The following is a 133,409-nucleotide window of genomic DNA, read 5'->3' on the forward strand; positions in this document are numbered from 1 at the left end:
TTTCTGGAGAGCAAACCTTGCATGAACTTCCTTGTTCTTTTGGCAGGAGTTATTTCGATGCAGGTCGCTACTTCTTCAACAAAGACTCAATAAGGTCGATCCTTTGTTAAACTGCGGAACATTACCAACTTTTCTTAATCCTTCAGATCCTGTACTTCAATAAAGTCTTCACTCTCCAATACTACGGAAAAGGTACATTCAATTTGGAGAGACTTCTCTGGAGAAGGATTTCTTAATAGACGCAACTTTCCTGCTGGTTCTGTCCAAAGGATTCACGATGAAGGAAATAAACGGCTTAAAAACAACTGACTTTTACTTCTAGAGAGCAAACCTTGCATGAACTTCCTTTCTCTTTTGGCAGGAGTTATTTCGATGCAGGTCGCTACTTCTTCAACAAAGACTCAATAAGGTCGATCCTTTGTTAAACTGCGGAACATTACCAACTTTTCTTCATCCTTCAGATCCTGTACTTCAATAAAGTCTTCACTCTCCAATACTACTGAAAAGGTACATCAGCAAATCTGACAGAAATGGGTAAACTGCCAGTCCAGCACTATCGTACCTTACAATAGAACGTAAAACTCCGTTTTAAAAATGAAACTGCGTCATAAAGCAAATATGCAACGGAATGGAGATGCTGACTAACGTTCTAGCTGGAAAAACTAACTGCGTCAACAGGAGTCTTCCCTTTTATACCCGTGGTGAACATATCATCAAGTGACATCACATCAGCGGGAAAATTACATCAGGTGACCTCCAAAAGACCATTATATCATTCTCACAAGAAAGTCACAAGATCTCCTTGAGGTATGTAAGATTACAAGTGAACATTGAGCTCTTTCAAACAGATGGTGAAGGGTGTAGAGGGTACGATTCTAAGACCATAGAAGGGAAGTTGTCAGCATAAAGTGATGAGGAGGAGGGGCGGCAGAGACAGACAGGAGATGGGTGCAACTAGTTGAGGAGTTCAATGATGGGCTGGGATGGAAGTGGAAGGCCATGTCTGGTGGGTGATAGGTAGAGATAAGCAAAGGAACAGGAAAGAAAAGGCAGATTGAATCATTTTAGGGAAGAGAACAGTGGATATAAAAACAGAGGCTGGAAGAACAACACCTGATATTCTGCTAAGTGGTTTACTGTATAACCTAATGATAGGAACATTAAACTTTCCAATTTCAGGTAAACTTTCTCTCTGCTGATCCACATCGGTTTTCCCAATACATCATCTTCCCCCAAACAGCCCCAGTTTAGTTACCTTCCCCCACCTCATTTTGTCTGTCCATCATCGCTAACTTATCACAATCCAACTATCTCCTTCATTACTTGTGTGAGGCTTCCTCATTCTCTCTGTATCACCTTCTACCCTCTCTCTCCCCACCTTTCTTTATCCCTCCCCTGCCCACACAGCTTCCCCATTCTCCTTTGCCTCCCCGCCCCTTCCCTCTACACACATCTCCCCATTCACTCTCCTCCCCAGTTTCTTCACCCTCACCATATTATCACGATAGCAGGACATTTTAAAAAAAAGTCTTGATTCCTGTGAGGATATTACCTTCTAGTAATTTCTGCATGAAAGCAAAGAACCATAGTTCTCTTACAATTTGTTTATTCTACTGATCTTATCCTGATCTTTAAATACCCCATTAAATATGCTATTTATGGAATCACAGGCCTGTTGTTAATATTATCAAGTTAGTTTCTTTTTATTTCTTTGCATGATCAGTCCGTTCACATTTGACAGTATTTTCATGCTGCAGTTCATACAGCAGTACTTATTCCAGACACTGGTAAGAGAAAATGGAATAATTTCTGAAAAATTATATACTTATTTCAGTTGGAGTATTTACATAGCTGTTAATGTGTTTCACAAGAACAATAGCTTTGCTCCACTAAAACGGTCCAAAGTTCAAAGTAAAATCTTTATCAGAGTACATACATGTCATCACATACAACCCTGAGATTCTTTTTCCTGTGGGCATATTTAGCAAATCTGTAGAACAGTAACTGTATACAAGATCAATGAACAAAAAACTGTGCAAATGCTTATATAAATAAATAGCAATAAATAATTGGAATGGTACCGGAGGATTGGAGGGAGGCGAATTTTCTTCCCTTGTTCAAAAAAGGTAGTAGGGATAGTCCAGGTAATTATAGACCAGTGAGCCTTACGTCTGTGGTGGGAAAGCTGTTGGAAAAGATTCTTAGAGTTAGGATCTATAGGCATTTAGAGAATCATGGTCTGATCAGGGACAATCAGCATGGCTTTGTGAAGGGCAGATCGTGTCTAACAAGCCTGATAGAGTTCTTTGAGGAGGTGACCAGGCATATAGATGAGGGTAGTGCAGTGGATTTGATCTATATGGATTTTAGTAAGGCATTTGACAAGGTTCCACACGGTAGGCTTATTCAGAAAGTTAGAAGGCATGGGATCCAGGGAAGTTTGGCCAGGTGGATTCAGAATTGGCTTGTCTGCAGAAGGCAGAGGGTGGTGGCGGAGGGAGTACATTCAGATTGGAGGATTCTGACTAGTGGTGTCCCACAAGGATCTGTTCTGGGACCTCTACATTTCATGATTTTTATTAACGACCTGGATGTGGGGGTAGAAGGATGGGTTGGCAAGTTTGCAGACGACACAAAGGTTGGTGGTGTTGTAGATAGTGTAGAGGATTGTCAAAGATTGCAGAGAAACATTGATAGGATGCAGAAGTGGGCTGGGAAGTGGCAGATGGAGTTCAACCCGGAGAAGTGTGAGATGGTACACTTTGGAAGGACAAACTCCAAGGCAGAGTACAAAGTAAATGGCAGGATACTTGGTAGTGTGGAGGAGCAGAGGGATCTCGGGGTACATGTCCACAGATCCCTGAAAGTTGCCTCACGGGTGGATAGGGTGGTTAAGAAAGCTTATGGAGTGTTAGCTTTCATAAGTCGAGGGATAGAGGTTAACAGTCGCGATGTAATGATGCAGCTCTATAAAACTCTGGTTAGGCCACACTTGGAGTATTGTGTCCAGTTCTGGTCACCTCACTATAGGAAGGATGTGGAAGCATTGGAAAGGGTACAGAGGAGATTTACCAGGATGCTGCCTGGTTTAGAAAGTATGCATTATGATCAGAGATTGAGGGAGCTAGGGCTTTACTCTTTGGAGAGAAGGAGGATGAGAGGAGACATGATAGAGGTGTACAAGATAATAAGAGGAATAGATAGAGTGGATAGCCAACACCTCTTCCCCAGGGCACCACTGCTCAATACAAGAGGACATGGCTTTAAGGTAAGGGGTGGGAAGTTCAAAGGGGATATTAGAGGAAGGTTTCTTACTCAGAGAGTGGTTGGTGCGTGGAATGCACTGCCTGAGTCAGTGGTGGAGGCAGATACACTAGTGAAGTTTAAGAGACTACTAGACAGGTATATGGAGGAATCTAAGGTGGGGGCTTATATGGGAAGCAGGGTTTGAGGGTCGGCACAACATTGTGGGCCGAAGGGCCTGTACTGTGCTGTACTATTCTATGTTCTATAACAGGCATGAAATGAAATTACAAAATAAAGAGTCCTTAAAGTGAGACCATTGATTGTGAGAAATAGAATGAGTGTAGTTATCCCGTTTTGTTCAAGAGCCTGAAGGTTGAAGGGTAGTAACTGTTCTTTAACCTGGTGGTGTGAGTCCTGAGGCACTTGTACCTTCTATCTGATGGCAGCAGAGAGAAAAGAGCATGGCCTGGACGGTGACGATCATGTAGATATGCTCAATGGTTGGGAGGGCTTTACCCATGATGTACTGAGCTGAAATCACTACATTTTGTAGGATTTTCTGCTCAAAGGCATTGGTGCTCCCCTACAGGCCACAATGCAGCCAGTCAGCACACTTTCCACTGCACATCTATGGATGTTTACCAAGAGTTTTGATGACATGCCAAATCTCCACAGGTTCCTGAGGAAGCAGAGGTGCTGTTATATTTTCTTTGTCATGGTCCGGTCCCTGAAGTCTGCATTCTAGTTCATGGTCCAGTCCATTGACCCTTGCTCCAGGTTTTTTTGTCTACCCTGTTTCTGTTCCTGTTGATTACTAATTGAGGCAGCTGATTCTCATTGGGGCTGGCTGCATAAGTACCTCCGGAGATCAGGGTGTGGCTGCTGGATTGTTCTTGTCCTTACTCTTTGTATCCCTTCCCCTGCTTTCTGTTTCCTTACCTGAAGCCTTGCCTTGCCTTGTCTTGCCAGTTACTCTCGCCTTGCCTGGCCTGAAGTCTCGTCTTGGAGCCACCCTGAATCTATGTCCCTTTCTGTCCCTTGCCTCCGTCGGGTAAGCCAGGCCAGATTGCCGTTACCCTGCGGTGGGTTCGGTCCCTTCCTATCCCTTGCCTTCGTCGGGTAAGCCAGGCCAGATTGCCGTTACCCTGCAGTGAGTCCTGTCCCTTCCTGTCCCTTGTCTCCGTTGGGTAAGCCAGGCCAGATTGCCGTTACCCTGCAGTGGGTCATGTCCCTTCCTGTCCCTTGCCTCCGTCGGGTAAGCCAGGCCAGATTGCCGTTACCCTGCGGTGGGTTCTGTCCCTTCCTGTCCCTCGCCTCTGTCGGGTAAGCCAGCCCAGATTGCCATTAACCTGCGGTGGGTTCTGTCCCTTCCTGTCCCCTGCCTCCATCGGCTGGAGATTTGCGCCCTGCCCAGGAGGAACTTCAAGACCCCAAGCCTCTAGCCAAGCCTCGTCTCAAGTCTCTAGCCGAGCCTTGCCCCAAGCCAAGCTTCAAGACCCCAAGCCTCAAGCCTCACCTCAAGTCTCTAGTCTCAAGTCTCTGGTCCCAAGCCTCACCTCAAGTCTCTGGTACCAAGCCTCACCTCGAGTCTCTGGTCTCAACCCTCGCCTCGAGTCTCTGGTCTCAAGCCTCGCCTCAAGTCTCTGGTTTCTAGCTTCACCTCAGGTCATTGGTCCCAAGCCTCGCCTCAAGTCTCAAGCCTGAAGACTCCAGCTTTGTCCTGCCTGCCAGCCAAGTCACGTCCTTGCCTAGTTCTGGGGTCCGAGCCAGAGGCAAGACCCAGGTTCTGGGTCCTTGTCCTGTCTCTGGCTCGGAGTCCAAGCCCAGGCTCCTAGCCCTCTTGTCCAGTCCTGTTCCAGGTTCCCGGTTTTTCGTGTCCAAGTCTCAGCCCTCACCCTGTATCCTAGTCCTGTCCCTAGTACTTCAGTGTCTGTGTCTTGCACTTGGGTCTGTTCCCAGCCACCACCTTATGACATTCTTAGCAATTATATTTATATCATGGATCCAGATTAGGTCCTGTGAGATAGTAACACCCAGGGATTTAAAGTTGCTCACCCTCTACACCTCGGATCTTCCAATGAGTACTGGCTCATGGACCTCTGGCTTCCCTCTCCTGAAATCTACAATCAGTTCCTCGGTTTTATTGACATTGAGGGGTTGTTGTTATGATACCATTCAGCTAGATTTTCGGTCTCACTCCTGCATGCTGATTCATCACCACCTTTCACAGGGCTCACAACAGTGGTGTCATCAACAATCTTGTGTATGGTGCTGGAGCTGTGCTTAGCTACACAGTCACAGGTGTAAATGAGTAGAGCAGGGGGATGAGTACACATCCCTGTGGTGCTGCTGTGTTGATGGAGATTGTGGAGGAAATGATTTTGCCAATCCAAACTGACTGGGGTCTGCAAATATGGAAATCCAGGAATCCATTGGCACAAGGGGGTATTGAGACCTAAGCCTTGGAGTCTACGGATTAGTTTTGAGAGGATGATGGTGTTAAATGCTGAGCTGTTGCATGTATCAGGATACAAGTCAAACCACATTTCAGTATCTGAATTGGCAAACTCTATCAATGAGTCATAGGATCAAAGGGATGTATAACGTGGAAACACATTTGCATAAATTATATATGATTCCTTTTTTTTTATTTTACCCACGTTCGCACTAACCCCCTTTACATTCAGCCATTCAGCTACACACCCAGGAGCTCCAAGGAAAAACATAGGAAATGTCAGTAATTGATTGCTGGTTTAGTTTAATACAATTACTTAAGATGAAGGAAGACCTATAACTTTATATTAGTCCTTCGGTTATTTCATCCCAGGTGCTAATAGAGAACTATTTAGTCACTTGGTGGCAGTGTTATACCATTTTCAATAAGATCCTCCCAAAACGGTTGATTTTTTATATATAGATGTGAAAAAAATCTATATATGAAATAAGTGTGCTACCAAATCAAAGGTATCAAGTATCAAGGTCTATGCTGGTACTTCAATATGGTATTTGACTCTGACAAACTCTTTACTCCACCCCAATTACTATCTAAACAAATATGACAAGCTTTCTCATTAAATGGCCTTTCTTATTAATATGTCTTTCACATCTCAAGATACATGAAAAGGCATGACTGTAGTCACTGTGCATGTGTTGGAAAATTTGCTGGCTATGCTCTAACAAGTGAGATTTCAAGTAATATGATAAGTAGTTTCAATAACACTGGTTGAAGGACACTGGAACAACTTTTTTTTCAAAGGAACAATCCATCTGAATGTTGCATATCCACTAAAGAGGCTAGGAAGAACCATTTTAAATGAATCATTCAAAATACAGCCACTCATTTCTCGTCTGCACGTTGTCCAATGGTGCTAACAGTCCCAAACATGGAGCCACTACCATCTGCATGCTGGCAACAGCCCACCTTTTCATTCCCTCTCTGAGTGTCTCTTTGACATTGTTGAAAATTTTGAATATGCTGTTGCTTCTCCAGTTCAACTATGAGAGAAATGAAGGTATCAAATTCCTATATGTTTGTCATCTATTTCATCCTTCTCCGGGGAGATTGGTAAATCGGTTTATTATTCTCATGTGTACTGTGGTACAGGGAAAAGGCTGTCTTCCATGCCATCCATACAGATCAATTCAATACTACAGTGCATTGAGGTATTACAAGGTAAAATGATAACAGAGTGCAGAATAAAGTGGTGCAGTTACAGAGAAAGTGCAGTACAGGTAGACAATAAAGTCAAAGTCATAACAAAATGTATTGTGAGGTCACCAGTCATCTTATTGTACTGGGGACCATTCAGTGATCTTACAATAGTGATAGTAGATTGGCTTCATTCATCACATATACACCGAAACATACAGTGCAGTGCGTCTTTTGCATCAAATCGAATTGTGCTGAGCAGCCATAAGCGTTGCCATGTTTCTGGCACCAATGTAGCATGCTCAAAGGTATGTCTTTGAAATTTAGGAAGAAACCGGAGCCCCAGAGGAAAGCCATGGGGAGAACATACACTAGTCTGCACAGTAACTTTCTGCTATTGACCTTTTTGACAGTAGGTGGGTCATGGTTGTCTAGGAGGCTGGAATTAATGTGTGCCAGGACCAGCCTATAAAGGTCTTCATGATGGTGGATTTCAGAGCCACTGGCCAGCTGCCACGTCCAATAGGTCTACCCTCTGGGACCTTCCATTTAAATCTAATGTACACATGCAAACCCACATCTAGTGCTGCTCACCCATCACTCTATTCCAGCTGACTTACTGCCAGGTTCCCAGCACCTGCAATGAAATGTCTCTTTGTGGTTTCTGTTGCTTCAATGTATCAACATACCACAACCCTATAATCACATCTAGCCTGAAACTCAAATAATTTCTCTATTCCTCTTATTGGCTTTTGGGAACCCCCTTTTTGCCTCATTATTGACAACAATGCTTCAACCACCTATGTGTCCTAATCTGGAATTCCCTTGCCAACCCCTCTTTCTTCTCCTTCACAACATCTTTTAAAACCTCAGCTCTTTGAATTGCTTTGCATACCATTGACTGAATTCTCTTTGGCTCGATGTCTACTTTTATAATTTCACCTCTGAAGTACCCAGGAATTTTTTTTCAGTTTGAGGAAAAGACCGTTGATGGAATTGATACTGAGAGAGAGGATTTTAAGTAAGAATATTGAGAAAAAGGAAACCAAGCAAGAAAATTTAAGGGCAAAGCCTACCCAGAGTCCCAAGAATAGGATTACAGGCTTCTACTTCAATTGCTCCCCATCATCAACTCCCCATTACTCTTGTCCTCTTATTCATTTCCCACCTTGGACCGAGATACATTATAGAATGAAGACTATCGCCAAAGGTAAATCAAAAGAATAGTGGAGGTGTTATGATATGCACCAAACCGTGCCAGCTTCCAGGGCTGAGACACTCCAACTCTCTAGAATATAGACAGCTGGTGAGGCCCCTTTAAAGACTCAGGTCTACCCCGCTAATTGGTGGCCATGTTTTGGCTAAAAGCTTTTAATATTTAAAGAGCACCTGAACTGAGGTCCATGACTGCAATCGCCATTTTTTTGACTTTGTCATGTTAGGCAAGGATCGCAAGATCTTCCATCTGCAGACCCCAGAGCCTGTTGGCCCCGACGCTAGCAGGCATGAACTTCGGACTGCGGCCCCTGCCATCGATCTCGGTGGCTCCACCAACCCAGGGCATATTCAAAACCTGGACTCCAGCACCATCAATGCGGGCTCCAAAGACTACGGACACCTTCAAAGCGATTGTGCATCCTCCAACTGCGACTCCAGCCTTGAACTCCAGGCCTGGTCTTCACATGTTGCTATTGTGACTCCCGTTTCACCTTCCCCCACCATCACTCTGCAACCCCGTCTCCCTCAGATCCCACGTCAGCTCCTGGGCCCTCAGAGGCTCCATCTTCCTCTCACCCCAACCCTCCCCTCTCCACTGACACTACCAGCCTCCCTCCCCCTCCCCCCTCTGATCCCAGCTCTCATCCGCGCCGGGTCTTTACCATCCATGCAAAGAAGAGAAGATGGCGGTGCGATGCAGCGTGCAGCGGCCACTCCGGTGATGAATATCTGTAATCTGTCAAGTAGGACGCCGTGCACAATCCTGATTTGATGGAGACAGACGTGAGAAGCACAGAGGAACATCTAGAGAAACTTCTGAAATGCCTGTTTCGCTGCTGCTGCTACTGTGTGATCCAGAATCTCCGGAGGGGAAGGCCCCGAGTCCTCGGCTTTGCCTGTTGCTTGGCGGCTGGGGCCAGGGTCGAAGCGCTTGGCAGAGGACGGTGCTCGATGCTCAGTGTCGGAGGGCTGGTCGGAGGCTCGAAGTTTTCTGACGGACTCAGAGTTGGTTGTGGTCGAGTGCTTTCAGGGTGCTGCATCGGCAAGTTTGCGGCGCTGGAGGTTCATGGCAGGGAGAGTTTTTCTTTCTTCTACCATCTGTGTGAGATGATGGGGCTATCAGGACTTTGAGACATTTTTTTATCGTGCTCATGGTCTGTTCTTTATCAAGTTACGGTATTGCTTTGCACTGTTCTAACTGTATGTTATAATTATGTGGTTTTTGTCAGTTTTAGTCTTGGACTGTCTTGTGTTTCTGTGATATCATACTGGAGGAACATTGTATCATTTCTTAATACATGCATTACTAAATGACAATAAACGAGGACTGAGTGTCCTTAAAAACTAATCTAATCCCCTCTGACCCTCAACTCTCTGAAGCAGAGTGCTCTGTCCTCAGTAAGGGCCTTACCTTTGTCCCCCTTCGCCCACACCTCAGCGAGTTCCGCGTTCGCCATGATGCGGAACTCTTCTTCCGCCGGCTCAGTCTTCGAGCCTACTTCTTCAGCAAGGACTCTCCCACCCCCACCGATGACCCCCTTCTCCCATCTTCAACCCTCCTCTTCTTCATGGACACCCCACTCTGGTCTTCTGCCTGCTCTGGATCTCTTTATCGCTAATTGCCAACAGGACATCAACCGTCTCGACTTCACCACACCTTGTTCCCATTCCAACCTCACTCCTTCCGAACGCTCTGCTCTCCATTCCCTCCGCACCAATCCTAACCTTACTATAAAACCCACCGATACGGGGGGGGGGGGGGGGGGTGCTGTTGTAGTCTGGTGCACTGACCTCTACCTTGCCGAGGCACAGCAACAACTCGCGGATACCTCCTCTTATTTACCCCTCAATCATGACCCCACTAAGGAGCACCAGGCCATTGTCTCCCACACCATCACCAACCTTATCTGCTCAGGGGATCTCCCACCCACTGCCACCAACCTTATAGCTCCCACACCTCGCACTTCCCGTTTCTACCTCCTACCCAAGATCCACAAACCTGCCTGTCCAGGTAGACCCATTGTCTCAGCTTGCTCCTGCCCCACTGAACTCGTTTCTGCATACCTCGACATGGTTTTATCCCCCCTTGTTCAATCCTTTCCCACCTATGTTCATGACACTTCTCAAGCTCTGATTTTTTTCAATGATTTTAAGTTCCCTGGCCCCCACCACTTTATTTTCACAATGGATGTCCAGTCCCTATATACCTCCATCCCGCAACAGGAAGGTCTCAAATCTCTCCGCTTCTTTTTGGATTCCAGACCTAACCAGTTTCCCTCTACCACCACTCTCCTCCGTCTAGTGGAATTAGTCCTTACCATTAATAATTTCTCCTTTGGCTCCTCCAACTTCCTACAAACTAAAGGTTTAGCCATGGGCACCCGTATGGGTCCCAGCTATGCCTGCCTTTTTGTTGGCTTTGTGGAACAATCTATGTTCCATGCCTATTCTGGTATCTGTCCCCCACTTCTCCTTCGCTACATCGACGACTGCATTGGCGCTGCTTCCTGCACGCATGCTGAGCTCGTTGACTTCATTAACTTTGCCTCCAGTTTTCATCCTGCCCTCAAATTTACCTGATCCATTTCTGACACCTCCCTCCCCTTTCTTGATCTTTCTGTCTCTGTCTCTGGAGACAGCTTATCTACTGATATCTACTATAAGCCTACGGACGCTCATAGCTACCTGGACTATTCCTCTTCCCACCCTATCTTTTGCAAAAATGCCATCCCCTTCTCACAATTCCCCTGTCTCTGCCGCATCTGCTCTCAGGATGAGGCTTTTCATTCTAGGACGAAGGAGATGTCTTCCTTTTTTAAAGAAAGGGGCTTCCCTTCCTCCACCATCAGCTCTGCTCTCAAATGCATCTCCCCCATTTTACGCACATCTGCTCTCACTCCACCCTCCCGCCACCCCACTAGGAATAGGGTTCCCCTGGTCCTCACCTACCACCCCACCAGCCTTCGGGTCCAACATATTATTCTCCGTAACTTCCGCCACCTCCAACGGGATCCCACTACCAAGCACATCTTTCCCTCCCCCCCCTTTCTGCTTTCTGCAGGGAGCGCTCCCTACGCAACTCCCTTGTCCATTCATTCCCCCCATCCCTTCCCACCAATCTCCCTCCCGGCACTTATTCTGGTAAGCGAAACAAGTGCTACACATGCCCTTACACTTCCTCCCTCACTACCATTCAGGGCCCCAGACAGTCCTTCCAGGTGAGGTGACACTTCACCTGTGAGTTGGCTGGTCTGATATACTGCGTCCGGTGCTCTCGATGTGGCCTTCTGTATATTGGCGAGACCCGACGCAGACTGAGAGACCGCTTTGCTGAACACCTGCGCTCTGTCCACCAGAGAAAGCAAGATCTCCTAGTGGACACACATTTCAATTCCACGTCCCATTCCCATTCTGATATGTCTATCCACAGCCTCCTCTACTGTCAAGATGAAGCCACACTCAGATTGGAGGAACAACACCTTATATTCCGTCTGGGTAGACCCCAACCTGATAGCTTGAACATTGACTTCTCTAATTTCTGTTAATGCCCCTCCTCCCCTTCTTACCCCATCCCTTATTTATTTATTTCCCCTTTCTATCTCTCTCTTTTTTTCTCCCTCTGACTATATCTTCCTCTGATGGCCCCTTCCCTCTTTCTTTCTCCCTAGGCCTCCCATCCCATATCTTCTCCCTTCTCCAGCCTGGCATCCCTTTTGCCAATCAACTTTCCAGCTCTTAGCTCCAACCCTCCCTCCCTTGTCTTCTCCTATCATTTTGGATCTCCTCCTCCCCTTCCCATTTTTAAATCTGTTACTATCTCTTCTTTCAGTTAGTCCTGACGAAGGGTCTTGGCCCAAAATGTCGACTGTACCTCTTCCTATAGATGCTGCCTGGCCTGCTGCGTTCCACCAGCATTTTGTGTGTGTTGCTTTAGTGCTCAATCATCAGTTCTACTCTGGATTCTCATCTAGCGTCTAGTTTAGAACCTTGTCCTCGTTTCAGTCTCATATTGTGTCTTGATTCTAGTCTCAGATACTCTGGCACTTTGGTCCTAACCATCCTCACCCAGGTCTCTTGTTACAGTATGATTGGGCCGAACGCGGACCCAGTGGGGAATCGGAGCCTCTTTTCAACTGTGGGCAGCCACAGCAAGAAAATCGCAAGACAGAGCCAGGAGATACACAACCTCCAGGTTGTCATGAACCAACTGTCATTAGGTGGAAGCCGGAATCGCTCGGGTGAGGCTGTCGGTTGCTCTGTGGAGTCAGTCCTTCTTCTGACCCAGAGAGACTTGGCGCTGACCCAGGCTCATGCCTCAGCTTCCTCACTCACTGTTGGTGTTTGAACTCCAGCTGTCCTGGCTCTCTGCAGAGCGTGGACAGGTGGTCTTCGTGATCTCACTACTGACCGGGAGAGCCCTGGCCTGTGCGACCGCGCGTTGGCAACAGAGGTCAGAGATCTGCTCTGTTTTGGAAGAGTACATGAAATCCATGGTGTTCAACATCCCGCCAGAGCTAAGAGACCCTCAGGCCTTCTGATGAAGATGTGTCAGGGTAGTCGGTCAAAAGCTGACTACGCTATTCAATTTTGGACTCTGGCCAAGGAGTGTGGCTGGAACGAGGAAGCCTTGACCACTCTGTACTGCCACCGACTCTGAGGCAAATTAAAGAATGTCCCTGGCTTGGGAGAGCCAGTAGTGGACTTAGAAGCTCTGATTGATCAGTCCATCTGCCTCGAAAATCGCCTGGCAAAGCGAAAGTGGGATTATTTTAGGATGTCGAAGCGGGCTAACCCAAGCCCGGTCTCAACGCATCACAGTTCCGCTTCTCAGCCACTGACAATCATCTGCCTGTCTCCCGCACAAGATCCTGTCAAACCAATGCAGATTGGTTGCACAAGACTCGTAGACGATGAGAGGTCCTAGCGTTGGGTTCTAGGTTGCTGCGATTACTGCGGGGAAGCAGGTCACCTGTGGGCCGAATGTCCAAAGCTGCAGCCATCAGGAAAACTGCTAAGACTGTCCCGTGTTGGGAGGACTATGACGGGAGCAGCCATTACTCCCGACCCCACTGATTCAGGGGTCACGCTGAAGGCAGAGATCTCCTGGGGGAAGAACCAGTGAGAGGTGAATGCCTTAATGGATGCTGGGGCAGCTAGTAATTTCTAGGATTTGGGGACAGACTGTCGGCTCAACATACCTCAGTAGGAACTGGGCCAGCCCATGCCCACAACTGCCTTGGACAGTCATCCTCTCGGATCCAGGTAGCTCCTGTGGTAGACGTCCGTTTTGTGAATGAGAATAGGGGAACATGTGGAGGACATTTGTTTCCGTATCATCGATTCTCTGCATCCTTGAGCACTCATGGCTATTCAAGCATAACCCTTCTGTGAACTGGAATGAAGGGAAGATCATGCTCAAGTTGTTGCAAGAGAGACTGTTTTAGATTGTGAGACCAGTGGCCGATGAGGAGGCAGACTTTTGATTGGGGTAGCCTGAAGCCTTTGGGAGACCCAGTCCTGCCTCCAAGGGCAGACAAGCCAGCTCCAGTCAACAGGACTATGCGAGTCCCGACCCTATCTAGACAGGGGTGTGCTGGAACTAGAGACAAGAGACAGGGGCAAGCCAAGAAGCCTGCCAATGAGGTACCAAAGAATTGTAGTTGCCAGGTCCCATCAAAGTGTAGACCCTTGGAGCCTAGTCCTAGGAGGACAAAAACTATTCATAGCACCTCGACGCCACTGTCTCAGGATACCGATGAGGATTTGGACTCTGTTTCAACTCGAGACTCTCGTAAACCTATGGAAGAGACTCTGAGGTCTGCCGAGTTACCCTCACAACCCAAGGAGTCTCAGGGATCATCCTTGGATGGACGTTTGGGGTTATAGCAACACCCAAACTGGTCAAAATCCCCTCCATCTACAAGGATTTGGAAGAGGCTTTCATCAAGGGAAAGGCGTCAATTCTTCCACAGCACCGAACCCACAACTGTGCAGTTGACCTACTGCCTGGTATTTGATCTCCACAAGATCGATTGTAAGTGCTCTCAGGCTTGGAGAGAAGCACCAGAAGGAGTACATGAAAAATGCTCTTGCAGTGAGATTCATTTGGCCCTCTTTCACGCCAGTCAGCTTGGGCTTCCTCTTCGTACAAAAAAAGGATGGAAGCCTGCGGCCATGCATTGATTATAGAGACTGAATCGCATTACAGCCAAAAATTGTTACTTACTTCCACCCATGAACACTGCATTTAAGGTTCTCCAAGGGGCAAAAGTACCCTTGAAGCTAGACTTGCTGAATGTGTGCAGTCTGGTATTCATAAAGGAGTGTGACTGCATTCAACACACTGACAGGACACTGTGAGTACCTGCTCAGCCCTTCGGCCTTGCTAACTCACCAGTAGTTTTCCAGGCCTTCATCAATGATGTATTATGGGAGCTCTCCATAAGTACACCTTTGTCTACTTGAATAGCATCCTAATTTTCTTGAGTTCCATGGAGGAGCACGTCACTCATATCAGAGATATCTCACATCAGAGGCTTCCAGATCATGGACTTTATGTCAAGCTAGAGAAGTCTGAATTTCATGTAACCACTGTTTCATTTTTGGGTTTTATCCTCTCTAATGGAACTCCCAAGGTGTCTTCTACTAAAACACAGAAGGTCAGAGATTGGCCACAGCCATCCAATGTGAAACAAGTCCAACAGTTCCTGGGATTTGCCAACTTTCACAGAAAGTTCATCAGGAACTTCAGCTCAGTGGTGGCTCCACTGAAAGGACTAACTAAGAGATGCACAAGCCCTTTTGTTGGACTGCTGAAGAGGAGACTGCTTTTGCAAAATTCAAACAGTGGTTCAAGACAGCTTCCATTTTCACCTCACCTATCCCGGACCTTCCCTTCATCATGGAGGTGGACGCCTCGGATGTTGGAGCAGGTGCAGTTTTGTCTCAATGGGCACCTTTGGACAATAAACTGCATCGTGTGCATCCTTTCCAGGTGGCTATCCATGGCAGAGGTGAACTATGACATTGGAAATGGAGGGATGCTCCTGGTCAAGTTGGCATTGAAGGAATGGCGTCACTGGCTTGAGGGGGCAAAGAAATCTTTTATTGTATGGATGGACCACAAAAACCTGCCTTATACTCAGCAGGCCAAAAGACTGAATTCCAAGCAGGCCAGGTGGTTCCTTTTCTTTAACCAGTTCAATTTTGTTCTGACCTATCAACCGGGGTCAAAGAATCAAACACCGGGTGCCTTGTCAGTTCAATGAACCCAAAAGAGAGGAACAACCGACTACCGTTTTTCCCCAAGCTAAGGCGGTAGCGCCAATTCGTTGGGGAATCGACGCTCTTGTTTGCAAGGCTCGGGTACAAGGGAAGATTCCCAAGAACTGTCCTCCTGGTCTTCTGTGCATCCCAAGTTCTATCAGATCTAAGGTACTTCAGTGGAGATGCTCATTGCAAATGAACACGCACCCAGGGGTTGGCAAAACCCTCGAGTTCATTAACTGGAGGTACTGGTGGCCTGGAGTAGCTAAAGAGGTCCGACCATATGTGCAGGCGTGTGAGGTGTTTGCCCAGAACAAGGAGCTCTGCACCCAATCTCAAGGGCTCCTTCACACTCTGCCTGTTCTGGACAGACCATGAACTTACATCTTCAGGGACTTTGTCACGGGCCTTCCTCCTTCCAAGGGGAAGATTGTCATCATGGTAATTGTAGATCATTTTTCAAAAGCCCGCAAATTCATTGGATTGGACAAACTACCATCAGCAGCGGAGATGGCTGGGATTGTTCTGCATCAAGTCTTCAGGACCCGTGGATTTCCACTAGACATTGTGTCAGATTGGGGTCCACAAATCACATCAAGTTTTTAGAGGTCATTTTGTACACTGATCAGGGCTACAGCAAGTCTTTCCTCTGGGTTTCACCCACAATCCAACAGGCAGCCAGAGCAGGTGAACCAGGATATAAAACAAAATCTAAGATGCCTGGCCTCAGAAAAACCAGTTGAGAGGTGTGACCATCTGATGTGGGCAGAGGTCATCCAGAACACATTACAGCACTCTGTGTGTGTGATGTCCCCATTCAAATGCCAATTTGAGTATTCTCCACCACTCTTCCCTCAGCAGAAGTTCAAGATTGGGGTTCCTGCAGCTGAAGACCTCATCTGATGCTGCAAGGAAAAACGGACAAGGGCAAGAGAGATTTTGATAACCTCTACCAGGAAGGCTAAAATAAAGGCTAACCACATGAAGAGAGGGACCAGCTTTGCAGCCTGGGCAACAGGTCTGGCTGAGTACTCAGGATTTACTTCTCTGGGTTGATTCTAGGAAGTTGGCACCCAAGTTCATTGGACCCTGCAAGGTGCTCAAACCCGGTGGCTTACACCTTGAAGCTCCCCAAGACACTCAAGATCAATTCCACGTTCCCTATTTGGAAATCAAAACCTGTAAGTACCAGTCCATTCGCCCCACCTGCATCAGCCCTATCCGCACCCAGGTTTGTCGACGGTTTTCACCATAAAAATAATTCCAGATTCACAAACTGTTCAGGGTGTTCCACTGTTCCTCGTGGACTAGGACGGATTATGACAGATTTAGATAAAATCACAAAATTATGACAGATTTAGATAAAGTTGACAAAGAAAAGCCATCCCATACGTCAGCACTCACCCTATCTTCCCACCACCTTAACAGGGATAGAGTTTCTCTTGCCTCACCTACCACCCCATGAGCCTCTGCTTCCAACACATCATTCTCCATAACTTCCACTATCTTCAATGGGACTGTACCACCAATCACATCTTTATTTCCCCCTCACTCTCCACCTTCCTCAGGGATCACTCCCCCTGTGATTTCCTTGTCCATTCGTCCCTCCACACTAATCTCCTGGCACTTATCACTGAAAGTGGCAGAACTGCTACACCTGTCCATTCACCTCCTCCATCACCTCGATTTAGTCCTTCCAGGTGAAGCAACACTCCACATGTAGATCTGTGCAGTGTTGTCTGCTGTCCCAGTGCAGCCTCCCCTACATTGGTGTGATCCGACATAGACTGGGAGGCTGCTTTGTTGAGCTCCTCCTCTCCATCTGTAAAAAGTGGAATTTCCTCCTGGCCAACCATTTCAAATCCTATCCCCATTCCCATTCTGATATGTCAGTCCACTGCCTTCTCTTCTGCCATAATGAGGCCACTCTCAGGTTGGAAGAGCAACACTTCATATTATGTCTAGAATACACCTACCTGATGGCATGGGCATTGATTTCCCTAACTTCTGTCATGGTCTGGTGTGTGAAGTCCACATTCTGGTTCACGGTCTGGTCGGTTGATTCCTTATTCCAGATTTTCCTGTTTTCCCTTGGTCCATTGGGTGCTTTAATTGAGGCATCTGATTCTCGTTTTGGGCTGGCACATAAATACCTCTCAAACCAAGGATTTCTTGCTGGACTGCTTCCCTTCCCCTTCCTTCTGAAGCCTTGCCTGCATCCCTGGCAAGTTCAACTGCCAGAATGAGACTGGAGCCTTGCCATGCCAAGATAAGGAACTATCTATCACTGAGTTTGGAAGTATCTCTTTGTGTCCCCATGTTTAGTGTCCATGTCAAAGAGGAGTCCTGGCCCTAAGTCCTGTTCCCATGGAGGGGACCTGGCTCTGTGTTCCTGTGTTCCAAGTTCTAGGTGCCACATTCCAGTCCTGTCCAAGTCAAGGCTTCGTGTTCTCTTCCAGTCCAGGCGTCCCTTGGCAGTTTACCTCGTTCAAGTGTCCTCGGCAGTCATTTCGGCCCTGCGCTCCAAGGAGAGGGTCCCGGCTCCGTACCCAAGAGCCTAACCAAGCCGAGTCCAAGAGCTTCGCCCAGTTCTGTGCTGGAGTTCTCTTGCCCAGTCCTGGGATCTGCCACTCCAGGAGTCTCTCATCTAGTCCAAGCCACGTCCAAGAACCTCGTCTAGTCCAAGCCACGTCCAAGAACCTCGTCTAGTCCAAGCCACATCCAAGTACCTTGTCCAGTCCAAGCCACGTCCAAGAACTTCATCTAGTCCAAGCCACGGCTTTGTGTTCTCATCCTGTCCATGTGCCTCATCCTGTGCAGGAGTTCCACGTCCAGTCCTGTAGCCACGTCTTGTCCTTGCCTAGATCCAGGGTCCGAGCCCGAGTCAAGACCCAGGTTTTGGGTCCTTCTCCAGTCTCTGGCTCAGAGTCCTAGCCCAGGCTCCTAGTTCCAAGTTCCTTGTCCTGGTCCCGCTTTCCTAGTCTTAGTCCTAGCCCAGGCCAGGTGTCCTTGTCTAGTCCAGGGCCTGTGTCGATGTCCAGCATCATTTCTTCCTGACTCCCCTTGCTTTCTTGATAAACCTTGTCCTGTTCCTAGTACTTCAGTGTCTGTGTCTTGCATTTCGGTCCGCCATCAATGCCCACCTTGTAACAACTTCTGGTAATTTTTTCCCTTTCCCTCTTCATTTCCTCACTTTGGCCTCTTACCTCTTCTAATCACCTGCTTATCACATCATTACATCCCCCCCCCCTTCCTTTCTCCCATGATCCACTCTCCTCTGCTATCAGATTCCTTCTTCTCTAACCCTTTGCCTTTTCCACTTATCTCCCAACTTCTTTTTTCATCCTCCCTTCCCCACTCACCTGGCTTCATCTGCCACCTTCTCGCTTGTCCCCCTCCCCCCCCCCCACCACTTTCTTATTCTGGCTTCTTCCCCCTTCCTTTCCACTCCACTCTCGGCCTGAAAGGTCACTGTTCATTGATGCTGCCTGATCTGCTGAATTCCTCCAGCATTTTGTGTGTGTTGCAAAGAAAACTTGTTTCCATTTATTTTCATACACAAGGAGATGGACATCAATTTAAAGCTACAGGCTAAAGGGTTAGGAAGATGCGAGAAACAGATTGAGGAGGTGGTTGAGGGAAGTAAACTTGTTAGACTGTGTTTAAAGAGCTAATGGTAAACATAATAGCAAAATGCAGGATATGGTGTTACAGCATTAGTTACAGAGAAAGTGCAGTGCCTAACCCTGATCCTAATCTTAATCAACAGATCATCTTTATTGTACAAAAGATCCATTCAAGAGTCCTGTAAAACAGGATAGAAACTATCATTGAGCCTGGTGTTGCATACTTCCGATCTTATGTACCTTTTGCCTGATGGAAGTGGAGAGAAGATAGATTGTTCAGGGTTGGAGGGGTCTTTGATTATGTTAGTTGCTCTCCTGGGGCAGTAGGAAGCGTAGACAGAGTTGACAGAGAGGAGGCTGGCTTTCATTTTGTGCTGAGCTGTGTCCACAATTCTCTGCAATTGTTTTCAATCTCGGGCAGAGCTGTTGCCGTACTAAACTGCAATAGGATACGTTGTATGGGCCATCCATCACAACTGGTGAGAGTCAGCTGGGACATGCTGAAATTTCTTAGCCTTTTAGAGAGGTAGAGGCACTGGTGTTCTTTCATAGCCATACTATCTATGTGGCCGTACCAAGATAGGCTATTAATGATGTTTAGATCCAGGAACTTTAAGCTCTCAGCCATATATACTTCAGCAGCACTGATACATGGAGGAGTGTACACTATACCTTACTTACTGAAAACAGTGACCAGACGTTTTGTTTGGCTGACATGGAGGGAAGTTTGCTGTCTTGACATCATGACACTAGGGCATCCATCTCCTTCCTATACTCTGTCTTGTCATTGTTTGATGTCAGTCCCATTATAGGCATGTCACCTGTGAACTTGGCGATGGAGTTAGGGCAGAATCTGGCCTCGCAGTCAGGAGTATAAAGGGAGTAAACTGGATTGTCCTGACTGTTCTCTGTCAAATCTAGTTATCTGGGGACTGGGAGAAAGAAAAAATAAAAACTGCATGAGGTGTCATTTGAAGAATCCTTCCCTGCCTGCTCTTGTTCAGATTTAGTCTATTGCAAGTCCAGTTTATCATAGGAGCTCATTTTCACAGTTGCCTCTCTGTTATTATTTCAGCAAGAAGTTTTCTGACATTATTTGTTCTTAAGAACTTGAATCACTTTAAAAATTCAATGCAAATAATTAGGGGCAAAACCAAATGAGTTTGGAAGCAATAAAGGGAATCTAGTGTTTGAAGTCGCATGCTGATGATATAATCCGAAGATATTGAAAGCTTTCTGATTAGGATTGGCTTCGTTACAAGCAGCAGACCAGAAGGATGAAGACAGAAGAAAATCTGATTCAATACAAAGGAGCGAAAAAAAATAGGAAGTATATTGTCGTCTTGAAACGATATACATTAGGCAGAACCGACTAAAATAAATTGGATAATTTCAACGCTACAGTTAAAACTGGAATAACTCCAGCCACCTTCCACACCACCAGCGCACCCCCCACCACCCCCTGTAAATAAGTGATGGAATTTGACAGAATCGACAAATGTGAACTCATTTTTTAAAATTGCGAAAAATCGATGTCCGTGAACAAGATCTGCCTCCTTGAGATAACCGTTAATGCTCAGAGTACGGAAAGGCAACGTGGTCCTTCGAAACTAAACGGGAGTTTCCTCTACTCTTTCCGTATAGTGTTGCAATTTTCAACATGTGTCCGACTTCCAGTTGAATGTGTTTCAAACTGATACGCTTTCTTCCTCCTTCCTCCGTGTCTGCCTCTAATCTCAGTGCCCCCTCCCTCCCCCCTCCGCCCATCCTTGCTATCCGCTGCAGTTCACTTCGCCATTCCTTGTCAGTTTACGGTTGGCTCCTTCAAGCTGCAGCCTCCGGGGGTCTCCTGAGTGCTGGACCATGATGAGCGACACGTCTCCGGCAGATGATAGCACAGTATAGAGCACATCTGGCGAACTTGATGCTTGAAGTGGCGAGAGAGCGCGGAGTGCTTTGGGTTTTGTTATTGCGCTGAAGCGCAGCTAACGGTACTCACAGCCTAGAGGAGTTGCGACTGGAAGCTCGATCCTTTACATGAGCCCCTGTATCGAAGGTAAGGACATAGCCTCTTAAACCATTTTTAGCAGCTGGACTTTACTTTTAATTCTTTATCGCCAGAACAAATGTCCAATGGTTCCCAATTATTCTCATTGGATTCTTAAACCGCTGTTAACTGCGCTTAGTATTGTTTTCACTTTAGCAATGATGTAGGATGCGTTTGTCCTATTTCGTATAAGCAACAATAATCGACTGTTTAAGACCGAGTCTTTTGTCAGAATTCGGTAAGTGAAAATATAAGATTTCTAACATCAGGGGAGAACATTTCGTCCAAGACTGGTCAACCAGATGAATTAAACCCGGCGTACTTTTATATGTGTACCCCGGTATAATGCAATTAGTCTGTAAATTGATCGTTTGTTCTGAGACTTAAGCGAAGGCTGTGAACAGCCTTAAATGGAAAGTGTTAATCTATTAAACCCATTTGAGTGACACAGTGGCGCAGTCAGTAATGTTGCTGCCTTGCAGACACCCGGGTTAAATTCTGAACTCAGATGGTGACTCTGTGGAGCTTGCGTGACGCCATGGTTTTCCTCCGGGTGCACTGGCTTCCCAAAGGCATGTGGACTAATAGGATAATTGACCACTGGAAACTGTGCTTAGTGGATAAATGAGCTGGGAATGAGAGGAGAATGAAAATGGATTGGATTAAATGGGCAATTAATGGTATGGATTGGAAGGGCCCAAGGTCCGTTTCTGTATTGCATATGGCTGTGACTTTGTGGGAAACCTTACTAGTTGCGTATCGAGCCCAGATGGGCATCCCCCAGCATTCTGTGGAAGCTCCTATTATCAGAGTTGTTGAAAGAGCAGTCTTACAGTACAGTATATGCACAGGAAGGTAAGAAACTGCAGCAGATAGTGGACTCTGCCCAATACACCAAGGGACACCGCTCTCCACCACCACCAGCAAATACAGGCGGCACTGCCTTGAGAGAGCAACATCCATGTCCATGGTTAAAGATCCCCACCATCCAAGCGAGGCCATCTTTTTGCAGTTACCATTGGGTAGGAGATACAGAGACCTCAGGTCCTGCAACATCTAGTTCAAGAACAGTGACTTCCCTTCAACTATCTGGCTCTTAAACCAACTGGCATAGCCCTAATCACTGGAGTTTAGCAACTCCAATACCACTTTTGTCACTCTGCACTAAAACTTTTATTTTGATCTAGTTTTGTTCTTTCTTGTAAAAAAAAAGTGTAATTTGTATTTAATGTTTTTCTTGTAACTGCTGCTTATGTGTATTCTGTTTCACCTGTGCTTATTTGTACTTGTGCATATGACAATAAACTTTTACCTTAATTTAGTGAAGGAAACAGATACATACAGGAAAATAATCAACGTTGCTAACTATGTCTCCTTAATTGATGAGACTGGAGAAAAAAATTAAGTGTGAATTGCAACACCAGTATAAACCTACAGGCAAGTGGAAAAATCCTCCGTTAGTCACCTTTTGCCTCCTGCCAATCAGTGAATCTTCTATCTAAGCTAGTATTTTTCCTGTAATACCAGGGGTTCTTATCTTGTCTAACACCTTGTCAAAGGCCTTCTGAAAATTCAAGTACACAACATGCACTGACTCTCTTTTGTCTATCCTGCCCATTATTTCCTCAAAGAATTCCAAAAGATTTGTCAGGCAAGATTTCCCCTTAAGGAATCCATACCAGTCTCCAGTCTTGCCTCTCTTTTACTCTTTATATATATCTGAACAATCTTTTTATATCCTCTTGTATATTATTGGCCTATTCCATCATGTACTTTCAAGTACCCCGAAACTTCATCCTTGATAATGAACTCCAACATCTTCCCAACCATAAAGATTAGGCTAACTACCTTAAAATTCCTTTCTTTTGCCTTCCTCCCTTCTTAGAGCTGAGTGACATTTGCAATTTTCTAGTATCCCAGAACATTCCAAAATCTAGTAATTCTTGATCACTACTAATGCCTCCACAGTCTCTTCAGCTACCTTTTTCAGAACCCTAGGGTGTAGTCCATCTGATCCAGGTGACTTGTCCACCTTCGGACTTTTCAGCTTCCCAAGTATCTACTCCTTAGTAATAGTAATGACACTCACTTCTGCCCCCGACACACTCAAATTTCTGATATACTGCTGGTGTCTTCCACAGTGAAGACTGATTCAAAAATGTATTAAGTTTGTTTGTCATTTTTGTCCCCCATTATTACCACTCCAGTGTCATTTTCCAGTGGTCCGATATCCAGTCTCACCTCTCTTTATATATCTGAAAAATCTTTTTATATCCTCTTGTATATTATTAGCTTGCTAGCCTTTTTGTTTCATATTTTCTCTCTTATTGCTTTTTTAGCTGCCTTCTATTAGTGTTCTAAAATGTTCACAATCCTCTAACTTCCCACAATTTTTTTTATGTTATATGCACTTTTATTTGCTTTTAAGCTGTCTTTGACTTCCCTTGGCACCTATCGTTGCCTCATCCCTTTAGAATATTACTGTTTTCTTTGGGATTTCTTCAGATCTTTCGGCTTCCCAAGCACCTTCTCCTTAGTAATAGCAACTACGCTCACTCCTGCCTCTTGACACTTGAAATTCACTGTTGTCTTCCTCTGTGAAGACTGACAAAAATACTTACAAAATTCGTACACCATTTCTTTGTCCCCCATTACTACCTCTCCAGCATAATTTTCCAGCCATCTGATAGCCACTCTCATCTCTCTTTTTCTCTTTATCTATCTAAAAAAACTTTTGCTATCCTCTTTTATATTATTGCCTAGTTTAGCTTTTTTCATTTTTTCTCACCTTATTATGTTTTAGTTACCTTCTGTTGTTTTTTAAAAGCTTCCTAATCCTCTAACTTCCCACTAATTTTTACTATGTTATATACCCTCTCTTGATTTTATGTTGTCTTTGACTTCCTTTGTCAGCCACAGTTGGCACATCCTCCGTTTAGAATATTTCTTTTTCTTTGGGATTTGCAGTATCTATCCTGTGCCTTCTGAATTGCTCCCAGAAACTCCAGCCACTGCTGTTCTGCCATCAACCCTGCTTTCCATTTACTCCCCTGTACTACTGATACATCTGACTTTATCTTCTCCCTTTCAAAGTGCAGGGTGAATTCAATCATAATATGATTACTAACTCCTCAGGGTTCCTGTACCTTAAGCTCCCTAATCATATCTGGTTCATTACAGAGCACCCAAACCAGAACTGTCTGGCTCCTAGTGGGTTTAACCACAAGCTGCTCAAAGAAGTAATCTCATATGCATTCTAGAGATTCTATCTCTTGTGAAACAGCACCAACCTGATTTTTCCCCAACCTACCTGCATATTGAAATCCCCCATGACTATTGTAACATTGCATCTTTTACATGTCTTTTCTATCTCCCATTGCAATTTGTACCCCACATCTTGGCTGCTGCCGGCTGGTGGTGCAGTGGCATCTGCACTGGACTCCAAGGCGAGTGGTCCTGGATCTGAGTCGGGCTGGCTCCTTACACGCCTTCCATCCCTGCTAGGTTGAGCATCGAGCTAGCAACTCAGCCTCATAAGAAACAGACAAGTGCTAAAGAAATGGCAAATGTTGCTGCCCGATGTACCACAAGGCACAGAGAGGAACAACAACAGCAACAATCCTGGCTACTGCTTAGAGGTCTGTGTGGGTATGTGCAGCTCTTGTGTGGGACAACTCTTAAAGAACGGAAGCTAATTGTGAAAGTCGCCGGGATCCCCTTCATTTACTTGGGACCCCGTGCCACTTAGCTGTGGCAGGAGACGGTTGCCAACCAGTTTCTAACTAGCATCGGACGCATGGGACACAACACCATGCTGAGAACGGACAGTTTTTAAATAGTGTCAGTTGCGTGCACTTGTGTTCAAAAAGCAGTGATTTTTGATAGTGATGGCAAGAAATTCAGATAATTCAGAACCATTTTGCTCCCTGCAGTTTCAAGCATTCAGGCTTGGAGATGCCAGAAACACCCAGGAGTGAAAAATGAAATAATTTCACTACTTCAACAAGTTAGGAACTACAAAGGTATTTGAAGGGATCAACAATCATCTTTAATCTTGAACGTTACAATGAAAATGAAGATGTGGGGGATGCAATTGTCAATATCACTGTATGAAGGTAGTCCATTATCTACATGAGGTGTCTGCACTGATTTTGTTCATTTACAGTCCATCAAAATAATATGCTACTGTACACTGGATGAATTACACCGTTGATAACTATTAGGAACTAATACACAGTTGTCTCATACTGTAGTAGAATTGATAGTTCTAATTTATTCTGTATTTTATTTAATTACTTAATTTATTACACAGTAAAATGGCGGTTTGTCTTTTTTTTAAACCTTTTTAACCATTTGTTATATAGTTAAAAATGTACTGATCCCAATGTGTCCAAACTAACCGGAATTCACGTTATATTTTTACTTATATTTATATGTATATGTAGTTACAAACTAGATATCAGTGAAAAGACTTTGACGTGAATTTTTCTGAGTGGGACATGCCAGACTTATTTCCTTTTCCTCCATGCTCACCTTTTCTGCATCCAGGGGGCTGATCTTGTTTGAGACCGTCACAGAGCCAAACAGCATGGCCTTTAGCCTTGCATGATGGAATAACACAGACAGGCCTGACCAACTCTTACTCACATTATTCCACTGGAAGTCTTTACCAGATGGCATTGAATTTTCCTCTGCATTGCTAATTCCCATAGCTACCAAAAATAGTACAAATAATCGGTTGAATAACTAGTTGACAATCAAAATAAAAAGTAAAATTAACTTTTAAGCTAACAAAACATGAATAATTCGTAGAAAAAAATGCAAGATACCTTATCTTTCCTTTTCTTTACCTCAGCGCAGCAATTGCATTCCATGACTGTGCTGATTGAGCTAATTTTAACATAGCTCAGGCATCCGGACCCCATTCCCCACACAAATGCAAAGTAATCTAAGCACACTCCTGCTCTGCCACTGGGTTGAATGGCAAATCTATAAGGTGTAACTGGGAAAACTGCCAGCAGGTGTGCCGTCTTGATTTGTGGAAAATAAATCTACTCAACTTGACAGTTTTTAAAAAAAAACTATGATGAAAAAGAGAGTAAAACAGAATAATTAAAATGAAAAAGGAATAATTTTCTTTAAACTGCAACAATACAAAGCTGAAGAGATTAGGTGAATGAAGAATTGAGAAAAACTGCAGATTTTGAAAATTTGAAATAAAATAAAAGCAAACAAAAATGTTGGACAAAGTCATCAGGTGGGGCGGCATCTGAGAAGATGAGAAATGCTCAATGTATTAGATTGAGGACCCTTCATCAGAACTGCGAAAGAGAGGTTCCAATTCCCAGTTCTGGCAAAGGATCACAGACAATAAGCGTTGATGGTGATCCTTCCTGAGGAGATTTCCCAGCACTTTCTGATATTATCCCATAGACACAGTGACTTATTTACTGGTCCAAAGGAGGTGGATTGGCAGTCATCAATGGCAGTCATATTATTGAAATTATGCTGATAATTAAATGTAACTACTTCAAGAGAGGGCAATGGTAAGGGGCAATTTTCATTAATCTAATTGTGTTAAGAGTATTGCAAAACAAACAGGGTTCAAAGCTCACATTGTAGACCAAAAGGTATTATTAGCAGCCACAGGGAGCAAACAATTATTATAGAACATGATCACCATTTCAGTACTAGCAAAGGCTCAAGGTTTTAGATGCCGAATAATCAGCCCAACTTTGAAGTACAACACCACTGAGGTACAAAGTAAAGGAGGAAAGTCTAGGGCTAGACTTAGTCTACAAGATTATGGTGTTGAGCGGTTGGGAGAAGGGGTGGAGGGTTTGGGAGTGGAGGTAGAGTGGAATGAGAGTTGATTGCTAGCAGTTGGTAAGGGTGCCCTATTGAGCACTGATCAGGGTTACTACCTTTGGGACTGGAGCAGGAGTAAGGGCAGAACAAGATGAGTAGGTAAATAGATAAGTTAAATTAGAACTACCCAACTTAGTTTCCAAACACCAGATTGAATCTGCTTAGAGAAGCCCCTTCAAATCCTGCAGAGATGGCAGTGCTTTCTGAACTTTCTTGGCCTGGGACAAGAAACCAGGTAGACTCATTTCTCCAGAATCCACTCTAAATGAGCATTACACAGGGAATAATGCCATTACCTAGGAGTCCAGCATGGAAAACACATCACTGACGCAAATACAGTTGGCATCAGGAAACATATAGTCAAATTTCCACAGTAGCACATTTCAACCCCGAAAGCATTATAATCATGATCCACTCTGAATAGAAACCTCAGCTTCTATATACAAAGAACTGCAGAAAACAAGATTGCTTGCAAATTTCCACATAAATTACTTATGATGTTCTCCATTAATGTGATTCAGAAAATAAATTTCAAATAACATCCAGATTAGTTTGTTTGATGCATTTTGAGTATTTTACTAACAATCTTGCAAAGTAAGTAGCTTCTCACTCTGTGGATAATGCTGCAGAGAGCCCATGGTAAATTAAAAAAAAAACAAGATATTCTGCAGATGCTGGAAGTCTAGAGCAACACGCACAATATTCTAGAAGAACTTAGCAGGTCAGGCAGTGTCTATGGAAATGAATAAATAGTCAAATGGTTAGCAGTATGTCATTAAACTAGAATGGAAAATATTTTTCAAGATTTCTTTTGTGCTGCACAGTTCTTTACCAGCTTGAAGACTTTTTTACATATTGTTCGGATAAATTCCAGTCACCTTCCTTTCTTTTTGCCTTCATCTGTGTGCCTATGCCCAAATGATGCCTGTTCACTCTCGCTTTTCACTTTGACCCATGCTGCTGTGTTAATGCCACACAGCCAAACCTTTCTAACAAGCTGCTCTGAAACACTCTGTTGAACATCGTGTGAAAATTCAGAACTATGAATTCACCGAAGGTCCTGAACATGCATCCTTATCCACAGCTGGTCCAGATTTAGTCTGGGAAATTGTGTGTTCATAACTTAACTTTAAGTGGGTTAGGTTTCTAAAGTAAGGAACTAACACTTCAATTATACAGAGATTCGGTCAAAATCGGAGTAAAAGTAAAATTTATTATCAAAGTATGTACAGCATACATTACATATACCATTTGGAGATTCATTTTCTTGCAGGCATTTACAGAAAAATAGAATTTACAAAATACTACACATAAAGAAAGATTGACAAACAACAAATATGTAGAAGAGACAAATTGGGCAAACAAAAATAAATAATGAGAACATGAAATGAAGAGTCTTTGAAAGTGAGTACATAGGTTGTGGGAACATTTAAGCGATAGGGCAAGTGAAGTTGAGTAATGTTATGCCCTTTGGTTCAAGAGCCTGATGGTTGAGTGGTAAAAACGGTTCATGAGCCTGGTGATGTGGGATCTGAGGCTCCTGTACCTCTTCCTAATAGCAGCAGTGAGAAGAGAGCATGAGCTGGGTGGTGGATGCTGCTTTCCTGCGACGACGTTTCATATAGATTTGCTCAGTGGTGGGGAGGGTTTTACCCATGATGGACTGGGTCATACCCACTACATTTTGAAGGATTTTCTGTTCAATGGCATTGGTGTTTCTAAACCAGGCTGTGATGCAGCCAGTCAATATACTCCCCACCAAACATCGATACAAGGTTGAATTATAGGATTCTGATTGTTACTGGTTAACTGCTATCATATGAAAGGCATGACAGTGCCTCTACTTTCTTAGATGGGGAAAATTCTGTATGTCATCTAAAACTCGGACAATCTTCTCTAGATGCACAGAGGAGAGTATCATGACTGGTTGCATCACTGCCTGGCATGGAAGCATCAAAGCCCAGGAATGGAAAGTGGTAGAATCATCCAAGCTGTTCTTTGCACTTTACTGAAACATCAAAGTCCAAGCACAAAACAGCATGCAATATTGAAAGTGAATAACCTTGTGAATGACTTTTGAAAGGTTAAGTTATTCAGTCATTAAAGTCTGAATGACCCTGGATGGTGACTATCAAATTTGCCCACGATATTCAAAATATACCGGCAATAGATGATTCTTTACCATTGGTTGGAAAATTTACTTCACACGTTTAGTCAGCCTCGTGACAGTTGCAGAGTTGTCAAGTTACCTATATTATCAAGTGACACAATAATTTAGATTTAAAAATGACAACCTTGTACTTTTAATTGGGTTTTGAATTTGTTTCACTGTCACACATCTCATTCTTATTATATCCAGTGTTGACTGTTACAGTTTCATAGGATTATGATTATGAGGACACGCAGTCCCCTTTTATTGTCATTTAGTAATGCATGCATTAAGAAATGATAAAATGTTTTTCCAGAATGATATCACGAAAAGCACATGACAAACTGACTTAAAAACTAACAAAAACCACATAATTATAACATATCGTTACAACAATGCAAAGCAATACCATAACTTGATAAGAACAGACCATAGCACTGTAAAAGTCTCAAAGTCTCTCGAAAGTCCCATCATCTCACACAGACGGTAAACCTCCAGTGCCACCAACTTCCCGATGCAGCATCCCGGAAGCATCCAACCACAGTCCGACTCTGAGTCCGTCCGAAAAACTCCGAGCCACCTATTCGACACCGAGCACTGAACACCATCTCTGCCGAGGGCTTCGACCCCGACCCCGGCAACAGGCGATACGCAAAGCCGAGAATTTGGGGCCTTCATCTCCAGAGATTCTCGATCACACAGTAGCGCTTCTCACGGCTGTCTCCATCAAATCCAGATTGTGCACAGCCCCTTGTTACACATAACCGATATTCATTCAGAACGGCTGGGCGCGCTGCATTGCGCCACTATCTTCCCCTCCCTCCCGCAGCCGATCTCGAGGCCTTCTGTGTACCAAGCCATGATGGTTCACTCCTTAATCTTTCTTAAGTGTCTTTCAGTCTGGACCTCTTTGAATGTGATTCATCATGATGCTTCATTTAGGAATTTGACAGATATCTTAACAATTCTATTTAAGATGAAGCATAAACTGCAACCTTCTCCATTGGTTCAAAAAGTATTGTATCAAAAACTAATTCCGCCCAGAAAACTGACCACACTCACCCAATCATACATTGCAGAATTATGCTCTTGGTGGGTATTTATAACCTTTTGCAAAGATTATAAAAATTACATTGCTTTTTGTAGATGTAAACTCAATTATTTCAGTAAGAATTTTTGGTGAAACCAGTTTACAGAAATTACATAACGTATTGTATTGTGTAGCTCTGTAGTTTATTTTCAGTTAAGATCAACATTAGTTTATTTTCAGTTAACATCAGGTCATTCAGCAGTTGAGACTTACACTCTCATGTAAAAAAATGCTGCATTGTTTGTAATAAGTCCTTTTTCACATTAATAAATATATTTTTATGTAAAGCTCTGTTTCTTAAAGACCATATATTTGTGACAATGAAGATTAGCATTGAACAGAGAGTAGGTACAATGTCTAACATAGAAACCAGTGCTGGTCAGATCAGAAAGTATCCAACTCTGATTCCGGAACTCGAGGAGATCATTAAGTCTGCAAGAAATACATCGTTGTAACTAGACGGCAGGATTGCATCAAAATCACTTACACCATCCTTTCTTCAAAATGTTTATCCATTTTCTCAGCAATGCTAGCTGCATTTTGAGTAGGGGAATACTGAAACAGAACACAAGTCGTGCGAGTATTACCCAAGTCCAAGTGATAATGTAGCAGTGTCAGAAATATATTGTTCTTTACATTGATTTCTTACATTAAGAACTGAGTTACATTATTTACATGATAAAAATACCAAATGTATTCCATGACCTATTTAAGAAAACACAGTTGTAATGACTTGGAATATAGAAGTCATAAGCATAAGAAGTTATAACACATTAAATTTGAAAGTATATATTTATCACAAACAATTGTATTTCCCTAGTTTGTTATATACTTGTGCGTAGTATAGCAATATTGCCACAGATCTTGAACGACTACCAAAGCATTTGCATCTCATTGTACTGTATTTTAATGAATCTATAATAAAGTATTGGTCATGGCAATAAAGCAGAGTTCAAAGTCTGGTTTAATGTAGGTTGAAACTTAATAGGTTCAGGCATGTGTATGCTGTGCTGATGTATTATTAAGATCAAAGTTATGAACCATAGGGATTTTGTAGCAATGAAGGACATCTTTTCCATATATATGTCTTCTATGAGCAAAATTAATTACAAACATAATGTATCTAAGCATTCTTTTATTACTTTTACAAAGGAAAGGAAGAGGTTGGATCAGATCCAGTTTTCTACACTCAAATGGTATTAAATCATGCCCCACAACAATATGAGTAGGATTTTCATAAGATCTTACATCACCTGGAAAAGGAGGTTGTGTTATGAGGGAAAAGTCAGGCTGGCTAAGCTGGAGGAGAAGCAATATCCTGGTCCGGAGCTTTAATTCTGCTGCTCAGGAGGGTTTAAATTAGTTTGGCAGGGGGATGGGAACCAGAGCACCAGGTTAGGAAGTGAGAAAGTGAGTAGAATGTGGATGTCATGAACAATAAGACAGGCAGGACACAATGGAATGGATGGGTTGAAGTTTGTTTATTTTAATGCTAGGAGTATTATGGGTCACGATAATGAACTTAAAGCACAGCCCAGTACATGGAACTATGATGTTGTGGCCATAACAGAGGCTCTGGTCAGAGGGGTCAGGAATGTTAATGTTCCAGGATTTTGATGTTTTAGATAAGATGGAGGAGGAGATAAAAAAAAAGGGGTGGGGAGGGGTGATCTGCATTTTTTTAAAATCATGGACAGTATCAGAGCTGCATTCAGAGAAACATAATGAAGGCTCATCCATTGAGTCTACATGGGTAGAACTCAACAATAAGGTGCAATTCCTGATAGGACCACCCTGCCCCCAAAAAATAGTCATTGGGACATTGAGGACCAGATATGCAGGCAGATTAGGGAATGGTGCAAAAACAGCATGGGTGTTGTACTGGGTGACTTCAACTTTCCTAATATGACTTGGAACTCATTAGTACCAGAGGTAGGTTTAGATGAGGTAGAATTTATTAGGTGCACCCAGGAGTGTTTCTTAAATCAATATATAGATAATTTTAAAAAATGGAGGTGTTGCACAGGACCTGGTGTTAGGAAATGAGCCTGGACAGGTAATTGATCTTTCAGTCGGAAAACAGTTGGGGAACAGTCATCACAACTCCTTAAGTTTTAAGATAGCTAAAAGTAAGTATAAATATTTAGTCAAAAGAATAAAAAGGAAATTAACGCAAGGTTTGGGAAGCTGAAACCAAACTGAGCCCTTGAGGACTACAAAGAAGCCAGAAAAGAACTCGGGAAGAAAAGTAGGAAAGGCAGGAGAGCCCATGAAAAGACTAAAGAGAATTTCAAGTCATTGTATACATACATCAAGAGTAAGAGGATAAATAAGAAGTGGGTTAGAACCACTGAACGATAAAGGAAGGAATGTGCGCTTACTGGTGGACCTTGCGGGTGATATCTTAAATAAGTACTTTGCATCAGTGTTTACAAAGGAAAAGGACGTGGAATACAGGAATTCACTGTGGAGCATTTCTGGGATAAAGAAGGAGGTCATGCTGGGCCTCTTAACATTAAGCTGAATGAGGCCCCAGGGCTAGATGGGAAATACCCAAGTCGTTAATGGAGGCAAGGGATAAGATTGCTGGGGCTCAGACCACTACTGTCATGTCCTCTCCAGCCATAGGCAAGGTCTCAAAGAATTGACAAGTACAAATACTGTTCCATTTTTCAGGAAGGGAAATAAGGATAATCTTACAAACTATCATGTCAATGCTAGGGAGGTTACTGGAAAGGGTTGTTGGGGATAGGATTTAAGAGAAATCAGAAAATCATGGCCTAATTAGGGAGAGTTTCCACGTCTTTTTGCAGGGCAAGTCATGTCTTGCTAATTAAGTTTTTCAAGGAGGTGACAAAGCTGATTGATGAAGGTAAAGCAGTGGATGTTATAAACATAGATTTTAGTAAGGCACTTGACAAGTTATCTCATGGGAGGTTCATCCAGAGATAAAGATGCATAGGATCCACATCTTAATTTGGATTCAGCATTGGCTTGCAGTAGAATCAACAAAGGGTAGATTGATCAGGCTTATTTTGGCCTAAACCTCTGTGATTTGTGTTGTTCCGCTAGGATCCAGACTAAGACCTTTGTTTGTGATGTATATAAATGACCTGGATGAAAACATAGATGAGTAGGTTAGTAAGTTTGCAGACAATGCAAGACTGGTGGTGTTGTGGACAGCATAGAAGACTAGCAAAGGATATAGTGTGATACAGGTCAGTTGCAGATATGGATGGAACAAAGGCAGAAGGAACTTAACCTGACCTAATGGAAAGTGTTACACACACAAAATCCTGATGGAACTCAGAAGGTCAGGCAGCATTTCTGGAAATGAATGAACTATTGAAGTTTCAGGTTCAAAACATCGACTGTTTATTCATTTCCATCCATAAATGCTGCCTGACCAGGATTTTGGGTGTGTTGCTCTGGATTTCCAGCACCTGGAAAAACCCTTAACAGTGCTGATGTGCAGAAAGGTCTTGGGGGTTTAATTCCATCACTCCTTGAAAGTGGTAGCACAGATTGATAGGGTAGTAAAAAGCGGCAAACAACATGCTTGCCTTTATTAGTAGAGGACTGAGTTCAAGAGTCAGAAAGTTATGTTTCAGCTTTGTAAAACTCTAGTTGGGTTGCATTTGGAGTATTGCATTCAATTCTGATCACCTCACTATAGGAAAGATGTAGAGGCTTTGGAGAGGGTACAGAAGAATTTACCAGGATGCTGCCTGGATTAGAGGGCGTGTACTATAAAGAGAGATTGGACAAACTTGGGTTGTTTTCTCTGAAGCGGCGGAGAATGAGAGGCGATCTGATCAAATTTTATAAGATTATAAGAAGCATAGTTGGAACAGGCACATACAATATCTTTTTCCTCAGGTTGAAATATCTAATCCAGGAGGGCATTCATTTAAGGTGAAAGGAATTCAAAAGAGATGTATGGGACAAGTTTTTTCTTACACACAATCGGTGCCTGAAACATCCTGCCGGGGCTTATAATGGAGACAAATGTGACAGAGGTGCTGAAGAAATTTTTAGACAGGCTCATGAATATGTAGGAAATGGAAGGATATGGACTTTGTGTAGACAGAAGAGATTTATTTGGTTAGGTATTTGGATGCTAATTTAATTAGTTTGGCACAGTATCGTGTGTTGAATGTGCTGTGTTGCCCTTTGTTCTGTGTTCTATATCTATTGGAGTATATTGAAATAAAACTAGAGAAGAAGGATTTTAACAAAGACAAAAGTCTTGCTCTAAGTAAGAATTGGAATTCTTACCTTACTGATTGGATGAGGACTAACCAATCAGGAGGGAGGGAGGGATGACGGGGGTATAAATACCACTGGGCTAGACATATCCAGGCATCATCCCTAATGAAGATAGCAGAGTTTGTGATTGAAATGTCAGTAAAAATCGATACCTGTACCCAGCTGGAAGCCCGAGAAGAGTTTATTCATCACTCCTTGAATGTTTTTAAGGTAGAACACAGAGCACAGAACATAGACGAGTACTGCACTGGACAGGCTATTCAACCCATGATGTTGTGCCAATGTTGATTTTTCATAGTCATTCCTTATCATTGCTGAAAATACACTCTGTGTGTGTGTGTGTGTGTGTGTGTGTTTACACTTTAACCATGAAGTTTTTGCTTTACTGACTCATATGAATACAACACAAGTGTAACAAGCCTGTGAAATTTTAAAAACCCCTCAATGAATATAGGTCCTTCTGAATGGATTTCAATATCGATATTGGTTCCCTCCGGCTAAAGGAGCTCAGGGACTATATGTCATCTTCAGAAAGGGTCTAGGCACCCTTCACCTTGTTGGTAACAAGATTTCTGACAGATTAGGCTGATGGGGGCATTCTTGATCAGGGCCACCACTTCACCCTATCAGAACTGATAGGGGACTGAATGGGCAAGCCGACAGAGCAAGTGTATTCCTAAAGGAAGCAATATCATGATTAACCTTACGAATATAGTCAACTATTCCTTAAGAAACAGAGGAAGCATTGTTTAATCATGTGGAGAGAATTCCTTATGTTTTGGGCTAGAGCTCCCAATTAATTTACACTCTGGTATCAGAAAGTAGGAAACCAAACAAGTTAACAAAGTCCACAACTTGGAAACAAATATGGAAGAAATTTCAAAGTCAACAGAAGGATTAGAACCCCCTTCTTTCTTTTTTTTTGAAAGGTATAACTGTTCCACCCTAATGGGATGAAGACCATAAGACGTAGGAGCAGAATTAGAATTAGGCCATCGGGCCCATTGAGTCCGCGTCACCATTCAGTCATGGCTGATCTTTTTTTTTCTTCTCCTTAATCCCAGTTCCTGGCCTTCTCCCCATAACCTTTGATGCCATGTCCAATCAAGAATCTATCAATCTCTGCCTTAAGTACACCCAATGGCCTGGCCTCCACAGCTGCATGTGGTAACAAATTCCACAAATTCACCACCCGTTGGCTAAAGAAATTTCTCCACATCTCTGTTTTGAAAGGGCACCCCCTCTATCCTGAGGCTGTGTCCTCTTGTCCTAAACTCTTCCATCATGGAAAACATCCTTTCCACATCTACTCTGTCTAGGCCTTTCAACAGTCGAAAGGTTTCGATAAGATCCCCCTCATCCTTCCGAATTCCGGTGAGTACAGACCCAGAGCCATCAAGCATTCCTCGTATGATAACCCTTTCATTCCTGGAATCATCCTTGTTAACCTCCTTGGAACCTCCTCTTTGTTTATACAGATACAATCACTAAACAGTGCATTGAGCTAGAATAAAGTAAAATAATAACAATGCAGAATAAAGAATAAAAGCTACCAAGAACGCAGTGCGGGTAAATGATAAAATGCCCACCGAGCCTGCTCTGCCATTCCATCATGGCTGATCCTGGATTCCACTCAACTCCATACACCTGCCTTCTCACCAAATCCTTTGATCTCCTGACCGATCAGGAGACCATCAACTTCTGCCTTAAGTATACCCATGGACTTGGCCTCCACCACAGTCTGTGGCAGATTCACTATACTCTGGCTAAAAAAATTCCTCCTTACCTCTCTTCTAAAAGGTCACCCCTCAATTTTGAGGCTGTGCCCCCTAGTTCTGGATACCCCCACCATAGGAAACATCCTCTCCACATCCACCCTATTTCGTCCTTTCAACGTTCTATAGCTTTCAATGAGAACCCCACGCATTCTTCTAAGTTCCAGTGAGTACAAGCCCAAAGTTGCCAAAAGCTCCTCATACATTAACCCTTTCATTCCTAGAATCATCCTTGTGAACCTCTTCTGGACTCTTTTCAATGACAACACATCCTTTCTGAGATATGGGGCCCCAAACTGTTGACAATACTCCAAGTGCAACCTGCCTAGTGTCTTATAAAGCCTCAGCATAATCTCCTTGCTTTTATATTCTATTTCCCTTGAAATAAATGCCAATATTGCAGTTGCCTTCTTTACCACAGACTCAACCTGTAAATTAACCTGCTGGGTGTCTTGCACGAGGACTCTTTAAGTCCCTCTGTATCTCTGATGTTTGAGATTTCCCCCCGTTTAGGTGACAGTCCGCATTATCATTCCTTTTACTAAAATGCATTATCAGACATTTCCCAACACTGTATTTCATCTGCCACTTTTTTGCCCATTCTTCCAATTTGTCTAAGTCTCACTGCTATCGCATTACTTCCTCAGCACTACCTACTCCTCCACCTATGTTTGTATCATCCATGAACTTTGCCACAAAGCCATCAATTCCACTATCCAAATCATTGACAAACAATGTGAAAGGTAATGGTTCCAATAATGAGCTCTGAGGAACACCAAAAGTCACTGGCGGCAAACCAGAAAAGGCCCTCTATATTCCTAGTCACTGTCTCCTGCCTGTCAGCCATTCATCTATCCATGCCAGTATATTTCCTGTAACACCATAGGGTTTTATCTTGTTAAGCAGCCTCACATGTAGCACCTTATCAAATGCCTTCTGAAAATCCACTAAATGACATCCTCTGCCTCTCCCTTGTCCACCCTGCTTGTTACTTCCTCAAAGGAATCTAAAAGATTTGTCAGGCAAGATTTCCCTTTACAGAAACCATGCTAACTTTGACTTATTTTATCATTAGTCTCCAAATACTCCAAAAACTCATCCTTAGTAATAGACTCCAGCACTTTCCCAATCACTGAGGTTAGGAAAATTGGCCTATAATTTCCTTTCTTTTGCCTTCCTCCCTTCTTAAAGTGGAGTGACACTTGTAATTATCTAGTCCTCTAAGACCATGCCAGAATCAAGTGATTCTTGAAAGATCATGACTAATGCATCCGTTATCTCTTCAGCAACCTCTCTCAGGACTCTGGGATGTAGTCCATCTGGCCCAGGTGACTTATTCATCTTAAGACCTTGAGTTTGTCTAGCACTTTTTCCTTTGTAATAGGAATAGCACTCACTCCTGCTCCCTGACACTCACAGATCTCTGGCACACTGCTAGTGTCTTCCACAGTGAAGACAGATGCAAAGTACCCATTAAGTTCATCTGCCATTTCTTTGTCCCCCATTACTACCTCACCAGCATCATTTCCCGGTGGTCCAATTCAACTCTCACCTCCCTTTTACTCCTTTTATAACTGAAAGAACTTTTAGTATTCTGCTTTATATTATTGGCTAGTTTGCCCTCATATTTCATCTTTTCCCTTCTTATAGCTTTTTAGTTGTCTTTTGTTGGATTTTAAAAGCTTCCCAATCATCCAACTTCCCACTCACTTTTGCTACCTTATATGCCCTTCCTTTGGCTTTTATGCAGCCCTTAACTTCTCTTGTCTGCCACTGTTGCCTACCTCTACCATTTGAGAACAACTTCTGTGGGACATATCTATCCTGTGCCTTGTGAACTATTCCCAGAAATTCCAGCCATCTCTGCCCTGCCATCATCCTCACCAGTATCCTCCTCCAAACCACCTGGGAGAGCACCTCTTTCATGTCTCTGTAGTTTCCTTTACATTAAGCTCCCTAATAAGATCTGGATTATTATGAAACATTCAATGTAAGACTCAAGCACAAGCTGCTCTAAAAAGCCATCTTGTAAGCATTCAACAAATTCCCTCTCTTGTGATCAACACCAACTGGATTCTCTCAATCCCCTTGCCTATTGAGGTCCTCATTACAATTCTGTCATTACCCTTATTATGTGCCTTTTCCAGCTCCCTTTGCAATTTCAGCCCCACATCTTGGCTACATATATGATTCCCATAATGTTTTTTTCACCCTTGCAGTTTCTTAACTCCACCCACACAGATTCAGCATTCTCTGAATCTATGTCACCTCTTTCTAAAGGTGTAATTCCATCTCTTACCAATAGAACGACAAACAGCAATCCCAAGATCACTACCCTTGAGGTTCTGCTTCTCAGCTTCCCTCCTAACTCCCTGTATTCTGTTTTCAGGACTCCCTCCCTTTTTCTACCTATGTCATACAGGAAGTCTGTCCAGGAGTATGACAACAATGGGACAGACACTGTCCTTGAGCATGGCTGTACGTGCTTTCAGGCTTTGCATCTTCTGCCCACTAGGAGAAGGGAGAAAAGAGAATGTCTGGGGTGGGTGGGGTCTTTGATTTTGCTGGCTTTGCTACTGAGGAAGCAAGAAGTATAGGTAGTCCATAGAGGGGAGGTTGGCTCCTGTGATGTGCTGAGCTGTGTCCACAACTCTGCAATTTCTTGCGGGTCACATGCAGTGCAGTTGTCACACCAAGCTGCTATGCACCCAGACAGAATGCTTTCTATGATGCATTGATAAAACCTTTTTCAGAGTTGATGGGGACATGCTGAATTTCTTCAGCCTCCTGAGGAAGTAGAGGCATTGATGAGTTTTCTTAGCTGTAGCATCAACATGGCTGGACCAGGACAGACTATTGCTGGTGCTCACACCTAGGAGCTTGAAGCTCTCAACATTCCCAACCTCAACGCCATTGATGAAGACAGGACCATGTGCTCTACCCCCTTCTTGAAGTCAATGACCAGCTCTATTGTTTTGTTGACATTGAGGGAAATATTGTTGTCATGACGCCATGGCTGTGCTCTCTCTATCGCCTTCCTGTACTCCAACTCATCATTATTTAAGATATGGCCCACTACAGTGGTACCATCTGCAAACTGTAGATGAAGTCAAGCAGAATCTGGCCATGCGGTCATGAGTGCACAGAAAATACAGTGGAGGGCTGTGGTTACAACCTTGTAGAGCACCAATGCATAGAATAATCATAGCAGAGGAGTTACTGCCTATGCTTACTCCTTGCAGTCTGTTGGTCAGAAAGTCAAGGTTCCTGTTGCAGAGGAAGGCATTAATTCCCAGGGTCCAGAGTTTGTTTAGGAGTTTGCTTGGAACAATAATATTGAAGGCAGAACTATTGCCAATAAGTAATACAGTAGTCTGTTGTACAGGTGGGTGGCTTTACTGTGAAGATGCTCCAAAGATGAGAGTAGAGCCATGGAGATGGCATCTGCCATAGACCTCTTTCGTCAGTAGGCAAACTGCAGTGGATCAGGTTTGTCTGGAAAGTTGGAGTTGACGCATGCCACAGACAAGCCTCTTGAAACACTTCACAATGGTAAATGTTAAGTCACTGGGCGGTAATCGAAGGCATGTTATTTTGTTTTTCTTGGGTACCAGGATAGTAGTCGTATTCTTAAACAGGAGGGAGCCACAGTCTGAAGGCACAGCTTCAGATGGAGATGTTAAATGTGTCTGGAAGAATAGTTGCCAATTCTTCTTCAGTTCATTGTGGTAGAGTTATAGAGCCAGACTGCATGGAAGCTGACCCTGCAATTCAACAAGTGACTGTTATGTACTTAATTACGATAATCCTATACTCATTCCTTTTTACGCTAGCCACATTCTTCTCAACTCCCCCCCCCACCAAATTCCACCAATCATCTATCTCTTAGGGCAATTGACAATGGTCAATTACCCACCCAACTTGCGCATCTTTGGAAACCAGCAGCCCCCAGAGAAAATCTCATGTGGCTACTGAGAAATCATGCAAGTTCCACAGAAGCAACAGCTGGGGTCAGGACTGAACCTGGATCCCTGCCGCTGTGAAGCATCTGCCTCACTGTGCCACCACTACATGGGTGGTGGTCAAGATGCTCCACTCATGAGATTCTCTTCACAATACAGTGGACTCCGGTTAATTGTTCCATCAGGGCAGCCACTTATTTGGGACATCTCTTCAAGAACAAAACAAATCAAAAAAATAGCCAGGATTCCCTTCATTAATTTGGAATACTATGCTACTTACTTGGGATAGGAGACTGTTGCCAAACAGTTTCTAATCCGGATCGGTGGCATGTGTGTCTGTTAGACACTACACCGTGATTAACATCAGTTGGATCTGTTTGAGTTCAATAATTGGCGAGAAATAAACTGTAAGACATTTCAGAATTGTTTTGCTCACTGCTGTTTCAAACATTCAAATTGGGAGATGCCAGAAATGGCTGTGAGTGAAAATGAAATGATTTCTCTATTTCAACAAGTTAAGAACTACAAAGAATTCATCTTGATGAATGTTACAATGAAAGTGAAGATTTGGAAGATGCGATCATTGAAAGCATTGTATGACCTGCACTAGGTGTCTACACTGAATTTCTTCATTACAGCCAATTGAAAGAACATGGCCACATTCACTGGATGAGATGAATTCCTCTGTTGATAGCTATTAGGAACAAATTAAAAGTTTTATGGTACTCTAGTAGTATTGGTAATGTTCTAATTTGTTTTATATTTCATTTACATACATAACCCAGATTTGATTGGGAACCTGGATTCCACCTCTGTCAATGGCAGTACCTACAACCTTGGACACCTTAATTACGTGACCACTAGCTCCAACTCCAACCTCAATTGTGACCGCCAGCACCTCCAGGCTGAGGCTTTACGCAGTACTGCTGGATCCCCAGTGGCCAAACGTTTTAATTCTGATTCCCATTCTTGTTCTGACATGTTGATCCGTGGCCTCCTCTTGTGCCAGGATGAGGCCAACCTCAGGGTAGAGGAGGAACACCTTGTATTCCATCTAGGCACCCTCCAACCTGAATCCATGAATGTTGATTTCTCCTCCCGGTGACCAAATCCACCTCCCACCTCACATTCTTCTGTTCTACACTCTGACCTTTTACTTCTTCTCACCTGCTTATTACTTTCCCCTGGGTCTCTTCTTCTTTCCCTTTCTCCTACTGTCCACTCTCCTCTCCTATCAGATTCTTTCTTCTCCAACCCTTGACCTTTCCCACCTGGCTTCACCTGTCACCTTCCAGCTAGCCTCCTCCCCTCCAACCTTTTTATTCTTCCCCCTTCCTCTCTAGTCCTGATGAAGGGTCTCAGCCCAAAATGTCAGCTGTTTATTCACTTCCATAGATGCTGCCTGACCTGCTGAGTTCCTCCAGCATTTTGTGTGTGTTGATTTAAATATGTAATTCATTGCTCAGTTAAAGGGTAGTTTGTTTTTCAATACTTTTGAAACTTCAGTTAACTGGGGCAGCTGTTTAATTTGCCAAATTGTACTGGTTCCGGTGTGGCCCAATTAACCAGAATCCATTATATGTTGCCAGTAGGTCAAAGCCCGATATGGCAGCCAGTAACCAAACATCTTGTAAGCAAATCTTGAAAAATTCCAGACAATGTTCCCAACATTTGTGCTCAATGTTCTTTGGTGGGGGAAAAATGAATTGTGGTGTATTATTCCTTATCTTAGTACTTATATTATGTGCCTAATTCCACTTTAATATCTCCTTGATTACCAGCTCAGAATAATTATGTTCAAGATTTTACCTTAGATCAAACTCTGGAGAACTTTAAAATAATATAATTTTCCCATTCATGCCTCTCATTACTTCCAACTGCTCTAGACACATCATTACAGGACAATTTAAAAGTTGGATCTAATTGCTCACAGGTATCTTGTTAAATATAAAGTACTCAGCCAATTGCAACTCATCATTGTTAACACAGAACACAGGAGGATGCAGAACAAAGCTCAATTTCTGATGATAACTGTTTCTGTTCAATCAATGTCTCAATCAGACTAGTGATGGGAATAATTTTAGATTAAACAGGAAATTAATAGAGTTGAAATATTGTGTTCCCACAGGATTGATTTCATTTTTCAGTGAATTACAGAAAAAAATTACTTCCTTTGGGTGTAAAACCAATATTTCAGCATATCCGGTGTGCTCCTGCCTTGTGAATAAGATTTCAAAGATCGCCTGAAACCTGTCTTGATTCAAGATCAATGTTATAGAGTCACTGAGCAACAGGTATTTCAGCCCATTGAGTCTGCACCAACTAGCAAGCACCCATTTACAATAAACCTACACTGATCCATTCTTAAAAATATTCCCCACATCCCATGGCGGTTGTAATACCACTTATCCTGGACTGTCCATGCCCTTACGGTATGAAAGTGTATTTATTTTGTGAATAGTGGATGGGAGAAGAGGAAATAGAAGTACATGGCCAGTAGTGTTGGAAGGTTTAGGAATTATTGAAAAGCTAAGTTGATGGTTGAGCTCACTGGGTAAAAATGGAGGGAAAGGACGAACCACAATTCAACAAAGAGAGAGAGTGTAAGCATTACACATGGAAGGAAGTGCAGTCGACCAGAATTACATTTTAATGATTATTTTGGTCCGTACCTAAGTAACCATTAATGGGGAAACACAGCACAACCTAATGTCTCACATATGGGAAAATTCCTTATTCCTTGGGTTTTCTGGTAGGCATAGCATCCCTTTCCCCTTCTGCACAAGCCCCAATTTCCAAGAACCAGAGTTGATCCCTCTTGTCCGAGCATTTACTGAACAAGCTAATACTACATTCTTTTCTCCCTCAAATTGAAGCATTGTGTTCTTTACAATTATGCTGCACAGCAGGTTTATTTTATTTCTATGGGCTTCTCTGTGTGAGCTTCTATTGGGACTGAAGTAAAATGAATGCACGGTGTTTGAGATGAACTCCTTCTCCAATGCTACAGAACTGTCTGTGTGTTGATCTGGCCCCTACCACAGCATTTATCAAGGCCACAGATCATAGCATCTAGTGCAGAGAACCTGTGATCTTTGTCAACAATGCCTGTCATTAAACAGATAGCACGCATTACAGAATGATCGTTACAGCTAAAATAAATGCCATGGCAGGGATCCTTTAATTCATGAGTGGCTTGCAACTTTCTACACGAGGTCCTCATTTATCTTGAACAAATATCTATAATCACAGCTTTGATATTCTGATCCACCAGCCATGTAAATTGATGATATCATTATATGCATGAAGTATACCAGGGAAATGAGTGAAATGCACAAAGAGTGCCTGATCTAATTTCTAACAGGCAGGACGTCCACTAGATCCAGGCACAAACACTTCTAAACATGGAGCACATGAAACACAATGCACTTCGTATGTAGGATTTAGTTATTTCTACTCCAGTGAGCACTTGTTTAATAATTACTCAAAAACTAAACTGTGCTCTACTAGTAGCATGGTCTCTTAGAATGTGGCAGGAAAGCGGAAGAGATTTGAGATTGCTTGGCAAATGTGTGCTTTATGATGGTGCTTCACAAGTAGGTAGAACAAGTCCAGAGCAAACACTTACAGCAACTGGGATAGAACAGACTGGGTTTAAGATGTAGGTAAGTAAAAGTTAGCATTAGTATTGATGGCAGTATCTCAGTAGTGCTAAGCATACCATTAAGTTCAATCAGAAACAGAATCAGGTTTAATATCACCACCACATGTTGTGAAATTTATTAACTTCGCAGTACATGATAAATATAGGGGAAAGAACTGTGAGTTACAGTAAGTAGATAAAGATATTAAATAGTTAAATTAAAAAAAAGATAGTGAGGTAATGTTCATGGATTCAGTGTCCATTTAGGAATTGGATGGCAGAGGGGAAGAAGCTGTTCCTGAATCTCTGAGTTTGTGCCTTTAGGCTTCTGTATCTCCTCTTGATGGTAACGATGAGAAGGGGGCATGTCACGAGTGGTGGGGGTCTTTAATGATGGACACCACCTTTATGAGGCACCGCTCCCTGAAGGTGTCTTGGATACTGCAGAGGCTAGTGCCCAAGATGGAGTTGACTAATTTTACCACTCAGGTTCAAGTTCTGGTTGATTGTCATTCAATAATATACATGTGATCTATTACTGATCCTTCATCAAATGTAAGTGATTTGCTTATCATCGCTCTCTGTGTGCATTGCCCAATTTAATCAATTGTTTGTTTATGATTATGTGACCTCTTGGTTTATTATTACCTTCTGATTCTACATTAATGTAAGATGAAAGGAACTCTGAAGCAATTGAAGAGCACCAAGAGAGGCTTAGTAAGGATTCAGTTAATCGTTCAAAGTAGAGTTTACGTTGTCAGATGTGTGGTGAAATAGTTGACTCAATGCATGTTGTCCTCTTCAGTGTCCTTCAAGAAAGAGTGAATTCTCTTCTTGCCACTATCAAAACCTTGCTTCCTGTTTCTGACAAATCCAGCAGAGCCAGTTTGCCAGTCCTGAGAACTTGAATCTGAGGTTCCAGTGCATAGATCATGCTCTTTAAAAGTGCCAGGATCAGAGTCACTCAATCATATGAGATCTGTTTCTTTTAACCAAAAATAAGCAAATGATTTTTGATTCCATTTATGAGATCATCGACGTAAGAAGAATGCTGTGGAAAATCTGACAAATTAAAGAACACATACCATCTCATTTAATGTGGAATATCAAGAATGCAAACTGTTCAGTGTAAGGTTTTAGTTGCTAATTACACTGTTACAGAATCCTCACGATCTCATCACCTCATCATCTAATACTGCTTTGAGGCTTATACCTTGGTATTTTTTTTACTTCATTTGTAACATTCATCAGTGCACATTATCTTATTAGCCTTATTTGTCTTGGATTACTCTGCTCCGTTTCGTACTGAATAGAAAAGTCTGAATTTCTGCCAGCATCAAACTAGTTCATGTGGACAAAGGAAAGCTGGACCTACTGGCTCATACACATGCTCATTCTCCTACACTGCGTTCTCCAAACCTATTTCTGTTTCTACGTGGGTGTCAGGGGAGTGGGAAAGAAAATTGAAAAGGAATAATAACTGCATGCTTGCGTTCACTATGACAAAGATCTATTGTTATTGAAAGCAAATATCATTTATGTTCTTTGGTGTTTTCATAGTATTTTGTGGTTAGATAGATCCAGTTACAGCTATAGGGCTATTGTCCAAGCTATAGCGGTTTAGGTGTTGATGCTATGCACTTACTAGCAATTCAGAAAACTGAATTGGCTCAACTTGCAAACCCAGGCAAACATGAACAGGAACCAGATGAAGTTAATTGAAAGAATTGTAAAATAGTTCAGCACAGAAAGAGACCAATCACCCCATTAAGACTCAACTGTTCACTTTATAGAGCCATTCTGTTCACCTGACTTCCCTCCCCAGATCCTTTTAATCATCTTCTCTTTTCAATAAATCTTAATCTGTTCCTATTCCAATCAGACAATGCATTTGGGCTGAATCAATGTGGTGGCGTCCAGAGAGCAGGGAGTGAGCCAATGTTTGGCCATTCCTGGAACAAACTTGGAGGCAATTCAACTCAGGAGAACTGAGGCAATGTAGAGTTGAGGCAGTGGGGCCCGGATCTGGGCTTGAGAGTGAGGAAAGACTCAAAGTTCGATTGATTTTAGCGCTGAGCCGAATTGGAAAAGTTGGGTACAGGCCAAATTGAGGTGGCTTAGCACCGGCCTGCGAGTGTAACAAAGTGGCAGGGTCCAGGTCCGAGAACAAGGGCTGGACAATTTAAGATCCGGGCCAGATAGAAAAGGACAGGGTGCTGGGGCCGGAGGCGAGGCATAGGCCGGTGCAAAGCCCTGCCCTGTGAGATTTACTCCTCTCTGTGCTGAACTTCAACTTGCTACTCTGCACCGAACTGTGGCTGTGGACTGCAACTATCACTTTTGTGGGCTTCAGTTCTGAATGCTATTTGCTTACTTTCATTGCTTGCACTTTTTTTTCTTTTTCTCCTCTGCACGTTGGGTGTTTGACAGTCTTCTTTTGTTTTAATGGGTTCTATTGGGTTTCTTTGTTTTGTGGCTGCCTGTAAGAAGACGAATCTCAAGGTTGTATAAAGTATACATACTTAGATAATAAATATACTTTGACTTTGACCTTGAAATGTCTCTGTGCCACTGCAAATCAGTTTACACCAGGAACTTCATGTGAACAAGGAATTTCAATGTCACATTTTAGTTTATATGACAATAAACTAATCTGAATGTGAATTTGCCACAACATCCTTCCCAAAGTACAGTGCCTATTATTGGACAACAGAGCAGGACCAGTGCTTGTTATAACTTCTTACGTTTATATTCTTAATTGTTCATAAAGTCCTGAATTGTCAAAGACATCTCCAAGAATAATCATTAAAGTTTAACAAACTTTTCAAAGTATAATTAAAGAGATATTCTAAAACCAAAATAATAATTTTTCTGTTTTGTTGTCAGCCCTCTGGAACCTCTAATTCCTGATGGCATCCTTTGCGATGGTGTTTAGATTTGCCAACATTACGGACCCTCTCCTTGGATGGCTTAATTCAACTGACCACGATCATTCACACAACTACTTTTCTCTGTTCTTTATACTGCTGATCTTTGCCATTATTTTTGGGAACATATTGGTGTGCCTTGCGGTGCTGAAGGAGAAATCCTTACAGACAACTACCAACTACCTTATTGTCAGCTTAGCGGTAGCAGACCTGCTAGTTGCAACTTTGGTGATGCCATGGGTCGTGTACCTGGAGGTAAGGTCATTTTTTTCCAAAAGTTACATTGTTGCCATGCATTATTTGTGAATTTCTCGTATTTTGCATATTGATTGATGGGCAATGGGAGATTGAGATTGATGTATACTCAGGTGTAGTTTAAGATTAGCTAGCTTCACCTTGTATTCAGTACAGTTTAATCCTCAACTATAGAACAAAATTCTACTTCAATCTTAGTTCATGTTATCTGTTGGCTTCGCTGTCATTCCATACCAGATTTGCAGTTTTTGACTTTTTGTTTACTTTTCCATCAGAATTATAACTAATTTACTTGCTTGACTTGGGGCCGTAAGTCCTAGTGGAGCATAGGTCATCGATGCCCTCCTGCCTCCATCGTCCTCTGAAATCGATGGAGTTCATCAATGCTTCTGCATCCACTGTCCAGGGTATTCACCTATACAGCTTCACCAGGACCCTGTTGACCGGCCTTACCCATTGCCACCTCTCTTGACAGGAGCGTAGGGTTAGACTTTGAGAGGCATAACTAATTTACAAACTAATTAATCACAATGATTTGTTATAACTAACCCCTCTTGCTGTTTAGACTTGTTGCACTCATTTTTTGAATCACTCAGATTTGATCATTTTTGAACACTCTTCTACCCTTCATTAACATTTCACTTTTGATATTTAAAACTGCTGCACATTGTACATCAGAAAAACCAAAGGACCAAATTCCAGATTTTCACCTTCTGGATGACATTAAGATGCTACTATTTCTCACCTGGATCCACTAATTACTTTCTAGCTCTTGCAACACCCTGACCCTTAGCCTTTTTATACAGCTATCACATCTTGAATTAAGGCCTTGGTTGTGCCTTGTGTGAAAATTTCAAGATAAACTTTAATGCATTTATATTGCAGTTCCCCTATCAGCTCTTTTAATCAGAATGTTAATGTCTTGAAAGCAAATTAGCTTGTGTCACTGTTAAAAGATAGGGCATGAAAATGTTTTATAAACACAGATTTAAATTCATTGGCTGAAGAAATAAAGAGGAGGTGAGAAGATCTCTTTCACTCAGTATTAAAGAGAACTGGATTGCATTGCATGAACATGAGATAGAATCACATTTCATAGTTCCTTCTAAAAGAAAACTGTATACAAGATTGAAGAGGAAGGATGTTCAAGGATATGAGGAAAGAACAGAGTGGTGAGAATAGTTGTACCATTCCATCAAAGAACAGAAGCCATCAAACTTCAAAGTAAATTTATTATCAAACTACATATATATCACCATATGCAACCCTAAGATTCATTTTCTTGTGGGCATTATCAATAAATCCATAATAGAATAATATCCATAACAATTATAATAATCAATAAAAGACCACACCAACTTGGACTTTCAACCAGTGTGCTAAACACAACAAATGGTGCAAATACAAAAGGAAAGAAACAATAATAAGAAGTAAATAAACAATAAGTATCAAGAATATGAGATGAAGAGTCTTTGAAACTGAGTCCATAGATGGTGGGAACATTTCAATGATGGAACAAGTGAAGTTGAGTGAAGTTATCTCTTTTGGCTCAAGAGTCTAATGGTTGAGGGGTAATAACTGTTCCTGAACCTGCTGGTGTGAGCCCTGAGTCTCCTGTACCACCTTCCTGACAGCGGTAGATAGAAGAGGGCAGGTCCTGGGTGGTGGGGGTCCCTGATGGTGGATACTGCTTTTCTATGACCATGCTCCATGTAGATGTGCTCACTGGTTTTACCCACTGCTTTTTGTTAGCATAACGCACTGTACAGTTTTACTGCTAAGGTAATGTTTCACTGTAACAGCAATGTTTGGGTGTGGCTAGAGATAATGAGGCTTTGGAATGTGTGCTATCCAATGAGAGGCATATTGTTCTTTCTTGTGGGTCTGGGAGCAGGGATTTCGCGATCTTTTGTCGGGGAGAGATGAAGAGTGAATGGAGAGAGATGGTAGACTGCCGGAAGGAGTGGACTTGGAGCAAGGGTCCGAGGGTCGGCTTCGCTCGGAGGAGGTCAACGGGGAACAAATGGACAGAACCATGAGCTCCAACGTTGCGCATTGGACTGTTTCATGAGAATGGGCCCGTTTCCTTTTTTGTTTCTTTACTAACCTATAGTCAAATTCAGAATTATAAAGCTCAATTGTTTTGTGTACTGTTTGTTACTTCGTGGTACTGATTTGTAATGGGGAACACATCACGCAGCATCCACCCAAACAAGATTTCTTAAGTTTGTCTGGGCTGGAGGCTGTCATCCCCTAGATTAAGCCGCTAGCCCAACTGAGGGTTACATTAGATTTTCCATGCAAGGGCGTTGGTGTTCCCATACCAGGCTGTGATGCAACCAATCAATATACTCTCCATTAAACATCTACAGAAGTTTGTCAAAGTTTTAGATGTCGTGCAGAATCTTTGCAAACTCCTCAGGAAGTAGAAGTGCTTCTGTGCTTTCTTCATAATTGCACTTGCATGCTGGGCCCAGGACAGGTCAACCGAAATAATAACATGGAATAATTTAAAGTTGCTGACCCTCTCCACCTCAGATCCTCTGATGAGGACTGGCTCATGGATCTCTGGTTTCCTCCTAATAATCAGCTCCTTGGTCTTGCTGACATTGAGTAAGAGGTTGTTGTTACGACACCACTCAGCCAGTTTTTCAACTTCTCTCCCATATGCTTGTTTGTCATCAACTTAGATTTGGCTTATGACTCTAGTGTCGTCAACAAATTTGATGATAGCATTGCAGCTGTGCTTAGCCACATAGTCTAAGGTGAAAACTGAGTAGAGCAGGGGACTAAGCACACAGCCTTGTGGTGTACCTGTGCTGATGAAGTTCGTGGAGGAGATGTTGCCAATCTGAACTGACTGCGGTCTGCAAGTGAGGAAATCAAGGATCCAATTGCACAAGGAGGTATTGAGGCCAAGGTTTTGGTGCTTATTGATCAATTCTGAGGGGATGATGGTATTGAAATTTGATCTGTAGTCGATAAAGAGCATCCTGATGTATGCCTCTTTGCTGTCCAGATGTTCCAGGGTTGAGTGAAGAGCCGATGAGCTGGCATCTGCTGTGGACCTGGTGTTTCAGTACGCAAACTGGAGCAGATCCAAGTCACTTCTCAGGCAGAAGTTGATATGTTTCATTATCAACCTCTAAAAATACTTCATCACTGTGGATGTAAGTGCTACTGGACGATAGCCATTGAGACAGTTTACCACGTTGTTCTTAGGCTCTGGTAAAATTGAAGCCTGCTTGAACCGGGTATGTACCTCACCTCAGACTGCCAAAGCAAGAAGCTAAAGATCTCAGTGAACACTCCACCCAGTTGATCAGCACAGGTCTTTAGCACTTGGCCAGGTACCCCATATGGGTCGGATGCTTCTTGGGGTTCACCCTCCTGAAGGCTGATCACGTGTCAGTTCTGAGATTGAAATCACAGATTTATCAGGGGCTGTGTGAGTTTCTGATGGTTCCCCCCTGTTTTGACAATCAAAGTGAGCATAGCAGACATTGAGCTCATCTGGAAATGAGGCCCTGCTGTCACCTATGCAGCTTGATTTAACCTCATAAGTGATGATAGTGTTTAAGCCCCGCCACAACTGTCAAACTTCCTTCGTTGATTCAAGTTTTGTCTGGAATTGCCACTTCACCTGTGAGATGGTTTTCCGGAAGTTGTACCTGGACATCTTGTAACTTTCTTGGTCACCAGATTAGAATGCCTCTGATCTGGCCCTCAGCAGATGTCGATCTGATGGTTCATCCAGGGCTTCTGGTTGCAGAAGACCCTGAATCTCACCCACAACTGTTTTAATGAAGTGCATTTCAGCCATGGTGTGTTCATTCAGATGCATAGATAAGTGCTTGAACACGGCCCAGTCCACCTACTCGAAGCAATCCCTTAGCCATTTCTCAGCCTCCAGCGACAACCTCTTTGTTGCCCTAATCTCTGGAGCTTTGCTCTTTAGCATCTGCCTTTATGCAGGTAGGAGAAGGAAAGCCAAGTGTTCAGATTTACCAAGATGTGGTTAATGGTCATAAGTCCATAAGACATAGGAGCAGAATTAGACCCCTCTGCTCGTCAGATCTGCTCTGGTTTATTATCCCTTTCAACCCCATTCTCCTGATTCTCCTGGTAACCTTTGATGTCCTGACTAACCAAGAACCAATCAACCTCTGTTTTAAATATACTCAGTGTCTTGACCTCCACAGCTATCTGTGGCAATGAATTCCACAAATTCATCACCATCTGGCTAAATAAGTTCTTTCTCATCTCAGTACTAAATAGCCGTCCCTCTATTCTGAGGCTGTGCCTGCTGGTCTTAGACTCACCCGCATCCACTCTGTATAACCCAAAGGGTTTCAATGAAATTTCCCCCTTATTCTTCTAAACCAAGGGTTCCCAACGTGGGGTTTAGGGGCCTTTTGATTAATGGCATTGGCCCATGGCATAAAAAAGGGTTGGGAACCCTGTCCTCATACATTAACCCTTTCATTCCTAGAATCATTCTCGTGAACCTCCTGGAATGTCTCCAATGGCAGCACATCTTTTCTTAAATAAGGGGCCCAAATTTGCTCACAACTCTCCAACTTTGGTTTGACCAATGCCTTATAGAGTCTCAGCATCACATCCTTGCTCAGTCACGTCTGCACGTCCGATCTCTCAGTACTTACTATTGCACAAAATACCACAGCAGAACCATAAGGCAGAGACACTCTGGTGTGAGGGATGGAGGTTAATATCATTATCAAAGGAATTCTGATCATAGATCCTTCAGTCTATTCTTCTGCCTTTGATCTACTAGAGTGAAAATACTGAGCAGATTCCGGATAGACCAAGGCTTGTTCATGACCAATTTCCACCAATTGCTTCCTTCTGAACCCAAGAGTGTATATGTGGCAAGTTCCACATTATCAATTACTCCTTGTGGACTTGTTTTCAGCACCCACTAGAAGGACTGCACATGGGTTTCACATGGTTTGCTAATTAAGCAGATTCTGAATGGAAATTTATCTTCAATCCTGTATGTTTCTATGGTTTCCTATAGCTTTTCATTGTGCACTTCCAATGCCTAAAAATATACTCCAGTGCTCACTTTATTAGATACACCTGCTCGTTAATGCAAATACCTAATCAGCCAATCAGGTGGCAGCAGCTCAGTGCATAAAAGCATGCAGACATGGTCAAGAGGATCAGTTGTTCTTCAGAATGGGGAAGGAATGTAATCTCAGTTACTTTGACCATGGTATGATCTGTTTAAGGTGGTGCTGGTGAAACACAGTGACAACTTACTAGCAGCAAACAAAACAACTAGCTACTCTATTAATCACACTTTTTTCTGTAAAGTGAACAGTGAAAACAATAGCCTGTAACTTTACTTTCAGATATGAGGTTTTGAACCTCCGGTATGACCTGGAATTTTTGCGGTGTGAATCGAAGTCTCAAAGGAGCAGGGCGGTTGCCGCGTGGTGTGTATGGGCTGAATTCAGACGCAGGGCCTAGGTCCGAAAGCGAAGAACGAGCCAATGTTTGGCCATTGCTGAAGCGGACTTGTAGCCGATACAAAGTGACCGATCTGAGGAGAGGTAGAATTGAGGTGGCAAGGCCTGGGTCCAATAACGAAGCGAGGAGCAAGCCAGTATTTGAATGCCTTAAGTGCTGGCCCAGATGAAAAGGTCAAGGTGTCAGGGCCAGAGGCAAGGGACAGACCAGCATTCAGCTACACACATAACAGTTGCTGGTGAACGCAGCAGGCCAGGCAGCATCTCTAGGAAGAGGTGCAGTCGACGTTTCAGGCCGAGACCCTTCGTCAGGACATTCAGCTCTCTGCTTGGCGAGGCTTACTCATCTCTGCGCTGAACTCAGGCTGTGTCCTGCAACTAACGGGGTCCTGGAAGGGCTGTGATTGGCTTTGTGATCATGAACTCACTTTTGTGAACTTTAGTTCTGAATGTTATTTGCTTCCTTTTTATTGTTTACATGATTTGTTTGCTTTTTTCCACACTTTTTTATGGGTTCTATTGGGGTTTCTTTGTTTTGTGGCTGCCTGTAAGGAGACAGATCTCAAGGTTGTAATTAGCATACATATGTTGACAATAAATGTACTTTGAATTTTGAATGATTGTTGGTGCCAGATAGGGTGGTTTGAGTATCTCAGAAACTGCTGAACTCCTGGGACTTCCACATACAGCAGTCTCTAAATTTTACAGAAAATGGTACAATAAACCAAAATAAATCCAGTGAGCGACAGTTCTGTGGGCAAAAACACCTTGTTAATCTGAGAGGTTAGAGGGGAATGGCCAGACTGGTTCAAGCTGACAGGAAGGTGACAGTAACTCAAATAACCTCACGTTACAACAGTGGTGTGCAGAAGAGCATCTCTGAATGCACAACATGTTGAACCTTGTAGTGGGTGGGTTACAGCAGCAGACGACCATGAACATTAGGTTCAGGAGGGTCCTAATAAAGAAGCCACTGGGTGTATTAATGGTTCAAGTAGAATTGCGGCTAAAAAGGATGTTTTTTTTCCCTCTATAGAGGTAAACTAGTAATAAGCAGGACATAATATTGACATGCACATTTTAATGCTCTGATCAAACAATGCTTCATAAAAATTGAATATAGGAAGTAGGAACTAGAAAGAAACAGTTTGCTATTTCCTGTTAGAGTCTTGGTTCAAAATGATGACTGTTCATTACCTTCCATAGATGCTGTCTGACTTGTTGAGTTCCTTCAGCATTTTGTGTGTGTTGCTCAATATTTACATATCAAATAGTTTACTATTTCACTTCTGTTCTTTTAGCGAACATGATACGTCAGGGTTTAGCTGGTGCTGCTGCACGTAGGCACATACCGTAAAACCGCCAAACAGCATCCTCCTGCAGACCTGTCTGATATTGTCCAAGAGTGAAATTTCAGGGAAGCAATCAGATTTCAATAACATCCGGACCAACTTTAAGGTGTTGATTTTGATCAGTCTCCTGAGAAGTAGAGCTGAAGTTAGATCAGGAAAAGCCACAAGTGAACCAGGAGCGTCTCCATTTGAACCTCACGTAGCAGATTGAAACAGACCTCTCAAAAGAGCAAACCTTCCGACCAACAGCAGGGCTGCCAGACTTGAGCATACATCACAGACCGAAAAGACCTTCATATCAAGAAAATATCAAAACATGTGGCAATCTTTTTGATCCTCAGTTCTTCTAGCAGCCCTCCTTTTAAAATAAATTGTAACAAAGCATATACTTATCAACTCAGCCAGATCAAACAAACAGCATGAAACACAGTGGGTGCTTTGGACCATTGATATTTTAATTCTGTTCACTTGCTCTTGATTCATACCCTTGAATATTTTTCCTTCATGTCTTTCTCTAATTCATTCATAAATGTAATGGCTTCACAAGCCAACTACAGTAATATATTCTTCCCTTAATAATTATTTGTGGGAAAAGTCACTCCTAAATTCTGCCTTTATGTGCTACTTCTTTGCTGATCAGGAAATTTTAAGCAAATGTTTCATTCACCAGGGTAGAGAAGGTTAAGGGGAGATGTAATAGAAGGTGAAAGGATTTAGAGAGATAATGGGAGAAAATGATTGCATAGTGAGAGGCTGGAAGTAACATTTGTCGGCAGATAGAATGAATTATTCGTAAGTGAACCAAGGTAAGGATGGGGGAATTGGAAAAACAAGATGATAAATATTCAATATAAATTATAAGAAGAGGCATTAAATCAGCTTTGATGCTCTGCGAACACTGATACGGAGAGAAATTACCAAGTACTGAATCTGTATCCTAAAAGTTGAATGTTATGATAGATTTAAGTTCACCTCTTTATTCTCATAATACAACACAATTTTCCCTTAAATGAACTGGCTTGTTCATACAGAATGTTTTCTGGTAGCCAATAATTTTCTAGAATGTTATGTTGCTTAAGGATTTATATAATCATTTTTGGTATTTGAAATGCTTCAATTTAAGACCGAAAGCTCCATTTCAACCAAATATGATACAATCAAGCTATCATTTCTGTAGTCATGTTTTCTATACATTTCATTATTGAATAAATCAATACCTGATTGGTAGCACACAGTTTCAAACACCAAAAGCTAAGAACAAAACCCAGGTGTATTGTAGAGCCCCCACTCACCCAAGAAAATACGGTTGCAGAACCTGAAAAGCAATAAACTGTCATGCGAGAAGGGTGAAATAAATGCCAAAACCATCTTGACAGGTCAGGCAGCATCTAGGGAGGAAGAAATAGACAATGTTTTCAGTCAAAGTCAGAACCAAGACAGTTAGAAAGCAAACATGTTTTAAGGGTGAGGAGTAAAGAAAACAATGGACTGTCTGAAATAAGGTGAGGAACAGAAACAGAATGACACAGTATAGGCTAATGCTCACAGAGAGGTGTCTATTGTGCCTGGAAAGAGTGTTTGCCTCCCTGGATAATGGAAGGAGAATCTGAAACACTAATTTTACACACAAGATCCTGCAGATGTTGAACTCCCATGGTTCTGGCCCTTCTCACCTACACCCGTGACACTTCACATGCTCTTAATCCCTTCATCCACTTTCAGTTCGCTGGCCCTGACTGCCTCATTTTCACTACGAATATCCAATCCCTGTACACTTCTATAGCAATCAGCAAGGCATTAAAGCCCTCCACTTCACACTAAACAACAGGCCTAACCAGTTCTCCTCCACCACCTGTCTTTTTGTCGGCTACACAGAACTGTCTGTTCTCCAAGCCTACACTGGTAACACTCCTCAACTCTTTCTGTGCTGCATTGATGACTGCATTCGTGCTACTTCCTACACCTATGATAACCTCTTCAATTTCAGCAACTCCACCTCAACTTCAACCATGCCCTCAAAAATTACTTGGTCTATCTCTGACGCCTCCCTCCCCTTTCTTGATTTCTGTGTCTCCATCTACGGAGGCAGATTGTCTACTGATATCTTTTATAAACCTACTGACTGTCACAGCTATCTTGACTTTACCTCTGCCAAGCCTGTCACTTGTAAAAATGCAATTCTCTTTTCTCATTTCCTCTGTCTCCACCCCATTTCTTCTTAGAACGAGGTTTTCCATTCTCGAGCATCAAAGATGTCCTACTTTTTCCCTTCCTCTACCATCAACGCTGCTCTCCACGCACCTTCTCCATCACCCTCACCCCATCTTCTCATTGCCAACACAGAGACAGAGAACCCTTGTCCTTACCTACCACCCCACTAGCTTCTGCATGAAGCACATCATTCTCTGCAACTTTCGCTATCTTCAACAGGATCCCACAACTAAACACATCCTTCTCTCCCACCTCACACTTCGCTTTCCACAGGGATCGCCCTCTCTGTGACTACCCTGTCCATTAATCCCTCCCCACAGATCTCCCTCTTGGCCCTTACCCTACAACCGGGACAAGTGCTACCAGCACCGGCTTCTTCACCTCTGTTCAGGGCCATTCGGGGCCCCAAACAGTCCTTCCAGGTGAGGCAGCAAGGCAGCAGACCTGCAAGTCTGATAGTGTCATCTACTGTATCTGGTACAGCTTCCTCTACATTAGCAAGACATTACATCCACTGCTCTACCTTCATCAATGTGCTTTGTTACATCCTCACAAAGAATTCAATCAGGCTCGTAAGGCACAACCTGCCCTTAACAAAGCAATGCTGACTATCCCTAATCAGATTATATCTCTCCAAATACTCATAAATTCTGCCTCTCAGGATCTTCTCCAACAACTTGCCCACCTCTGAAGTAAGACTGACTGGTCTATAATTTCCTGGGTTATCTCTACTCCCGTTCTTGAACAAGGGAACAACATTTGCAACCCTCCAATCCTCTGGTATTTTTCCCGTCGTTGTTGATGATGCAAAGATCATCGCCTGAGACTCAGCATTCGCCTCCTTCGCTATTCACAGTAGCCTGACGTATGGTATATCTCGTCCCAGTGACTGATCTAACTTAATGCTTTTCAAAAGCTTCAGCACATCCTCTTTCTTAATGTCTATATGCTCAAGCGTTTCAGTCCACTGTAAGTCATCCCCACAATTGCCAAGGTCCCTCTCCCTGGACAGTACTGAAGCAAAGTGTTCATTAAGTGCCTCTGCTACCTCCTCCATCTCCATGCATATGTTTCCGCTATTACACCTGATTGGTCCTATTTTCACATGGCTCATCCTCTTGTAGAATGCCTTGGAGTTTTCCTTAATTCTGCTCACTAAGACCTTCTTGTAGCCCCTTCTAGATCTCCTAATTTTATTCTTAAGCTCCTTCCTGGCAACCTTGTAATTTTCTAGAACTCTATCAGTACCTAGTTTCTTGAACCTTTTGTAAGCGGTTCTTCTTAACTAGATTTTCCACATCCTTTGTACACCCTACCATCTTTTACCAGTAACCCTGAGGTTCGGCCAGCATAGGTTTGTCTAGGGGAAGACAGCCTCGGGCCCAGCCAAACTGAGAATTCTCGTTTGTGAGGATGCTGCGTGATGTGTTGCCCGGTTACGAATCTGAACCGCAAAATATCAGACAGTACACTGTATGCAATTAAACAATTGAACTTCATAATTCTTAAACAACAGGAATTCTGCGGATGCTGGAACTTCAAGCAACACACATACAAGTTGCTGGTGAACGCAGCAGGCGAGGCAGCATCTCTAAGAAGAGGTGCAGTCGACGTTTCAGGCCAAGTCCTGACGAAGGGTCTCGGCCTGAAACGTTGACTGCACCTCTTCCTAGAGATGCTGCCTGGTCTGCTGCGTTCACCAGCAACTTGTATGTGTGTTTCATAATTCTTAATCTGACTATAGGGTTAGTAAAGAAAATAAAAAGAAAAAGGGCCCATTTTAATGAAACAGCCTAATGTACACGTTGGAGCTCACGGAATCGTCCATTCGACCCCCCCCCCCCCCACATCGACTTCCTCCGAGCGTTGCTGACCGTCAGACCCTCGCTCCAAGTCCACTCCGTCTGGCGGTCTACCAACTCCTTCCATTCGTGTCTTCAAAAGTTGGCCTGCAGGTTATTAAGAAGGCAAACAGAATGTTGGCCTTCATTGCTAGAGGGATTGAATTCAAGAGCAGGGAGGTCATGCTGTAACTATACAGGGTACTGGTGAGGCCGCACCTGGAGTACTGTGTGCAGTTCTGGTCTCCATACTTGAGGAAGGATATACTGGCTTTGGAGGCAGTGCAGAGGAGGTTCACCAGGTTGATTCCAGGGATGAAGGGGTTAACTTATGAGGAGAGATTGATTCGCCTGGGACTATACTCTCTGGAATTCAGAAGAATGAGAGGGGATCTTATAGAAACATACAAAGTTTTGAAAGGGATAGATAAGATAGAAATAGGAAAGTTGTTTCCATTGGTAGGTGAGACTAGACCCAGGGGACATTGCCTTAAGATTCAGGGGAGAAGATTTAGGATGGAGAGGAGGAGAAACTGTTTTTCCCAGAGAGTGGTGAATCTGTGGAATTCTCTTTCCAGGGAAGCAGCTAAGGCTTCTTCACTAAATATATTTAAGGTACAGTTAGATAGGTTTTTACATAATAAGGGAATTAACGGTTATGGGGAAAAGGCGGGTAGATGGAGCTGAGTTTATGATCAGATCAGCCATGGACTTATTGAATGGCGGGGCAGGCTCGATGGGCCAGATGGCCTACTCCTGCTCCTATTTCTTATGTTCTTATGTTATAATACCAGTATTATACCAGTATAATACCGATATTAAAAACCGCAAAATCCCTGCTCCCAGACCCTCCAGAAAAAACAACATGCCTCTCATTGGCTAGCATACATGCCAAAGCCCCCATAATCTCTAGTCATAACCTAAACATTGCTGCTACAGAGAAACCATTACCTTCGCAATGAAACATTAGATTAGATTTAGATTATGAGGACACACAGTCCTCGCTTATTGTCATTTAGTAATGCATGCATTAAGAAATGATACAATGTTCCTCCAGTGTGATATCACAGAAACACAATACAGACCAAGACTAAAAAAACTGACAAAATCCACATAATTATAACATATAGTTAAAACAGTGCAAAGCAATACCGTAATTTGATAAAGAACAGACCATGGGCATGGTAAAAAAAAAAAGTCTCAAAGTCTTGAAAGTCCCATCATCTCACGCAGACGGTAGAAGGAAGAAACTCTCCCTGCCATGAACCTCAAGCGCCGCAAGCTTGCCGATGCAGCACCCTGGAAGCACCCGACCACAGCCGACTCTTGAGTCCGTCCGAAAACTTCGAGCCTCCAACCAGCCCTCCGACACCGAGCACCAAACACCATCTCTGCCGAGCGCTTCAACCCCAGCCCCGGCTGCCAGGCATCAGGCAAAGCCGAGAACTCAGGGCCTTCTCCACCGGAGATTCTCGATCGCACAGCAGCAGCGGCAGCGAAGCAGGCATTTCAGAAGTTTCTCCAGATGTTTCTCCGTGCTTCTCACATTTGTCTCCATCAAATCAGGATTGTGTACGGCATCCTACTTGACAAATACAGATATCACTCACCGGAGAGGCCGCGCGTGCTGCGTCACGCTGCCATCTTCTCCTCCCCCTACAGAGAGACCATTACATTAGCAGTGAAACCTTACAACGCATTACTCTCTCACCCCACCAAATTTAGTCATGTCCTCATGACATTGAGATAATTCACCAAACCTTCCTGCAAAACACAAAGTCCAATCCAGGTGTAAAAAGCAGTGACATAGGTCCCCAAAACAGTAGGGGTCACACTCTGTTCCCCCGGTGCTACATAGGCCAGCCTATCTGGTGGTCTCCTAATTCTCTGAGACCTCTGTAACCCCCAACCTAACTCTTCAGGTTCAGACACTATTGGGGATACTTCCGGTCTACCTGGCGAGGCCTCTCCCGGCCTATCACTCATGCCCACCTGCATCTCAGACCGCTCTGTCCCATGACCAAACCCCACTTCATCCCTTGCAGAGCCCCGCTGCAACCCAGGCTGCAACTCCCCCCGCCCCGCCCAATTCCACCTGACTCAGCGGGAGAAGGGATGGGAGTCTCTTACTCAATCAATGGGGAGTTAGCAAAAGGAAGCATATACCACACATCCAGGTCCTCATCCTCCGAATTAGTATCCCTCTCAGGGTTGAGGGCCAGCCTAACCTCACTGTCTATAGGCCCTGCAGTCGCCCTGTGTTTCCGTAGAGTCCTATAACTAGCTGTAGGCTCCAAGTCGGGCTCAGGGTCTACCTGCACCTCTTGTCCGATGGAGAATCTTGACGGACCCATCCACATCCTCTGGTTTCACCTGAAAAACTGGTAGGTTTGGCATTTGACTCTCCACTACATAGGGCGTAGCTGCCCAGCAGTCAGCCAATTTATGCTTTCCAGGTAGCCTAAATTCCTTATGAGAACTCTGTCTCCCAGCAGGAGTTGGGAGAACCTCACCTTTTGATCATACCTCCTCTTATTTCCTTGATTCTGCTTGGCAGCTGCCACTCTAGCTAATTCATAAGCCCTTTTCAGCTCTCTTCTCATGTCAGGACACATACTTCAGATAAGTTTTCAGTGGTAAATCACATTCATCAGTCCCAAAACAAAGTTCAATGGGCAACCTCACCTCATACCCAAGCATCAGATAATATGGTGAGTACCCAGTAGCTTCATTTCGTGTACAGTTGTGACTCCACCTGCTCTTCTTGCTGATCTCCAGGGTCCCAAGCACGTCTAGCAAGGTCCAATTAAACCTCTCGGGCTGGGGATCACCCTGCGGGTGATAGGGTGTGGTCCTCGACGTTTCAACTCCAAGCATGCCCAGTAACTCATGGATGAGTCTGCTCTCAAAATCCCGTCCCTGATCACTGTGTATCTGCCTAGGGAGGCCATAATAAATGAAATACTTCTCCCAGGACACTTTGGCCATCGTGGACGCCCTCTGGTCTTTGGTAGGAAACGCCTGTGCATATCAGGTGTAGTGGTCCATGATGACTAAGGCATTCGACGAGTTGCTGGCACCGGGTTCTATCAACAGGAAATTGATACACACCAGTTTCAGGGGCTCCACACTCTGCAAGTGGGACAAGAGAGCTGTCTCAGAGGGACACTAGACATTACCGTCACCAGGAACAGATGCGCCAGGGGCATCCCCTGCCTGAAGGTGACCTCCGTCTTCATGGTGTTCCTGACAATCACTGCCTCCTGCTCGCCTGTACAACCAAGGGCTTCTGCAGGTCGGGCCTCACCAGTAGCCCAGCAGGAAATCCCAACTCCGCCCTAGTGGTCTCACGGAGCGTCTACTAAGAGGGCTTGGCCCTCAGACGCTTCAAGAAATTTGGGCGTCCCCATCACTCTCACTACTTCCCCAGGTCGTACCACCATTGGCCTCGTCTAAATTCGGTATCTGGTCTGATGCAGCCACGCACTTCCTCAAAAGCAACTCAAAACACCGGGTGCACAGACATTGTCCCCAAAAAGCTCTCACCAGCCTTCTTGCAGGCCCCCATGAGCCTCCTCACAAGAGGGTTGTTGGTCCCCAACAGAATAGAAACACCACCCTTCTCAACGGGGTCCAGACAAACCAACACTAATGTATCAAGGACCTCAGACACACCCACATCGGCCTCCGAAAACTCCAACTTCACTGACAAATAACCATCGTATGGATAATCGCTAGCACTAAGGCCCCAAATCTCCAGTGCCCTGAGTAGTGACAATGGTAAATGCTTTAGATACCGGTATTAAAACGAACGGTATAACAACGTGGCCTGCAACCCGATGTCGGGTATGGCTCTAGCATAAATACCCTCTATCCATAGCGACACATTGAAGCATGGTCCCACTAAACCTTCAGGAATAGGGTCTTCCGCTTTCGGGAGTTCCTTGGTATATTGCTGAGAACGTGTTCCCCCAGAGACACCAGGCCTTTCCCTCCCTGGGTCTCCTAATGACTAAGTTTTCCCAACAACTCTCTGTTTATGTACCTAGGGGCTCACTCTCCTCGTGTGACACTGGCTGCTAGCAACCCTCCGCATTGTTCGTCCCCTTGGGGAATCCGCCCCCCCCCCATCAGCTCCATCATATGGGGGGGGGGGGGGTCACACTCGTTGATAACAGCCAAGACATCTCAATTCGCAACTCTGCCACAATGTCCTCTACTGTTCCCTGGGTCAGGCTATCCGTGGTCACTTCACCGCATTGGACTACTACTGAGGACAGTACCCTGCTGACTGAGTCCTCCCATGCCTCTGCTGCGCTCTCCTCTTCCCGTACCTCTCTGATCAGCTCAACAAAAGATGGAGGGGGGGGGTGCATCTTATGAGACTGTCAGAGACCCCAACCAATCAGCTCCTGGGACTGGGCACCCCTGGCTATCTGGTCCATTCTTAACTGATCCACCTCAGCTACCTGAATGACCCCTCTGCGCCACAAGCGATTGAGCTCTCTCTCTAACTGAAAAGTAAAAGCAGAAAGCTTCTCCCCCCTCTCCTGACACACGTTCTGAAACCCCATTGCGCTCCCTGTTATACCAAAAGCGCTCTCCAATGCACCCAGATAATCGGCAATGCTAGCTAAGGGTTGGTGTGTTTTCACAGCTCTCACCACGTCAGCCCACTCAAAATTGTAACCAATCTCTGTTGTATTACATCATCAGAGAACTGCCACTCATCTAACAACTGAGAGGTCTGCTCCACCCAAGTCTCATGCTCCTCTTCCCTGGAGCCTACCAAAGCAGGGACTTTGAACCTGGGTATTTTTCCAATTTTACGCCAGAGAAGTAAGTGTGGATACTACCTCAGAAGTCTCATTTTTCACTGGGGGACGGGGACTAACTAGACATTCCAAATCCGACCACTCTTTCCCCTCACTGCTCAGAAACGATAGAACCCTGTCTTTGGAGTCTCTGCCCCTAGCTACAGGAAGCTCAGCTTGTGACTGGGCCCACTCCACTACATTCTCCTCCTCACTAACGGTATGGACAGGCCATGGCCCTGCCTCACCTGGGGCACAGACAGACGCTGGCAGCTCCACCGCCGTTACATCAGTGCTAGTCTGAACTAAAACAAGGTCTGAGCCTGCCATCCTATCAAATCTCTGCACTACAACTGCAACTTTGCCAATAGCTTTAACCATACTCAAAAATTGAATTAACAATTAATCCGGGGTATGAATAACCACCCCACTCAACAGGCACGCATTAGTTACCAGTAACCTCGTGGAGGGGCACCAGCATTTCACCCCGCCAGCATCCATACCAGCACAGGCTTTAACACACAGCCCACTGGTTCGATGCTCAGGGCCATCATACAGCATCCAACGGAATCAATCCCGGAATGATACCCCCACAATTGTAACCCTGAGGTTTGACCGGCCTATGTTAGTCTAGGGTGAGACAGCCTCTGGCCCAGCCAAACTGAGAAATCTTGTTTATCTGGATGCTGCGTGATGTGTTGCCCAGTTACAAATACAAACTGCAAAATATCAGACAGTACACTGTATGCAATTAAACAATTGAACCTTATAAATCTTAATCTGACTATAGGGTTAGTAAAGAAAATAAAAAGAAAAAGGGCACATTTCAGTGAAACAGTCTAAGGTGCACATTGGAGCTCACGGAATCATCCAGTCATCCCCCATCGACCTCCTCTGAGCATTGCTGACTGTCGGACCCTCACTCCCAGTCCACTCCACCCTGTGGTCCACCAACTCTTTCCATTCGCCTCTTCTTGCTTCACCTCTTGCCAACCAAAATCCGCAAAGTCCCTGCTCCCAGACCCACAAGAAAGAACAACATACCTCTCATTGGCTAGCATACATTCCAAAGTCCCAGTTATCTCTAGTCATAACCCAAACATTGCTGCTACAGAGAAGCCATTACCTTAGCAGTGAAACATTACAGAGATTCCATTACATTAGCAGTGAAACCTTACAGCACATTACATACCCTACCATCCTTTCCCTGCCTCAGTGGAACATAGCTATGTAGGATACTATGCAATTGTTCTCTGAACATTTGCCACATTTCTGCCTTGCATTTCCCTCAATACTATTTTTGTCTGGTGTGAACTCCTGGCAGGCCTTCTCTCTCTCTTCTACTGAAACCCCTCTTTACTAGGCACTAGGATGAACCATCCTTAATTTCCCACAAAGTTAACTTAAGGCTACACATGCATTAGGATTGGTGAAGGTAGAGCAGTGGATGTAGTGTATATGGACTTCAGTAAGGCAGTTGATAAGTTTCCCCATGCAAGGCTGATTTAGAAAGTAAGGAGGCATGGGATCCAAGGAGGTCTTGCTTTGTGGATCCAGAATTGGCTTGCCCACAGAAGGCAAAAGGTGGTTGTAGATGGTTCGTATTCTGTATGGAGGTCGGTAACCAGTGGTGTTCCATGGGGATTTGTTCTGGGACCCCTCCTCTTTGTGATTTTTATAAATGACCTGGATGAAGAAATAGAAGGGTGGGTTAGTAAGTTTGCTGATGACACAAAGTTGGGGGTATTGTGGATAGTCTGGAGGATTGTCAGAGGTTACAGTGGGACGTTGATAGGATGCAAAGCTGGGCTGAGAAGTGGCAGATGGAGTTCAATCCAGATAAGTGTGAAGTGGTTCATTTTGGTAGTCAAATTTGAAGACAGAATATAATATTAATGGTAAGGCTCTTGGGAGTGTGGAGGATCAGAGAGATCTTGGGGTTCATGTCCATAGGGCACTCAAAGCTGCTGCACAGGTTGAGAGTTTGTTTAGAAGGTGTATAGTGTGTTGGCATTCATCAACCATGGGATTGAGTTCAAGAGCTGTGAGGTAATGTTACAGCTATCTAAGACCTTACTTGGAGTACTGTGTTCATTTCTGGTCACCTCACTACAGGAAGGATGTGGAAATTATAGAAGGAGTGCGGGGGAGACTTACAAGGATATTGCCTGGATTGGAGTGCATAGGTTGAGTGAACTCAGCCTTTTCTCTTTGGAATGACAGAGGATGAGAGGTGACCTGATAGAGGTGTATACGGTGATAAGAGACATTGATCGTGTGGATAGCCAAGGGCTTTTTCTCTGGGGTGAAATGGCTAACACAAGGGGGCATAGTTTTAAGGTGCTTGGAAGTAGGTACAGAGGGGATGTTAGGGGTAGGTTTTTCACACAGAGAGTGGTGGGTGCGTGGAATGCACTGCCGGCGACGGTGATAGAGACTGATACATTAGGGTCTTTTAAGAGACTCTTAGACAGATACCTGGAGCTTAGAAGAATAGAAGGCTATTTGATAGGGCAATTCTAGGCAGCTTCTAGAGTAGGTTACATGATCGACACAACATTGTAAGGTGCTGTGCATTTCTAAGTTCTATGTTCTGAAATTAAATTTATTTTCCTGTAGGTGGTAGGGGCTTGGAGATTCAGTCGAACAAGCTGCAACATCTTTGTGACACTAGATGTGATGATGTGCACTGCAAGCATTTTAAACCTCTGTGCTATCAGCATTGACAGGTGAGTTAGTTCTTCATGCATCTTCAGCCATTGAAAGATGTAGCTACTGGCATTAATCTGCATGATGCTGTGTCTGTTCTCCTCCTAGTTGACCTTGGAATGGAATCCCATCTATTTCTGATACATCCTCAAGATGAAATATGACATCATTAGTAAAACTAGAGTGTAGTCAATGGCACTCTGTCTTTGGGACAGTCACAGTCCTGGAGAAGCAGAATGCTTTGTGTGCCTGAAACTTTGCTGTAGGAAGAAATGAGTGCATCTTGCTCTCTCGAAACAAAGCACACCTATGAATTTCATCACAAGGTAGTACATTTCAAATTGAGATGTAACCAATTCCAGCTTGGAAAATCCTGACTTCGAAGGAATTTATAGCTAGCTTGCCATGAGGAGATTGGCTCAGCATTAATTCTGTACTCACACACTAAATCACAGGACCCTCGTGCATTGTTCCTCACTGAGGTCAACCAAGGAGAATTGCTTCTGGGAGACCCAAAGACAACAAAAAAAATACTGAAGAGAACCTTTTTCTTCCTCTTCTTTCTCTCCCCCTCTCTTCCAGAAGACCTCTCTGCTGCATGTTCTCTTCATAGTATCCAGGTCTGGAAGGAACAGTTTCTGTTGCATCTGTATATGAGAGCTGGCAATTTCAGAGGTCTTGAATTCAGCAGAAAAATATGGCCTTCTAGCACGTCATTTTTGACAATCTTCACAAGTTCTAAACACATCTGAAAGCACCAAATGTTACTTTACTGAAGCCAATACTCCTAGGAATGATGTGATTGATCATCCAAATGACTTCATTTCATCCAGCACAAGCAGTGAATCCTTCCTGCTGCTGAATGCTGATCCTCCATATCCACTGAATACATCGGAATGTCCTACCTATGTAACACATCTGCCAACTCAGATACCACAGGTGATTACCTACAGTTCTTCCCTCTGTGCAGGAGGGTATGCTTACACATCAGAGGCCATGTTGGACACAGTTCAGTACATAGCATCCAATTACCAAGCTCTACACAGTCAGCTGTTGGGTTACTGCTGAAAGGATAAAACCAACATATTTGTAGAAAGCCAATAAAGATAGAAAAAGGAAAAGTCTGAATCTTATCTATATCTTATATAGACCACCATATTCCATTTCTGGATATTGCCCAAACTGATTGGTGCAGTGAATATTAAAATTTGTCCTTAAGATTACTGCCCTAAATCCATCCAGAAATAAACTCCACCTATGCTCTCCTGCAAACAAAAAAGTCAATTTCCTTTGATGTGCCAGAGATGGCTGGGTCAAGGGAATTTGTTAATTTCTCCATTCATTTCCCCCCAACTTCTGCCTTAACCATCCCAGACAGGAAAAAATATTGGCACAAAGTCGATGATATTGAGGGCCCATGTTAGTTATGACCCGGAACAGCACACCTGAGCCTTTTTGTTTGTGTACTGGAGCTGAACAAACTGATGATTTTGGTACTTTGGTTGAAGCTGGTTTCCCCTTGTTTTCAGGTACACAGCTGTGGTAATGCCCATCCGATATAATACGAATTGCAGTTCCAGGAGACGGGTGACTCTAATGATCATTACTGTGTGGATATTATCATTAGCAATTTCTTGTCCCCTCTTGTTTGGTTTCAATACAACAGGTAATTTTACTGTTTGTTTTAAATTAAACAAAATGAAATATTCTTATCACATTTTGAAAATATTAAAAATAATTAAGGATCCTCAGTTACGAAATCTGGTCCAATCTGATCAATACTGACTATAACTCCAACAAAACCAAATGAAAGGGTGATAATTAGTAATATGTGGGTTTCAGTTCTCTAGTCCCACATGATTGGGTCATGTACACCAGACACAGTACAATTCATTGACTATTAAAGAAGCAAAAGGCCACGTTGTGACTCATTGAGTCAAAGAGACAAACAAGGAAACAGTCCCTTTGGCCTACCATACCCACGCTGACCATCAGTCTGACCACACTGACCATCAGGCATATCCACACAATCAATCTGACCACACGGACCATCAACCATATCCACATTGACCATCAATCTGACCACACTGACCATCAGCCATATCCACACTAACCATCAATCTGACCACACTGACCATCAGCCATATCCACACCAACCATCAATCTGACCACACCAACCATCAATCTGACCACACTGACCATCAGCCGTGTCCACACCAACCATCAATCACACATCCTATATTAAATCTAATTTTATTCTCCCCACATTCTCATCAAATTCTCCCACTCACCTACATGCTAGGGGAATTTCCAGTGCCCAATTAACCTGCAAGCCTGCTCCTCTTTGGGATGTGGACGGAAACTGGAGCACCCAAAGGAAACCCACACCATCACAGGAAGAACCTGCAAACTCCACAAAGGCAGCACCTGAAGTCAGGGTTGAACCTGGGTCTTTGGCACTGTGAGGCAGTGACTTTACTTGCTGCACCATTTACCAGTGAATCACCCCAGCATGGAAATATTTGTCATCAATGGGAGGCAATGAATGCCTGACGTGCATTCCTGTAAGTGGAGCTTAGTTGGTACTGGTGAAGCCAGCATTTATTGTCCATCCCTAAAAACCCTGAGAAAGGTGAGACGAGCTGCCTTCTAGAACTACTGTAGAGTATGTGAGGAAGGGATTCGCATACAGCTATCAGGTAGAGAGTTCTCTTTTGACCCGCTAACCGTAAAGGACAAATATACTTCCAATACAGGGCAATATGTGACTCCAATAGCACTTGATGATTCCTTTGCACTTGTCCTTCCCCTGGAGGGTAGAAGTTGCAGGTTTGGTGCTGTGGCTGACAATGCTTTTGTGCATTTCTAAGATGCATAGTTTAAGTGTTGGTAGAGAGAGTGTAAGTTAAAGGTGGTGTTTGGGGTACTAATCAATCGGATTGCTTTGTCCTGGATTGTGCTGACATTCTTGAGTGTTGTTGGAGCTGCACTTCTCCGTCTGCCGCACTCCTGATGTCCTTTCGAAAGTCGGGGGGTTAGTTATTCGGTATACAGTGTTGTAGTCTTGTAGCCTTAGTGTCTATGTGGCTGGTCGAATACAGCTTCTGCTCAGCAATGATCTGCAGGATGTTGATCCTTCAGGTATTTTGAAAATAGTAAAACCACTTATAAACAGGAGTAGATGGACAGGGTCTCCCATATTGAAGAACTTGTTTCCCCGGTATCTGCATGAGTAATGTTATTTGCTGTTTGTGAACTACGTGAGAATTTCCTCTGCATGAGCACACAGACTCTGCCATTCAAGTGAAAGCAGTAAGCAGTTAATTCTACTTTATTTTATTTTTAACTCTAATGCCTACAAGCTAGAAAATTGTCCCCCGTTGGTAGAACCAATTCTGCTATGTGAGTGACGTCATGCTGTGTCTCTTTCTCTGTGAAGCTTGTTCTGGATACCACCTCAATTTGCATAAAAGTTACATTCTATCATTTGATGAAAAATATGGCTTAAGCAACCACTGCCTTTGAAAGGTCTGGGCCACACATATATTTATAGACCTTAACAGGAGAGTTAAGACGCATTTGCATTAATTAACCTGGCAAAGAGTTCAAGGTGTAGCTATCTCTTTGGTCAGATAAAAAGTAATTTGATGGCTGCTCTAACCCCATTCAGGAGCCCATCCTAGTTGCTTCCCCAACCATCCCATCATATCTCTGTCCTCTCTCAATATCCCTCCGCTCACTCTTGTCTTTTCTCTGGAAAATCAGTATGCCCGTTACCTATGTCTACAAGTCACTCCTCCCTAATTATCCTATTCTTCCCCAGACCCACCAGAGGAAAGACTTCTGTGTGCATTTTGGCACACAAAACCCACAGGCTACCTGAAACATTTACTTCCTCCAGTGGAACATACAGTGTATGTCATCATAGGATTGTTGTGCCAAATGACATGGTTTTCTTACATAATGTCAATATTATTGTAATATGACACCCTGTATCGAATGTAGTATTAATGCAAAAGTTGTTATGTTTTAGGCTTATCTGCATTTGTTGTTAACTGTACATTAGGTATCTCACTGGAAAGATCCATAATATGTTAGAAAATGGCAAGATTAAGCAAGATTGGGAAAGAGAGCTTAACATGACCTTGATAACAGAGGATTGGTTGCGAATTTTGAAGTTGGTTAACTCTTCTTCGATTTGTGCCAGTCACTCTTTAATTCAATTTAGAATTGTACATCATTATTATTTGACAAAGGAGAGACTATCTAAGATGTTTCCTAATGTTGATAGTCAGTGTGTTAGATGTAAAACCGAGACAGCTATATTGACACATATGTTTTGGACATATTCTGTATTGAAACAGTTTTGGAAATCTATTTTCTCTACAATTTCTAAAGCTTTGAAAATTAATTTACAACCTAATAAATTGACAGTTTTGTTCGGTATAATCCCTTAATATATTCATGATATTTCTATATCAGACCAACATGTAATTGCAGTTGTTACATTATTGGCCAGTAGAGCTATTTTATTGAAATGTAAAGATGCCTCTGCTCCCTCTTTGATACAATGGTTCTCTCAGGTGATGCTATGTCTTAGTTTGGAGAAAATCAGAAGTCAAACTTTTGATCCTCGATTTGACTTTGAGAAAAGGTGGGGTTCTTTAGCCTGCTATTATCATCTGATTTGAGTTAATTAAGATGGTTTCCTTCTGATTCTTGTTTAAATGGATTTGAGTTGACGGATTGATGTTTTTCTTTTATGGAAGCTTGTATGGCGTATAGCTCCGGGGTTGTGCTTCTAAAGGGTTTTTTTTTCTTTTCATTTTTTTTTTTTGTTAGCAGAGTTTTTTTTGTTTTACTTAGTAGGGGTTCTTTTTTTTTTCCTTCTTTCTTTTTTCCAAAAAAAATTCTTAACACTTTATTTTTTCTTATTATTATTGATATATTGTTTAGCTTTGTTAATCAGTTATTTGATAATTTAATTCCTCATTGTACATATTGACATGTTGACTTGATTAATGTATTTTTGTTGATCTTCAATAATAATTAATAAAAAAGATTTAAAATGAAAAATAAAAGAAAATGGCATTAAATAAATTAATAACCCCCATAACATTTTGCTATTGTTATTTTGCAGGTGACCCCAGTTTATGTTCTATATCCAATCCTGACTTTGTTGTGTATTCCTCCATTGTTTCCTTCTACATGCCATTCCTTATTACACTACTGGTGTATGTACGTATATACATCGTCCTGAAGAAGAGAAGAAAACGCATCACTTTAAGACAAAACAGTGCTGCCACAGCTACAGAAAGTGTCACACAAAGCCAGGTAATCCAGGTACAAGAAAAGTTTTATCAGACAGTGGAACTTATTCTTTGTGTTCTTTGAAAGGGATTTGGCATTTTCCCAATGAGTTCCAATGTTCCGTCAATCAATCACTTACACTAATCCTATAGTGAGTCTGAGTCTGGGGTCTCCATCGGTCAGAGTTGACAATGTGAGGCAGCAGATCTACAATCTGCATCACTGTAATACTTTGACGTAAAGTGAATTAATATACCCATGGAATATATTTCTCACACCAGCTGAATTTGTAGTTTGTAAAGAGTCAAATCAGGGATACTGTTGCATTTGTGACTGTTGCAGGAACTGAGATGCAGAACAGTACCATCCACCACAAGGAAATATAGAGCTAGCATAATGGTGACATTATCATCCAGCTTTGTCCTTAGGCTACCACCAGTCATTTCAGGTAGCTGATGACAACTTTATAAAGATGCTGCAATGAAATGGAAAATATCATCACCTCAAGAGAGCAACAGCACCTACCAGGTCTGGGTCAATTCCTCAATCTCACATTTGTATTCTTTTAACACTTTATCAGATTCTTAAACCACAATATTAATTCAGCTTCTATTTCCTGTTTGATTTGCTGAGATATTCCCGTGTTTTCTGTTTGTTTTTTAAATTTCGTATTTTCCGTTTGCTCCTGGTTTATCACCTCTTTGAACTTCAGAAGAATGAGAGATGATCTTACTGAAATATATAAGATCCTAAACAGTCATGATAGGGTAGACATTGAAATGTTAGCGGGAGACTCATGACAGGAGGTGGGGGGGGGGGGCGGGGGGTGTAGAAAGCAAGAGGTATGTAGAAAGTTTTTCTCGCAGACGATAACAAATCTCTGGAATCCTCTGCCTCAGACAGTGTGAAGGCCAGATCAGTGGAAGGAATTAAAGTGGGGGTGGATTTGTTTAAGACTTGGGAATTAAGAGCTATGGGGATCTGGCAGAGCGAGGAGTTGAGGCCTGGAGTAAATCAGTCATGATGATGTTGAAAGGTGGGGCAGGCTTGAAGAGCCAAGAAACCTATATTTTCTTTATTGAGATACAGCGCAGAACAGGCCTTTCCGGCCTGTCGAGCCACACTGCCCATGCAACCCCCGATTTCATCCCAGCCTAATCACAGGACAATTTATACTGACCAGTTAACCTACCAACCGGAACGACTTTGGACTGTGGGAGGGAACCGGAGCATCTGGAGGGAACCCATGTGGTCACGGGGAGAACGTACAGACTCCTTACAGGCAGCAATGGGGATTGAACCCGGTACCATAAAGCATCGCACTAATCTTTACGCTACCATGCCACCTACTTATGCTCTTACTTTCTTGCGTGATCTCAACAAAAGTGTGTGCATGTGTTGACCTGCCATTTTTAATCTTTCTGAAGTCTGTTGGAATCATTTGTCCACGAAATACACCCTTTCTTAATTGTCATTTTCCCTTTTAATACCACCTTACTCAGAATTTTGGATTCATCTTGCCCATGCTGCCTGGGTCTGCCACTGTTGACTGTCATCAACACAAGCATTCTGATGCATCATTTGGGTGTAGTATTAACTCCATTGCTTATTGATGGCAGGGTTATTAACCATCTATACCAATGGCTGGCGTTCCAAGTCCCAAAAAGAATAGTGGCTATAAGTTAACATAGCAAGGCATTAATTTGAATCTTAATATGATGTTGTTAGTGGAGATTATAAAGCACCACAACTTCATCTGAAAATGAAAGAGGTAATTAGCAACACCTCTAAAGTTACTGTGAAATTAATAATCAGTCTACATCACACTAATGCACAAAATTACTTTGAGTTACTGGCAAGGATCATTTTCAAAGACTAAAAAATGAAAGTGAGGATGATTATGAAATAATTTTGGAATGAACAGTACTGTAAGTAAATAAATGGTTTTAGCGATGATTTGCATAGTGAATCAATAATGCCAGTTGGCTGAATAATAAATTGCAAAATACAATGAAAAATATCCATAAATTTACTCAGATTATTGATTATAATTAGTCAATGAAATGCTAAGAATGGTCAGCTACATACTGGTGATGTAAGTATAGGGCTTTGAACACTAAAGCAGGAAAATAGCTGTTCAGGTGGTGGGATGGAGGTACGTCTCTACCAAAGGAGGTGTAAGGTGCTCCTTCCCTCTGCTAGCATGCAGGTCACCCTTGGGCAAGGTGTAGCACCTGATCAGGGTCATGTGTAGCCACGGGAGCAGATGCTCGATGGTCATATGAGCAACTGGTGCGTATCACAAGTCCTGGTTATGTGACCAGTGACGCCAGACAGACAATCTCTGATGAGTATTGATTATGGCTGAGGTCACCCATCTTGTAAGGACACTGCCCAGAAAAAAGGAATGGCAAACCACTTCTGTAGAAAAATTTGCCAAGCACATTTATGGTCATGAGACCATGATGTCCACATCATACAACAGAGCACACGATGATGATGAATAGCTGCAGAATTTGTGCAAAACTAGCAGATACTTAAAAGTGAAACTATGACTGATCATAAAATAATTTTGGAACAAACAGTGTGTAAATAGTGCAATATCTTACTTCTACTCTAAAACAACTTTCACTGATGTACTTTGTGTTATCACTGACAATAAAATTAAAGTCCAGCTAATTATCTTTTAGTGTGAAATGAGAACAGAATATATTGTTAGGACACCAGGAAAGTCCAAACATATATTAATTAAATAGACTCTGTGAAGCTGTACGAATCTATCACAAGTAATAAGGCTCTCTGATGCATGAGAAGATGTAGATGGCACTGTACTTAACATCTTATCTGAAGAACCTTGTCACAACCAACCTAGTTTACTTGCCCAAGTCCTGAAACAGAATTAAATCAGAAATAAATTTCTAGTGTCAATCTTTTAACTGACAGTGGAATTAATCGAATCAAAATAGTAGAAAGAAAGACAAAGGAAAAGACAACAAATTCATTGAGAAGCTAAGGTTAGTTCAGTTATACAAAAATCGAAAAGTGTAAAATGCAGATGATGCCAACACACCAAGTTAGAGAATGGTAAAAGCTGAGGGAAGGGAAGAGTGGAAAAAGAAAGGGGAGTATTTGGAAACAAATGAAAACACTTGGAGAGTGATAGAGTGATTGGATTGATTAGGGAAGATTCCTTCTGCACAATTAGATCCCACCTCTGAAGCTAACATTAAAAGTTAAGCTTCGCATACTGGAGAGAATGCTGGTGGCCCTTGCACACTCGATAACCAATCACTATACCCTGGACATGTCTAGCTCAGTGACAGGTGTTCCAGGAACCCTCGCCCACTCCAGCAACCTGCTGCCTGCAGTGGCAACCATCAATCCCCTTTGCTGCTTCTGGGAAATAGATCAAGTGGAGGAAAATAAACACAAGAAAGTCTGCAGATGTTGGAAATCCAAAGCAACACATACAAAATGCTGGAGGAACTCAGCAGGTCAGGCAGCATCCATGAAAATGAATAAACAGTTGACGTTTCAGGCTGAGACCCTTCTTCATGACTGAAAAGGAAGGGGTAAGACACAGGATAAAAAGCTGGGGGGGCGGGGAGAAGGATAGCTGGAAGGTGATAGGTAAAGCCAGGTGGGTGGGAAAGATAAAGGGCTAGAGAAGAAGGAATCTGATAGGAGAGGAGAGTGTACCATAGGAGAAAGGGGAGGAGGAGAGGACCAGGGAGGAAGTGCTAGGCCAGTGAGGAGAATAAGCATCTGCCTATCTGTCAGGACAGCATCAAAGTTCTTCAAGATAATATAGTGGTGATCATCACCAACAATGCTGAGACAGCCTACAGAGAGGAGGTGGAAAAACTTGAGGCCTGGTGCCAGGCATATAACCTCTTCCTTAATGTCAACAAGACAAAGGAAATGGTTATCAACTTCAGGAGAACTCATACCACTCACACCCTTCTTTACAGTGGCAGCCCACAGTTGAAACTACGAGCAGTTTCAAACACCTGGGAGTGCATATCTCCCACAACTTCTCATTGTTCTGGAACACATCCTACACAATCAGGAAAGCTCACCAATGACTCAACTTTCTGAGGAGGCCCATCCTCCATCAAGAGATATATACGGATAAGTGCAACAAAGGGGCCAGTAACATCATACAAGATACCACCCATCCTGTTCATGGACTGTTTGTCCTACTTCCATCAGGGAAAAGGCTAAGTAACATCCATGCCAGAACCACCAGACACAAGATAACTTCCCCAAGCAGTAAGGCTAATCACCCCTCCACCCACTAACCAACCCCTCCACAGCCTCTGCCACCACTACTTTATCATTTCCTGTCAGAGTCACCTTATGTACAGACACTCCTGTGCCTAGCATCACCTGAGAGAAATACAATCAATCTATGTATATAAGCCATTGTATTTATTGTGTTTGGTAATTATGTTCTCTATCTTTATTTTGTGATACATCAGTTCTGGAGTAACAATTATTTAATTCTCCACTACACACGTGTACTGGAAATAACATTAATCCCGAATCTTGGATGAAATCATGCAAGCCATTTGGCCCAATCCAATGAGGCAAACAAAACTAAAAGGCTTGGAGAGTTGAGTGGATGCCAGATCACAAACCAACTACTATTAAAGATCCAATGTAGAAGGATCCCTGAATTTGACTTTCCAGAATGGCATAGATGTTAGAACCACTGCCTCACAGTGCCAAAGACCCAGGTTCAATCCCAACCTTGGACACTGTCCATGTGAAGTTTGGTGATATTATATTAAGCTAAACTGGTTAGGAAATTAGCTTCCTGTAACTTTAGTTCTCCATCAATGATTAGTCTGAGATATCAGTGGCATTGTAAAGCAGGTGTTAGTACAGTTCATATGAAAGCTGAGAAATAACTTTTTGGGTTGTTTTGTAAAGACTACAGAATGTTGAGCCCTTCCTTGCAATTCAAACCCTAGATCCACAATTTAATGCACAGTAATCTCTTTGTTTTCATTATTCTCCAGGTTACTAAATGTTACATTGATCCAAATGCTCGGAGGGAAAATACCATCCAAAAGTGTCTTGTTGAATATGCAGCACTGTTCAAGCATGAAGATAATACGATCACTAATGTGATTTAATTTCATCCAGAAACATATTGATTTTCTCAGTTTGTAGACTACCTTTTTTTCCTCCCCAAAGGTTCAGAAATGTGGCAACAGAGCACATTGTTTTTAGAACAATATGTTATTATACAATGTTCAGAACAGGAGAACTGTTCAGTCAGGGCTGAAACAAAAGTGGAAATGTTGGAAGCAATTACAAGACCAGGTAACATTTCAAGTCAAGAAAGATTCCGAGTGTTCGATTGACAATAAATGAATTGAATTTATAGACCTGCTTTCATGACCTTAAGATGCCTCAAAGCCATTTACAGCAATTAACAACAACAACAGTTTCCACTGATATAGCACCTATATCATCACAAACATATTCCAAGTTGCTTCACAGGAGCATTAATAAACAAAAAAACTTAAATTTTAAAATCGAGATTAGGCATTATTTATTTACATTTTAAGTTTGGTCCCTGCTTTAGTAGGTGATGTAGCCACAATTTCTGCACACAGCAATATCCCACAAATATGATACTAATGACCAAAGTTCAAAGTAAATTTAATAGCAAAGTACGTATATGTCACCATATACAACCCTGAAATTCATGTTCTTATGGACAATAAATCTATAGAATAATAACCATAACAGAATCAATAAAAGGCCGGCAAACTAGGGTGTTCAACCAGAGTGGAGGAGACAACAGACTATGCAAGTACAAAAGAAGAAATTATAATAATAATAATAAATAAATAAGCAATAAATATCAAGAATATGAGATGAAGAGTCCTTGAAAATAAGTTTATTGGTTATGGGAACATTTCAATGATGAGGCAAGTGAAGTTGAGTAAAGTTATCCCCTTTGGTTCAAGAACGTGATGGTTGAGGGGTAGTAATTGTTCCTGAACCCGATGGTGTGAGTCCTGAGGCCATGTCCTGGTGGTGGAGGGGTCCCTGATGATGGATGCTGCTTTCCTGCAACAGCGTTTCATGTAGATGTGCTCCATGGTTGAGAGGGCTTTACCTGTGATGGACTAGGCTATATTCACTACTATTTGGAGGATTTTCTGTCCAAGGGCATTGGTGTTTCCATACCAGGCTGTGATACAGCCAGTCAATATACTCTCCACTACACATCCATAGAAGTTTGTCAAAGTTTTAGATATCATGCGGAATCTCTGTAAACTCCTAAGGAAGTAGAGGCAGTGACGTGCTTTCTTTGCAATTGCACTTGCATGCTGGGCTCAGGCCAGATCCTCCAAAATTAGTGATATTGGTTTATAGATACATGTTGATGATGGCAATGGAGAAAAACTGGCTGGTCTTCTTGAAATAGTACCTCTGCATCTATAACTATCCATCTCTATGAATATTGCACTTTGCATTGTGTTCAACGGCTACAGGTTACTCTAGTGTAATGCTACTTTTTTTATTTCTGTGCAGGGTTCAGAGGAGAAGGGCTGTCCAACTAACAGCTGATGCTGCACTTTTCCTGGATCACTATCAATGAGAAGAGAAACTAATCACTAAAGCCACTTTGCAAAAAGCAAAGTTCAGCACATAAGCCAGCAACTGGTTCAAAACCTCGAGGAAGGGTGCATTTGCCCTTTCAAGGAAATATAGAAGATCCAGTAGAACTATTTCACATTCTTGCTCTCACATTTGACCATGTCAGCATTCCTGTCCAGCCTTATACCTTCGAATCCTCTCCCTCAGGCCTCTTGATCGTCTCAGAATTTATTGTTCTACCTTCAGCTTCAAAACTTCCTCCTTAACCACTTCCCTACCTCTCTTTTAAGACAATCCATAAATGTTACTAGTCTAACCAGCCTATGGGTCATTGACCCTAATGACTCCTCATAAAAGTCAGTGTCATTACTTATTTGTCTGGCATTGCAACTGTGAACCATTTTGGGATGAGTTTCAGATGCCATGTTGATGTAGGTTGCTTATTTTCTCATTGCGAATGGCTTTGAGACATCTTGAGAACATGGAAGTGGTTCTGTGCTTCAGTGAAAAGCAAGTTTCTTTTGCTTTCAGTGATCCAAAGAATGAATCTGGGTCGCCACCAAGTTTACCTGATCTTATTATATCTGACATCTGCTTTTGTTTCAACCCTAGCTGGAAAAACCTTTCCCTCTACACACAGTCAGAAGAAATGAAAACAATATATTGTGCCATCACAGGACGAGTGAAACATTTCTGAGTCATTCACTGGAAATACTGCTGAAAACACTTAACAGGTTTGGCAACATCCAGGGCATAGAATGTAGAACAGTACAGCACCATACAGGCCCTCTGGCCCATGATGTTGTGCCACCTATTAACCTACTCCAAGATGAATTTAACCCTTCCCTCTCATATAACACATATGCCCATCTAAGGATCTCTTAAATATTCCAGATGTAGTTCCTCTATCACCACCTCTGGCAGTGTGTTCCATATACAAAACCTCCATTTAACATGCCCCTACACTTTCCTCCAATAACCTTAAAATTATGCCCTCTTGTGTTAGCCATTGCTGCCCTGGGAAAAAGGCACTGGCTGTTCACTCCAGCTATGCACCTCTCGTCAAGTCACTTCTCATCCTCCTTCACTCCAAAGAGAAAAGCTCACTCAACCTTTCCTCATAAGACATGCTCTCTAATCCAGGCAGCATCCTGGTAAATCTCCTCTGGAACCTCTCTATAGTTTCCATATCCTTCTTATAATGAGGCAACTATAATCCTACAGGTTCCTAAGGTTGTCTTTGCTGGGGTGGTAGTGGGGATAAGCTCCCACTACCTATAAGGTAGCCAGCTGGTGGCGTAGTGGCATCAGCGCCGGACTTCGGAGCGAAGGCTCCCGAGTTCGAATCCAGCCGGCTCCCCTTTACGCTTTCCATCTGTGCTGGGTTGAGCGTCAAGCTAGCAACTCAGCCTCGTAAAAATAAGAAAGCCTGTTAAAAAAAAAATGCTGTCTTGACGGCGTCCTGGTTACTCCACTTGGAGTTAAGGGCTTTCTTCTTTCTTCTATTTATAAGGTGCTCCAGACGGCATGCAATTCTACAGCTCCTGACAACCTAGTCCATCTCTTTTCCTTCACGGGTGGCTTAGCTCCTAGGCCTGGCAGAACTGTTTCCACTGACAAGAGAAGGGGCAAAGGTGGACCACTGGCGCCTCAAAACCAGTTTCTTCGGGCAGGTGGGGCTCATCAGCCTTGGACGGCAGTCCGCCTAGGAGAAGGAAAACTGATTAAAACTCTGCTGCCTTGCGGCCATACCCACCCATCGGAAAGGCTTCGGGAGTAAACCCCGAGGAAGAAATCTGGAGCCGGGGTCCCTAAGGCAGTTTGATGTTGTTTATAACTTCACTCTGGCAACCTCTGTGACAACACTGGTGCCAAGCTGTATCAGTGCTTGCCCTTCCCTTATCTACATCAGTGACGTGGAGAGGGGGATCCCGCTGCACGGGCAACAGCCGGTTCTTCAAATCTTCCCACCCAGGCTTGTGCCCTGAAGGGGATACAGTCCACCAGAGGCGCAATACCATGATCCACTGGGATCGACAGCTGCCTACTACTAACCCCACAATCTGTGGAAAAAGAAACAGTTTTAACATTTCAGATTGAAGATCTATCAGACTGATTCCCATCATTGAAAGATAAGGTAAAACCTGTTCCTACTGTTCCTCATAAAAACTAAGAAATGGAATCGGTTACATTGCTGCTCTTGATTGTGTTTTCATGAATTTCGATGCTCTAACACTGCAATGTATCCAACAAGACTACTTTCAAGTAGTGCTGGGCTTTCATTTTTGTCTTGACTTGATAAACATTTCTAGGTATTGATGCTACATGATTTATTTTAAATATGACTTTTTTATGTTAGGAAATGAAAGAAAATTTTGCCAGAAGATTACATTCACCTGCCTGTTTGAAACTTAGCAAGCAAACAAGTCTCCCTCCAAACAACGAGCTGCTTTCCCCTATCGAAATCGCAAATTACTGTAGCATAAGCCAGACTTTGTTTGCAAAGTCAGAGAATGGGATTGAGGAATCAGAGAGAAAAGACAATTGTGCGACAAAGCATGCATGCGAAGTGAAAAATCTTCCTAGTGGAAAGACTACAACTACCCTAAGACCTGTATTAAAACGCAGGAACTTGCAGCTGAGAGAAAGAAAAGCAACTCGGATGTTGGTGGTTGTGCTGGGTAAGTGACCAGTCATTCACTCCTTCTCTTATAAAACTCAATAAAGATTTAAAGGCATCAAGGACTTTGGGAATAATCCAGAAACATGTTCAACCTGCCTCATTGGAACAATTGCACTGTTGTAGCTCAAGGAACCATGTATTATGGAACCTCAGTGTAGCCTCTGTATTATGGATGTTTCAATTTCAAATTCTCTTGTATAATAAATGGCAAAGAATATCAATGACTGACTCAATTACGTAACTGATGTGTGTCAGTGTTTTTTTTGTTTAAGCTGTGTAGTACAGGACCACAGATGATTGTGGTCATATAGAGAATGCATTTTTTAAAATTGTCAATGAATAAAACCAGGAGGCATTTATGAGCAATTATATAAGCACTAGAAGAGATTCGTCCAAGATATTCAGTGAAGCTCCCATCAAGCAATGCTCCACGGCAGCTTTCATTCACTGCATGAGGCCCAATGAGATTAAAAAATATGTTCAGTCATTTACCTAGACCTCCAAGAATAATCCTACAAGCACGCCTATTGTAACAAAAATGGGAAAATAATTCTGGAAACACTTAGCATGTCAAGCAGCATCTGTGGAAAAAGAAACAGACTTAACATTTCTGATTGAAGACCTATCATTGCAAGATTGGTTTCTTCATTAATCCTAATTTGTTTGTCCGCAGTACAGGTCCATTTCTGTGTTTTTGATCAGGGCAATACTAAATGAATACTAGGAGGCTGCGTGATGAGAATGAACAATTTATATCGATTTTGTTATTATTTAATGAATGTATTTCAAAGAATCTGGAGGATAATATAGGTAGTTATTGCTGCATCAAAACAAATGCTTATTGGAGCATTACAGAATAAGTCACGATATGAAAGTCCAATGAAAAATTCACAATTAGTTCTTTATCTGTTTGACTGTATTATGATTCAATTTGAGGTAGTGTTCAGGATCTTGGTCAATGCCAGTTTCTGCTTTTCAGCTCTATAACCATAGGGCCTATATCTATATAGCTACAACTATAGCTATCGGGATGCATAGTGGTTAGCGTGACACTTTACAGTACGGGCAACCTGGGTTCAATTCCTGGGGCTACCTGTAAGGAGTTTGTACGTTCTCCCCGTCACCACATGGCTTTCCTCTGAGTGCTCTGGTTTCCTCCCACAATTCAAAGACGTACCGGTTGGTAGGTTAATTGGTTATTGTAAATTGTCCTATGATTAGGCCAGGATTAAATCAGGGATTGCTGGGTGACAGGGCTCAAAGGGCCAGAAGGGCCTACTCCGTGCTGTATCTCAATAAATAAATAAGCTTCATCTTACACTTAATTCCTTTCAACAATGAAAAGCTCCAGTTTTCTTTTTTACTTTTACCCTATAATTCAGCATTCTAATGCCAAGGATCAGGTTTTCAGTTTTCCCCGTTCTGACCCTAATCTTCTAAGATTTTGGTTAGGTGTGGTTCACCAGAATGTAATAAAATATTTAAGTTGTGTCTTTTCTGACTGGTGTGCTACAGATTTAGGTATGCAATCAATCATTCTATTTGTTGTTTTGTGTCTTTGGAAACTTTTAGCTTCCAAATTTAAATTGCATTTTTTTCTATTTACTCTAATAAAAATGGACATTCAAATTCTTAATGGATTTGTAACTTCGGCAGTTTGTGTGTGTTTGAAATGGGACACATTTTCTGACTGCTGCTTGGGGTGGTGCACATGCTCCTGCCTTCATCAACAGTGCTGGGTTTGCAAGGATTGAGCGCTCCAGGTTGTTAGGAGTGAACCTCGCCAGTAACCTCTCCTGTCTGACCATGTAGATGCCACACCCAAGAAAACTCACCGGCACCTCTACTTCCTCAGGAGGAGAAACAAGTTTGACCCGTTGACCTTTAGCAACTTTTATCAATGCATCATAGAAAGCATCCTGTCTGGGTACATCACTGCATGGTACAGCCACTGCCCTGCCCATGACTGCGAGAAACTGCATGGAGCGGCAGACACAGCTCAGCGCGTCATGGAAACCAAACTCCCTTCCACAGGCTCAGTCTATACTTTTTGCTGCCTGAGTGGAGCAGCCCTCATAGTCTAAGACCCCACCCATCCCGGACATTCTCTCTTCTCCCCTCTCCTGTCAGGTAGAAGATGCAAAAGTCTGAAGGCACATTGCACCAGACTCGAGGACATCTTCCATACCTGAGACTCATCTGCACAACCTTCCACTCAGGGTCCCCGTATCAGTTTGTTACATCCATTTAGAACAGAGATGCGGAGGAATTTCTTTAGCTGAAGCTGTGGAATTCATTGCCTCTAATGGGTGTGGAAGCCAGGTCATTGAGTATATTTGAAGCAAAGGTTGATAGATTCTTGATTAGTAAGGGTGTCAAAGGTTACAGAGAGAAGGCAGAAGAATGGGGTTGAGAGGGATAATAAATCAGCCATAATGGAATGGTGGAGCAGACTCAATGGGCTGAATGGCCTAATAATGCTCCTCTGTCTTATGGTCTTTGTGAACACTGTTTAATAAACTGCCAGATGGACATTAGCAACTTCAGGCCCAGTTGCATGCTTGCTGTCACAATAAAAAAAAATATATTCCTTGATTCTTTTGGTCTAAGTGAGTGTAAAATATTCCACTACACTGTACAAGAAAAGTAAAATACACTACAGTGGAAAACCTTTCATGTTAAAGGCTAACAGCTGAAGCACGTACTTTACAGTCAGGAAAATGTGATGTGTGTGATCAGACAATCATGTAGATTACATTGGAAAATAATGCTGGAGTGAAATATCAGTTACATTACCATGCACAATTGAGGATGAAATCCAAGAAATGTTTGTCAAATGCTTGTTCTAATTCAGTGACGTTGCCTTTTCTGCTGACAGGTATATTCCTCATATGCTGGCTGCCATTTTTTATCATACACATCCTGAACACCCACTGCAAACAGTGTCACGTGTCACCAAAGCTCTACAGTGCTGCCACCTGGCTTGGGTATGTCAACAGCGCCATAAATCCTGTTGTCTACACTACCTTCAACACTGAATTCAGAAGAGCATTCCTCAGGATCCTAGCTTGCTAAATTCAGTCTTAAAGATATTGTTAAGTGGTATTTTAATACTTACTCCCCATTATTCCCAACTACTATACTGTAGAATGTCTTTGCTTAATTGGAGTCAGCCCTCATTATCCACTGGATTTGTGCCTACTAAAATTACCGATATGCTTTAAGGTACAGTACATTTCTTACCAATAGTGATATTTTAACATTAAAATTGAAGCACACTGATTTGCTACTTGATTCTTTTGTGAGATATTCTTCAAACTGTAAAGAATTGTAGCCAAGATGTTGTATTGCTTAATGCTGCCTTTCTGTGCCACATCAGTGAAAACTGATCTTATCCAGAGTGAAGTGCGATGACAACCATCTTGGGAACATTTTACGTTCAGCCAGGGACACTTCACAGGGTGTGTCACGCTGGAAGCCTGCAGTTTCCTTATCACTCATGAATGGGGTGTTGCCATTCCCCATGCTGTGCCCCTTTTGGAGCTTTGTGGGCAAATTGAAACAAGCCGACATGGGATATCCTGGCATTGGACACTCCCAGTGAACCAGGCCTTAATAACATAGGGCTAGATTAGGATTCCTAAACTTCCTTGTGATATGTCATGCGAACCCACCTCCCTCCCCAACACACAAACACTAAAACTCTCAATCCCCCCACTCCACCACAAACATCACTTGCAGGTATCTGAGGGGGGTCCTTCATTGCGATGAAACCCCAACCCTTGCCATCAGGTTCTTATTCATTTTGCAGGATCTTGGCATTGTTGGCAAGACCAGCACTTATTGGCTGTTACTGTCTGCCCTAGAGAAAATGGTGGCGTGCCTCTTTCTTAAGTTGCCCTGGCTTTTCTTTTGAAGGCAGGGAGTTCCAGATGCAGGAACAATGAAAGAGCAGCAGTATAGTTCCAAGCAAAGATGGTGAGCAACTTGGAGGGAAACCTATGGCAACACCATTGAATGGCATGACTAGGTGGTTAGACTGCCTTTTTTTGTAGATGGTTATTGCCTGTAGTTTTAATGATATATGTGTTGCTTGTCACTCAACCTGCCTCCGTCTAAATGTTGTTTAGGTCTTGGTGTGCACAGGTATGGATTGTTTCTTTTTCTCAAGAGTTAAGAATGGAACTGAATATTTTTCAATAATCATTAAAAATCCACACTTCTGACTTTATAATGAAAGGAAAGCTGTTGTAAGAGGAGCAGTAGATGGTTAGGCTAAGGAAGCTGCCCTAAGGAACTTGGTGGCCCTCTGGTGGCTTTGGGTTGGGATCAATGGAAATCACCTGCTAGTGTGTGAAGCTGGGCTCTGACCGTCAAGAGTGTTTTTCCCCTTCATTCCAATGAGCATCGGTTTTACCTGGGCTCATTCATGCCACACCATTTCAACCTCAGTCTCAAGGGCAGCCACCCTCACCTCATCTCTGCATTTCAGCTCTTTTCTCCATGTTTGGAACAAAGCTGTGACGAGATGAAGCCCAAACTAAGCATCAGTGAGGCTATTGGTGATGACATCTTCCATATACTGAGCAGTAATTAGCCAAAGTGGAATCCTCCTGCTTTTTGGTCAATTTTCTACAGTATTCAATAGACACCACTATTCTAATTGTACAGTGTTCAATAGACACCACTATTCTAATTGTACAGCTTGACCAGAGGCACGTCTAGATTTGAAGTACTCGTCTTCAGCAGGGAACTTGAGCTGTTGTCTGAGACAAAAGTCTTTTGCTATGTCTAACACTTTTGATTTTCTTGATATCAAATGATGTGAATACAATTGGCTGAAGACTGACTTTTGCAATGGTGGAAATCTCAGGAGGAAGCAGAGATGGGCTATTCATCACTGATCTTTAAACATGATCACAAGTACTCCAGAACTCACCCGTTGAGTTTGAAAGTGTGGATGTCTTTAAGAGCCCCCTCCTCCCATTAGCTGTTTAATTATTTGCCATCATTCAATATTGGGTGTGGTAGTACTGCAGAGCTCTGATCTGATCTGATGTTTGTGAGGCCAGTCGATGTGTAACATGTGATGTCCATTGTGTGATGTTTCTGCTGTATGGCAAGCAATTTATATTCACCACCAGTTTGGCATTTCTGCCTTCTGCACCCCTTGTGAATCAGGGCTGATGCCCTGGCTTAATGACATAAAAGATAGTTTGGCACATGAGGTGCCACATTATGTTGGCATACCTCTCTGCTATTCAGTTTTGAGTTGCCAAAATCTCCTCCAATCTCCATGTGACCAGATTAATCTCTTCCATCCACACCCTGCTCCAGATCCTGCTTGCTGGCTCCTCTCGCAGTCTCAACCTATCCGGCAAATTACCCTCCCCATGCTTGCAGACAACCCCACCATTAAACCGCTTACCTTGTTCCCTTCCCACACGGAGTTCACAGTCCAGTTTATTGTCATATGCACAAGTACATGTAGGTGCATACTGGCTCTCTCCATTCATTTGAAAATGTGGAACACCATTTCAGTAGCACCTGATTCTTTGGATTTCAGGCACCACTGGTGATTTCATTGTTAGATCTGAAACACATCGGGTTCATCAGAAGTTTTAGGCCCGGGAGGCTTATATCCCAACAGCTTGAATGTTGTTCTTTGTGAAGTAGTCTGAAATTCTTGAACTACCATTGACTGCATGAATCAATCTTCATTTATGTATCTGTAAAATATTGCCAAAACTTTTCAGTTCCAACTTGAATTAAACTGTTAGTCTTGTGTGCATTTATTTGATGCTGAAAATATTCTATTTAAATAAATTAAAAATATTTAAGCTATGATGAATAAACACCAAATACCACCGATGCTGACATGTCATCTTAGATTCTTTAAAAGCTTTTCCTGTTTTGTTTCTCAATCCTAACATGTTATTTTCAGTTTGATATAAAGGGCAGTACGGTAACCTAGTGGTCAACACAATGCTTTACAGTCCCAGCAACCAGGGTTCAAACCCCGCCACAGCCTGTAAGGAGTTTGTACGTTCTCCCCGTGACTGCGTGGGTTTCCTCCCACAGTCCAAAGGTGTACCAGTTGGTAGGTTAATTGGTCATTGTAAATTGCCCCATGATTAGGCTAGGGTTAAATCGGAGAGTGCTGGCGGTGTGGCTCGAAGGACCAGAAGGGCCTACTCTATACAGTATCTCAATCCATAAATAAATATGCTATTTCTAGCCAATATTAGAATTCAGGACTGTCCAAATGCATGTCAATTACAAAAAGAGTAGATAGGTTTGAGAATTAGTTAGCAATGATATACTTAAGGCATTTGGTTTCCCATAGTTAACTGGACATAATTTGTAATGTTATAACATGATTTCCAAAGCTGGTGTTTCATTGTTTAGAACGCGTTCCTTAGCTTCCTGATTATCAACAAATGAGCACTTCTGTAAGAGGATGACAGAGGGGCTGAATTAAAACAGATAATCTAATCTACAAAACACAGTTGAATCCTGAGACAGCTGCTGCCCAAGGCAATTTAAAGATTTCAAGGACTTTGCTTATAAAAAAAAACTATCAACATTTAGATAATCTGTAGTAATTTTGTTTCCTTATCTTACATTACTTTTTATTCCAACATCTTGCTGGTATTTTTAAAAATTATCTTATCATTTCCTGAAAAATTCTATTTCTAACATTCAGTTGTTAACCACCAAATCTGGAAGTGATTATAACACAGAGCAAGAGGACAGATACTTCAAACTACCTGTGTTAGTTTTCAGCTGGATATGTGATGGGTGCCCAGTATCAGCAGGGTCCTCCTTTCAACCTATGTATGGAGATCTAACCATAATTGTAGCTCAGCAGTAAGACAGAAGAGATTTCTCACCAGAATAACCTTTTGATATCAAATAAGAGAAAATCTGAAGATGCTGGAATTCCAAGCAATACACACAAGTTGCTGGAGGAACTCGGCAGGCCTGGCAGCACCTATGGAAAAGAGCAAACAGTCTACATTTTTCAGGGCAAGACCTTTGATCGGGACTGGAAATGTCTTAACTGGGGCATTGGTAGCGGACCCAAATGCAGTACACAGACACTGAAGTACAAGGAACAGGACTTGACTAGAGTAAGGACATGACAGGATACAGACAAGGAGCAGGGACAAGAATGCAGTCTTGGGCTAGGACACGGACAAGACAGGGAACCCAGACAGGGAACTACACCCTAGGAGCCTGGGCTTGGGCTTCGAGCCAGAGACTGGACAAGGACCCAGAACCTGGGTCTTGCCTCAGGCTCAGGCCCCAGAACCAGGCAAGGACATGACATGACTACAGGACAGGACATGGCTGGGGTCCTGAGGCCGGAGCTTCGAGACAGGCTGGGCTCCTGAGGCCGGAGCTTCGAGACAGGCTGGGCTCCTGAGGCCGGAGCTTCGAGACAGGCTGGGCTCCTGAGGCCGGAGCTTCGAGACAGGCTGGGCTCCTGAGGCCGGAGCTTCGAGACAGGCTGGGCTCCTGAGGCCGGAGCTTCGAGACAGGCTGGGCTCCTGAGGCCGGAGCTTCGAGACAGGCTGGGCTCCTGAGGCCGGAGCTTCGAGACAGGCTGGGCTCCTGAGGCCGGAGCTTCGAGACAGGCTGGGCTCCTGAGGCCGGAGCTTCGAGACAGGCTGGGCTCCTGAGGCCGGAGCTTCGAGACAGGCTGGGCTCCTGAGGCCGGAGCTTCGAGACAGGCTGGGCTCCTGAGGCCGGAGCTTCGAGACAGGCTGGGCTCCTGAGGCCGGAGCTTCGAGACAGGCTGGGCTCCTGAGGCCGGAGCTTCGAGACAGGCTGGGCTCCTGAGGCCGGAGCTTCGAGACAGGCTGGGGTCCTGAGGCCGGAGCTTCGAGAAGGCTGGGGTCTTGAAGGCCAGGTGAGGACATGACAGGGCAAGGGTACTTAAAGGCAACTCCTGGGCAGGACGCAGGACTCCTACCCAACAGAGGCAAGGGACAGGGAGGGACAGAACCAACCACAGGGTAACAGCAATCAGCCTGGCTTACCCAACAGAGGCAAAGGACAGGAAGGGAGTTGGGTCCAGGGTGGCTGCAAGACTCAAGGCAGCCAGTGACCTCAGCAGGCTACAGAACAGCCAAGTCCATATCTCAAAGACTGCACTAGCCTTCCACTGGTGGGTTGCTCCAAGGCAAGACTGACAAGGTGCAAGCAAGGGTCATAGGCAAGGTGACAGAAGGAAGAGAAGGGATTCAGACAGGAACAATACAGCAACCAAGCCCACGTCTCTGGAGGTATTTATGAGTCTGCCCAAACTAGAATCATGTGCCTCAATTAGAGTGCTCAACAGAAACAGGGTAAACAGGAAAACCTGGAATAAGGGTCAATGGGCCGGATCGTGAATCGGAATGCGGACTTCACGGACCACACTATGACAGGAAAGAAAGAGGAGAAGTCAGAGCAAGAAGATGTGGGGGAGAGGGGAGGAAGATGGACAAGGTGGTAGATGATCGGTAAAACCAGGAGAGGGGGAGGGGTGAAATAGAGAGCTAGGAAGTCGACTGGTGAACGAGATAAAGGACTGGAGAAAGGGGAATCTGATAGGAGAGGACAGAAGGCCATAAAAGAAAGGGAAGCGGGAAGAGATGGCAGATAAGGAGATAAGGTGAGAGAAGGAAACGGGAATGGGAATGGTGAAAGAAGAAGGGCAATTACCGAAAGATCAAGAATCAATGTTCATGCCATCAGGTTGGAGGCTACCCAGATGGGATATAAGGTGTTTCTCCTCTAACCTGAGTTTGGCCTCATCACAACAGTAGGGGTGGCCATGGACTGACATGTGGGAATGGGAATGGGAAGTGGAATTAAAATGGTTGGCCACTGGAGATCCCACTTTTTCTGGAGGACAGAGCGTAGGTGCTCGGCAAAGCAGCCTTCCAATCTATGCCAGGTCTGACAGATATACAGGAGGCCGACTGGAAGCACTGGACACAGCAGATGACCCCAGCAACCCCACAGGTGAAGTGTCACCTCACCTGAACTGTAGTGAGGGAGGAGGTGTAGGGGCAGGTGTCGAACTTGTTCCGCTTGCAAGGACAAGTGCCAGGAGGGATATCAGTGTGGAGGGACGAATGGACAAGGGAGTCACGTAGGGGGCAATCCCTGTGGAAAGCAGAAAGTGGTGGGAGGTAGGGAAAGATGTGCTTGGTATGGGATCCCTTTTGATCTTTTGACATGCTGGAGAGAACCTAAAATGCTGATGTAAGCAAGCTTTTCATTGCACCAGTGCTTACACCAGAGCTTCTGGCAGTAAACTTGACTTTGAGAAGCCGAAATCCAGGTCTCATTAGATAGTATTTAGGCTTTCTTTATCATGGACACAACAATTTCTAGCAACACCTGGGGATGAACTGAGCATATTGCTGGTCCCAAACCATTTGTATCACCGCTACGTATAAACTGTAGACTTGATCCAGCTCTCTCATTCCCAGTATCTAATCTAACAGGTTCTGAGACCTTCTCCTCCCGCCAATGCACAGCAATGTACTCGAACTTCCATACAAAGAGACACTTTTTTTTCATAAGAAGTAGTTGGTAAAATAGATTTTTGTCTTACTGTCATTCACAAAATGCCAAGCAGCCTTATCTGAAGATGGACCAATTTTGAGGCTAGTGTAAATGGAAAGAACTCACATGGAGTCTGGGTTTGACCTTCAAAACAAACTTTCTTTTTATTACAAGTTGACGTCAACAGTGTTTCAGTGTGTTGTGTTATGCGAGCTGTGAGTAATTCTACTTTCACTTAATATGTATGACGATAAGCTTCCTCCCTGGAGTTTATGGGATCAATGGTAGGCTAGTAAATCCTTCATCTCTCTCTATGCTACCAAGCCAAGAATTCACAATTTCCTGCTATGTTATAATGTCCATACAGCACTTGTCTGGCATTTCTTCAATGTTGTCGATAACTTTGCATCCACAATTCTCTCAGGCAATGTCTAGATGAAAAATATCACTTTCATATACTGTACCCTCTAAATTTCCCACTCATTGTACAATCTATGTTCTCTAGTTATATCTGCCCTATTCTATTTAAACCCCTCATAACTTCATGTCCCCTCAAAACCTCCATCATTCAGCTTCTGCTATCCTTCTTCAAAATTGAACCATTCCATTTCAAGCAACACCTTGATGAATCTCATCTGCACCCTCTCCAGCACTATGAGATCTTTCGTACAGTGTGATGACCAGAATTGTACACAATACTCCAGTTGCTCTATGTGTTTCTATGGAACATTGTGCTCTTCCTCAGGCAAAGAAATAATAGAGAGAAAGAAAATAAACTTCCCAGGGGTTTTCTTTGTTAGATTTTGATCTAATGGACAGAAGAACTCCTCTGTGTAATGAAACTGTAAACCAATTATTTTACAGATTTTCCCTCTATAAAACATAGTCATGCACATTTAAGATATTTTAGGTTCTCCAAGATTTTTATTTGTTTGGACCATATGTAGGAAGACACTCAATTGACAGAATTGCTCATTCAGAAGGAATATACCAATTATTTTAAAAAAACAAAACCTATCAATATAAAATATTTCAATGGACAATTGGTAATTTAATCAAAACTACCCATGGTCAAAAGAATTTGAATGAGTATGGGTCTATAGCTCAAACACGGAAACTCTGCCCAGTTTGATTGAAGTTCTCAACGATTACCCAAACTAGCAATGCTTTTCTTCAAATTACAAATACGATAAAAAAGAGCAAAACCCATCACAACTAGAATGATATTCATTACTCAGATTTAAAGTAATCTTTCTTTCCCATTTACCTTCATCATTGCAGGATCACAACCCCTGAGCTTCTCCCTAATGGCACTGCAGTTATTCCATAGTGTTTCATTCTTATCTCATGGCTAAGTAAGAATGGGCATTGCATAATCACCTTGTCAGCATGGAATCAGCAGTGGTGGCTTGTCATATAATAGTCTTAAAAGTTAATCTGCCTCCCGAAAATATTTTATAGAAGGAATTCTGGTAATCCAACATTCCATATCTGACTTTAGACCCATTGCAATGTGGGTAACTTTAAACTGATTCTGAAGAGTTTGAGAGCACTTGGGCATGGCACTGAACACTGGCATTGTTAATGCAGTTCATAAACTGGGAATGAATAACTGCTTCTATCTGATAAAGCTACATTATTTCTGATTGTTTATATCCCCTTTTCACTTTGAAAGCAAAGGTGTCTGGAATGACACTGATGGAATGCATAAGTTTATCAGTCTGCCAGCTTCTTATTGGGCTGCATGCAATGAATTAAATCATTGAACACGTTTTAAATTCCCCTCACAGCTGCCACTCTTCAATTAAATCCTGACAACGGAGTCAGAAAAATGTCGCAGTTATAAAACACACACAACGACTGGACAGGTGTTGAGGCTTGCAATTTAATTCTTTCTTTTTAAATCTTTTTATTAATTTTTCAAAATTACAAACTCAATAACAAAGTTGGTACACAGAGATTGGAAAAATGTTCATCAGCATATATAAAATGAATTTTAAGTAACATAGATATAAAAGACTTCCAAACTCATAATGAGATTAAACATTAAAAAAGAAATAAAAAGAAAAAATATATATAAACAAAAAAAACCCCAAAAGAAAAAAAAGAAAAAAAAAACCCAAGACAAAAAAAAACAAAACAAGGCTAGACCAACAGCTTATATTGGACATGTTCAATAATGTCGTTAACTCCGCTCCTCTCGTCATATAATTTAAGTTTAGAAAAAAGATTCGGAAAGGTCAGATTAAATCATATGAAAATGTTGCATAAAAGGTTTTCAAGTTTCTTCAAATTTAACCGAAGGGTCAAAAATATCACTTCTAATTTTTTCCAAATTTAAGTTTAATATGGTTTGAGAAAACCATTGGAATGTAGTTGGAGGATTAGTTTCCTTCCAGTTCAACAAAATAGATCTTCTCACCATTAAGGTAACAAAAGCTATCATTCGACAGGCTGAAGAAGACAAAGATCTACGTTCTACCATTGGCAATCCAAAGATTGCCATAATAGGATGGGGTTTTAAATTAAAGCATAGAACTGTTGAAATAATATCAAAAATGTCTTTCCAATATTTTTCCAAAAGAGGACAGGACCAAAACATATGAGTTAAAGAAGCCACTTCAGAGTGACATCTATCACAGGTAGGGTTTATATGGGAATAAAAACGAGCTAGTTTACCTTTGGACATATGAGCTCTGTGTACTACTTTAAATTGTACTAAAGTATGTTTAGCACATATAGAAGAAGTACTAACTAATTGAAGAATTTTATCCCATTTCTCTCTAGGTAGGGAAAGTTGAAGTTCCCCTTCCCATTCATTTTTAATTTTGTCAGATATATCTGGCTGTAATTTCATAATTATATCATAAATTATTGCTATTAATCCCTTCTGCAAAGGATTAAAGCCTAAAATTTTATCACGAGTGCCAGACTTGCAATTTAATTCAACGTGGGGAAATCTTCTCTTTTTCATTTGCTCACATGCTGAAATTTTACGGTACATGGGTCAGACACATCTATCAACATTATAGCTCACTTTAACCTCAAAAATGGTGCAAGTATCCCATTTGATATACTTCACCAACTGTAAATGCACTTTTGGTCAGGTATTGGATTTGCTTTTGTTAGTTCAGAATCAGCATCACATTTATTGCCACTAACATAGTTCATTCTTGCTGAATGAAAATGCCCATAATGACAGAAAGCTACAGTATATCAAAGGAATGAATTTCTTCCTTCGCAGCTTGAGTGGTTTAAGCACAACTAGAAATATATTCACCACTCAGAGTTACTCAGATTTGTCACAAATTGGTACTAGTTTATTAAGTGCTCTGATGTGAAACCTGGAAGTATCATGCTGATAAAAAAGTCTGCAGATGATGGAAATCTAAGCAATGCTTAGTTAGATCCCACTTAAAGTTTGGCCTTCCTGGTGACAGGTTTCAGCCCAGAGGCCAAGAGGAGAGTATAATAAGGGAATATTCTGGAGTTATGTGAAATACAGCCAGTGTTAATTCAAACAAGAACCAGTCTTCAGTTCTTAATGTAGATTGTAATTTGCTAGCAGTAAATTAAAGTTAAAGGCACACCTTTGCAAAATGGTGGCTATGAGACATTTGCATATGTTTGCCAAATGTTAAGACAACAGGGCACTGGGAGGTTGGTGGACTACTGTGGTACACTGGGTGGCAACTGGTAGGCTGATAACTCTGGGTATCATAGTGTTACGTTATGTACATATATAGCATAGTGGGGCATCCAAGGGGATTATCCTAGCCTGAGGACTGGGTGTCATGGTGTCGCATCTTTTGAGGGGTGGGTAGTTGCAGTTAGTGTCCATCTTGCAGTGCCCGTTCATCGAAAGCCGTTCCCCTGTGCCCCCTTGGGATTGGCCCATGTAAGGAGCATCGCAGCCCCTCTCACTAGCTGCTTTTTAGCTGATGACGCCATGGCATTGGTACAGTATAAAACACTGAAAACACACAGTTTTTGTCATCCTTTGGGTCACCACAGACCGAGGCCATAACCAGTGTCACGGAAACCATGGAAGTGTGCTGCAACAAGAGAGGGTCGGGGTGCACTCTTCAGATAAATATTTACCATTGTGTGTAACTTGAATGGTTTACTGAATGTTCAGTGTTTTTCTTGTCCTGTAAGTAAATAGTTATCTTACTTCCTGGTAGCGAGTGTCTTCTGTCACCATTCACTGAGCCCACAAACCTGATTTCACACAGTTATAGGGCTGTTGAAACATCACAACATCCTTAATACTGAATTCTATTTAGTTTTCCCCATTGTGAACAAGTTGCCCTGATAACAACCGGACAAATGGGACAAATGAACCAATGGGAAAAGACTGCTCCATCACAACTGAAGGTGAGCAAGCAAGTGAGGGATAAAAGGGAGAAAGCATAAAATTACCAGGGACAATGACAGATCTGAACCAAGTTATCACACCATGTGGGTTCATTCTGATAGGAGTTTATGAGTAAATCAGCCACTACCTGATTAGCCATTCATTAGGCCTCTCTCGTGATCAAGAAAGAGGATGTTTGATCTAATGTTCTGAGAGGTCGAATTACCACTGTTTTTTACATTGTCATCCAAGATCAAAATTATTCCGGTAAAGAAATTAGGTAAAATCACACTGCTGTGAAAAAAATATATAAATATGATACTCAAAATGCTAGAGAAACTCTGCAGGCCAGGCAGCATCTACGGAAAAGAGTAGACAGTCACCATTTTGGGCCGAGATCCTTCATCCGGACTAGAAAGGAAGAGGAGAAGTCAGAATAGGAAGGTGGGGGAGGGGAGGAAAAAGTAAATGGTGGTAGATTATAGGTGAAACCGGGATGGGGAGGGGTGAAGTAAAGAGCTGGAAAGTTGATTGGTGAAAGAGGTAAATGGCTGGAGAAGGGAGAATCTGATAGGAGAGGATAGAAGACCATGGAAGAAGAGAAGGAGGAGGAACAACCCCTCCCCCCGCCATGCCAGAGGGAGGAGATAGGCAGGTAAGGAGATGAGGTGAGAAAGGGAAACAAGAATGGGGAATGGTGAAGGGAGGGAAGGCAATTACCAGAAGTTGGAGATGTCTATGCCATCAGTTTGGAGGCTACCCAGATAAGGTGTTGCTCCTCCAACCTGAGTGTGGCCTCATCGTGGCAGTAGAGGAGCCCATTGACTAACATCTCAGAATGGCAATGATAAGTAGAATTGAAATGGATGATCCAGGAGATCCCATTTTTTCTGCTCCTCCTCCTTCCCTTACTTCCATGGTCTTCTATCCTCACATGGGCCAATCCCCATCTAGAACAGGGGCACTTTCGATGAACAGGCACTGTAAGGTGGACACTTACTGCAACTTTCCACCCCTCAAAAGATGCAACACCATGATAGCCAGTCCTCAGGCTAGGATAATCCCCGCGGACGCCCCACTATGCTACGTATGTACAAAACATAACCCTATGATACCCAGAACTATTAGCCCACCAGTTGCCACCCAGTGTACCATAGTAGTCCACCAACCTCCCAGTGCCCTCTTGTTTTAACATTTGGCTGAAACATATGCAAATGTCTTATGGCCACCACTTTGCAAAGGCATGCCTTTAACTTCAATTTACTGCTTGCAATTTACAATCTACATTAGGAACTGAAGATTGGTTCTTGCTTGAATTAATACCTGCTATATTGCACTTAACTCAAGATATGCCCTCATCATACTCTCCTCTTGTTCTCTGGACTGAAACTTGTTCCAGGAATGCCAAACTTGAAGTGGGATCTAATTAAGTACGACAGCAAAGATGCCCTTCACTGTGGACTCATTCCCCAATTACTAACCTCTCATGTCCTTATGTGTACCTACATCTGTAATCCCTAACTGGCTGTCTACAAGATTGAGCAGAGGTGGCAGTAAAAATGTTCCAGAAATTTGATCACATCCTCGTCTTGGACACGTTTGTCTTCTTGATTTCCACCAGTCTTTAAACTGCAACTGTGCCCTTTGCGTGCTTGTTGTCTCCTTCCCTGCTGGCCCATTACAGGTGTCCTGTTCACCCCGTGTCTTCTGCATTCAAGTTCCTGTCTCTTTTCATCCGCAGGTCTTCTTCAATCAGGAGTTTGTGTTCACTCCGTGTCTTCTGCATTCAAGTTCCTGTCTCTTTTCATCCACAGGTCTTCTTCAATCAGGAAATTGACGGTCATTATTTGTTTCCTGTAATGAGATTGCCAGTGGGCTGACTCACTTGGTCTGCCTCGTCCTTCTGGTCCTCTTCGCTCAACAGTGGTGAACTCTCATTGGCACTTTACCCGTCACATGCTGGACTTCAAGTACACGGTAGCACAGTGGTTAGTGTGATGCTATTACTGCTTGGGAGCATCAGAGGCTGGAGTTAATTTCCAGCACGTCTGCCAGGAGTTTATACATTTTCTCTGTGACCATACGGATTTCCTCCAGGTGCTCTGGTTTCCTCCCACAGTCCAAAAGCGTACCAGTTAGTAGATTGATTGGTCATTGTAAATTGTCCTGAGATTAGGCTAGGGTTAAATCAGGGGCTGCTGGATGAAGTGGCTCATTGGGCTCGAAGGGCCTGTTCCACATTGTAAATAAATAAATATAACTGAATTCTATGAGACAGGAATGACCTGAATTAGACACACACTGTGACTATGTCTGAACTTTGCAAAGTTCTTACCAAAAGAGCTAAAATTCCATCCGTGTGGTGACAATACACACCATCTATATTTTAAACTTATGGAACATTCATGTTAAGAAAAGCAATGTTTCAGTTCACTCACCAGGTGCTCTAATTTCCCTCCAAGAACATAAATTACAAATTCCCAGTTTGAGTATACACCCAGTGTTCCAAAGTGCAAATTCCTTTCTAAAATGTGGGCATCTCATATCCAAAATAGAGATGCACATATTTTCATCACCTTAACCCAGTCTCCACATGGCCAGTGTGAAATCTGGGTCTCTCTCTAAAGTCAATTCCACAGAAAACAAATAAAGGAACACAAACTAAAAACACAAATAAGACAAAACAAAAATCCACGGTTGTACTTTTCTTCCCTCTGAAGTTTTGCAAGTAATTGAAAAATACTTGAAACGAACATTTAATATACAATTAGCACATATTCCAAAGAATAAAGGAAAAGAAAAGATTTATGAGACCCCCTACAAATATACATTCACACAATTTCTTAGACTTCTTCGTGAGATAGCAGAACCCGCAAATTAATCTCACATCAAGTAATAAAACCTTATTTTTGTGTTTGAATTAATCCCCTTCCGACAGAGATTGAACAAACGCATGACAGAATTTGCACTCATTTACACACACTCTCACTGAAGTGAACTCATATGGCCACAACATTTTTTGAATTCAAACCGCTCACACTTTATTATTTGGGTGGTGGGAGGGGCATGGTGCCAGGTGAATGATCACCTCCCAACGGGAGTAGGGCGGAAAGGCACTATCCACTGATTGGCCCCTGCTGCTGCCAGCGCTTTCCTGCAGAGCCTCCAGCGAAAGATATAGGGAACTCTGAGCCGAATGGAAGGAATCCTGCAGAGGACAGAAGGAGCTCTTTTTGAGGGAAGGCTTGGAGAATGACCCTTCTCCCTCAATCAGCTCCTTGCCTCTCTTCCCCTGGCAGTGCCTCCACATGACACTGACAGAGGGAGTGGAACCCCATTTATCAGTTCCCTCGGGACCCCAGGTCTGAGCAACACCAGAAACATTTCCTTATGGGTCACACAGGGCCCTCTACGCCCCACTGCTGCTTGAGTAATTGGCATACCCAACTACAGGCACCTCCCTCCAATAATCTGATGGCAGCGTCTATAGTACCCTCTATCACTGGTCCTAGTAAGGTCAGCACCCCTCCCTTTAAGTGGGGAGCTGCTGCGTTAGCTAAGTACTCCATCATGGTCAAAGTTAACCTCTGACCCTCCAGTGGATCACTGCTGCCATTGTACACACCCATGGTCAAGGCCCCCTGGCAAAGGACCTTAGTCCCTGCCTTGACTGTGCTCCACCCCTCCCAGGGTTGCAAATCCCACTCGAAGCAAAGGGAGTTCCTGACCTTAACTGCTGCTAACACACTGCCCCATTGCGATTCATCACCCCTGTGGGGAGCAGGTGACATTCTCAGGACATTGTTAATCTCATGGTGGAATGAAATCCAACCACCCCCCAGGACACCCAGTGCCCTGTTAGATACATTTATTTCAGCACTGCCCACATCCCAAATCCTCAGCAACAATGCAGTCAGAGGCTCCCCTGCTTCTGCCTATACCTGTCTCCCAGTTCCACCAGTTCCTTAGCAGAAAACTCTCTGATGGGAGTCATCTCAGTCACCACTCTCCAAACCCCTGTCCCTCGAGTTGTTCCTCTCCCCCGACTGCAGCTCTTCCTCACCCTATACCATAGAGTCTGGAGGGGCTATGGGCTGGCAGTTCCCTTTCTGGGTCTAGGATGTGTAGCCACCATTCTGGCCTTTACTGGCATGGCTGCATAGGGAGGAGGGCACTTACTTCGAGGCTCTCTTCCCCATCCTTACTATCTAACCAAGTGTCCCAATCCCCCCCATTCACATGTTGGGGTCGCTATAACAGTGTCGCCAGTTAGCCCTGTGGGCAGACTCAAACAGCTGCACTCTTATTAGCCCACGACCATCACTGTACTGCTATCCTCGAGCGCTGTAGCCCGAGTCTGCATTGACTGGCCAGCCTCTTCCATGGTAACGCACCGCTGGTTTAGCACTTCCATTTCATTCATCATGCTGTCTGTCTCCTTCTCCTTCTGCGACATTGTCTCGTGCTGCTGTTTTACTATGGCTGCCAGCAAGCAACCCGACCTCGTTAAGTACAGCCACAAGGTGCTGCCCTCTTTTCACCCCATGGGAGTCCAGCTTACCTGACCAGTTGATTGGTGTACCAGGGTCTGCCTGTTGATTGGCGAGGTTCCCAAATCCGGCACTGTTGTCAGTCCACCCTGGGATTTGGCACTCCTCACATGGGGAATTATCTCTCTTATTTTTGCCTTTACACGTACTAATCTTCAGTTCAATCATCAAACCCTGCTCGGAATGCCAATTGTGTGAAATTAGGTTCGGTAAGAAGGGACAGAATACTGCTAAGTAAGTTAACCATTTATTTACAGGACAAGACAAACACTAAAAATTCAGTAAACCATTCAAGTCACACACAGTGGCAAATACTTATTTGAAGTGTGTGCATTGACCCTTTCTTATTGGAGCAGACTTCTAGTGTTTCCTTGGGTCTGGTCGCGACCCGGTCCATGGTGACCCAGAGAGTAAAAAGAGACTGCGTACTTTCAGCGTGCTAGATTTTTACTCTGCTGGTGGTATGACACCTTTAGCTAAATGGCAGCTCATGGGATGGGCTGCCATGCTCCTTAAATGGGCCAATCCCTAGTTGACACAGGGAGCAGCTTTTGATGAACAGGTAAGGTGGACACTTACTGCAACCATACTTCAATAGAAAATTCTTCAAAAGTTCTTAGTTTGAGTTTGAAATTAGTTTCAATTAAACTGCATTGAATATTACAGAACTTTACAGAAATTGCACGTAAGGCATACAATTATATTAATGCTTCACCATTTAAAATTTGTAATAATTATCTTTTAGACTGCATAGTCTCTGGCTTGCAAGCACCCTTCAAATTATAAATATTATTAAAAAGAGCAAAACTTTCTAAGAGTCTAAAAATGGACATAATAGATTTATGGTAATGGCCATAACTTTGACAGATGGAGCATAACGTGGGAAAATGTGTGATTATCTAATTTGATATGGTGAATTTCAAAGCAGACTACTGTTTAAAAGGACAGAAAATACAGAATGCTAATTTACATAGGGACCCATGTCTCCTTGTACTTGAAACAAAGTAAACTAGCTCATAGGTTCAGTAAGAAACTGGAAAGCAGATGAACTGGCCAATACTCCTGATTACAAAGGGAATTGAGTACAAAATTAGAATGTGGTGTCTTTTCAGGATGTTTGTGAGATCATTCTTGGAGAATACATGCACTTCGGTCTTCTTTAAGGGGGAATATGGTTACATTGGAAGCAGTTCCCAAAGTTTGTGAGGTTGATTTCTGGGGTGGAGGAACTGCTTATGAGAAATAGTTGATCAGTATGCAGCTATACTCACTGAGGTTTCAAACGGTGATCGGTGTTCTTATTAAAACATACAAGTTTGAAGGGATTGACAGAGCGGATGTTGGAATAATGCTCCCCCAAATTCCTGGCTGGTGAATCTAGAACTACAGAGCTTTGCTTTATGGAGCTTGTGGCTTTAATAAGGTATTTAAGAATAACCACTTAAAACAAGGAAACCCCTTCTCTCAGAGGAATATACATCCTTGGAATTCTCTATCATAATGAATAAGAACTGATTCATTGAATATATTCAAGGAAAAAAGTATTTTTGGATGTAGAGGGGAATAAAGGACGTGAGGAATGAGCATAAAAAATGTAGCTGTGGCCAGAATAAATTCAGCCATAATTTGTTGAATGGCAAAGTAGCCATATTATCTACTTCAGGTTCCATTTCTTATGCTCATTGTTCTTATCAGCAGAGCTACAATTACACAGCGCTGCCCAATGGTCTAGACAAGACACATTTTGTTTACTGCTAGTTACATTAGCAAAAGAGAAATGAAATACAAGTCAAACACTGATTCCTCCAATTAGTTAAGAGATAGAGTACAAAAATATATGCAGTTAGCTTGGAAAGAAAGCAAATAGTTACAAAGTGGGAATGATTAATCTGAAGCATTGTTTTAAATTCAAGCACAGTTTCAGAACAAGGTGAAAATAAATATGCATTATCCAGGATGCTTGTTTGAACCAGGAGACTCCTCCTTACACAAAAAATGATTTGTCTTCTGCGCAAGTTAGCAGAGAGAAGAAATCAGGAATTATTTAAGAGTTGATTGCATGCTGACACCTACCTCATCTCCACCTACTCTGCAACCTTTGTGATTTATACTGGTCATTATGTTACCACATTGTGCATTTAGCGATAAAAAAGGATGAATTGCAGCCCTGACATCTCCATTTCATTCAAGGAGCAATTTATGGCTAAGTCAATGTATGCATTTTGTCAGGACAGCTGGTTTCTTGAAACCTGACTGTTTCATAATAATAAAATAAAGCTGGGTTTCTAGAGCATTGAACAGTAGAGCTCAGGAAAAGTTACTTTGGCTCATGATATCTGTACTGACCATAATGCCAATTTAAATTTATCTCATAATCCTGCACATGCACTACTGTATATCCTTTCATCCCCTGACTCTTCAAATTATTGTTGTCCAAATTATTTATTAGTATTTTTTATATACATCACAGACAACAGAGGATCACCATTTGTCACAGACGTCAAGTTAAAGTAAAAAACCTTTACCTTCTGTAGCCAATCAAATTTTGAATACAAGTTACCTTGTCTCTATGGATCCTTTGTGCCTTAATCTTCTGGATCAGCCAACCATGAGAGACTACGTCAAATGTTTTAATAAGGTCCATGAAGACAATGTCCACTCCCCTACCCTGATCAATTGTCTTCATTACCAAGTAGTCAAGTTTGTAAGATATGACCTATTACAAAAACCATGTTGACTACTCCACGTTTTCCTGATATGTGGAAATCCTACCCCCAAGAATCTTCTCCAATAATTTCTGTACCATTGATATAAGGCCCACTGGCCTGTAATTTCTTGGTTTGTCCTTTGTTTTTTTAAAACATTGAACCAAAATTGGCTATTCTCCAGTCCCCTGGTCCTTGGCTGTGGCTAAAAAGGACAAAAGAATATCTGACAAGACCCCTGCAATCTCCTCTCTTGTCTCTCTCATTAACTGGGGACAACACCTTCAATTTTCTGGAAAAGACCTAACACTTTCTCCTTCTTGATATCATCATGGCCTGGAATATCAACAGACCTCTACCTGATCTCACTATTCCCCCCACCCTAGACCTTCTCCTTGATGAATGCCAATGTCAAATACTCATTTAATATCTCACTCACTTCCTCTGACTGCAGGTATTTATCTCCTCATATGTCTTTGAGTAGTCTTATCTTCTCACTAATTATCCTCTTGTTTTTAATGCATCTATAAAAAGGCTGGAATTTGCCTTCATCTTACTTGCCAAGTACATTTCATGACCCCCTTACACCCTCACAATTCCCTGTTTTCAATCTTGCTTTCTTTATACTTATGAGGAGGCCTGCCCGATTTCAGCTTCATAAACCTTACATGTGCTTCTTTCCTCTTTTTGATTAAATTTACAACATCCCTCATAATCCAAGATTTCCTAACATGCCATCTTTGATTTTTTTGTTCTCACAGGAACACTTTGGACTCATATCCTGAGCAGCTAACATTTAAACAACTCCGAAACATCACACGTGGACTTACTGGGTAGCAGCTGCTCCCAATCTACTCACCCAGCCTTGGCTTAATATATTATATTCCGCCTAGGTAGCCTCCAACCCAATGACATGACTATCAATTTCTCCTTCCAGTAAACTAATTCTCCACCCTCCCCCACTTCCTCTATTCCCCACTCTGAACTTTTATCTCCTCTCACCTGCCTATTACTTCCCCTCCTCTTTCCCTTTCTCCTATAGTCCACTCTCTTCTCCTATCAAATTCCTTCTTCTCCTGCACTTGACCTTTGCCACCCTCCTGGCTTCACCCATCACCTTCCAGCTAGTCTCCTTTCCCTCCCCCCACCATTTTATTCTTCATCTTCCCCCTTCCTTCTCAGTCCTGAAGAAGGGTCTCGGCTTGAAACGTCGACTGTATATTCATTTTTATGGATGCTGCCTGACTCACTGAGTTCCTCCAGTACTTTGTGTGTGTTGCTTTGGATTTCCTGCATCTGCAGACTTCCTTATGTTTATATTTAGCCTTCCCCCACGTAACACTTTCCACCAAGCTCTATCTTCATCCTTGTTCAGAATTATCTGAAAAATTGTAGAGGTATGATCACTGTTCCCAAAAAGTTTTCTCACTGAAGTTCCAATCACCTGGCCAGGGTCATTTCCCAATAGAAGGGTTAGTATGGACATTATCCTAGTTGCAATGAAGACGAATTGCTTCCAGAAACCTTCCTGTATGCACCTAACAAATCCTGTCCTATTGCTTTCATACCATTTCATGATCAACCTATGTACCTGTTCCTCACTCCCTAGTGGGCCTATAGTGTAATCCCATCATTACAAATGCACTTTTCGTATTCCTGATCTCTACCGATATGGCTTCTCTGGATGAGCCCTCTGGGATGTCCTCTTTTAATGCAACTATAGTATTCTCTGTAATCAGCAGTGTGACTCCCTTAACTCTTTTAAACCCTTCTTTATCACCAGAAACTTTGAGCAGCGGCAAATTGGAGAGACCAGATGCCAGAGAAAATGCGGCTGACACAGTTTCGCTGATGGAGTAGTAAAGTCCGAGAGTCACAGCAGCTTTGGAGCTTTGAGCAGTGGCAAATTGGAGAGATCAGGAGCCTGAGAAGACATAGTTCCCTCAGGTTTGCTGATCGAGTAGAAAAGGCACTGACTTGTGGCAGTTTTGGAGCTTTGAGCAGTGGCCAGTCAGCGTTTGGGATTGATTAGTAACAACAAATTAAAGTAAGGCACGGGCAAGCAGACAGAGTTAGAGAGGAGACTTTGAGGATTTAGCTCTTCGGGGCTTCAGCAAAGGGAGGCTTAAGTGAGAGAAGGCAAAAAAAAGGTGTGGTAGAGTCTTTTACCCCCCTTCTTTACATTTGCTCAGTTAAAACAGTAGGGATGCAGGCAGGGTAGTGGAATGGGCTGCTTGCAGGCTCTGGAAAGCAGGAAGACCTCCAGTGCCTCCGGCAACTACACCTGTGAGAAGTGTACCCAGCTGCAGCTTCTAACACTCCATGCTAAAGACTTGGAACTGGATGAACTCTGGATCATTCAGGAGGTTGAGGGTGTGATAGATCAGACATATAGAGAGGCTGTTATACCCAAGGTGCATGACACAGGAAATCAGATGGCAGACAGGGAGGGGAAAGGGGTTAAGGAGTCAGTGCAGAGTACCCCTGTGGCCATCCCCCTCAACAACAGGTATATTACTTTGGATACAGTTGTGGGGGGAGGGGGAGTTACCTAGAAGAGGAACGTCACAGCAATCGGGTGTCTGGTACTGAGTCTGACTCTGTGATTCAGAAGGAAAGGGGGAGAAGAGATGAGCTGTGGTTATAGGGGATTCATTAGTTAGGGGAACAGAATGAAGGTTCTGTGGGTGAGAACGAGATTTCTGGATGGTATGTTGCCTCCCGGGTGGCAGGGACCGAGACATCTTTGATCAGGTCAGCAGCATTATTGTGTGGAAGGGTGAACATCTAGGGGTCATGGTCCATGTCGGTGCCAATGACATAGGTAGGAAGAGTGATGAGATTCTGCAAAGGCAGTTCAGGAAGTTATATGCTAAGTTAAAGGGAAGGACCTCCAGGGTTGTGATCTCAGGATTGCTATCCTTGGCATATGCTAGTGAGGCCAGAAAGAGGAAGATTATGCAGTTTAACTCATGGCTAAGGAGCTGGTGTAAGAGGAAGGGCAGAAGATTTTTGGAACATTGGGCTCTTTTCCCAGGATGGTGAGATAGATGGCACCTGAACTGGAAGGGGACTAATATCCTAGCAGAAGGGTTTCCTAGTGCTGCATGGTGGGGTTTAAACTAGAAGTGCAGGGGGATGGGAACCAGAGTGCCAGAACAACTACCGGAGAGGTTGTGGAGACAGATGTTGATAAGACATCAGACAACGTCATGGATCAAAAGGTTGAGCATGGTGTGACTAGAGTCCTGAGCTGTGTATATTTCAATGCAAGAAGTACCATAGGAAAGGTGAATGAGCTCAGGGCATTGGTCAACATCTGGAATTATGATAGTGTAGCCATTAGTGAGACTTGGTTGCAGAAAGGACAAGACTGGCAGCTCAATATTCTGTGATTCCATTGTTTTAGATGCAACAGAATAGGAGAGATTAAAGGAGGAGGAATGGTGTTACTAGTCAGGGAAAATGTCAGTGCAGTGCTCAGTCAGGACAGACTGGAGAACTCATCTAGTAAGGTGCTATAGGTGGAACTGAGAAATAAGAACGGTATGGCCAGTTTATGAGGCTATATTACAGAACAGCCAACAGTCCAAGGGATTTAGGGGAACACATTTATAGAGAAATCATACACCATTGCAAGAAACATAAGGTTGTTATACTTGGTGATTTTAACTTTCCATGTATTGACTGTGACTCCCATACTGTAAAAGGACTAGATAAAACAGAGCTTGTCAAATGTGTTCAGGAAACTTTCCTCCATCAGTACGTAGAAGTCTCAATGAGAGAGCATGCGGTACTGGATCTGCTATTAGGGAATGAGACAGGGAAGGCGACAGAAGTTTGTGTAGGGGAACAATTTGCATCTAGTGATCATAATGCCATTAGTTTCAAAATAAATATGCAAAGCAATTGGTTTGCTCTGTGGGTTGAGTTTATAAATTGGAAAAAGGCCAATTTTGATGGTGTCAGGAATGATCTGGCAAGTGTGGATTGGGACAGGCTGCTTCTGGCAAAGGTGTACTTGGTAAGTGGGAGGCTTTCAAAAGTGAAATTTTGAGAGTACAAAGCTTGTATATACATGTCAGAACAAAAGGAAAAGGTAACAAGTGTAGGAAACCTTGGTTTACAAGAGATTTTTAGACCCTGGTTAAGAAAAAAAAGGAGATGCGTAGCAGGTATAGGCAGGTAGGAACAAATGAGGTGCTTATAGGGTATAAGAAATGTAAGAAAACACTTGGGAAAGAAATCAGGAGGGTTTAGCAAAAGCATGAGGTTGCTCCAGCAGACAAGGTGAAGGAGAATCCAAAGGGATTCTATGGGCATGTTAAGAGCAAAAGGATTTGCATCTGTATTTACTCAGGAGAGGGACACAAAGTCTATAGAAGAGATGTCATAAGAGGGTGATGGAGGCGGACCCAAATGCAAGACACAGACACTGAAGTACTAGGAACTGGACTATGTTTATTAAGAATGCTAGGGAAGCCAAGAAGCAAGGACAAAATAATAACACGAAGTTAGACGAAGAGTGACAAACCAGAAAACCTGGACTTGGACTTAGGACTTGAACGTGACAGGGAACACAAGTCATGACTCGGGACACGGGTCTTGGCAGGGAGTCGGTGCCTGGGTCTAGACTTGGCTCTTGACTAGAACTAGGACTTGACTTGAACTAGACTCGGACTTGACTTGGACTTGTCTTGGACTTGACTCAGAGTAGACTCGGACTTTGACTTGGAATTTGACTCTTGACTTGGATTTGGAACTTGACTCTTGACTTGGACTTGGAACTTGACTCTTGACTTGGACTAGGCTCAGACTTGATGTAGACACAGAACACAGAACACTGAGCCGGGGCTCCTCCTTGGTCACAAGACATAGAGCCGGGACACAGAACACTGAGCAGAGGTTCCTCCTTTGACACAGGACATAGATCCGGACTCTTCTTAGACACAGGGTACAAAACACTGAGCTGGAGCACCTCCTTGGACACAGGACATAGAGACAGGGTTCTTCTTAGACACAGGACACAAAACACTGAGACCATTCTCCCTTCAGAGCAGTGGCAAATGGCCAGACCTACCTAGCCGAGGAGAGAACACAAAGAGACAGTTCTCAACTCAAGGTAGTGGCAAACAGCCGGACCTACCCAGCGGAGGCAAGGACACAAAGAGAGAAAACCACACAATGATAAACAGTTCTTTATCTTGACACAAAAAGGTTCCCAGAAGCGGCAGGCCCTCAACGCGGCAGGTTAACTTGACGGGGATTCTGACGAGGTTACCAATGAGGACGGTCCAGCAAGGAATCACTGGACCCCAGAGCTATTTATACCTCCAGCCCGAAACGAGATTCAGGTGCCTCAATTAAGGTCCCCAATGGAACAAGGGGAAAAAGGAATAGCCGGAATACAGAATCCACAGATCAGACCGTGAACCGAAATGCAGACTTCATGGACCGGACCTTGATAAGAGAGGCAAAGTGGCATGAATTTCATGGACCCTACACAGATTACAGAAGAGGAGATATTTGCTTTCCGAAGGCAAATCAGGGTGGATAAATCTCCAGGGCCTGACAAAGTGTTCCCTCAGACCCTACGAGTGGCAAGTGCAAAAATTGCCGGGGCCCAAACAGAGATACTTAAATCATGCTTATCAACGGGAGAGGTACCAGAGGATTGGACGAGAGCCAATGTTGTTCCGTTGTTTAAGAAAGGCTCTAAACATAAACTAGGAAATTATAGGCCGGTGAGTTTGACATCAGTTGTGGAAAAGTAATTGGAAGGAATTCTAAGAGACCAGATATACAATTATTTGGATAGACATGGACTGCTTAAGGATAGTCAACATGGTGGGTCATGTCTTCCTAATATTATAGAGTTTTTGAGGAAGTTACCAGGCAAGTGGATGAAGGCAAGGCAGTGGATATTGTCTACATACACTTCAGCAAGGCACTTGGCAAGGACCTTCATGGAAAGTTGGTCAAGAAGATTTCAGTCGCTCAGTATTCAAGATGAGGTATTAAATTTGAAGATATTGGCTTTGTGGGAGAAGACAGAGAGTGGCAGTAGATGGTTGTCTCTCTCACTGGAGGCCTGTGACTAGTGAAGTGCTTCAGAGATCAGTGCTAGGTCTGTTGCTGTTTATTATCTCTACCAATGATCTGGATGATTATGTGGTTAACTGGATCAGCAAATTTGCAGATGACATCAAGAGGGGTAGTGATAGGGGACTCAATAGTCAGGGGAACAGACATGAGATTCTGTGGATGTGAACGGGACACACAGATGGTATGTTGCCTCCCTGCTGCCAGAATCAGAGATGTCTCGGATCGCGTGCACAACATTTTGGAGAGGGAGGGAGAGCAGCCAGATACCAATGACATAGGAAGGAAAAACAAAGAAATCCTGAAAAGAGAATTTAAAGAGCTAGGAAGAAAGCTGAGACACAGGGCTTCCCGAGCAGTGATTTCTGGATTGCTGCCTCTGCCATGCACCAGTGAGGGTAGAAACAGGATAATTTGGGCAGGTAAATGCGTGGCTGGGAAGCTGGTGCAGGGGGCAGGGCTTCAAGTTTTTGGATCATTGGGATCTCTTTTGGGGGAGGTATGACTTGTACAAAAGTGACGGGTTGCACCCGAACTTGAGGGAGACCAAAATTCTTGCGGACAGGTTTCTTAGAGCTGTTGGGAAGGGTCTAAACCAATCTGGCAGGGGGTCGGAACTGAAGTGAAGAAATTCACGATAGGATGGATGGTTACAAAAAAGCAAAGATAGCGTGCAGTCTGACTGTCTGAAAGGACGGGCAGATGATAGGACATAATTGCAGCCAGCAGGGTGAGTATCAGTGCAGTAGGCTTGCAGAATCAAAGATGGTAGCAAATACAGTACTCAAAGTGTTATATTTCAATGCACGGAGTATAAGAAATAAGGTAGATGATCTTGCTGCACTATTACAGGTTGTCAGGTATGATGTTGTGGTCATCACTGAATAGTGACTGAAGGATGGTTGTAGTTGGGAGCTGAATGTCCAAGGTTAAATGTTGGATCAGAGGGATAGGAAGGTAGGCAGAGGGGCTGGTGTGGCTCTGCTGGTAAAGAATGCCATCAAATCAGTGGAAAGATGTGACACAGAATCAGAAGACATTGAATCCTTGTGGGTTGTGTTACGAAACTGCAAGAGTAAAAGGACTCTGATGGCTGTTATATACAGACCTCCAAACAGTAGCTAGGATGTGGAAGACGGCTTATAACAGGAAATCGAAAAGGCCAGTTAAAAGGGCAGTGTTATGATAGTCATGGAAGATTTCAACATGCAAGTCAATGGGAAAAGTCAGTTTGGAAATGGATCTCAAGAGAGTGAGTTTGTTGGATGCCTACGAGATGGCTTTTTAGAGCAGTTAGTCGTTGAGCCTACTAGGAGATCAGCTAGACTGGGTTGATGATGATGATGATGACATCGACTGAGAGGCCAGCATCAGGTATTTTCATGCCTTACAAGGTGCAGAATGAGAGACTGTGTGGCACGCCACTCCTCACACAGACATTTCGCAGTACAGTAATTTTCTTTATTTTATGAGGTCAAGTTGCAAGCTCAACACTGAATCCAGCACGAATGGAAAGCGTACTCAGGAACGGCCCAACTGGATTCGAACCTGGGAACCTCCATTCCGGAGTCTGGCGCTGATGTCACTGGGCCACCAGCCGGCCTATACCACAACGCCAGACTGGATTGGGTGTTGTGTAATAAACTGGAGATGATTAGGGAGCTTAAGGTAAAAGACCCCTTAGGAGACAGTGATCACTATATTATTGAGTGCAACTTGAAATTTGATAGGGTGAAAGTAAAGTCTGACTTAGCAGCATTTCAGTGGAGTAAAGGAAATTACAGTGGTATGAGAGAGAAGTTGGCCAAGGTAAATTGGAAGGAGATGCTGGTAGAGATGACAGCAGAGCAGCAATGGCTTGAGTTTCTGGGAAAAATGAGGAAGATGCAGGATAGATGTATTCCAAAAACAAAGAAATACTCAAATGGCAAAATAGTATAACTGTGGCTGACAAGGGAAGTCAAAGCTAATGTAAAAGCAAAAGAGAAAGCATACATCAGAGCAAAAATTAGTGGGAAGACAGAGGATTGGGAAGCTTTTAAAAACCTACAGGGAGCAACTAAAAGAATCGAGGAAAAAGATGAAATATGAACCAAGCTAGCAAACAATATCAATGTGGATAGTAATTTTTTTCAAGTACGTAAAAAATAAAGGAGAGATGAGAGTGGATATAGGACTGCCATAAAATGAAGCTGGAGAAATAATAACGGGGGACAAGGAGATGACTGCTGAACTAAATGAGTATTTTGCATCAGTTGCCACTGTGGAAGACACTAGCAGTATGCTGGATGTTGTAGTGTATGAAGGAAGAGAAGTGGGTGCAGTTACTATTACAAGGGAGAAGGTGCTCGAAAAGTTGAAAGACCTAAAGGTACATCAGTCACCTGGACCAGATGAGCTGCACCCTAGGGTTTTGAAAGAGGTAGCAGTAGAGATTGTGGAGCCATTAGTGATGATCTTTTAAAAAAAATCATTGGACTCTGGCATAGTGCCAGGGGACTGGAAAATTTCAAATGTTGCTCCACTCTTTAAGAAAGGAGGAAGGCAGCAAAAAGGAAATTATAGACCAGTTAGCCTGACCTCAGTGGTTGGGCAGATGTTAGAGTCAATTGTTAAGGATGAGGTTGTGGGGTACTTAGTGGCACAATACAAGATAGGACAACGTCAGCATGGTTTCCTGAAGGGAAAATCTTGCCTGATGAACCTGTTGGAATTCTTTGAGGAGATTTCAAGTAAGATAGATAAAGGGGATGCATTGGATGTTGTATATTTAGACCAAGTTAAGAGCCCATGGTATTACAGGAAAGGTACTGGCATGGTTAGAGCATTGGCTGATTGGTAGGAGGCAGTGAGTGGGAATAAAAGGATCCTTTTCTGGTTGACTGCCAGTGACTAGTGTTCTGCAGGTATCGGTGTTGGGACCACTTCTTTTTATGCTGCATATAGATGATTTAGATGATGGAATAGATGGCTTTGTTGCCAAGTTTGCAGATGAATCGAAGATTGGTGGAGGGGCAGGTACTGTTGAGGGAACAGGTAGGCTGCAGAAGGGCTTTGGAGAGATTAGGAGAATGGGCAAGAGAGTGGCAAATGAAATACAATGTTGGAAAATGCATGGTCATGCTCTTTGGTAGTAGAAATAAATGTGTAGACTATTTTCTAAATGCAGAGAAAATCCAAAAATCTGAAATGTAAAGGGACTTGGGAAACCTTGTGCAAAGGTTAACTTGCAGGTAGAGCCCTATGGTGGGGACAAAAGCAAAGTTAGCATTCATTTCAAGAGGTCTAGAATACAGGAGCAGGGATGTGATGCTGAGGTTGGATAAGGAACTGGTGAGGTCTCACCTTGAGTATTGTGAACAGTTTTGGGCTCCTCATCTAAGAAAAGATGTACTGTCATTGGAGAGGGTTCAGAGGAGGTTCACAAGGGTGATTCCAGGAATGAAAATGTTATCATACAAGAAACATTTGATAGATCTGGGTCAGTTCTCACTGGAACTTAGAAGGATGAGGGGGGATCTCATTGAAACCTTTCAAATGTTGAAAGGCCTAGACAGAGTAGATGTAGAAAGGATGCTTCCCATGGTGGGGGAGTCTAGGACAAGAGGACACAGCCTCAGGATAGAGGGGTGTCCATTTAAAACAGAGATGTGGAGAAATTTCTTCAGCCAGAGGGTGCTGAATTTGTGCAATTTATTACCACAGGCAGCTGTGGAGGCCAGGTCACTGAGTGTATTTAATGTAGAGCTTATTAGGTTCTTGATTGGACGTGGCATCAAAGGTTATGGAGAGAAGGCCGGGGAGTGGGGCTGAGGAGGGGGAAAAGAAAAGGATCAGTCATGAATTGAATGATGGAGTAGATTCGATGAGCCAAATGGCCTAACTCTGCTCCTATGTCTTATGGTCTAAAATTGGGTGTGTACTGGACAGCAAGGAAGGCTATCATGGCTTGCAGAGGGATCTGGATCAGCATAAAAAATAAGCTAAAAATGGCTGACAGAATTTAATGCAGTCAAGTGCAAGGTGTTGCACTTTGGTGGGGCCCACCAGGGTAGCTCTTACACAGTGAATGGTGGTGTTGAAAGTATGCAAAGAAAATTTACAAGGATCACTGTTCCTAATCTAGACAATGACACACCCTTTTGAACAACAAAGCAAATCATGTTGCCTCTGATCTGGTGGCAGCTATCATTTTGTTCTAAGAGACTGACCCCTCCCCTACAGTATCTAAATAATATACTTTTTATGAGAAGGACACAGCTACGGGAGACTCCTGCATTATCTGCCTTTCCCCCGTCTATTAGTCTGAATCTCCACTACACTAAAACTTCCTGGAACACTCACTGCCTCCTGTATGCTTCTTGGTGAGCCCGACCACTACTCAACCCTGTGTTCTGGGAGAAGCTGCAGTTGCACATACTTCCTACAGGAATAATCATCAGAGGTACCAGACCCCCCCCCCCCCATCCCACAGGAAGAACAAACCACTGCGTCTCCAACCCTTTGACAACTAGCGGAAGAAAGAAAAGGAAAATTCTTATTTTGCCGTACCTTGCTGCTGCTGGCTGTCCTTACCAAAGCCTGCACTTTACCCTCAGCAGCAGCCTGTGTACCTTAAGGCAGCCCATCACAAAGTGGCCACTCTGCCAGAGCCTCTCTCGCTACTTGGCCTTTCAGTAACAAAGCAAATTGTTGCTCACTGCTAATATGCATCTTGAACTGTTGTGCCTCCTCTGCCTTGCTGCCAGGTCTCTTGGTAACAGAAACATTTGGCCTGGGAACTCTCTTTGCATCAAGATTGTTTGAATTAAATGGAATGACAATAAACTGGAGGTCATTATCTACGTGAAGTGAAGCTCACGGCAATCTGATCAATGCTGCAATTTTCATGCAATAATTAGCTGCAATTGCAAAAGCAATTTAATTATCCCTTGCATTTTTAAAGACATTTCCATTAATGTCAGCCATGGATCAGATAGTCACCTTCTCTTCTGAGCCAGAAGGTTATGAGACTGAGATACGAATACATTTTAAACTGATACTACAATGTGATATTGACAGACTGCCACCCTGTTGGAGCTGAAATATCAGATCAGGACTGTCTGGTGTTGCAATTGCTTCTCTCCTCTTAAATAACAGCATTAAAACAGATCTGTTCAGGGGGACATTTTCAGCTGTGGGCAACGTAGCCAACTTTTATCTGACATTAGAATACTGGCGTGTCACCTGCTCACAATGATATTTAAAGATGTGGTACACTTATCCCTCAGGCAGACAGTGACGACCTGTGTATTCGGTAGCTGCTTCACTCAGGGACTTGGACTCTCTATGCAATATTCTGTACTTGATGACAATTATAGCACACGGCCACCTTCAGTGGGCATTACGCAGTCAGGTGGCTCCTGCAATATTTGCACCCACACCATATGCAGCTTTCGCGCTTTCTGCACTCATGTGACCCACCGGTTTCCCAACAAACTCGCTTACAGCATGCGATGATAAAGAAAAACCTGGGTCCTTCACAATTTCCGTGGGCTTCAACAGTGTCTCACTTTGAAATTGTGTCACATTTGAAAACGCTTCAAGCTTTAAGCAATATCTCCATTCCGGCAACTGTTCCGCACTGTCCCTTGAAGATTAAGGCCAGCATAAGAAAGGATTTTGACTGACTATTCTGTTTCACCGGTCTGCACATCAAACAATTCTGCAATCTGAAGAGGACTAGAAGTTGCACTGTTCTATTAGCGTCTTTAGCTTGACCATCTGTTTGCCAACTGATTCTACTATGTACTTTCTGGGTGTGTATGCAGGGAGTGGTGTCTCAGAAAGGCAGTGTCCATTATTAAGGACCTCCAGCACCCAGGGCATGCCCTTTTCTCACTGTTACCATCAGGTAGGAGGTACAGAAGCCTGAAGACACACACTCAGCAATTCAGGAACAGCTTCTTCCCCTCTGCCATCCGATTCCTAAATGGACATTGAACCCACGGACACCACCTTACTTTTTTAATATACAGTATTTCTGTTTTTTGCACATTTTTAAAATCTATTCAATATACATATACTGTAATTGATTTACTTATGTATTTATTATTATTATTTTTATTTTTTTTCTCTTCTATATTCTGTATTGCATTGAACTGCTGCTGCTAAGTTAATAAATTTCACATCACATGCCGGTGATAATAAACCTGATTCTGATTCTGAACTTGTCATTTATAAGCCCTTTATAGCTTTGGATTAAAACATTCCTTCAATGCTGCCACTATGGGATCTCACCTGCAGTCTGTGGTGGGGGAAGACTTGCCATAAGCAATGTCAATATCACCAAACGACAATTTCACAACAAAGACCAGTGATAATAACCCTGATTCTGACTGGGATTCCCCTTCCTCTGTTCATGTTGCTTTAAGCTGTGTCCTGGCAGGGCATTTGACTACACCACTGCTGCCAGGGATGTTTCTACATACAGGGTGTACGGCCAAGACTGATCGCACATAAGAACATAAGAAATAGGAGCAGGAGTAGGCCATCTGGCCCGTCGAGCCTGCTCTGCCATTCAATAAAATCATGGCTGATCTGACCATGGACTCATCTCCACCTACCTGCCTTTTCCCCATAACCCTTAATTCCCCTACTATGCCAGAATCTATCCAACCTTGTCTTAAATATATTTACTGAAGTAGCTTCCACTGCTTCATTGGGCAGAGAATTCCACAGATTCACCACTCTCCAGGAAGTTCCTCCTCAACTCCGTCCTAAATCTACTCCCCTGAATCTTCAGGCTATGTCCCCTAGTTCTAGTTCAAACTCACTGAGTTATCCTGCTGCCTTACACCATCATGAGGAAACAGAGAGAACCCTATTCCCCACATACAGCGCATCACTGCCCTGCGAATTCCCAAATAAAAAACATCCCAAACTCAGTCCCAATGTGAGCTCGTTGATCACAGAGAGTTACAGCACAGAAATAGGCCTTTGGCATAGAGAAGTAAGTACAGAAACAGTGAGGACCCTGTTCCCTACATACAGTGGGTCACAGCCCTGTGAATCCTCAAAGCAACAACATCAATGCAGAATCTATGAGGTACAGAGATTGTAGAGAGATACAGCACAGAAACAGGATTTGGCATACTGAATACACTATTTACGCTAATCCTGCATCTATCTCAATGCTTAATATTCTCAGATTCTCAGTGATATGCGAACTATATCTTCCCCCTGCAGCAAAAATGACAGGGAAAATGAAGTCCTCATTGATGTGATCTGACGTGCCAAAGATCTCCAGATGATTTATCTGTCTGGGAGCATTTCGCAGAACAACAAAATATTGGCTGATACAATGAGAAGCACACAGTGAACACATGATATAATGTGTACTTTTCAGTGTAAACAGTAATTTGCCCAGACAATGCTTTGTACCCTCATGGAAAATACCAAAACAGCCAAAAAGCCGAAAAGCTTTTCAAATAGGAAGTCGATTTAATGTGTCCAAATAATTCTAGTCAATAGTGAGAAGTGCCAAGGTGTAAGTCAAAAGCAAAATCTGTCAGACAAGTTTGAATCTGCTGCTCTTCAATGGGCAATTTATCGACATCATCCTGTACATTTGCCAGCTGCCTGCCTCTCTCACTAAAGATTTAAAGATCTTTTAAAGGTTATTTTTATTTGTCACACACACTTTGAAACTTTGAAACGTACATTGGCTTCAGTGAACAATACGGTTCGAGGACGTGCTGGGTAGCAGCCCTCAAATGCCACCAGGCCTCTGGTGCCAAAACAGCATGTCCATGACTCACTAACCCCAACCCAGGTGTCTTTAGAGTGCAGCAGGAAAGAAGAGCATCTGGAGAAAACTCACAGGGAGAACATACAAAGTCCTTACAGACAAGGGTGTAAATTGAAGCCGGAATGCTGGTACTATAAAATGTTATGCTACCACGCCTCCCAGAACTGCAGGACGGAGGGAAGCCTATTCCCCACATCTCACTTGGTCACTGCCCTTTTACTGCCCAAAGTAACAACAGCCCCAACTCAATATCAATTGATCTTATTGTCCTTTGGGGACGTGTCTTATTATGATTGTCCAAAGTCACTTCCGCTGTGATTGGTCAGCTTAGAAGCTGCAGCAGCTTTTCCCATTGGATAGATGCCTGGTGGCCAGTTTCAAATATCCTGGGTATATAAAATAGCACGTGGAAGAGGTTTGCTCTCCTATTCCTTTGTTTAAGGCAAGGGTGCACAAGACCATTGGAAAGGTATGTTCTGCGCACTTCTAACTTACTATATTTGTTGAATGGACATACGTCTGTTGAGTATTCAGCTTTATAGTGTCTGTAACTTGGGGAACATGAATGTTTGGTCGAATTTTTTGCTGTTTGTAAATAAATAAGTAATATACTTATTCACAGTGAGTGCTATTTGTGTCACTTGCCAGACCCACAAACCTGATTGAGCATTATACTTCTACAGGTGTATAAGATCATGGGGATAGACAAAAGCCCTAGTCTTTTTGCTAGGGCTGCGGAATCAAGAGCTAGAGAGCATAGGTTTAAGGTGAGAGGTGGCTTTATGGTAACTTGAGGGGCAATAGTTTTGCACAGAAAATCTACATTTGGAATAAAGCTGCCAAAGGAAGTCATTGAGGCAGGAATTGCAACTATTAGAAAAACAGTTGGACAGGTACGTGGATAGGAAAGGATTAGAGGAACATGGGCCAAATGTGGTCAATTAGGACCAGTTTTGATGGGCTTCTTGATTGGCATGGAGTATTGGAGCCAAGGGGCCTGTTTCCATGCTGAATGACTCGATAGCTGCTTTTGCAGCTGCACTTGCTAGCATGTTTACCACGGGAGCTTTTGCCTCTGCTGAACAGTCATCATCAGCCTTGCCCTACGCATAGCTTTGAAACTGTTGAAACACTAAAATAGGTTTCAAATGGCGCATTGTATTCATCCTAATCTATCATTTCAAAGGAGTTTGTGGGAATCACAAGTGCAATTTCACAACATAAGCTTCAGTTCCAAATCTTTACCCCCAGCTACTAAATCAATTGGTAAATATGTTGAATGACGTACATCAGAAATTTTGCACACAATTGCCCATTAGCATTAATATCCTGGAGCCTGGATAAAACAGATGTGTTCATTGTATTTCAGAAATTACATTTTCTACACCAGTTAACAATGCACAAGCTTTTTATAGCAACTCAAATTGTGGACTGACAGCTTGAACATCCTGCCAAACTACTCTCTTAAGTGCATTTCCTCAGCAATTAAAACCACCACAGAAAAGAGTTAATTGTTTTATATTAAATTCTAGTCATAATCCAAGGTCAATGCCTTCCTAAGACAAAGAGGTTAAACAATTGCAAGTGGAAGAGCAATTTGACACAAAATCCTCATATATCAGCCTCAAAGTTACTAATACTGCTTATTAAGATACAGATGATTCTTAAGAGATTAAAAGAGAGCATTATATTAGCTTAATTTTAAATTAAAAATGAACAGAAATAGCTAAAGTTCTCCGTTAGTTTGGGATGATAAACAGTTTATTGCTAAGCTTGGAGTTCTTTTATCAAAACAAAAAGTAGATCTAAGTGGGTTTCAAAATGCAGAGAGGGGGCCGGGGGGACAAAAGGCCAGATCTATAATGGGCACAAAGCAGGAGAGATTAAATGGAATAAGGGGCACAAGTATAGGAGCAATGTAAGGCAATTCAGTCTGAAGGAAATGTAAATGAGGAAAGAAGGAAAAATTTACCGAAATACCAAAAAAGAACAGAAATCTACAGCACATTACAGGCCTTTCAGCCCACAATGTTGTGCCAACCATGTAACCTACACTAGAGGCTGCCTAGAGTTTCCCTAGCGAATAGCTCTCTATTTTTCTAAGCTCCCTGTACCTATCTAAGAGGCTCTTAAGATATCCTCTTTTTTTTAGATTATGAAGACACGCAGTCCTCTTTCATTGTCATTTAGTAATGCAAATGATACAATATTTCCTCCGGTGTGATATCACAAAACACAGGGCAGACCAAGACTGAAAAGACTAACAAAACCACATAATTATAGCATATAGTTGCAACAGTGCAACAATACCATAACTTGACGAAGAAGTCCCTGAGCACAGTAAAAAGTTCAAAGTCTCTCAAATGTCCCACATCTCACGCAGACGGGAGAAGGAAGCAAAACTCTCCCTGCCATGCCTGACTCTGGGTCATCCAAAAACTTCGAGCGTCCGATCAGCTCTCCGACACCAAGTACTGAGCGCCATCTCTGTCCGAACGATTCGACCTCTATCTCAGTCGCCAACAGCAGGCAAAGCTGGGGATTTTGAGGCCCTCCCTCCGGAAGGTTCCTGACCGTGCAGTAACAACAGCAGTGAACTGGCATTTCAGAAATTTCTCCATATGTTCCTCTGTGCTTTCACGTCTGTCTCCATCAAATCAGAATTGTCCACAGTCCCTACTTAACGGATACGATATCATTTTTCACCGGAGGGATGTATTGTATCCTCTTCCACCACCACCCACCAACAGTTTATTCCACGCACAAACAACTCTGTGTGACAAACTTACACCTGACATTAACTCGGTACCTATCAAAACTATGCCACCCCCTTCCATGTTAGTGATTTCAGCCCTGAGAAAAAGCCTCGCGATCAATGCCTCTCATCATCTTATATACATCTATCAGGTTACCTCTCATCCTCTGTCGCTCCAAGGAGAAAAGGCCAAATACACTCAACCTATTCTCATAAGGTACACCCTCCAATCCAGGCAACATCCTTGTAAATCTCCTGTGCACTCTCTCTATAGTATCCACATCCTTCCTGTAGTGAGAGAACCAGAAGAGTAATTTGAATCTGAATTGATCAAGTTGGCAAATGTATATAAAGTGAAATTGTTCAATATTTAGCCCAAAATCATGCCATGTACCTTTTTAGAGTTTGCAATGGTTTGGAAGAAGGACAGCTTCAATGCTGACTAATGCATTTAGGGTTCTGATAAATCTTCTTAGAATGATTAGCAATTTAGATTTATGCATAGGATTTGCCGTCATTGATCAAAATAGCCATGGATAAAGGTTTAGGAAACCCAATGCCAACTTCAAGACTAGAAGTGCAACCTGCCTTTTCCCTTCCAGTTCATCCCAGTCAATCAACAAGATAATTGTTTGTGAGGCACAGGGAAGGGAAAAGGTGATCCAAAGAAAAACAGTAGCAAGGTCAGGGGAGCATTTGAGAGAATTGAGAGATTTGTTGATTATACCCATGGAAAGATTATACCCATTTATTTAATGCCTTTCATGACCATAAAGAGCTTCAGAGTATAAAAGTACTTTTAAAACAAAGCCTGTCTTGCCATTTAGGAAATGGAACAACTAATTCATGAACAGCAAAGCCAGAAAACAAACAGTAGACCCTTTCTGCCAAGCAGTATTGCTTGAGGATGAGTGTTGGGCAGGCTTCATAAAATGTTATAAGAACTTTCATGTTATCTACATATGCAAGCTGAGGCCTGAAGTTGGGACTATATAGGTGAACACAGTGGCTAGCATTGACTCATTGGGTGAAAGTGCCTGCCTACTTGGTGCATTGCTCTATGAACCTAACACATCTTGCTTCCTATGCCGTCATTCTTCACAAATCCATTTCTATAATAAGGGACATTTTGTCCATCATAATTATACAATAAATATTCTATTTAGCCAAACCTATGCAATTACATTATTAAAAGTACACATTAATCACTCCCTTTCCCGAGTTGGTGCACAGTGGTTCATTTATCTAGCCTTATGTGAGGAGGACAAGATATATTTTGAATGAAGATACCATTACAACCAGAAAGCAAGGCCACCATTATAATAAATTTGCTCATTCATTCCTCTGTGTGATTCAGATTGCTCTCAATGGGTTGAGAATGATGAAGACAAATTGTAAACTCCAGTCTGATTGTTCCAACTAAATCCCCGTCAGACCTGATAACTTCAAGGGCTTCTTGGAAATAATAAAACTGTCTGTGCTTGCTGCTGGCTAATATATGAAACTAGCTGCAGTTGATAGTTAAAATTACCTGGAGGGGGCTATAGCAAAATAAGACTAATTTATGTCCAAATGAGTTCTATCATGCTTTATTAATGCTATGAATAACATCTATTTCAGAGTTCTTAAGTTATTTAAATAGAAATATAACTGTTTTAATGGTGGTTGCATTTTGTACTTGATTAAGACTAAGCAATGATTCAGACACAGAAATTAGAGGCTAATTAATTCTGCTGTGTATACATGTCAAATCAAGGCTAATTATAATGACTAAATGATTGCCTATAAAACACGGTGGAGAATTGTATCAGCATGTAAAAGAAATGCTTCTACAGTTTTTTGGCTTCATAGCAACAAATTCCTTCACATTAGTACTTAAGAAAATAACTTTAATGCTTTCTACACTCATTGTCAGAACCAAACATCTAAGTAGTGATGTTTTCCTTCCCTTTGACTAAACAGTATGGCCTACTGCTGATTTTAGGAAAGTGTAGAAAGTGTTATGGAAGTGCAAGTTGTTCCATTTACACATGGTAAGGATAAGGTGGTGCACAAATTCCTAAACTTGGGGAGCCATATGTGCAGGGACTTTTGGGGATGTATGTCTACCAGGGTAAGTACAATGTCGTCTAAGGCATCAAAATAGAGAATTTAAACAATTAAACCTGGTTAGCAACAGCATTTTCTCATTGATTGTCAACTGGTTATGGTTCTGTTTGCAGAACATTCAAAATTACTCAAAATAGCTCTGCAAGCAAAAAATCCCAGAGGAGGACTGCTTATCACCTACGCAATGATCCTGCAAATACATTAACATTAATTATGTACAAGCGAGGTGTTATATTAGTTTACATATCCAAAAATGTCAGATCAAAAGTATAATGCCCGCAAAATCTGCAGCTGACAGATTATATAATGGACATTTACATGGGACTGCACAGTGTATTGACAACTCCTTCAGAGATTTACCATTTCAGTTGGTTGGTATGGGGACAATTTATTATTAAATGCCAAAAATTATTCATTATATTCAATCCTTTCAAAAGGAACATTTTGGAAATCAGTATTAATTAAAACTCATTATTTCTATGAAATTACTTAATGCCTTCAGTTAGTTGGCTCAACGCAAATAAATTTGCCTGCTGTACTATGGGGACTAACTGATTAATGATTCATGAGAAGGAGCTGTTGTGTGAGTTTTGTGATGGAGTTGTTGCAATGCACTTTAGCCACATAGGAGTGCTTTCAAGAAATAAACAGAATAACTTAATACTGTAGGGAGGCACAATGACCCATCTGGTAAATCTGCTCCAGCGACCTCGGATCAATCCTAATCTCCGGTGCTGTCAGTGTAGAATTTTGACCACGTGGTTTTCCTCCGGATGCTCCCATATCACAAAGTCATGTAAGGTAGGCTAACTAGCATTGCAAATTGCCTCTAGTATGTGGGTAAGTGGCAGAAGCTGGGGGCAGTTGATAGGAATGTGGAAGAATAAAACGGGACTGGTATAAGTGTGTGATTAACTGTCCACACAGAACTGAAGGATCTGTTAGGTGTTATAACCTCTCTGTTAGAGTAGGATTCGTGTTAGTGGATGCTGAATGGTCAGCATGGGCTCTGAGTCAACAGGCCTATTTCCACATTATATGAAAGTACAAATGAAAATTGAATTAACACTATAGAGTATTCACAAAAATGGACTAACTCAGTTTTGAAGACCATCAGATATGCTCCATATTTTCCCACAATTCTATGACAGGATACTTAATTCCAAAGGAAAAGGACAGTTATTATAAAATCAGAATTCAACAAGATATTTCAGGGGAGGAGAGGTGGAAACGGGAAGGGTGTTGATGGCAGGGGAGGGGGAAATGAAGGTGTTTTATTGTTTTGATTTTACTGCGTGTTTATCTCGTCATACTTTCCAAAAGTAATGTGCTGAAAATATGGCCAAGGGAGAGATAGTCAAGTAAACATAATGATGCAGTAAAATCAATGAATCACACTCTATATTGAAAAAGGCTTAGAAAGTGGCAATATAAATTAGAAACAGAAACATTGAATACGCAGTAATGCTTTGTAAAAATAGTGAAAGGTTGTGTCTTGCCAATGAACATTTAATGATAGATATACAGTATGGTTGCATAAACAAGCAGTATAAAAGCCAAGCAAAGTGGCCAAACAGTAGTCTCATAGAAGAATTGCCAAGTTGCAGCTTGTCACTGCATCAATACAGCATAAGCAAATGAGATCAAGGAGAACTAAGAATTAACTGTTATTACAGCAGTATGAAAGGGGTACAGTCAACCACTGCTGAATTCCAAGTGGATCTAGTTTGCACAGATGCTGTCATTATCATAAGACTGCTGAGCAGGTTTGATCTGGTGCCATTCTTATGTCCTATCGTTGGACTTCCAGACAGGTCACGATTGACTGAGCTACACGAAGAATGATCTAAATAATGCAAAGCTGTTTATTTGAGCAAACAAAATTTTTAAAGAATGTCACGAAAGAGGTCAGGCAAAATCTATGAAGAAGAAAACAGAGCAGCACACACAAAATGTTGGAGGAAATCTGTTGGTTAGGCAGCATCTGTGAAGGGGAACCAACAGTTGACATTTCATGGATGATCTGCTGAGTTCCTCTAGTATTTCGTGTGTGTTGCTCAAGATTTCCAACATCTGCAGAATCTTTTGTGTCTATGAGAAAGGAACAGAATTGATATTTCAGACTGATGGACTTCAGTCAGGAATAAAGCAAATTTTAAGCTGTAGAGAAAGAAAGTGGCTGAAGAGAATGCAGGGTCTCTGAGACAGTGGAGACTTGGAGGAATTAAGTGATGTAAGTCATGGTGCTGGTCGAAAGAGGAGGCTAAATGCTTTGAACAATAAGAAACTTCATCCTGAAGTGTGAGAAGGAATATACAAGTCAACCCTGAGATGTTTGGTGTGAGGGGAAAATAATCGAATGCTGGTAATGAAGGGCTGATACCTGAAATTATTGAATTTAATCTGGAGACCAGATGGCTGCATTTATGCCTGCAATGTACTGTTCATTAAGCATCATTAGAACAGTGTAGGAGGGCAAAGACAGAGATCATGGCAAGAGAGGGGTGAAGAATTAACAATACATGCAGCTGGAAGCTCAGCTTCATGCTTGTGGACTGACCAGAGATGTTCTACAAACCAGTCACCTAATCTGCTTTTGGTTTTGGAAAGCGGCCAGTGAGTGAGTGGGCCAGTGAAGGAGTGGAGCTTTGAGGCTTTGACTCGAAAGGCTTCGATGAGAAGAGGCAGAGGACAAGCTAGCTCGCAGTTAGTCTTTACAATGTCTCCTGAGACGGCGATGTGCCTCTAATGTGAGATGTGGCAGTCTTGGGGGAACTCCCCTCTCCTGCAGAGTCACATCTGCCAGAAGTGTATACGGCTGTGCGATCTGGAAGACCATGTAAGGAATCTGGAGCAGCACCTGAATGAACTTCGACTCATAAGGGAGAATGAGGCAGTCATAGATGAGAGCACAGGGAGGTAGTCACACCTAGGCTGTCGGAAGCAGGTCGCTGGGTTACAGTCAGAGGGGGGAAAGCGAAGGTGAGCAGACAGGTAGTGCAGAGCACCCCTGTAGCCATTCCCTGAATAATAAGTATACTGTCCTGGATACTGTTGGCGGGGACAACTGACCAGGTGTGAGCCACGGTGGCAGGGCCTCCAGCACTGATTCTGACCCGGTGTTGCAGAAGCGTGGGACGGAGAAGAGGAGAGCTGTTGTCATTGGAGAACCTATAGTCAGGGGAGCAGACAGGAGATTTTGTGGACGTGAGAAGGACACCCACATAGTTTGTTGCCTCCCGGGTGCCAGGGTCCGGGATGTCTCTGACCAGGTGCATGACATCCTGGTACAAGAGGGAAAGCAACCAGAAGTTGTGATACATGTTGGGACCAACGACATAGGCAGGAAGAGGGATGAGGTCCTGAAGTGTGAGTTTCGGGAACTAGGCAGAAGGCTGAAGAACAGGACCTCAAGGGTGGTGTTCTCAGGATTGCTGCCAGTGCTACGTGACAGTGATGGTAAGAATTGGAGGAGATGGCAGTTGAATGCGTGGCTGAGGAGTTGGTGCAGAGGGCAGGGTTTTAGATTTTTGGATCATTGGGATCTCTTCTGGGGAAGGTGGGACCTGTACAGATTGGATGGGTTGCACCTGAACTCGAGGGGGAGCAATATCCTTGCAGGTAGGTTTGCTGGCATGGTTCAGGAGGGTTTAAACTAATTTGCGAGGGGGATGGGACCCAGAGCGATAGAGCAGTGAAAGAAGTGCATGGAGTAAAGCCAGATCTAACATACAGAGAGGCTTTGAGGAAAGAGAAGCAGAATAAACGGTGTAAAGACAGTAAGGTAGAAGGGCTGAAATGTGTGTACCTCAATGCAAGAAGCATGAGGAACAAAGGTGATGAACTGAGAGCTTGGATACATACATGGAATTATGATGTAGTGGCCATAACGGAGACTTGGCTGGCACCAGGGCAGGAATGGATTCTCAATATTCCTGGATTTCAGTGCTTTAAAAGGGATAGAGAGGGTGGTAAAAGGAGAGGAGAGGTGGCATTACTGGTCAGGGACACTATTACAGCTACAGAAAGAGTGGGTAATGTAGCAGGATCCTCTTTTGAGTCAATATGGGTGGAAGTCAGGAACAGGAAGGGAGCAGTTACTCTACTGGGGGTATTCTATAGGCCCCCTGGTAGCAGCAGAGATACAGAGGAGCAGATTGGGAGGCAGATTTTGGAAAGGTGCAAAAATAACGGGGTTGTTATCATGGGTGACTTTAACTTCCCTAATATTGATCGGCACCTGATTAGTTCCAAGGGTTTAGATGGGGCAGAGTTTGTTAAGTGTGTCCAGGATGGATTCCTGTCACAGTATGTGGACAGGCCGACTAGGGGGAATGCCATACTAGATCTAGTACTAGGTAATGAATCAGGTCAGGTCACAGATCCCTCAGTGGGTGAGCATCTAGGGGACAGTGACCACCGCTCCCTGGCCTTTAGCATTATCATGGAAAAGGATAGAATCAGAGAGGACAGGAAAATTTTTAACTGGGGAAGGACAAATTATGAGGCTATAAGGCTAGATCTTGTGAGTGTGAATTGGGATGATGCTTTTGCAGGGAAATGTACTATGGACATGTGGTCGATGTTTAGAGATCTCTTGCAGGATGTTAGGGACAAATTTGTCCTGGTGAGGAAGATAAAGAATGGTAGGGTGAAGGAACCATGGGTGCCAGGTGAGGTGGGAAATCTAGTCAGGTGAAGAAGGCAGCATACAGGAGGTTTAGGAAGCAGGGATCAGATGGGTCTATTGAGGAATATAGGGAAGCAAGAAAGGAGCTTAAGAAGGGGCTGAGAAGAGCAAGAAGGGGGCATGAGAAGGCCTTAGCGAGTAGGGTAAAGGAAAACCCAAGACATTCTTCAATTATGTGAAGACAAAAAGGATGACAGGAGTGAAGGTAGGACTTATTAGAGATAAAGGTGGGAAGATGTGCCTGGAGGCTGTGGAAGTGAGCGAGGTCCTCAATGAATACTTCTCTTCGGTATTCACCAATGAGAGGGAACTTGATGATGGTGAGGACAATATGAGTAAGGTTGATGTTCTGGAGCATGTTGATATTAAAGGAGAGGAGGTATTGGAGTTGTTAAAATACATTAGAACGGATAAGTCCCCAGGGCCTGACGGAATATTCCCCAGGCTGATCCACGAGGCGAGGGAAGAGATTGCTGAGCCTTCGGCTAGGATCTTTATGTCCTCGTTGTCCATGGGAATGGTACCGGAGAATTGGAGGGAGGCGAACGTTGACCCCTTGTTCAAAAAAGGTAGTAGGGATAGTCCGGGTAATTATAGACCAGTGAGCCTTACGTCTGTGGTGAGAAAGCTGTTGGCAAAGATTCTTAGAGATAGGATCTCTGGGCATTTAGACAATCATGGTCCGATCAGGGACAGTCATCATGGCTTTTTGAAGGGCAGATCGTGTCTAACAAGCCTGATAGAGTTCTTTGAGGAGGTGACCAGGCATATAGATGAGGGTAGTGCAGTGGATGTGATCTATATGGATTTTAGTAAGGCATTTGACAAGGTTCCACATGGTAGGCTTATTCAGAAAGTCGGAAGGCATGGGATCCAGGGAAGTTTGGCCAGGTGGATTCAGAATTGGCTTGCCTGCAGAAGGCAGAGGGTCGTGGTGGAGGAAGTACATTCAGATTGGAGGATCGTGACTAGTGGTGTCCCACAAGGATCTGATCTGGGACCTCTATTTTTCGTGATTTTTATTAACGACCTGGATGTGGGGGTAGAAGGATGGGTTGGCAAGTTTGCAGACAACACAAAGGTTGGTGGTGTTGTAGATAGTGTAAAGGATTGTCAAAGATTGCAGGGAGACATCGATAGGATGCAGAAGTGGGCTGAGAAATGGCAGATGGAGTTCAACCTGGAGATGTGTGAGGTGGTACGCTTTGGAAGGACAAACTCCAAGGCGGAGTACAAAGTAAATGGCAGGATACTTGGTAGTGTGGAGGAGCAAAGGGATCTAGGGGTATACGTCCACAGATCCCTGAAAGTTGCCTCACAGGTGGATAGGGTAGTTAAGAGAGCTTATGGGATGTTAGCTTTCATAAGTCGAGGGATAGAGTTTAAGAGTCGTGATGTAATGATGCAGCTCTATAAAACTCTGGTTAGGCCACACTTGGAGTACTGTGTCCAGTTCTGGTCGCCTCACTATAGGAAGGATGTGGAAGCATTGGAAAGGCTACAGAGGAGATTTACCAGGATGCTGCCTGGTTTAGAGAGTATGCATTATGATCAGAGATTAAGGGAGCTAGGGCTTTACACTTTGGAGAGAAGGAGGATGAGAGGAGACATGATAAGGTGTACAAGATAATAAGAGGAATAGATAGAGTGGATAGCCAGCGCCTCTTCCCCAGGGCACCACTGCTCAATACAAGAGGACATGGCTTTAAGGTAAGGGGTGGGAAGTTCAAGGGTGATATTAGAGGAAGGTTTCTTACTCAGAGAGTGGTTGGTGCACTGCCTGAGTTGGTGGTGGAGGCAGATACACTAGTGAAGTTTAAGAGACTACTAGATAGGTATATAGAGGAATTTAAGGTGGGGGCTTATATGGGAGGCAGGGTTTGAGGGTTGGCACAACATTGTTGTACTATTCTTTGTTCTCTGTTTCCCCATTGGAGGGGAGACAACATCATAAGCATTGGATACCATGCATAAGGTAAATGTTAGGAAAGTTTCCATCTCTGGATGATAAGAAGAGGTAAAATAGCAAGTGCTGTCGTTCCTACAGTTGTCCGAGGAAGTGCTTTGAGAAAGAGTGGCTATTGTTGAAAGTGGAGGAATGCAGCCAATGATGTATACTCGCTCCAGAATGTTGAAAGGGGAGGAGAGGGAAAAAAAGTGTCTGGTGGTGACATGACATTGGCCATTAGCCTAATTCTGAGCTTCCCTTTTGTTCTCCCCATTTTTCCACCCTTTCCCTGCAACTTAAACTTTATTTTTTCATGAAAGGCTGCTGGCCTGAAATAATAAAATCTTAACAGATTCTGCTTGACCTGCCTCCTAACTCCAATATTTCCAGATTTTCCACATTTTGCTGTTGGGTAGGACAATTTACGTTTTGGGAGGGGTTGACATAGAAAAGTCACTTGTTACTTAACAACTATGCAAAATAACTTAAGTATTCAAGAGGGCTAATTTACAGTTTCATTTCCATAAAGCAGAATAGTAAACTAATGCTCCCGTCACTGTCAGTAATGAGTTTGCATGTTCTTCCAGTGACTGTATGGGTTTTCCCGGGTACTCCAGCTTCCTCTCACAGTCCAAAGGCGTAGGTAGGTTACTAATTACTAAAGACATTGGTAGGTTAATTTGTCACTGAAAATCCTTCCATGATTAGGTTAGGATTAAATTGGGGGATAGCTAGGCAGCACAAAGGGCCGGAAGGGCCTTCTCTGTGTTGTATCTCAACAAATAAATTAATTAATTAAATACATAAGCTTTGCCTAGAGCAATTAGGACTGAAATTGCAGAAGTGTCTGATTTCAAGGGATTTTGAATATATTCAGACACGTTGCTACGATATTTATTTGTAATTGTGTTAATGAAAAGCTTTCAGCATTCTCAACTTCAAATGTTCTGATGGATGATTTAATGCTTGAGGACATTGAAAACAGCTGACTACCCTATCCCAAACTAGCACACTTCACTGTGGCAAATCTTAAATTGACTGGAAAGAGACACTGGCGGGAAAGACGGCAGAGCAGCAGTGGCTGGAGTTTATGCGAGAAATGAGGGATGTGCAAGACAGGTATATTCCAAAAAAGAAGAAATTTTCAAGTGGAAAAAGGATGCAACCGTGGTTGACAAGGGAAGTCAAAGCCAAAGTTAAAGCTAAGGAGAGGGCACACAAGGAAGCAAAAATTAGTGGGAAGACAGGATTGGGAAGTCTTTAAAACCTTACAAAAGGAAACCAAGAAGGTCATTAAGAGAGAAAAGATTAACTATGAAAGGAAACTAGCAAATAATATCAAAGAGGATACTAAAAGCTTTTTCAAGTATATAAAGAGTAAAAGACAGGTGAGAGTAGACATAGGACCGATAGACAATGATACTGGAGAAATTGTAATGGGAGATGAGGAGATGGCAGAGGAACTGAACAAGTATTTTGCATCAGTCTTCACTGAGGAAGACAGCAGGATACTGGACACTCAAGGGTGGCAGGGAAGAGAAGTGTGCGCAGTCACAATTACAACAGAGAAAGTACTCAGGAAGCTGAATAGGCTAAAGGTCGATAAATCTCCTGGACCAGATGGAATGCACCCTCGTGTTCTGAAGGAAGTAGCTGTGGAGATTGCGGAGGCATTAGCGATGATCTTTCAAAAGTCGATAGATTCTGGCATGGTTCCGGAAGACTGGAAGATTGCAAATGTCACTCCGCTATTTAAGAAGGGGGCAAGGAAGCAAAAAGGAAATTATAGACCTGTTAGCTTGACGTCGGTGGTTGGGAAGTTGTTGGAGTCGATTGTCAAGGATGAGGTTACAGAGTATCTGGAGGCATATGACAAGATAGGCAGAACTCAGCATGGATTCCTTAAAGGAAAATCCTGCCTGACAAACCTATTACAATTTTTTGAGGAAATTACCTGTAGGCTAGACAAGGGAGATGCAGTGGATGTTGTATATTTGGATTTTCAGAAGGCCTTTGACAAGGTGCCACACATGAGGCTGCTTAACAAGATAAGAGCCCATGGAATTACAGAAAAGTTACATACGTGGATAGAGCGTTGGCTGATTGGCAGGAAACAGAGAGCGGGAATAAAGGGATCCTATTCTGGTTGGCTGCCGCTAACCAGTGGTGTTCCACAGGGATCAGTGTTGGGGCCGCTTCTTTTTACATTGTACATCAACAATTTGGATTATGGAATAGATGGCTTTGTGGCTAAGTTTGCTGATGATACAAAGATAGGTGGAGGGGCCGGTAGTGCTGAGGAAACGGAGAGTCTGCAGAGAAACTTGGATAGATTGGAAGAATGGGCAGAGAAGTGGCAAATGAAGTACAATGTTGGAAAGTGTATGGTTATGCACTTTGGCAGAAAAAATAAACGGGCAGACTATTATTTAAATGGGGAAAGAATTCAAAGTTCTGAGATGCAACGGGACTTGGGAGTCCTCATACAGGATTCCCTTAAAGTTAACCTCCAGGTTGAGTCGGTAGTGAAGAAGGCAAATGCAATGTTGGCATTCATTTCTAGAGGAATAGAGTATAGGAGCAGGGATGTGATGCTGAGGCTCTATAAGGCGCTGGTGAGACCTCACTTGGAGTATTGTGGGCAGTTTTGGTCTCCTTATTTAAGAAAGGATGTGCTGACGTTGGAGAGGGTACAGAGAAGATTCACTAGAATGATTCCGGGAATGAGAGGGTTAACATATGAGGAACGTTTGTCCGCTCTTGGATTGTATTCCTTGGAGTTTAGAATAATGAGGGGAGACCTCATAGAAACATTTCGTATGTTAAAAGGCATGGACAGAGTGGATGTGGCAAAGTTGTTTCCCATAATGGGGGAGTCTAGTACGAGAGGGCATGACTTCAGGATTGAAGGGCGCCCTTTCAGAACAGAAATGCGAAAAAATTTTTTTAGTCAGAGGGTGGTGAATCTATGGAATTTGTTGCCACGGGCAGCAGGGGAGGCCAAGTCATTGGGTGTATTTAAGGCAGAGATTGATAGGTATCTGAGTAGCCAGGGCATCAAAGATTATGGTGAGAAGGCGGGGCAGTGGGACTAAATAGGATAAAACGGATCAGCTCATGATAAAATGGCGGAGCAGACTCGATGGGCCGAATGGCCTACTTCTGCTCCTTTGTCTTATGGTCTTATGGTCTTAATGGACAAGAAGAAATTTTGCCCAACTAAAGTACCTTATAGGGTTCAGAGAGGAAAAACACTTTAGTATGCAGGAAAATGTAGATCATATGGTCAGCTGCACAGAAGACTGGCATATTAAATTTAATACATGAAAGCATTTGGGGACTGTATTTGGAGAAGTGTAAAAAGGCTAAGAAATATACTAAAATTGAATGAAAAGGAGCTTGTAGAGCATGTCCACAAATCCTGTAAGGATATTAGACAAATAGAAACTTTGATTAGAATGGCATGCTGCTTCTACATTAGCTGGGGCATGGTATACAAGGGCAGCAAGCTTAAGCTAGAGTTATATACAACACTGGTTAGTCCACGAATTGAGTACTGCTTACAGTTCTAGTTACCTCATCCCAAAGAGGAGGTGATGCCAGGACTGGAAAACTAATTTTAAAGAAGGCTGGACTCATTCTTTTCCTTTTTTATTTTTCAATATTTTTATTGATTTCTTACATAAAAGAATACAGAGTACAGTAGGATATATAATATATATTGATTACAATATATAGGGATCACAAATATAGTCTCATTACCCCATATCCATATACATTAAATTTAAACATAATATTGAAAAGAGATAATTTTATTACACAAAAAAAAATCTAAACCCACTACCAGAAAAAAAACAACTGTTTGGTTAAAAAAAAAAGAAAAGGGAAAAAACATTATCATATAATAAAACATATTGTTAGCCAACATCTGTGCTTAATAGCAAATCAAAGATTTTGAAAATAATTCAGAAAAGGTCCCACAATGTTAGAAAATCTTGTCTAGGTTCAGAAATTGAACAGCGAATCTTCTCTAAATTTAAGCATGACATAACATCATTTAACCAATGAGTATGAGTAGGTGGAGTGGCAACCTTCCACGTAAGCAACAATGTCCTCCTGGCTATAAGAGACATAAAGGCCAAAATATGCAAATCATGTGTCTCCAAAATAATATCATTTCCTCCAACAATACTAAATAAGGCAGTTAAAGGATTAGATTTAAAATTTACTTTAAAAAGCACCAAAAATATTTGGAATACTTCCTTCCAATATTTTTCAAGACTTGGACAAGTCCAAAACATATGAATTAGTGAAGCTTCTCCATTGTTACATCTATCACAATGGGGAGATATATCTGAATAAAAACGAGAGAGCTTATCTTTAATCGTGTGGGCCCTATGAACCACTTTAAATTGAAGAAGGGAGTGACGGGCACATAACGACGAGATATTAACCAATTTAAAAATTTCATTCCAAGTATCCTCAGAAATTGGAATCTGTAAATCTTGTTCCCAGAGATTTCTAATTTTGTCTAAAGGAATATTTCTCATTCCTGACAGCATACCATAAATATTAGATACAGATCCATTATGGAAGCGTTTCAAATTAAAAATTGTATCAAGTAAATTCTTATCTGGACTTTTAGGAAATGTATGTACTTGAGAACGCAAAAAGTCTCTAATTTGTAAATATCAAAAAAAGTGGGCTTTGGGTAGGCTATACTTAGCTGACAGTTGTTCAAATGAAGAGAGATCATCTCCAACAAACAAATCCTGAAAACATTTAATACCCAATCTATTCCAGTCTTTAAAAACTACATCAGTCATAGAAGGTTTAAAAAAATAGTTAGAAAAAATGGGACTTGAAAGTGAAAAACTCAATAAACCAAAATATTTTCTAAATTGTACCCAAATCCTCAAAATGTGTTTAACTACAAAATTATCAGTTAAATTACTTAAAGATAAAGAAATTGAGGATCTGAGAAGAGAAATGATAGAAAATCTATTAACAGAATTAGCTTCTAAAGAAACCCAGACCGGACAGTCCTCTCAATTAATATAATATAACCAAAACGTAAGATTCCGTATATTGACTGCCCAGTAATAAAACCTAAAATTGGATAAGGCTAAACCTCCATTCTCTTTAGCTTTTTGAAGATGAACTTTAATTAATCAAGGAATTTTATTTTTCCATATATAAGAAGATATAATAGAATCCAAAGAATGAAAAAAGGATTTAGGAATAAAAACAGGTATGGCCTGAAATAAATATAAAAATTTAGGCAAAATATTCATTTTAATAGAATTAATTTGGCCAATCAATGATAAAGAGAGGGGTGACCAACTTGATAGTGGCTTCTTACCATAATTCAGAAGTATAAAAAAATTTCTTTAAAAAGGAATTTATAATTCCTAGTAATTGTTACGCCCAAATAAGTAAGTTGATTTCTTACAATTTTAAAAGGAAGGTTAGTATTAACTAATACGAAATTATTCAAAGGAAAAAGTTCACTCTTATGAAAGTTAAGTTTATATCCTGTAGAGGTAGATGAAGGGAGACTTAATTGAGCAATATATTGAGGGAATTTTGCAGAGTCAAAAAGAAGGAATTATAACATTAATAAAAAATGGAGCAGGTGAGGTTGTGGAGTTTGTTAGGGGGATCAGATGGAAAGAAGGATATATTTTTTATCCAGTAAGTAGGAGGGTCTGGAATTCACTGAAGAGTTGAGAGGGGCAGAAACCATCATCATATTGTAAAGGTGCTGAGGAGCCATAATCTGCAAGTTTGCAGGAGTGTGGGAAAATGAGATTAGGTTAAGTACCTATTATTTTATGATACTATTAATTCTACCAGAGAGACAAGTCACCAGCTCTATCAAATTTTGGAAAAGATGACACAAACATTGGGGGTGTTGTGGACAGTCTGGAGATTGCAGCGGGACATCGACAGAATGCAGAACTGGGCTGAGAAGTTCCAGATGGAGTTCAACCCAGGTAAGTGTGAGGTGGTTCATTTTGGTAGGTCCAATTTGAAGACAGAATATAATATTAATGGTATGATTCTTGGCAGTGTGCAGGCTCAGCAAGATCTTGGGGTCCATGTCTATAGGACACTCAAAGCTGCTGTGCAGGTTGACAGTGTCGTTAAGAAGGCGTATGCTGTGTTGGCCTTCATCAATTGAGGAAGCGGTAGAGGAGATTGTGGCAGAGTTGAGAATGGAGATATGTCGGCTGTTACCAGCAGGTATGACCCCCCCCCCCTCATTTGATAGAGCTGATGGGGGGGGGGGGCAGATTCCCCAAGGGGACGAACAAAGCAGAGGGCTGCTGGCAAGCAGCTGTCATGCCAGAAGAGTGAATCCCCAGGTACCTAAGCAAAGACAGTTGTTGGGAAAACTTAGAGGAGACCCAATGTGGGAACAGCCTGTTGTCTCTGGGGGAACATATTCCCAGCAATGTACCAAGAAACCCCCTTAAACAAAAGGCCCAATTCCTGAAGGTTTAGTGGGACCATGCTCCAATGTGTCACTATGGATAGAGGGTATTTATGCCAAAGCCATACTCGACACCGGGTTGCACGTCACATTATTGTACCGTTCATTTTACAAATGGTATCTGAAGCATTTACCATTATCACTACTCACGGCATTGGAGATCTGGGGGCTTAGTACTAGTGATTATCCATATGATGGTTATTTGTCAGTGAAGTTGGAGATCTCGGAGTCTGACGTGGGAGTGTCTGAGGTTCTTGATACATTAGTGCTGGTTTGTCCAGACCCTGTTGAGGACAGCATTTCAATTCTGGTGGGGACCAA

General features: G+C 42.8%; 1 protein-coding gene across 1 annotated transcript; it reads left to right on the forward strand.

Annotated features, from left to right (window-relative positions):
• Positions 1-20,927: 20,927 nt before the first annotated feature.
• Positions 20,928-83,098, forward strand: drd3 (dopamine receptor D3). The gene is made up of 7 exons (XM_072262315.1): positions 20,928-21,061; positions 46,695-46,990; positions 65,320-65,429; positions 66,939-67,075; positions 70,550-70,743; positions 79,700-80,021; positions 82,902-83,098. Exons 2-7 carry the CDS (start codon positions 46,718-46,720, stop codon positions 83,096-83,098), a joined length of 1,233 nt encoding a protein of 410 aa, XP_072118416.1. The 5' UTR covers positions 20,928-21,061; positions 46,695-46,717.
• Positions 83,099-133,409: the final 50,311 nt, after the last annotated feature.

Source organism: Mobula birostris, chromosome 6 (assembly GCF_030028105.1).
Source record: "Mobula birostris isolate sMobBir1 chromosome 6, sMobBir1.hap1, whole genome shotgun sequence".
In the NCBI taxonomy this organism is placed as follows: domain Eukaryota; kingdom Metazoa; phylum Chordata; class Chondrichthyes; order Myliobatiformes; family Myliobatidae; genus Mobula; species Mobula birostris.

Bases quoted from the DNA above. Each gene is read 5' to 3' on its own strand.
- drd3 (XM_072262315.1), top strand. From the start codon at position 46,718: ATGGCATCCTTTGCGATGGTGTTTAGATTTGCCAACATTACGGACCCT. The intron at 65,430-66,938 runs GTGAGTTAGTTC...CCTTGTTTTCAG, and splicing joins TGTGCTATCAGCATTGACAG to GTACACAGCTGTGGTAATGC. The intron at 67,076-70,549 runs GTAATTTTACTG...GTTATTTTGCAG, and splicing joins GTTTGGTTTCAATACAACAG to GTGACCCCAGTTTATGTTCT.